General features: G+C 42.4%; 2 protein-coding genes across 3 annotated transcripts; both read left to right on the top strand.

The window, feature by feature from the left end:
* Window positions 1-53,446: 53,446 nt before the first annotated feature.
* Window positions 53,447-109,221, top strand: LOC147436304 (histone acetyltransferase MCC1-like). Of its 2 annotated transcripts, none has more exons than XM_086489237.1 (7): window positions 53,447-53,567; window positions 53,700-53,733; window positions 106,236-106,471; window positions 106,558-106,702; window positions 106,783-106,882; window positions 106,964-107,192; window positions 108,443-109,221. In XM_086489237.1, exons 2-7 carry the CDS (start codon window positions 53,716-53,718, stop codon window positions 108,621-108,623), a joined length of 909 nt encoding a protein of 302 aa, XP_086345363.1. In that variant the 5' UTR covers window positions 53,447-53,567; window positions 53,700-53,715; the 3' UTR covers window positions 108,624-109,221. The 2 variants fall into 2 exon arrangements, with proteins under 2 accessions (XP_086345363.1, XP_086345362.1); XM_086489236.1 differs by having other exon boundaries at window positions 53,472-53,605.
* Window positions 68,797-75,483, top strand: LOC147436305 (uncharacterized). The gene is made up of 2 exons (XM_086488833.1): window positions 68,797-69,047; window positions 74,841-75,483. The coding sequence occupies exons 1-2, from the start codon at window positions 68,797-68,799 to the stop codon at window positions 75,400-75,402; spliced, it is 813 nt and encodes a 270-aa protein (XP_086344959.1). The 3' UTR covers window positions 75,403-75,483.
* Window positions 109,222-144,179: the final 34,958 nt, after the last annotated feature.

Raw genomic sequence — 144,179 nt, 5'->3', positions numbered from 1 at the left:
GATTGGCCATACTCTGAGGCATCCCAAGTAGAACACAGGCGAACATTTTAGTAATCATAGACATTGGGATACACCACCTGAACAGTAAACTTCACAGACAAGTTTGATGCAAACTGCAGTGTAGAAGTAGTTGGAGGTGGAGAGAGAATTAGAGTGAGATATTTGATTGGACTGCAGAGAAAAAATGGCCAATAGCCACTTGTGTATGTGTTCGCGTGTGCGGCATGAGATCAAAAAGAGGCACCCACACTGTGTGTTCGTATGCTACCACAACAGTGAACCTAAGAAAAGCAGCTTGATGACCAAAACAGAACTAAGAAGTGGCAGTGAGATATATAGATGAAGAGAGAGCTGGTGGTTCTGCACTGCATGTTGTAGGTAGGTTGCAAGGTGGTTGCTCAGTCAGAGGGGATCACAGTAGGGAAAAGGTCGATAGGGTTAGCATAGCGATCAACAGCCACCTTTTCCGAGTTATCCTAATTTTCAAACAATAGTGTTGGTTAATTTCATACCAGCTACCATGAATTGAATAAACACAGAAAGGAAGCAAGGAGAAGCGAATGCAGGTCTAAGGTGGAATTGATTAGATCCAACGTCGAAGGGCAGCTACTTACTTGCTCTCAGTTTCAGACGCCTTGGTCTTTGCCCTTGCAACATCCTTTGCACGAATTACTTTGGCCGCTACGACGTCCGTTGGTTTCAAAAAACAGGGATATGCGCTACTTATAAGTTATATACTAACATCAGAAAATTATGTAAACCAACAGGCGAACGTGTAATCAACTCACAGAACCTTGGTGAAGCTTTGGTGCATTCTTCGACGCAGTCGTGCACACCAGCAATCACAATATCCTTTCTCGCTTATGGAATTTCGTAATGAGCGTAATTGTTCAACAAAACTATGCTTAAAGGAAGTACAAATTTGGCATCTAATTGATACATTATTCAACAACATATTCGATTTGACGCCTAAAGTTTGTTCGTTTACTAAAGAATACAGACATAGAATCTCATAACATGAACGGCTCCACATAATTTTTTGACAAATCTGTTGCACCTGCGATCATTGATGATCAATTCAACGACGTCTACCACTTGTGAACAAATAAATCGACACAAAACTCCTTGTACACCGACATATATGAGGAAAGGTAAGAGATCACAATGCAAGTTTTGATGTATTTTCGGGTAATACATAAGTGGTAATCTAGAAACAAAGCAGTCATCATTTCCACTGCCAAGTCGGCTAATTTATAGTAAAGTCGCCATTTATTCGCATTCTTGCACATGATACGGATGATGTTCGTGACACCAATGAAGCTATGGAGTGTCTAAAGCAAGGCTTGCAACTCTATGGAAGAAGATGCTACATTTACTGCATGGTACTACGAGGAGCGACAAACAATAGTGGAAAATCATACCCGATCAAAGACGGAGGCCGCCGGTGAGATAGAATTATACGAGCACCCAAAGAAACATATTGCAAGTACAAGTGGCTACAAGACATCTACGAAATCTTGATGCACCCATTTGAACCTTGCCTAAGAAACAAAGGCACCTCGCCTAGGTGGCATTTCCATATCAAGAGAAGCTCAAGCAAATAACACCATAGCTATATACATTTTACTTTCTTGTCAAATGCCCCTTTAGTGCATACCTTCAAAACACATGGAAGAGCATCAAGAAACTCTGCCAGTGCTCAAGAGACTACTTGAGATTGAATTATGATAAAACCCATGGCCTTTGATTTTGTACCTTGCCAAAAAGTGTAGCACAAATCAACCCATGTAACTGCGATTGCATTGAAAACACTCACCACCACCTCCATGCGGACTTGTGCAGAGAAACAATTAGCAAAACCAGAGAAGTCCACATAAATTTGCAACAAAAAGAGACCTTCAACCTTGTAGGTGTTGCATCGTGCACAGAACTTGCGATTGCAAACAAAAGCGCAAGCACGTGCTGATTGACCCATGCGGTCGTAATCGCATTAAAAGCAAAAGGCTGATGTGGATTTGCAAAAGTTGCATTCTACGAACTCTTCGCACATGCATATGGGCCGAAGTCCGCCTCTCGAGACTCCACGCAAGGTACGAGCATAGGCCCAGACGTCGACTTCCCTTGTCGCACGCTCATGAGGTTGCTGTTATTGAATGCACGGCTAATGCACCATAGACTAGCATTGTCCTTCCAAAAATTAATCTAAATCGTGGCCATCCACATGTACGATTCATGGAAAAGGACGCCTAATGTGACTCAACACTAAGCCTTTTTTTCAGGAGGCCAATAAGAGTAGTTAAAGGTCAGCCTTGAAACCAACCTTGAAATTGAAGCTGAAGTCTCCCAAAAACTATACGCTTAAGTATTATAAATTTAGATAGAGTACTAAGGTCCTTTTTATTTTGGCTCAGCTTAAAGAGAAGGAACATGCAAAAATTCTTAAGGAGAGATATGGTGAAAGGATTCAACTTGTGCCACTAGGTAGTCTGCATTCACTTTAAGTGAATTGCTAGGTTGGAGGCCTGGCCAATGTGCAAAGTAAGAAATCTCATTCCTTGCATGAAGCCTTGGATCAAGGGGCACACAAGGAGGAGCATTTCCTTTATCCCCCCCCCCAAAATGTGGCCCTAGGATCAAGACCTTGATCCAGGGCTCACATTGGTAGGCACCTCTACCATTCCTAGTTTTCAAACTAGGCCGCTGAATGAACCATGAATCAAGGGCTCAAAATCATAGAGGCCCGCCCTTTCTCCCTCTCTTTTCCCTTTTCCCTTTTTCCTCCTAGCAGGTACTTTTTTTTTTCCAAAAATGGGAGCATGGTTTAACATTTTCAAAATAAATCCCATCTTTTTCAAGTATCAAATCCATCCATTTCAAATATTTATTGGTTAAGACTTAGAAAAAATCACACATTCTATATTTTTCTTTTTACTTTTCACATATTTCAAAAAAGAGAATCTTTCACTACTTTAAACAAAAAATATTCAAATCTTGAAATCGCCTAGATAAGTGGCCTTCCTAGACCTCACTCTCCTCATAATGCTTTGAAGGCAAAACAAAAATACAAAAGCAGACTAGAAATTCTTGCAGTCGTCTATCATCCTTTGCAGGTGAGTGTATGACCCGTTAAGAAGGACCTCCTGTTGCTTGTTGAGATTAGCACTATTATAATACCCCATGCAGTGGGTGAGTACTTTATAATTTGCCTGGTAGATTCGACATTGATCCAGCTTTAGTTGATTTATCCGCAAGTGCAAGTGAGCAAAAAGAGGTAGTATAATAATGGGTTGAGGGTCATTCTGCACATCCAGCAGGTTCTTAATGATCTCCCAGGAACTTCAGGCTAGTACTAATCTGATGTTGTTTGGAGTAACTATATCCCTAGTTTGTAATCAGTTCAATGTTTCTGATCCACCTTGTATCTGGATGTATCGTATGTCTCAGATGTTTTGTAATTTTTTCTTCTCTAATATAAATTCTCTCGCGCCCTTTATGGCAAAAAAAAACAGACTAGAAATACCAAAATCGATTTGTTTTTGAAGTTGGAAACAAGCTAACCTCAATTGTGAATTTGGACGTAGAAACCATGTTGCCTCAATTGATAATCTACACTGAACTACCATACAATTTGCACAAGTATTGTGCCACCTTAGTCGATGATCTACACACGTGTTCTCTTTTGTTGGTGATCTACCACATAGAAGGAAGATTGGAAAATTCAATAACTATGAATGTGTGTTGCGTCAATTGAGACTGCACAGTAACCAATCATACACTACCTCACTCAATGGTTTGTGTACCATATAATGTGTGTGAGATTTTTAGGCATACATAAGTAATGCACAATGAGTAGCTAGAAATGATCCTATAATCTATTGAGCTTTCTGAATAGAATGGATTTCATACTTTATAAAATACCTATTGTATAAATTACCTGGATTGATTGAATCATATCGCCCTTTATGATTACTTTAGTCATAAAAACAATAAAAAACTCAATCAAGGTTGTCGAAATCCTTGTGGGTACTTGAAATCATGTCGCATTTGCATTTGATGAAATTTTTATTCACAATGGTCACCATCTCTAGGTGAAACCCAATCTAGACAAGGATGCCTCTTAGTGACATAAAGGAGGGAGGTGATGCCCATCGTATCTAGGGCTAGACAAACCCCACGCTCATTGTATACTCTATGCATTCTATTTTTATTGACATCATTATTTTTGAACAGTTTATCATTTTTGATAGTGTGCAGCCTTGTTTTGTGAATTCACAAAAGGAATAAATAATTGCTTAAAAGCATTATTCAAACCATTATTGTTTACATTCCTTTTGCTAAAACCATTTTGTTATAGTTTTTTAATCGCTATTGAGATTATTATAACGTTACATCCATGATTGTCCATTGACATTACTAGTCCTAAAAGGTATTCCTAATGGCTTCAAAAAAATTAAAAGGTATTCTTAATTCAAAGATTCTCTCAACCACAACAAAAATGATGCGCTAGTCTATAGCATGTAGCAATGGTCAATGAAAAAGCACGAAGATTTCCAACAATATTAGCCAAGAAGGATGCATACAAGTGTGTGTGTGTGTGTGTGTGTGAGAGAGAGAGAGAGAGAGAGAGAGAAGACACTTTATAGAGAAGCAAACGTTAAAGGGCATGGAAAAGAGAAGAGAAACACCTTTTATATGGATGCAAAAGGTCTTTGACTTTCCACCTAAAATCTATCTTTTCATTTCCTAAACTCACCCCTTTTCAGTTATGCACTTAATATGTTTTGAAAGATTTTTTATTTTTCTAGTCCTTAATTGAAATTTAAATGAATCCATACACCATGTTGAACTTTAAATGAATCCATACACCATGTTGAAGGAGGAGTTTCTTTTTTATTGTTGATATTTTTGGAGTTGAATCTCTTCCTCTTGCAGCTTCATCAACATGAGCTAAAGAAATAAGCCTATCCAATGCATGTGGACAAAACTTGTTGACTTAAAACTTAAAGTGTACTCCAAGCCTGCAATATTCTTGCATTTGAAAGTAGAGCAAGAAACCTTTTCCATGTTTTGAAGGGCAGGTATAAGTTTGAAAACCTATCTATGGTGTGTGTGATAATCTTTCTTGCAGCTTGGTGTCCCATGCATGCCTAGCCTTGTTTTTTGATATTGAGATAGGAACTTTACCATTCTTTGGCATTGTCCACATTCTCAATCGGATTGATTGAAAGGGATGATTAGTACCTAATTTGGTGTTTTAGTTAGTTTCTTTGACTTTTTTTCTATATTTCTCTTCATGCTTTGATTATTATTATTATTATACAAATTTATGGCTTATGAGCTAGATGTAGACGTATCGTAGCCATGATTGTCGCATGTATTATTATTTTTGGGTCTAAGTTGTGTTGAAAGTGTTTGCAAATCAACCAAGAGGCTAACAAAGGCATCAAAGCTTTAGAAATGCTCCCAACGACATAAAGATGCAAAGAAGAATCTCCCTTTGAGCATATTGAGTAAACTTCAGCATGAAAACACTTACCACATTATCTCTTAGAGGTTTTTTGCTCCCTCGCCCCCATAAGCAACTTAGTGCAAACTACTTCGAAGAAACTAATCAATGGGTCCTAATCGGTCCGCCTTCATTACATAGAATCTTTGAAGATACCCTTCAAACTTTGTGATTGAAATCTATCAAGCAGCAGCATGGCATAATCGACCTCGTGACGTTGACATTAGCAAAAAACCTTCGAGCTATGCCAGTGCAACGCAAGCAGCTCTCTGTTGCATACGTGAGGACGCTTATATTTTTAAAAAAAACCTTTGAACCGTTTTCTCAATTATCACGACGTGCCTGCTCCCTCTCCTTGCACGACACTCCTACTTACAAATTTCCCCCCTCAACTCGTGCGCGATGCATGAGATGCAAGCTGTGCGCCACGTGGCTCTATATTTTTGCCTTGCCATTTTCTTTTCCAATGCAATCGTCACGTTCCAGCTCACCCTACCCAACCTTTTCCTCTTTAAACTCAAAGATATCCAAGATTTCGATGAAAAAGAAATGAGATTCATTATTTGACCTTTCCCTTTTTCACTTTCAAATCAACTTTTCCCTTCTCTTTTTTAACCCTCAACTTAGCATCTGTTTTTGATTCCCCTTAATGGGACCGTTTGGCAAACTTATTAAAGCAAATAAAGAAAAGCAACAAAACGAATTCATGCATAACTTATATTCTCAAGAGATAACCATAAAGTATTGAAAATCCAACCCCAAACTTCACCCAATAGCTACTATAATGATAAAAAGAACAAAAAGATTTTCTTTAGATAAATTACTTGCTTCTATCCAATCTGTTTTGGAATGTTCTAAGGTTTGCATTTTCACTCAATGTATTTTTGCCTCATTCAACATGTGAAGGTCTCATGTTCTCCATTTTAGGTCCTTTGGGCAACATGTTCTTATTCTCTCTTTCCATTTAGATTTTTTTCCCTCTATTTTGGATTTACTCAAGTTCCTTTTTTCCTTTTTCTTCAATCAACCAACTATGAATACCCAAGATCCTTTTGTTATGGATCAAATGATTGATATGATTTTTCAAGAGCTTGTGGAGGAACGTAATGTATATGATATCCTCTCACAAGCAAAATCAAGAAGACAATTGGCTTATGAGAGTGAGTAAATATACAATGGATCCTCATGTCAAGATAAAAGAAATTAAAATATCTCAAAAGGCATCTATGTGACGTAGCCAATAGTGCTATGGGAGGGTTGATTGAGCATCGAGCTTGCCCATTGGAGTGCGACGATGTGCATGCTTGGGGTTTCGGGGTGAGGACAATTGCAATTGAGTGCGATGTGTCGTAATGCTTTGCATCCATGATGTGAAAGGGGACTTTGGTCAACGTATGTGTCAAATGGGATGCTTATAAGGAAGTTATTTTAATCAAGGAGGTTGACTTGAGCTCCAAGAAAGAAACAAACATAGAATGTTATACATTAAAACGAGAAAGATCTGTCATGCATACATAAGTGCTAATTAAGGAAGTTTTTTTAAGAATTTTCTTTTTGAAAATCTGGCCACAAAGAGGAAGGAAAAAATCATTCTGCATGTTTTTACTTTTCATGCGCATAGTAAAATTTGACACTATTTGGGAGATTTTTTCAAAAAATATATATAATGCCTTTGATTTTCAATCAAGGTTGATATATTTTCATGAGTATGTAAAGGGAGGAGTAAAACTCGGAACAAAGGAGAACCAAGGGAGGAAGAGAAGAAGAGAGGAGGCCGTCAAGATTTCTACAGGGAAAAGCAACAAGGGAAGAAAAAGAGAAAAGAGGAAGGGAGCCAAGGGAGGAGGAGGATTACAGCAATCAAGAGATGAAGAAGAGAAAGAGAGGAGGTTATCATTGAGGTTTTTATAGGGAAGAGCCACAAGGGCACAAGAAGGAAGAGGACAAAAGGATGAAGCAATCAAGGAAGGAAGAAGAGATAAGAGCAAACAAAACACACATTACATCGCTGTTGGAAATAGGGTTGCAAGGAAACACACACAGCTTGGACAAGACAAAGGAGGTCAAGCACACAACAGAGAGAATGTATTGCTAAGTGCACAATGAAAGATAAGATGGCCCTAGAGTAATGAACGTATACAATGCACGGGGGAAAAAACTTACTAATGAGGGGAAAAAATGGCCCGATGGTCTTAAGTGTATTCACGCACATCACTATCACATAAATATGGTAACAAATCCCCCTTGGGAGTGATGCGGTGAATGAGAGCTGGCACATGGTTTATAGGAAAGTGCCATGCCCTAAGGACATGATCAATCCACAAAGGGAAGCAATCCCAAAGCTTTACGAAAAGCTTCAAACTTCTCACAAGGTAATGCCTTTGTGAAAAGATCTGCAAGGTTGTCTTGTGTCAGCACATAAATGAAGCCAAATTCTCCTACCGAGAGTCTCTCTCTGACATTATGGTAATGCACCTCAATGTGCTTTCTGCAAGCATGAAAAATTGGGTTCCTTGCAATTGCCAATGCGCTCTGACTATCAGTGTAGATGATGTTGGCAGTGTCCTGTCCAACACCCAAATTAGCCATAAGGCGTCTGAGCCATGCACACTCAACCGTAGCTGTGAAGCCTGCTCTATACTCAGCCTCACAATTGGAAGTGACCACAGTAGGTTGATTCTTGCTCAACCATGATATGTATGAACTCCTAAGCATGAAACAAAAACCACTCGTGGACACTCGCGTATCATAACAACCAGCCCAATTTGAGTTTGAAAAAGCATGTAAATTTGGCGGCAATGATCCTCCCTTGGGATAAAACAACCCAAGATGTAAAGTGCCACTCAAGCAGTGAAAGATGCACTTGATAGCTTTCCAATGCTTAGACCCTGGGGGGCTATGCATAAATCTACTAGCCTGTGAAACTACAGTTTGAATATCGGCGCCTGCGCATCTCTAGCATCCCAACAAGACTGCTCAACCGTAGGCAAAACAACTCTAGTAGCAGAAACCCTGCTACTACTAGAACCTGCAACATCCTCAAAAGAGCGTGTACCCAAAGAAGGTATACGTACATCAAAACCCTACACAATATTTCATACGCCCTTTGACACAAGAACGTGTTGCATCATGTAAGCCACATTGGGTAATTTTCCTCGTCCAGTTTATCATCAATAGCAAACATCTTGAATACATATGTGTTGTTGTCAGCCATGGCGAATACCTATCCTTGATGTGAAAACTGCCCAAAAAGAGGCAAAACAAAACAAGACTGACACATGCTATGAAGTACAACATGCAAAAGACTGTAAAGGACCTGTTATGCAAAAAATTGCACTGACAAAATTTCTCCACAAAAGGACAAAATTGCTTGCACAATACTACCTATAGTGGAAACGGGGGCCGAAATGAGCCCAAGTCAAAATTTTGAGTATTTGTCGACCTGTTGATGCTCACCAAAGCTCACCCAAATTAAAGAAAGTGAGCAGGCATGTGCTAGTGATGCTATCGACTATGCCCGGGAGGATGCAACCTAGTTTGATACCAATAGAGAATGTATTGCTTAATGCACAATGAAAGACAAGATAGCCCTAGAGTAATGGGCGTATATACAATGCACGGGGGAAAAAACCTCCTACTGAGGGAAAAAAGGCCCCGACAATCCTAAGTGTGTTCACACACATCAAAATATGGTAACAATCACTTCAAAAAAGAAAAGGGACAAGATTACATGTTTTTGGATTAATTTGTATCAAGGGTTCATTTAGGAGGAAAGAAGTACAGATCCTAAATGAAGTAGAGATGAAGAGTTACTACTATTGTCTTCATCTTGAGAATTGAGAATTAGGGTTCTACCCAAGTGTATGCCACCATAGGAATTTGGGTATACATTGGGCCAGCGTCTAAATGTAACTTAGAGGTTTTGGGTCTTGATTTGTTTGGCAAGCGATTGGGCCAATATTCTTTGTACTAGAACTTATCCTTATTTGATTAAGCAAAGTGTTTGTTGGGTATACAAGGTAAATTTCTTTGTCAATTTGTATGTTTGTTGATTTTGCATAGCCAAAGGCCCAGTGCTAGATAAAGTAGCACTCCTTCATGTACAAGAGTGTTGAAAATATAGCTACAAAACTGCATGCAAAGATGATGTCAGGACAAGGGTGCTACGGGCAAGGCCAACCTAGGGGGTCAGGGACCCTTGGCATGGATTGGACCAGTGTGGACACGGGATCCTAAATATAGAGCTAGGACTAGGAGCTAGGCATATATATATGGGAGGTAGGGAGGGAAATCTTACATCTCAATTCCCTAGGTCTTCTATTGGTATCAAAGTTTAGGGGACCTTCTGGCTATGGAGGTGGAGCATAGGGAGCATGGCTCCTTCTTCTTTTCTCACACATGGAGTGCATGGAGAGCAACCTTAGCAAACTTTCATGCTCTTGACTATGGCCTTTTGCATGCAAGAAGATAGTTTCTTTCTCAAGCAGGAAAGAAGATGGTGTGCATGCAAGATATGAAGGCAAATTGCATGCTTACAGTTCTACTGTTCTACTCTCAAGAAAGAGGTGGATTGCATTGCTTGCATGCATGCAAACATGTCAACTCTTTCAGATTAATCTACAAGGCTTGGAAGGGGAGAGTTTTTGGGAATTAATCCATGGAGATGAGCATGCATGGCTAAGTTTTGAGTGCATCAAAGTGTGGTTTGAAGGCGTGGAGAAAATCATCACAGTCGACCAGGCATCTCTTTGGGTGAAAGCAACAAGGCTAACAATAGCCTACTTGCATGCTTTGGAGGATTCAACCATGCATGCTAGTGGGGAAGGACAAGAAAGATCATGGAGGGTGTGAAGTGCAACCCAAGCCAAGGGAGAATCCCTACGTGGGAAGCTGGCCAGCCGGGGGCGGGGGATCATCACAGTCGACGATGATGCTACTGTCAAACTCTGCATGCGGATCTGCTAAAAACAACTTGACGTGGAGTCATCTCATAGTTCTTCTCCGCCGCTTGGCATGCTCTCTCTCTCACTTGCACAGTTTGGTAGCCCACCATTGACATAGCTTGGATAAAGCCTTCAGATTTAGGGTTCAAAGGGCCGCCCTCAATTCCCCTTTGGTCGGGTTCCCGCACCCCCTCCCGGAGGAAGTGAAGCCTTATTGGGGAAGTGAAGGAGACCTTCAAGGTAATGGTGGAGGAAAGCTTGTGACCTTGTCCTAGGTCAAGCAAGGGCCACAACGGTTGACAACAACCAGTTAATTGCAAGTTGGTAGCATGCATATAGTCAGGAGGCTACGCATGAGTGATTTTTCTCTCACGCCATCTCCTGTACACTGCCTGCACACCATAGCTTTGTTTGATTCACATTACAAGGGTTTTTTAACCCTTCTATTGGGCAACTAAGGGTCTTAAGCCCCATTCTCACGTAGATGAACTCCTTCAAAACCCCGATCGCCTCCAACTAGCAAGGCACCACCTTGTTTCAATGCCTTCTACAACATGTTTCTCCAACAAATTGTCGTTCCTCCAACATGCAAGGCATGTCATCCCTGCTATGATATGTTCCTCTAACAAGGTGCATGCATGCCATGCGAAATCCACACGTGTATGAGGCTATATGCCTACAAGGCCATTAATGGGACACATGCCTACGAGGCCATATGCTTATGAAGCATGGTGGACGGGCATCCGATCTTCTTGCAGCATGCATGACGGGCATGCCAGGCATGTTTAATGACATCCAGGTAAATTATCTGGCTTTGAGATGGCACATACCGCATGCATAACCAACACACGATGTGCAAATAAGTTGACACGCATGCTTAGGCCAGTTATGTTATGCCTACTATGAGGCAATGACACACATACGTCTATGAGGCCCTTAGCAAAACATAGAAGAAGATATGCATGCAAGCATGGTTTTCTTTGGAAAGTCTTTGATCTGCAACAACTCTTCAATTTGCAACAACTCTTTGAAAGCCATCAATGACAGCATGCAAAGTTTTTAAGATTTTCAAGTAATTTCACCAACAAGCAACAAAATTTGGCCTATTTTCTCAGCTTTTGGCATTGGAACTTTTTACAAGGTACCTAAGTTTATGTTTTGTTTTCAGATTTTGGTGAATCACTGCAAGACACCTTGCTCTGCTTACATGCATGCCATATGCAACAACCTCCTTGTCCCATGTTTCATGCCACGTGTGCATGCTATGGTGCGTATACATTCTCTCTACCATGTGCATATACTATGTTGCTCTCACAAGGTGCAAAGTATACTTGACTACGGTCAACTACAATCGACTCTTTATGAGTATCTCATGGTACACACTATGAGCATGTGTTCTATGTCTTCCATAAGCAAGCAATTTTGCTAACAAGTTTCTTGTTTTTGGAGTAGCACATAGTTTCAAGGCAAGGCTTCTTTCCGGCATATGATACGCACCATATGCCACTGAAGCTCTTGATCTTTTCACTCTCTAGTCTATGAGGTCACATGCATGGCATGTTGGTGGCTTGGAAGATGCAAGCCTAGAGCTACTTGATCATATTGGTCTCTCTCAATTTGTGCAAAGCACAAATAAGGTTTGCCTAAGCAAGGCTTGTCTGACATGAAGCTAGGCTATGAGACACAAGCTTCTTACATAACGAGCTACCAGCTTCTCATGTTGCAAACTCAACGTTCCTCTTAAGAACATTCAATTGTTTCACTTCAATGTTGGGATTTAAGGGGCATCTAACTAGTTGTTCACACGATTGCAAGTGTACTACTATACAAAAGTATTATCTCATTCCATGCATGGCATGTGGATCAATTTTAGCACATGGATGGTAGTATTCTCTCTTCAGTAGCTTCTATCCAGTATTCTATCTTTGGCAAATTCTATCCATACATCATATTTTGGATTGGCATTTATTTTATCGATTTTCATGTAGGATACGAGCATGATTTCTTATGGCATTTATGTTGCCTCTCTATGTTTCAATGGCTCATTTATGATTGAGTCTGTTCCTCACATATCTCCAGCTTTGGGTCAATGTTTTTGGTCCATTTATTTTGTCACTAGCATTCACAACTATACAACTCAATGCATGGCATCTCTCATTCATGACTCTTTAGTGATGTCAATCTTTTTTTGTCCATATTTTGCACCTAAGAGGGCAAAGCCTCTTCAACCCAATATCTAAGTGTACAACCATAAGCAAAATTCATGACATTTAGGCATACATGGATTTTTGCCTTCTTATAGGAATTCAAGAAATTCATTTGTGCATGTGGTGTTTGTCTACTAGTTGGTCACAATGAACAAATGTTGTTTGCTTGTTGCCTTCTACTGAATAACAATTCTTCCACTATGTTACCCAATTCATGAAATTTGGATGGATAAAGGTTGTCCAAGCTACCAATGCAAATTCAAGGAATTCTAGTGTGGAGTAAGTTTATGAGGCCCTCTCACTCTTGTCGCAGAGTGTACATGTATCCTCCACATGTCGGTACGTAAGAGTACTGATGGATGTTTGTAGTTAACATCCCTATTTGAGACATATTCCACATGTGGAGAATATGAGTCTCTAGGACTACAATGGTGCCTGTTTCTCTATTAATGTGTCGCAACAAATTCAAGGAATTCTAGTGTGGAGTAAGTTTATGAGGCCCTCTCACTCTTGTCGCAGAGTGTACATGTATCCTCCACATGTCGGCACGTAAGAGTACTGATGGATGTTCATAGTTAACATCCCTATTTGAGACGTATTCCACATGTGGAGAATATGAGTCTCTAGGACTACAATGGTGCATGTTTCTCTAATAATGTGTCACAACAAAGTTCATTTGTGTTGGTTGATCCATCTCTCTGATCACTATATCTGAATTAGTTCTAATGGCTAAGAATAATTAGATACACAAACTTGTTAAAGTAACAGGTAGGCACAACTTTTGATGGATAGTTGTAGCCACACTTTTGTATTTTACAAGCTAGGATGAGGGCTTGTTGTTGTATGCACACTAGGTGTATGCCCCCTAGTGAGGCAGCATGGGAATACATGTCTGTATGTAGCAACAAAGTGACGCGTTGGTTGGTGGGCTCCAAAGGTGAAGATACCCATCTTGTAGACCTTTTGCATAACAACAATCAATTTCAATAAAGAATATGGATTGAACATGGTGGGGAAGATGAATCCGTGGCTCTTGATAGATAAAGAGGTGAGTGTAAAAATTTCGTTACTCTTTTTATGCATAGTTGTGTTAGCAGTGAGAAAGTTCACTTGAGAACCATCAAAAAAGATGTTTTTGAGGAGGTTATGCTTCTGCATGTACATTTTTATCAGGAGCCTCCCCAAATTTATGTGGTGGGGATCTCCTTTGCAATGGGATATGTGTTTGAAAAATGTCATAGCCAAGAAAAATACATAGAAAAGCAGGTAGCATGGGCTATTTATGTGGTATCAGTTATGGCCACGGTGCAAAAGAACAAGGAAGCATGGGAAAAGAAAATAATGCAGTGGTGGATAACAAATGGTCCCCTTAATTTGCTTTGTGCAGATGCTAGTATGTCACAGGGAGGCATTGCTAGCATGGACATGGAGATGCTTGAAGGTGTAAATAATCAAATGGCAATTACATGCCACACATCACATATTAGATAGCATGAAATGATTGAGTAGATAAAGAAGAAAATTTCAAGGGCATGTGAGAAAGCAAAATTGCAAAGGAGGACGCTTTTGTTGATTTGCAGGTGGCAAGGGAGAACATGATCTGCTCGGATGGTGTTATTGATGTAGCCATTGGTGCGAGGGAGGACATTTGGTAATGCATAGGAGCTCAAAAAGTTTGTTGAACTTGACATGGCAAAAATCCAATTGCTTGAAGCCAAAATAGCCTACTCAGAGCACATGCTTGGAAGGCTAGGCTACACGATGGAGCTTCTTGATTGGGCGACAATAGTTATCACCCTAGAGGTAATTATCTTATTAACATGTGTAAGCTTTTAGAAGTAGTAAAGTTGCATTTGGATGTATGGAGATCTTTTCTTTTGTCTCTATATGTATACTACAGTGCTTTAGTTGCTTTCGTGATTGAAATTAGGGACCAAACTACAGTTCAAAGTACTTCAATTCATTATTTAGCCAATTAAAGTTTTGGAGTACTGTAGCTCATTATTCATAAAGCATATGACAATCATTAAAAGCTATGGAGTGCATGGGACACTTGATTTGTAGCGCCATAATGACATGCTTTGATGAGTAATGACATGCACAAACGTAAAGCACAAGACGACCACTAAAACATGCATGTAACCTTGTGGAAAGCTTTTTGCACATGCTTTGGCCCATAATGACAAATTTTAAAGCATTTTATTACACTCTAAAGCATAACACAAGTGGGTGAAATGACATGCTTTAAACATATCAAATGTATTTTGAAGCATGTGAGAGTGATTGAAACTTTTATGCACTATGGATTTTGAAGATGACTGTGACTTAGAAAGTTGGGGCAACCATGTAGATGATGATAATCTAGAAGATATTCTTGGCTTGGTATGGATGATATGTACATGTCTTATAGAAATGGAAATGGTGATGCATGGTCTTCTCCTTGGAATGACATGAATGCTTATGATCGGAGCTTGACAATGCTTAAAAGATCGGCCATGGGACATATGAAGATGCCATTATGTTTTCCTAATGGATGCAAGGGACTATACTTTCCCATTTAATTGTGGAAAGAGTATGGTTTTTATACATTTGATAGTACACATGTGTACATAAAGCTTGTGTGTAGGCTATTGTTGAGCATGAATGCTCTAACAAGCTAGGGGGTTGGTAAACTATGTTGCATGAATTTAGAGAAGACCATTTTTTATGATTATTTTACATATGGGCTTGATATGTACTTTCATGAGACTATTTGAACATGTTTTTTTGGGGCAAGCACAGGTACATGTAGTGTAAGTTGCTAGTGTAGCGCTAGGTGTTGGGTTACTTTAAGTGCCCGTATGTGTGCTATTTGAGGTGCTTCTTGTATATATGTGAAACTCGTGTAAAAGCTTAAAAAGGTTCAACCAAAGTTTAATTTTTTGTAGGTTCTATGTCGTTGAAGCTTCTACATGCTATTCCATGTCTGTTTTTGCTCTCACCTAGAGCTCTCTATGCCTAGTCTTCTCAGGACAACATGCTTCTTGCGCCAATGTTTCTCATAGCGGTGTATGGAATTGATTTTGGTTATCTTAATCTTTCTTGCCAATTGTTTTTTAAGATATTTTCAAGATCTAAAGTGTCCCAATTGGAGTTATGCTCTTCAAGTTATGACTAGTTCTCTACAGGGTTATGACTATGGCAGCTTGGTGACAATTTGTGTGTAGACAGATTTGCAAGGCATGTATCTATGAATTGTGGAATGGATGTTGAAATTTTGGGTTTCTTATGTTCATTTGTTGAAGAGGAGGTCTTTTTCTTTATGAGAATTGGTTGGTGTGTGCTATATGTCCATGCTTGACAGGATTTTTCTCCTATGTCATTTGGTCCTGTGAGTGGGTGTGTGCTTGTAAATTCCCAACGAATCAAGTGCCTTTTAATTGGTTCTTCTTGAGAGTGGTTTTGGTTTGCTTTTTTGGTATTGATGGTGATGATTGAATGCTCTTGGATGGCATAGCTATAGAGGTATCTCCATATCTTGTTTGCCCAACAACACCTATGCTGGTTTCTCAATATAAGGGTGACCAAGTTTTTGCATGAGTGGTGTATGATCCTAAACCAGTAGTGGATGCTCCACAATGATGTTTTTGCAAGGTTGTATACTAAAACACATGAAAGCATCTTTGTGTTTTCTGGGGTATGCAACAAGGAGGCAAAGCTCCCAATCCTAAAGACATTTGCTTGGAAAGGCTAATAAAAGCAAAAAATTATGAAAAAAGACAAAGCAAAAAAGTAGACATAAGACCAAGCAAGAGGCCTTCCACGCTAGCCCTAGTTGTGGTGCCAAATTCTTTAGCTCTATCTCTTTTGTTATAGCCAGACATTGTATTCTAAAGTCCTATATATTCTACATAGATCCAAAATTATACATACTTCTAACTTGTTTGCTGGCTTTGACCATGGTTTTGTGTAGTAACAACACAAATTCCCTAGCTATTATGCTAGTTTGTAAAGTCTAAATGGATTTGAGTACTATGTCGTAATAGTTTGTCATGTGGCAGATGCCATCAGCAATAGAAATTGTGTTTTTGATGTGACAAGAAAATTGTCCATGACATACCTTCGATTTTATACTTGCCATTTTCTTGTGTGACAATTTCCAAATTCATTGAAGCTTGTATGCAACCCTATAGAAAGCTTCATGCATGTGCTTTTGAGCTTTCTGGACACCCTTTCAAGTTATATGAATATGCTTTAAAGCACATCCTATATGATTTAAAGTTGACTATCATGACTTAAAGATGGAATCACATATTGGCTGCTACATAAGAAGATATAAAGGTCCATGCTGATTTTCTATTTTTGAACAGTTATTGAATGACATGTTTTAGAGCTTATATTTACAAATTAAAGGATAGTACACTTTGCATGTACTTGTACAAAGCACTACCTTGAATCTACTTAAACAAAAGTTGAAATAGAGAAGGTAACAAGTGTTTAATAATGGAGCTACATTTCCAAGGGCATGCTATTGTATACCTTCATGCACATCTAGAGACATCTTGAATGTCTTCTCATTGTGCTCCATTAGGAATAAAAAGAATTTGATTGCCCTAACCAAATGTGCATATAGAGTTGTAGGGGGTTGGTCATTTAATAACTTGTACTCATATATCCTTGCTTTACCATACCAATGTCTAGTCACCAACAAACGTGACATTGTCAAGAGTGTTTTCCCAACATGCATCAATTCTAGCTCTTGCATTGTAATCTTTTGGGATGGTACATCTCAAAATGTAGAAGTCGGCTCCTTTCGCATTATCAATTTGGCATTTACAACAAAGTTATCTCCTTTGCAAAGTGCTCCTGGCATATTATCATAGTGGCCTACATATATTGGCCCAAACTGTTGTCTTTCAAAGATATCACCATCATCAGCATCCTTGTCGCCATCACAATCCTTTGTAGGCACAATGCTCTCATAGGCCCATTGCTTGACATACTCCTTATTAATGCAGCATCTCCATTGGTTTTGCATACAAAAGTCACAAAAGCATTATAGGATTTTATACCATAGCTCTTTTGTATTAGTACATGAGTAGCCATTCACACTGTGCATGGAAATTGTCTTTTGAATTGGCTTGCAGTTCAATTGGTATGTCCTGTCAACTTTACTAAGTTTTATGTCCCAAAAAACCCTTGACTTTCTTAAGTGGTTAAACTTTTCCCTCAAGAAATAAACCACATCGGCTGCACACTTTAGAGGGGTCTGCTAACTAACACGACAATAGTTAACTAGATTTGGCTAAAGATGAAGGAGATTCCATTAAAGATCAAAGCCTGGTAATTGCAGATGAAGGATAGATCCAAAGATGTAACAAGAATTGGATGTATAAAGTTTATCAAAATGGCTATGTAATGTAATTTCTTGCTTAATTTTTAGCCATTGTGACAATTATGATGACACATGGGTTCAATAGGAGTTCCAATTTGTAAAGAATATGTCACTTAGTGTGCCTAGGTAGCTCATATAGTTAGTGTGGAGCCCTAAAGGCCTTGGATACCCGGACAATGCATATTCTTACCCTAGGTATAAAAAGCAACATGTAAAAGAAACGCTAGAGTGTGAAGCCTCATTGTGAGAGTTCACTTTAGGGAGAGCTCATAAGTGTGTGTGTGTGTGTGTGTGTGTGTGTGTGTGTGTGTGTGTGTGTGTGTGTGTGTGTGTGTGTGTGTGTGTGTGTGTGTATGTGTGTGTGTGTGTGTGGCTATGGAGTCCTTGAGCTTCTCCATGCTCTTGTGGCTATGATTAACTAATCAATGCTCTTATTCTCTTTCACTATGCCTCTTTTATTTACTTATGATGTTTATGTATGTCTTGATTAATCAAGATCTAACTAATTAACTGGTTTTTTCCTGTTGTAGCTTGACATCGGCATTTTGAGTTCAACTATGATTAAAATCACACAAATTATTTATATAGGTATATATTCTCTCACTACAACATAACCCAAAGTTATCGACGCCCTATATATCGACGCCCGTACCTTTCCACATCCATATCGACGTTCTTCTATCTCTAATTGCAAACATAACTCTGTCCCAACTCGTTCTAGCAGATTGTCTTCATCCATTGCATCTTCATCTACAAGTGTCAATTCTGGCTCATCTGCGTCATCCCTCGTATATCTGTCAGCTTCCTCTGCCATGCCTTCGTCCATCTCATCTAATGTCACAGTAGTATGGACGTCGTCTGACTGACTTTCCTCCGGGAGATCTTGCCCTTCAAATACTTGTTTATTTCTTGGAGCAACCTGAACCACAAACCACCATTGTCGCTCTCAAGGGTCCGGTACAAAGACCACTTGCTCGCAATGTTCGGGGAGAGCAAATGTGTCGCTTGCATCTGTCCAAATCTTTGTAGAATCTATTTGCACAAGTTTGTTTCCATCTCTGCGTACCGTTGCATTGCGACCAAAAGTAATCACCTTGAACCACTTCACATCCAACAAAAACATCTCAAACCGCTTGAAGCTTACTTTCAGGATATCTGACACCAGACCACAGTAATCCAGGTTGCTAGTGCTTTCATTCGTGTCTCTAGCACTGGCCCTGCTCTTTTGCATGAAACTGACCATTACCCCACTGTCAAACGTGTTTCTTCTGCTGTCAATTTGTTGTGTTCTGAAATGCTTTCCATGCGACCACAGTGCCATGTATGTATGATACTTCCAGTCACATCCAATAGCCAGCTCTTCCTCTTCTAGAGATATGGGTTCTCCGATCTGTCGAGTTGCTCTCACTGTCTTGTCCAACCATGCCATTGTAGGGAATTCAGGTAGAGAAGCAAGGTAGTCTGGCAAGGGTAAGACTCTAGTCGTTCGACTTCGCCTAAAATCCTGTCGCTCCCTATTGCGTCTCTCTTTCTCTTCTTCGTACCTTTCAAGCCATTTTTGCATCGGCGTTGAATTTAGTATACAGAACTTCATGATCTTTTCTCGCATGACCAGGTTCATTTTCTTCGGCACCCCTTGCCGTTGCGGCTCCTCTCCCACCAGTCTTGCATCCTCCTCATCGCTCCACAGTCGAGGCATTTCTGGGTCAGAAACGGATAGAAATTCGGTCGTCAATACAAGAGACTCTTGCACCAGCCATCCTTCTACCATGCTCCCCTCTAGACGCGCTTTTTGGCGAACAAAACCCTTAAGTGTCTTCATGAACCGCTCTAGAAAGAACATCCAACGGCTGTGGACTGTACCTGCCACTGCAACCTCATCTACTACATGGACGAGCAAGTGCATTTGGATAGTTAGGCAGCTCGTGGGTAGATACTTCTCAATCATGCAAACTGCCTCAATGGAGTTAGCCCTTGCGACTGCAATAGATTCCTCCCGTATCTCCTTGGAAGAGATCCACCGCACTAGCTCTGAAATCTTGTATATGCAGGTCCGCACTTCCTCCGTTAAACACCCCTTGATCGCAATTGGAAGAATGAATTGCAAGAACTTATGCCAGTCGTGCGATTTCAATCCTGACAGTTGATCGTCACGGGTGAATGCTATCTTGAGACATCGCATATATCCTGTTGGCGTCCTGAACTCTGAAATCACCCTTTTCACTTGTCGCTCTTCGTTTTTTAGCAATACCCATGCCTCTCTTAGTTCCATAGTTTCTTCTCTGTCTATGTACCCTATCTCTCGTTCTTTCTCTCTCGATCTCGCTCTCGCTATCTCTCTTTCTCTCTCTATTTCTCTATTTTCCTATCTCTCTCTGTCTCGCTCTCCACTTCCCTATCTCTCTCTCTCTCTCTCTCTCTCTCTCTCTCTCTCTCTCTCTCTCTCTCTCTCTCTCTCTCTCTCTCTCTCTCTCTCTCTCTCTCTCTCTCTCTCTCTCTCTCTCTCTCTCTCTCTACTTACCCCTCTCTCTCGCTCGATCTCTACTTCCCTATCTCTCTACTAATCGAACGAGCGACTGAGCTAGGGAGATCTAGACGCTCACGACTGCAGAGGACTACACAACATCGACAGAGGCTGCATCAGAGGATCTAGCTAGGTCACTTTGGCTCGACATGCACAACGCCCGGGCAGACTACTGACCATGGAGGAGATTGATGAGATACGCCAGCGACAGATGCTGGATCTCCTATGATCTACCTATCCAACCTAGCTGGTTTAGCCGTTTAGTCCACACCCAGCAGTTTAGGATTCCATAATATTTTATTTTGTCATCTTCTTACTCTAACTTTGTATCAGATCCATCACATTGTAACTTTCTTGTCTCATGTCTCATAGGTCACTTTGGCCTTTCGAAGACGTTAATATAACATTTCATTTCATTTCTCTCTTTAATTTTTTTTCTTTAATTTTAATTTCCTAAGCATACATTAATTCTCTCTCTCTCTCTCTCTCTCTCTCTCTCTCTCTCTCTCTCTGATTACCTACACACACACACACACATTTCTCTCTCTCTCTCTCTCTCTCTCTCTCTCTCTCTCTCTCTCTCTCTCTCTCTCTCTCTCTCTCTCTCTCTCTCTCTATTTCCTACACACACACACACCTCTCTCTCTCTTTCCTACACACACACACACATGCACACACACACACACCGCTCTCTCTCTCTTTCCTACACACACACACACCGCTCTCTCTCTCTTTCCTACACACACACACCGCTCTCTCTCTCTCTCTCTCTCTCTCTCTCTCTCTCTCTCTCTCTCTCTCTCTCTCTCTCTCTCTCTCTCTTTCCTACACACACACACACACACGATGTAGAGCACACACACACACGATGTAGAGAGAGAGAGAGAGGGAGGGGTTGGGGGGGGCGGAGATGGACATAATACCTGCGCAGCAGGTTTCGGCCAAGATCTGAGCAGGCAAAAATGGCCCCTGCGCGCGGGTTTCGCTTTTTCCCCCAAATTTTTTTGCATTGCTATACGCGTCGATATACGCGTGGCAAATAAAGCCTTTCCACGCGTATATCGACGCACACTGCGACGCGTTTATCAATGCGTATAGCAACGCTCGCTAATTATGTCAATATACACGTGGAAAGGCATGGACGTCGATATATACACGTCGATATCTTCATGTAGTGTTGTAGTGAGTTGACAAGCCCGAGTACGATTAGAAGAAGAGCGCATGCTTTTAGGAGATAGACAGTATCAAGAGGTGAAGGTTTTCAATAAAGCTGGCAAGGGGAATTGGAGGGTAGGAGAAGGAGAGCCAATAAGGGCGGTACAAAGCCGCAAAGGAGGGAAGCAGGGGAGCCAGTAAGGAGCGGTACAAAGCCGCAAAGAAAGGACTCTCTCTTTCTCTCTCCCTCTCCCTCCCTCTCTCTCTCTCTCTCCCTCTCTCTCTCTCTCTCTCTCTCTCTCTCGATTATCAAGAAGCTAAGGAAGCTACCAATGCCATTAACATTCCAGTTTTGTAACTAAAGTCCATCTTGGTTATGTATTATCAAGTTGAAGTTCTCCAGATATTAGTTGTAAGCTTTTAAAGTGAATGTTAGATCCATTGTTTGGTGTTACGTGTCTTTCTCTAACACTTTTTCTACAACCAAGAGCCCTGTGCTGACCCGACTCACTAACCGCACAAAATTACCCGACAACGCTAGTGTATATACCAAATCCCATTCACAAGCAAGCACCAGGTAGACTATGTGAAACACTTGTGAAAAGTAAAGAGGGTACCTCTCACCCAAGGTAGGAGTGGATGACTCTAACATACTAGCCATATCTGTACACACAGGTAGATGCTAGTTAGTGTGCAAATAGTATAAGGGTCATGTTAAAAGGTCATGTCCTTGTGCATAATGTGTTATTATGATTTTTGGGACATGGATTAGAATTTGTAGGTTTCCATATTTTTGTTTGATAGCTCTTGCTCTTTTACTTTTTTATTTTGTTTTTCTTGAGTATAGGGCTATATATGTACATTCCCTAAGATTGGGAGATTGAGATGTCAGGGAGGAAAGTTAAGAAGGGAGCAAGTGAATGATGGGTGTCAGCAAACACTCCCCCCTTCCTTGGGTAGATCATACCTTTTGGAATGATGTCATCACCTTTTGAAACCAGTTGTTCCAAGTTATAATGGGTGAAGACTTTGACCTCATTTTGTGGAATCATTCTCACTTGGTGAAAGTTGAGGAACTCCACCTCCTTCTCCAAGCTTGTGAGAAGTGAGAGCCTACACCAACACTCTTGGCTATGGAATGCAAATCCAACCAAGAGCCATGCTTCAATGCTTAAGCCTGACATCTTCTCCATCTTCATTAGTATGCTATTATGTATGCTAGCAAGAAGAGTGATGATAAGTGAGGAACTATTTCCTATGGAATGTTTCTTCTTTCTCTTCCCTATCCTCATTCCCCGCTAGCTCTCTCCACCTTCGAAGGTGTTTGAGGCCTTGGGACTGAGGCTTGGGATAGTTAATGCTTTCTATAAAGTTTATGCTATGCTTGTGATGCATGAAGCTTTCCATCTTCATTGCATCACCTAGGTCACAAGGAACACAAATATTGTATTGTACCAAGTCTCTCTTGATGGGAGAAACTATAATACAAATGCCTATTGGAGGGGGGACCGGCTCCGTATGAATCCGGTCCTCAACTATTGTCATGTTCTCTAAACTCTCTCTCTTGCAAAAGTATTGTTCGTAAGGATATAGCTCAAAAACTGTTAAAAGAATGTGAACCTTATTCTCTAATTGCAGGAACTCTCTACAAGCTAGGGAAGGATGGTATTCTTAGACATTGTGCCCGTGAGGATGAGTATTTATACATACTGCAAGAAGCCCACATGGGTATATCCGGAGGACATTTCTCAAGGGAACTAACTACTAGAAAGGTGTTGCAATCTGGCTATTGGTGGCCTACCTTATTCAAGGATGCATCACTTTTTGCAAAAGGGTGTGATGAATGCCAATGTTACAAGATCACACAACAAAAGGATAAGATTCCTTTACATCTTGTTAAAGTGACTCAACCATTTGAAAAATGGGGTTTAATCTTTGTAGGCCCAATTAGTCCGGCAGATCGTAACACTCAATCTTGATATATTATTGTTGCCACTGACTATGTAACAAAGTGGGCAGAAGCTAGGGCGACACGCAAGGCTGATGTAAGGTCAACCGCCAAGTTTCTCTTTGAGAAAATTATTACAAGATTTGGTTGTCCCTTTGAAATTGTGAGTGACAATGATACTCATTTTATAACTGGAGTAATAAAGGAACTCACTACAAACTTCATGATAGGTCACCATAAGTCTACACCTTATTATCCACAAGCAAATGGCCAAGCTGAGAGCACTAACAAGACCTTAATTTCTATCTTGACCAAAACAGTAGAAGCTCATCGCACGGATTGGGATTTGAAGCTGACATCAGCTCTATGGGCTTATTGTACTTCTTACAAAGTGGCTATTACTTGTACACCATTCAAAATGGTATATGGCCAAGAAGCAGTTATGCCAAGTAAGTTTGTAATTCCTAGTCTATGGGTAGCTTCACAAGAAGGTTGGATGGTAACCCTTTAGTTGAGTGTTTATATATCCTTGAGAGGTTAGACGAAGAAAGGCAATTGGCTGTGCAAAATGCACTGTGGAGAAAGATAGGAGGAAGAAATGGTTTGATTGTCATCTAAAGAATAAAGATATCAAGGTTGGGGATAAAGTCCTTATGTATGGAGTGCAAAACAAAAAGAAAAATTTGAAATATGCAGGAAAAGGACCATATAGAGTATGCGACCTCATCCCACAAGGTACCACTTGTGTGAAAACTCTTGATGGACTTGAAACCATTGGATTCCTCAATGGGAGCAAATTTAAAAGATACTAGGATCCTTTAAGCCAAGAGAAGCTATGTGCCATCCATCAAGAAAAGGCAGCCAAGGCAGAAGCAAAATTGAAAAGGATACAAGCTCAAGCTAAGGCTAACGAGTGACAACAACGTATAAGACGCCTACGAGAGGCCAACCTTGGAGTTACACATGCATTCCACATTGAAACAGAGGATGATTGGTTGGACTCTGACACACCTCTATGACACCCTATTGAGCTAAATAGTGCCTATGGGAAAGTGCTATATAACGCCTTATTGGACCTGGATGCTAAATATAATCTTCTATCATATGGGGTGTGGTGTCAATTAGGAAAGCCATCTCTATCTGAGAGTACTATCCAAGTCAAGGGTGTCAACAAAAAAAAAACTACGGTTTTTGGAATCTGGCATACTTCTGTCAGTTATGACAACGGGATTGTAGATCAAGACTTTTTGGTCATGCCTGCTGGAACTATGGAAGGCAATATAAACCTAGGATGCATGTGGATGATAGCGACCAACTGCACTATTGATTGGGAGACTGGGAGTGTCACCACGCAGAAACCAAATCTTAGCCATGCAACTCAAGCCATAGTCCCTGAGATATTGCCTCCTAAAGAAATAAAACCCAAAACATCACATGTCCAGGAGGTTGAACCCTATGTCCCTATAGCCCAACTCTTTAGAGCTTCAACTTCTGTAGTTAAAACAAAAAATGAGACACACAAGACCCATCGCAATATAGCTAAGAAAACATACAAATGGATCCCTAAAGCTTCTTTAGCAACAATTTCTGATGCTAAAAGTTAGGAGCCTTGTAAGAGACACCCCACTCGCTCCTAGAAATGTAAGAAAACGTTGCGTTGGATTCCCTAAACGACTATTGGAAGCCCAAGGCTACTATGAAGGAAATGATCAAATATGGGTGCCAAAATGTAAATTGTGTTCTTACCTATTACCTATAGACCCATGTGAGTCAAATCGTGTAACGATAAGGCCGATTGAAAATAATGGGAAGGGAAAGATCACAAAACACTATACACCTGATTCGGAACTAGTTTGGGTACCCAAGCGAAAAAGTCTTGTTTCGTTCAGCTCAATAATAGAAAGAAACAAATGAAGCTTCTTGCTCTTCATGTAGTTCATATAGGAAAATAGAAGCTTCGACAGAACCTCCACCTACCATTGTACATATCCATACAAACAAGAAAGAATTTACACCTCCCGTTGTAAGTTCACCACCTACAACAACATTGCAAGTAAAATAATGGGAGAGTACCTTACCACCCTTGCAACTAGATGAAACGCCTTTGGCGGTCAACAACTATTGGTCAAAGTCTTCACCCATAACAACTTGGAACAATTGGTTCAAAAGGTGACGACATCGTTCCAAAAGGTATGATCTACCCAAGGAAGGGGGGAGTGTTTGCCGACATCCATCATTCACTTGCTCCCCTCTTAACCTTCCTCCCTGACCTCTCAATTTTCCAATCTTAGGGATGTATATATATAGACCTATACTCATGAAAACAAAAAAGAAAAAACAAAAAAGAAAAAACAAAAAAGTAAAAGAGCAAGAGCTACCAAACAAAAATCTGGAAACCTACAAGTTCTAGTACATGATCCAAAATCATAAAAACACATTATGCAGAAGGACACGACCTTTTGACATGACCCTTATAATATTTTCACACTAACCATCAATTATTTGTGTGTACAGATATGGCTAGTATGTTAGAGTCATCCACTCCTACCTTGGGTGAGAGGTACCCTCTTTACTTTTCACAAATGTTTCACATAGTCTACCCGATGATTGCGTGTGAATGGGATTTGGTAGGTACACTAGCATATGAGAGGAATTTTGAATGGTTGATACGTCTCTTGACCATGACTGATCCATATTTAGTAGAGGACGTATCATCGATTGCACAAGCTTACCCTCTTGACCAAGATGACTATAGACGTCTAGTGACGTTCTTAGCGAACATTTGTACCTCTAATGATCAAGCATTCCATGCAAAATGGAGCACGCATGCAAATGCAGCTACGAGCTATATGTGGTCATAAGTGTATCAAATGATGATTTTTTTATGCCTGCAAGTAGTCGTTAAAATCATGGAGACATAAGCTACGCATAAGTACTCATAGATTTTAGTTTTGGACACTTTCAAAATTCTGCTCTGTCTTCATACGCATTTTTTGTAGATGGGTTTGGAGTGAGGGTTTTGAGTGTAGAGGCTTTGGGACAAGTGTATCCTAGTGAGGGGATGGTGTTCCTTAAGTTTCCTACAATTTTGGTATGGTTTGGTGAGTTTCCCTCCGTTTGTGTGTATGTGGATTGGGTGGTGTAGTTAAAAGCAGTGAGATTCTTGATTGTGGTTTAGTTGGCCTTCCAGAGTGTTGTATGTGTGGGATGGTCTCAGCCTGATAAGATAAAGAGATTGCCTCCGTGCGCCTATCGTGTCATATGTGTCCTCAATTGACAATATGTTGTTCTAGGTAGCGTTGCATGCACTTTATAGGTGGTGTGTTTCGCTCCCGCAACATTGGCGCCATTGTCCGAGACACAAGGACTTGAGTAGGTAATCCTACTAACACTCGTGTGATGGTTGATTGCTTTAGTTTTGACTAAAGAGAGCATTTTTCTTAAGTGGATCCAAAAGAGGATATTCTGAGATCAAGTGGACAGCTAGGAAGCGTGTGTCTTACCGAGGGTCTGTGACTAGATAGATTTAGGATTTGTAGTATTAGTTGTAGATTAGAATAGTTGTTGCTTAGTTGTTGGTGGTTGAGTGATTTGTGAGGTGATAAAAGCGTTTGCTAGTCCGATGGTAGTGAAGCATTTTTCTACTCATAAATGCAAAACCCCATATGATGTGTAGGAGTAGCTTTAGGTAAGTGATCTGATGCTCATCTAGAGCTATTCATCATTGATTTATTTGCTGAAGTGCTTGTTTTCATTCACGATTGTTGAAAAGTCCATTCTGAAGGTAAAAATGCAATAAACAGGTTTTTGTTGACATTTTTTCATGTGACTGATTGATGTTATGCATATAAGACGGCATTTGCAAGAGTTCTGTGTAGAAAATTTGAAATTCTGGAAACTTGGACATCATATACATATGATGTCTCAAGAATTTGACAAATTTGACTACACCTGTGTTCAAAAGGGGTACCCAAAAGACAAAAGACGGAGAGTCGAAAATGAAAAATGTGATTCTGAGCATATCTTTGCATGAAAATTGGTAAAAGGGCTTGAAGGTTAAATTTTGGCCAAAAATTCTTCAGCAAACATCATACACATATGATGCATAAAGGGTAATTCTGGCATTAAAATTGACTTTTTGACTTTACACCCCTGTTTTGCATGTTGTGTGGAGCACATACACCAAATTTCATTTCATTTGGGCATATAGATTGAGAATTGAGGGGATTTTACTCTTTCAGGGAATCTCCTTGTCAAAAAGTGGTGATTTTGTGCAAATTTTATTTTCAAAATTTAATGTGAGCACATGTTCATGTAGTACACATCAAGGAGCACCTGGCGTAGAAATAGAAGTCCATTCTGACCAGTTAGACATCATACGTGTATGATGTCGTAGAAGCCACATTTGAGGTCAAAAAATACATCTGAGTGCACCCTTGTGATCTAGAGAATTTAGGAAGAAAATAGGCAAAATTCCATAGAATTTGAAGCACTTTTGGGCTTGTAAAGGCCACAAGACAAATCTAGGCGAAATGAATTCTTGAATTGACCATATCTAGCACAAAACTGTTGGAATTGAATTCTAAAAGCTGATGTGAGTTGCTTGTGAGGTGGGAGACCTCTAGAGTGAGTTTCGCTTCAAACTGACCATATAGACATCATACGCATATGATGTCTAAAGGGAAATTTTAGGAACCAAAGTTGACATCAAAGCTTACCAAGGTGTTTAGCACCACAAAACAAGCTTAGAGACCAAATTTCATTCAATTTGGAGCACATAGACATCATATGTGTATGATGTCTCAAGTCAAGATTTGAAAGTCCAATTGCACTTCTAACCAATTTAAGCTTGTTTGCAAATTTTCATCTCATTTGGACACATATTTTTGAATTTAAGAAGATTTCAAGAAGATAAAGGTGAAAAAGTAGTGATTTTGAGCAATTTTGACATCCAAAATTTTTTGTGAGCACATATTCTTGTTGTATGCATCAAGGAGCACCTTGGGGAGAAGCATAAGTGAAATCTGAGCCAAAAGACATCATATGCATATGAAGACTTTTAGGCCAGATCTAGGTCAAGTCGTACATTTGAGTATACCCTAGTGTCATAAAGCATGAAAGAATTCCCTAGCCAAAATTTCATTGCATTTGGAGCACATTTTGGCTAAAAAGTGCCAGAAGATGGAAATTGGGCAAGATTCATACTTGTATTGACCATAACTTGCACAAAAGGTGTTGAAATTAAAATCTGAAAGTTGTTGAGAGTTGCTTGAGTGATACGGAGTCTTGGGGATAAAAGTCGCTTCATTTTTCCACAAAAGACACCATACACGTATGATGTCTCAAGTGCCAAATTAGAGGTCAAAACTTACATATGAGCTTACATAAGTGTTTTTCATCACAAAATAGGCCTAGAGACCAAGTTTTATTCAATTCGTATCACTCTTTCCTTAGCTAACCTCCCAGGGAAGTTGCAAGCAAACAAACAAAAAAAGGAGTGATAAACCTAACTAAAAGCATCAGAAGCACAAACTAAGGCTTAGAGTGGTGGTTAGAGTATAACAAGGAGAGTCTATAGTTAAAGTTTGGGGCAATTCTAACTCAAGAGACATCATACGCGTATGAAGACTCCAGGCACATGTTGAGACTAGACAATTACTTTGACTAGTCAAAGGACTTCCTTTTGACCCTAGAATCCCAAATATCATTCCAAAACAACATTTGGACTTTTACAAGCGTATCAAACCATGCATCTAGTGTTGACACGCTAAAAATTGCCAAAATTGACCTACAGGAAGATTGAATGTGATAGAAGACTGTTTTGGCCATAACTTGAGCTCCTGGTATCGGATTCATAAACTTTTTTAATCAAAAGAAAGCTCCAGAGTAGCTCTACAATTTAATGCAACCCCTAAAAAACAATGAAAGACCCTTTGGATCATTCATTGTTGGTCAACATTAAAAAAAACATCATTTAAAGCCTCAAAATGCATCCAGAAGTTAGGGGCGTCTAAAAGTGACAATTTGAGAGAATTGTGAAGAAACAGTCGCGTTTTGGACATAGTTTCAACTTTTTCCTAACCAACGCACTTGAACACATTGGAATAAGACTGCTTACATCAAGCTAAAGCTGTTAAGCCCAAAAATTATGTCTACTTCAGATTCAAACTTAGCTTATACAAGCTTCAAGACCCTGGCAATAGAGGAGCATCAGTCCATAATGTGTCTTCCAAACTCGCTGTTGATAAAGACAATTTTTTTTGAGAGAGTTTGGATGATAGATCATGAGAGTGAAGGGCTGTATAGATACATTGACGACAATGAGGTCAACCTTTATATGTGCTCAGAGCCATACCCAAAAGAGCTCACAGATTACAAGCTCTTATATATATATACATAAGGAGACGATTGTTAATGGAAATCTATAGTTTTTGACAAGTATGGACAAGAATATAGAGCTGTAGAAAGCAAAAATTTACAGACTGCATTAGAAATAGGTGGATATTTCGTCAATGAAGAACCACAGATACCTCCACCAACACGAGAATTTCTATGAGAATTCCAAAAAGGGGACCACCTAGATTCCCTCCTAGAGAGATATGAGAGATGAAATGATCACAGAGATGGTAGACATGCCTCCTCAGTGAATCTCCCTAATGGACCAATCTCCAATAGAACGATCAATCCCTTCAAAGAAGACCAATATACAATCAGGTATCAATCGAACCAGACAAGGAGAGTGGAAGTGTTGATCTATCCACCTGGATTCCCTCAAGATGCCATACCAAGACCAGATATCAATAGAGGTGGTTATCCAGTCACCCCAAGACCAAGTGCACCACCACTATTCCCATCATATCTGTGTTTGAGTGAAGGTCAAGGACCAACCGTTACACCAACTATAACAGGGTTACCTTATGCCAAAAGAGTAAAATTGAGAGAGAGTTCCAAGAAGACCCACTTGTTGTGAGACACTCATGAGGATATGAACTAGAAGATAAAATCAATGAAAGAACATAGGCATAGTAGAAGGCCTAAAGTGAGAGAAGGATTGGGAGAGTCTATGGTTAGACCTATAGACAATCAGCGGGTTAGACCGTCCCAAGTCCAAAAATGGGTAAACAGAAAATACTCTGGAGATAAAGATCCGAGAGATCGCGTAACAGCTTTTAGAAGAGTAATTAGAGAAGAGGAAGTTTTGGATTTTATGACACAATCTACGAGATTCGGACTGACTTTGGAAGATGACACGGCTACATGGTTTGACTCAATGGAAAGACGAGATTTCAAGACTCTAGACAAACTGTTTGAGAAATCATCAAATAATTCTCATAGAAAGGTATAGCTCATAATACGGTCTCGCAAATTCATAGATTCAAACAGAAAGAAGGTGAATCGGTATACAAGGTGGCCTTACGGCTCAAGAGATATGTCAAGTTCTGTTCGAGAGAAGAACTACCTACACAGGCACGATTGATGATGATTTTTATCCAGGGAATGAGACATGCTTCAAAAGCATCTGCATATGAATGGAACCTCACACTAAATGAATTGATCAAAGAAGCTCTTTATCTAGTGGAAAATTGTGAGGATTACAAAGAAAAGGATGGTAGTAGTCAAGGGGATGACACATCCTCTCAGCACAGTGATTCACAGATGACTCATTTCATTGCAAAACCCCTATCGATATAAAAAAACTTTATCGATAAAATGTTCAAGAGGCTAACTCCTCTTGTAAAATATAATCCGAGAGAGCCTAAGTGGTGCAAAATTGAGAAAAAATGGACAAACCATACGAGGGAAGAGTGCTACTATAGGATGGAATATGCTAGAGGGAGGTATGTACAACCTATTCCAGTAGCATCTACTCCACCTAGATACGCTACGAAGAATGCACCAGGTCCAGTAGGAGTTTGAAGACCACAGCATGTCTTAGGACAACAACCTCCGCTGCCAGGTGCTAGAATGCCTAAAGACATGAGATACACAGATGGGACCATCTAATAAATACGTGCTAGTACGAACTACAATGTATTATAACAACCAAAGTGGCAATTGCCCTTCAAAGGAACAGAAGATGAGAGAAACACATGGAATGGGGAGGCCGGTACAACCTCCACCTCCTGTGTTTCGACCTGAAGAAAGAAGGTACGAGATGAACGAAAGGACATTGCGGTTCATTGTGAAGAGCGGCTTAGCTAGGTTAGAGCCGGTTTGAGACCGGTTTATAACCAAGAGGAAATGAAGAAGAAGCTTCTCAACCAGAGACAAATTTTCACAAAAGATGTGACAACCACTTGGTCAAACAATGTGCTTACACGGAGATCACTCAAGCAAATTTCTATTGTCTTGACTGTGGTGTCATTCACTTGATCCCCAACTGTCCAAAAAACCCAAACCAAATCAGAAAGATCACAATGAATGTCTCTAGAATTTTTCAGCTACCTAGTAGCTCAGAAAACAAAACATCATGCCAGTTCAAGTAGCTACATGAGCACAAGCTCAAAACAAAGCTAATGAGAACCCAAAGACTGAGAAAACAGAAACTGACGCGACTCCAAAGACGTGTGAACCAAAGACTGATGCACCTAGTCAAAAAACCAAGAGCAAATGGAATAGTTGGAAAGCTAGAAAGGCTAGGATGAAAGCACGTAGGGAACAAAAGCAGAAATCCCTAGAGCTAAGGAGCTTACCCAAGCTAAAGAGAAGATAAGACAACATGAGGAAAGGGTTGCACCTTCTCTTATGCAGACGTCTCAACCTCTAGACGAACCATCCACGAAAAGTGAGCCTAGAAGTGCTAGTTCAGGAGGATCAATCTTGCTTGAAAAAGTTAATAAGCCATTTGTTAGGGGCTCACAGCCCTAACAGGTAATCTGTACAAGTAACATGCAGTATATAGATAAACGAGGCAAAAGACTGCACATTTAATCACAGAACTGTAGAGTAGATGAATAAGAAGCACCATAATTAAGATAAGAAAGTATTGCATTCACTCTATATTCAGCATTATCATCGAACTACGGAGCAAAACAGTAGTACGACTACAGGAAACTACAAAAACTGCATGTGGATTACATCAAAAAACTACCCCACACCATATGACCATTCGAATGTTGAAAAACTACCTAAGTACAAAGGTCCTTATGTAAACAAACCCCTAAGGCTTAAAGCTAAGACCTTAGTTACAATTAAAAAGTAAGTGTCCTGACACGTCAGGCACTAACACCTGGCACCCCTGGTGAGCAATGTTTCTCAAACATTTGAGAACCCATCCCTTGATCAAAAACTTCAACATCAACATGATCTTTAACTTCAAGCTGATTTGAACTCTCCTCTTCTGTTGCAATTCCCTTACCATCTTCACCAAATCCTGCATCCACTTCAGGTGCTTTCGTTGGAACCTGAGCTCTTCTCCAGTGAGTATCTCATCCACAATAGACAATATTGGATCTTTAAATTGCTGTTGTCCATCTACAACACCTGCTTCTTCATCTGCAACTGCAATTGAAACTGTGACTGCATCTTCAGTTAATTATTCATGAACTTCAGTTTCATTTTGCTCCAACATTACAGTATCACTTTGAGTATGTAGTTGTTCAGGTTGATGATTTTTTTGCAACTCCAGTTGCTTCTGCAATACCTCATACTTCTTCTTCAGTTCATCAAACTGTCTCTGCACAAACAAACTCTCCTCTCTGGCTTCTTCTTTTTCAAACATCAAATATGGTTTACTAACCACATCATACATTCTTTGAATAACCTGCAGCCATCAGTGTGTCAACATCCTTTGTCATCTAAAAGGGTTTCCTATCATGTTGCAATTTCTATCTCTTCTCCTTTCTTTGTGCAGACCCTGAGTCTTCAATCATTTTCCTGGTAACAGAAAGTTCTCCCCCTGCAAGATACTTTTGTTACTCACATATTGAAAAATTGTTGCCAAGTATGGACCCACTTTGGTTGTTTTGTCTTTTCTTCTTGCTTGGTGTAAATCTCAAATTTTATTCTGTCAAAGAGGATATTGGCCCATCCAATTTGTCTGCCACCTTCAGCTGCGAGCATTATTCCATAGTTTTTCCTACTTGTGTATTCTGATTTGACCAACAAAAACACCCTTTCAATAAGCCATCTAACATGCTGCTGCCTGAGGTGATTTTTCATGCCTGATAGTTGGTAGTAGTGCATGTCACCCAAAGGCTTTTGTCATATCCTTCTATGTGGCTTTACTGACTTCAGTGTCTTTAGCAGTAGGCACATCAAACACTTGGTCAATCAGTGCTTCATTCAGGTAATCTTGAGAAAAAATATGACCATCGTTTGCCTGCAAATATTTCAAGTAGACCATGGGCATTTGATTCTGCCTCCAGCTCACCCATGGTAATCTTGCAAAATCCAATAGTTGTATGCTCCTCAACCATGGCACATTGTCATCATTAGCTACCAAATCATACTTGAAATCCAAAAAAGTATACTCCTGTGTTGGTTCCTCCTTGGCAATTGGCATAGCTTTGAGAGGTGTCAGCATCTCGGGTTCGCCTTAGAACTGGAGTCGAGGATGATGGCCCATTGGTATCTGGCTTTACGTAGAGGCCTTAGCATGGCAAGAGGTTCTTCATCCTCCAAGTGTGAGTCGGTCCTTGCTCCCCCGGAAGTATTGCGAAGGCTCAACATGTTGTAGCAAGGTGGAGAACCCAGCATAGCAGAAAAACGCAGAGGAGGGAAACTCGTAGCGCACTTGCTAATAGTCACTTCATCAACCACATCACATGAATAAGTTGTCACTATCCCAGGATCATCGTAAAACTTATGCTCCACTCGAGTCTCGATTATTTCTCCAAAAAATGGCTTTAGTAGAAAACCATTAACTAGTTTGGCAATTACCTGCCCTGACTCATCAGCCAAAACAAAAGTATTGGGCCCCACTATCTTAGCTATCTGAAATGGTCCCACATACCTCAGTTTCAATTTTCCAAGTCTGTGTCCTAGCTTGCTATTGTAAATCATCACCCAATATCTTGCAAAGAAAATTTTAAACTTTATGTTCCTGTTGATCCAAGCTTGCCTTCTTTGCTGAATAACCTCTGCAATATACATGCTTTGAACTCTATCTTCCTCCAGTTTTAGTAATGCTTTCTTTCTGCTTTTGTGACTGAATGGGGAGTTTATGCTAGCAATGTGATGACATTTGGCTTGAAAATGCTCCAAGAACATTTCAGAAAGCAGTACAACATGCGTTTTTTGAATTCCTTACAACATTTATGAGGGTTTTCTTGGATGATTTTATTGTTTTTGGAAAGAAGCAGGAGCATCTTGAACACTTGAGGTCGTGTTTTTAGAAATGCAGGGAATTCATGTTGTCATTAGATCCAACCAAATGTGCTTTTTCATGAAAAGAGGAGTTCTTTTAGGGCATGTGATTTTTAAAGAAGGGGTTTCTATTGATCCAAGAAAGGTGGAAGTTATTAGAAAGGCATTGGAACCAAGAGCGGTTGACCAATTGAGAAATTTTTTGGGACAGGTCAAGTGGCATAACAAATTCTTGAGGTACTTGGTGCATGTTTGTACACCATTAATAAAGCTTACAAGGAAGGATACTGTATTTGAATGGGAAGAAGAGCAGAGCAAGTGATTTAGAATTTTGAAGACTGTAGCACCAATATTGATTGTTCCTGATTGGAAAGTTACCATTTCACATCTTTGTGGGTGCATCTCATGTAGCAGTGGGTGCAGCATTAATGCAAGAAACCAGTAGAGGATGGTTTAGACCTATTTACTATGCAAGCAGGGTATTGACACCTGTAGATAAGAATTACACAGTTACAAAGAGGGAATGTTTGGGAATGGTTTATGCATTGCAAAAGTTTAGACATTACCTATTGGCAAATAGGGTAATTTTTCATGTAGATCACCGGGCATTGACCTACTTGGTAGATAAACCACACCTTTCAGGTAGGTTGGCAAGATGGATACTGCTATTGCAAGAATTTGATTATGTAGTAATACATACTCTAGGAAGACTTCATGTATTGGCTGATTATTTGAGCAGATTGGAAACAGGAGAGGAAGATTCTGAAGGTGTACCTGATCAACTGCCTGATGCAGAGTTGTTTCTAGACCAAGTGACTGACCAGTCAAGGGACTGGTATGAAGCCTTGTTTCAGTTTTTGATTGAAGGGGTGTTACCTAAATCAATGACTAAGGATCAAAGAAAGAGATTAACATTAAGAAGCAAACCTTACACACAGTTATTGCAGGGGTTTTGTACAAAAGAGAAATTGATCGAGTGATCAGGAGATGTGTCCCTAACTTTGAACAAAGAGTAGTACTGGCAAAAGCTCATGCAGGTAATTTAGGAGGACACATTTTAGAAGATGTTACTGCAAGAAAAATATTTCAAGCAGGACTCTGGTGGCCAACTGTTATAAAGGATGCTCAAGAATTCAGTAAGAACTATTTGTTATGTTAAAGAGAGGGCAGGCCATTGAATGTAGACAAGATGCCCTTGCAACTTGTATTACCTTTGGAACCATTTCAAAAGCGGGGATTAGATTTTGATGGTCCCATCAAACCACCTGCAAGGTTTACACAGAATAAAAAAAACTTGGCTGCAACAACTGATTATTGCACAAAATGGGTAGAAGCTGTGGCTTTGAGAGATAGCACAGCAAGGAGTGTGGAAAATTTTTTGTATAAAAATATTATGACCGGGTTTGGATGCCCTATTGAGTTAGTTTCTAATCAAGGAGGACATTTCATTAACAAAGTGATCACTAAACTGACTGAACTACATATGATCTTGCGTAAGAAATCAACTATGTACTATCCTCAGACAAATGAACAAGCAAAAAGTACCAATAAGATTTTGATCAGGATAATCAGGAAGTTGGTCAATCAAAACAGGATAGATTGGGATGAGAAGTTGGATTCAGCACTTTGGGCTTTTAGGACTGCATTTAAAGTGACAACATGCATGACACCGTTAGCACTTTCTTCCCTATCTTTAAATGCCATTGAAATTTGGTTGTAATCACTAAAACATCCAAAAAACTATAAATCTCATGTCCAGATACTGCATCCAATAGTGTATCACAAAAAAGGTAAGGGAACTGGATCAGTTACTGTAGCAGCATTCAGTTTCCTGTAACCCACACACCCTGATCTTTCTATTCTTCTTTGGAACTACAACAATTGGTGACAACCAAGTAACTTCCTCCAAAGGATAAATGAAACCAACAGGCAATAGTTTGTCAATGTTTTCTTTAACTTGTTTGGCATAGTTAGGATTCATCATGTACCTTTGTTGTACAAATGGAACTGCATTTGCTTTCAAATTAATTTTGTGTTGACAAAAGCTAGCATCTACTCCTTTCATATTTGTGTATTTCCATGCAAAAACATCTTTGAATTCTAACAACAATTCCTTCAATTTCAGTTTAAACTCCTCATCCATATCTGTTGAGACCTTCACTATTTGTGGTTCCTCTTGGGTATTCAGGTTCAGTTCATGCAGCTCATCCTGAGTCACTCTAGTAGTTATTGCTATTTGATGTTCAAAGGCTCTCTCTACTTGTTTTGCTGCTTCGATAACTTCCTCCTCTTCTCTATTTTCAATCTTTAGGTTCTTCAACAGCTCATTGCCCATCTTGTTATTTCATTGTTTACTCCCCTGAGTAATTATTGATTTCTGAGTCATTAATTGTATTCCATCATCTTCTGGCTGTAGCACATATCTGGTTCTATCTTCTGCACATCCACTTCAAAAATAGGTACAACTGATGAATTAGTTCAAAAAATTCTTCTTCTTCATCCTCTCCAATTTCTTCTACCATATTCAATCCTTCTGCATGGAGTGCCCAAAAACCATGTGGTATCACCTTTTTTGCATCCATTTGCATTCTCATTTTCTTCTTTCCTCTTTTGATCACTATAGAGTCTACTCCCCATAGTTGCTTTACTCTTGCTGCTCTTAACCAAGGCCTCCCCAACATCATTGGATAAGAGCAAGTAGATTCTTCCAACCTGAGAACCACAAAGTTGGCCACAAACTGCAGTCCCCCAACTGAGATTTGAAAATTCCTCAGAATTCCCAAAGGTTGAACCCATCTTTGGTATGTCATCTTCACCTGAAAAGGTGATGGATCCCACTTCAAGAGATTCAGACGTTTGCATTTCAACTCTGGGAGAATATTAACTCCTGAACCGCCATCCAAGAAAACTCCTGGAACAAACACATTCCCAATAGATACCCTCACTACTTGTACCTTGTAATCCACATCCATTGGTAGAAATTCGCATGCTTCTCCACAAAAAAATTTCTTTAGTTTCCTTGCCTAATGCCCGATTTGTACTTTTTACTTCATTAGATAATCTTTTCATCAACTGTTGGGAAAATGTAGGTACCAACCTCAACATCTGTTTTACAGTAAATGCTATTGGAGCTGACAACAAAGCTTCTTAAAATTCATCACCATTGCCCCCTTTCAGTACATTCTTACTTTAACCTAATGTACTTTTCCCCTGATCAACCAAGGATCTTGCAGCAAACTCCCATTCTTCAGATAACATATTCCCACCTTGGGACTTTCGTACTTCCGTGCGCGCTTCTGTTCTCACTTCTTTTTGGTCCTTCCAATTTACAGTGCCCTGATTTTCTTTTTCTTGCACGATTTCCTTTCCTTGATTTGATTTTGATCTTGCTACAACCATGACATTAGTGCACCTACTGCTTTCAAGAATATCCTCAATTTGGATACATGCTGCACAATCACAGTTGTAATGCTTACGCATTCCCTGAGTACACTGGCAATCTTGTACTGCCTAGATAGGTTTTTGTTTCTCTTGATGGAATTGTACCCTATCCTGAATCCATTCTTCTTCTATCCATTCCCCCAGCACTAGCAAATTAGCCTCAATTGGAGGTCTCTGTTGTTGTTGTTGAGGTGGAGGTTGTTGATTTTGCTCCTAAGGCCTGTTAATATTGTTGTTATTGTTATTGGTGTACCTAATGATAGGAATGCCTCTATCATTTCTATGTCTACACCACAATTCACAATCAGGACCTTGTCTATGTCCTATTCTCCACAGTAAGTACATTGCAACTGCTGCATATTATTTTGACCTATGCTCTGGTATCCCCAATTATTTTGGAATTGAAACCTTCTTTGAGGTGCAAGTCCTTAATATCTCATGTTAGCACCCAGAGGAGCTAACACATTTGTAGCTGCCTCCCACATTTTCTGAGTATATACTCATGTCTTCTTCCCCTGAAATCTCGATTATAATAACAGTTTTCATACTCATGACCAAATCTTTGACAAACCTGACAATATGGTTTTCCTGACATTCCAAACTGATTCATTCCAATTGTCTCTGAATGATTTTGTTGACTGCATCTGCAGTTACTACTTCCTTTCCCTGCTTCTTTTCATTCTTTTGCTTACCCTTATCTTTTTTCTGCTTCTTCTTTTCCTACTTCTTCTTCTTCTTTTCTGACCAATTTTCATCCTCAATATCAGTTTCCTCCTCAATATCTTGATTTGAATCTTCATCTTCTAACTATGACTCTTCTGACTCTGAGTCTGAATCCCTAGTCTTCTTCTTCTTCTTCTCCTTTAGTTCTACCTTACCTCCATATCTTCTTTCAGCTCTTGCAGCTTCTTCCACCAAATCAGTAAAATCCTGTGCATTTGCTAACGGGGGTCTCCCTGCCACCACTGCACTTCTGAATTCCTTTTTTGAGTCCCTTACAAAAGTAGTCTCCCAATTGCTCCATAGAAGGCTGTTATGCTGCCTCCAACCTATTATTCAAATTTCCTAAATTTATGTGCATAATCTTCAACCAACAAAACTTTTTGGTTCAATTTCCTCAACTTTTTCAGAATGTCTTCAGGTGTTTTATCCTCCCTGAACCTTAATAAAAATCTATACCTCAAATCATTATAATTAGCAAAAGATGCCATGCCATACTACAAGAACCAATCCATGGCCTTACCCTGTAGTGTTGTTGCAAAATGCTCTTTCTTAACTACATCCGAATGTAACGCCTCATAACCACTTGTAGACCACCTTGTTTGAAACTGACCAACGTGGCTGTCAGCATCTTGGGACTTTTTCCCGCCGAACTTTGTCGCGTCCACTTTGGGATTTGATGCAGCCGTTGGAGGTATCGGAAGTGTTTTGAGCACTCTTTTTGGGAGTGGATTGAAAGGTGTGCGCTCCTTGCCGCACTGTCGAAGCAAGGGACTTGCCAATACACCGTATGCGAGCCACAAATGGCTCCAAGCACACAACAAGCTTAAACTAGCAAGCTCAAGAAAACAAAGGGTGTGTCACTCACTGCTCTACGCTCGCCTTCGTGGTGGATTCCTCGCCGCGATGAAGAAGAAGCTGCAGTCGTGCCGCGCTCAACCGCTTCGCCGCCGTCGTGCCTTCGTAATGCTTGATCGCACACACACACTCCCTCTCTCTCTCTCACACACACACACACACAAGGAGGTGAAGAAGAAGAAGATGGAGATGGAGCAAGAGCACTCTTCAATTGCACAAATGAGAGAATGAGTAAAAATTAGGTTTAATTGGCTTTGATAGGAGCTCACCCCATTCACACTTGGGCGCCCATGCTTAACCAACTAATCCCTTGAATGTCCAAGTTAAAGTGCGCCTCTCATCGACGATCACTCTACCTTTCCCTATTGGTCCGACAAGCCCGGTACCTGACTCTACCAAATACATAATACGCGTCCATCGTAGGTGATGGGGTGTTCGTGTGCCGTGAGGGTTAACATGCCCCCCTTCCTGATGTAGATTCCGTCCTCGGAAGCTATTGAGTTGAAGCTGGTTCGTCGAGGTGGAAGAGCATTTGAGATGAATGTCCTTAGCCTTCTTCAGTCACTGCAAAATCAAACAACATTGGCACAGTAATTGCATTCTCTTAAAAAGCATATGCAGTTTTAGGTAGACACATTGATTGGTCAAAGAATTTCAAACAATTTGATAGCAATGAACATTAAATTGCAATGTAATCAAATGCATAAACAGATGTAAAGGCAAAAAATTAAACAAGTCTGGGGTCGCTAATTTGACGGTCGAAAAGCACTAGAGATCGAATATTAATACCATGGGTAAGCTTCTTAATTTTCTGTGGTCAATTAAGTTGTTTAATCGCGAGAGCCAAGTATTCATGTTCGAGGGCTGACTAGAGGCTATATCTAGAAAACCTTGTAGTTAAGCTACCATAAAAGGAATTTCTCATGAAATCATCGCCTGACTGATTACTTTTTCTTTGACCCCTCAAAGTCTTTTCACACTGATTCAATTTTGAAGTGGGTGCTTATTTTGTATGCCTTGGGTTTTTTGCTTTTCAAGGAAAAGCGCCCACACTGGGAACCTCTAGGGCTCTAGTACCATAGGCAATACATGTGAGTGAAGTACCAATTTAAGTAGGGATTTCTCTTCCAGCTTAAAATTTTACATTGTGGCACTTTGATTTTTTGCTTGTTCATTTTCAGCATTTAAATTTTGTAACTTTGGGGGGTCATATAACATTGTTACACTCCCCAGGCTCATCACATTAGTAAACTCCCTTTATAATACTTAAGCTAAAGGTCAATAGGGTTAAGCCCACTAGAAAGCCCTAGTACATTTCATACAATGCTGCCTAAATCGGATTAAGAACCTAAGTAACCATTGCTTATTAGGAAGGCATTCCCCATGGTATTAAGAGAAGATTTCTAATACCTAGCTTGGTCAAACTAGCTTAGTCAGACTGCTTGATTTTTACACCTAAACAAGTGATTATGACAAAACATTACATTGAATTAAATGTTTGATACTAAGCAAATGCACTGAATATTATGCTACCAATCACAATCAAAGCAGACAAACATGGATGCAAAAAGATAACGGCAATGCTAATGGACAAGAAACACCTGTTTGTGTTGATGGTCGCGCTTGATTTGAAGGTTCCATGAAGGTCCAAATCCTATCAATAGCAACACGTTCCTGTACACACTAGGAAACAAAAACAATACCTCTAGGAGGCACATCAGTGGGAAAAGAGAACTTTGCTAATCACTCAACTCTAAAACAGAAACACTCCTATCGTACTAATCTGACCTACCCTCCATCACTCAAGTGATGAGGATCAAAGGTGTTTTATGGCATAGGTTTCTGTTTCACTGTACCAGATGTGACATGTGTAGGTCTGAGTCAATGTTTTGACTTTAATGTGCATACTCGTTTGCTAATTGCTCTTGCTCTTTATTTTATTTTTTTTGTGAGTATAAAGCTTTATATGTACATTCCCTAAGATCGGAATTGAGAGGTCAGGGAAAAAGGTTGAGAGGGAAACAAATGAATAATGACTGTCAGCAAACACTCCCCCCTTCCTTGGGTAGATCATACCGTTTGAAATGAGCTTGTCACCCTTTGAAACCAATTATTCTAGTTGGTAATAGGTGAGGATTTTTGCCAGTAGTTTTCTATTACCCTAGGTGCCTTGTCAAGCTGCAAGGGTGGTAAGGTACTCTCCCAGGATTTTATTTGCAACGTTGTTGTAGGTGGTGAACTTACCCCGGAAGGTGCAAACTCTTTCGTGCTTGGATGGATATGTACAGTGGTAGGTGGAGGTTGTGTCGAAGCTTCTATTTGCGTATAGGACCTACATGAAGAGCAAGAAGCTTCATTTGATTTCCCTGTTCCTGAGCTAGGTGGAACAAATCGTTCTTTCTTTGGTACCCAAACTAGCTCGGGAGCGAGTGTGTAGCATTCTGTGATTTTTTCCTTTCCACGATCATTGATTCGTTTTGGAGCTACGGGATTGGGCTCACTTGGGTCAGGTGATAGGTAAGAGCACAATCTACGTTTTGGCACCCAGATTTGATCATTTCCTTGATAGTAGCCTTGGGCTTCCAATAGTCGTTTAGGGATCCATCGCAACATTTTCTTACTTTTCTTGGAGCGAGTGGTACGTTTCTTACAAGGCTTCTGTTTTTTAGCACTAGCTATGGTCACTAAAGAAGCTTTAGGGACCCACTTGTATGTTTTCTTTGTTACATTAGGATGAGTCTTGTCGGAAGCGATATGCATTGCTTGTAGCATATTTAAGGGTATAGGCATTTCATCCCCCTCAGGTGTTACCCAGGTCGTCCCCCTATTTCCCCAAGTGTCTATGGTTGATGCTAGGTGGACCCAATCCACATTGTCTGATTCCGTCATACCCGGTAACACATCCATGTAAGGAGAATCTTGGCCAATGTATGTATCCTTCTTACAAGTGTAACAATATTGTAGTGGGGCCGAGTGAACTGTGGTGTCAGAGCGATGATCAATAATGGTTTTACTCCCTAAGGGGTGTACCTTACCAGTCACCAAATCCACTCTAAGGACAGAGTCTTGGAATTGCAAATAGACATGATTTTTAGACCAATCGTGAACCATTTGTGCTTCCCTCATGAATGGTCGTCCTAAAATCATTTCATATGACATAAGGTGTTTAGAGAAATCCATTACAATGAACGTATGTCGTACCTTGTGTCCTATAACTTTGATCTTAAGATCCTTGAGCATCCCCATAGGTTTGGCTATGGTACCATTTGCCATCTTTACCACAATGTTAGTAACACTGAGGCGGGGTTTTCCCATGGATTCCCAACAATCTTTTGTAACGATGCTAACTCCCGCACCACCATCAAGAATTCCCTTTATAGTTAATCCCTTGGTAGTGATGGGTAGGGTCGCATTAGACTCGTCGCCTTCAAAATACTGCCCTAATTCGTTAATGGGTACCTCGATCACAGACTCGTGTCCATCTAAGTCAAGTGATTGCACATGATTTTCCTCATCAATCATAATCGAGTCAGGCCTATTTGGTTGCGCAAACTGCGGTAATCCCGTTCGTAGCTCTCCGTTAAGGAATGCTCGAAGTGCAAGGAATAACTCAGGATCTCCATACAGCTTTGCTATGATCGTGGTTCGGACCTCAGAAGACATGAAGTCCACTAGTTTGGCAACATTCATTGGTGTTTTGCAGGGTGTAGGTCCTTGACTAGGAACTGGTGAGGATGGAATCTCATATTCCTCAATGGGATCAGGTATTCCTTCGTTAAACATCCTTTCCAACAAGAAGGGTGTATGCTCACTTTCTGATGTCCTGTCCTCACTCCCTTCTTGGATGATACTAGATATGGCTAACGGTCTATGGTTCATGTGGGGTGGATGAACTTACGTGGGAAACACTGTGTCATGAATTTTGACATGCATGGGTTCTGGTTCTAGTTTCCTTTGAGTCTCCTCCACTAAACCTCTTAGATGTTTCACCTGCTCAATCTCGTCTACTCGGTTTGGGTATGTCCCAATCTTCTTTTTACGATTCTTCCCTTTTTGCCCCTGCGGTTTATCTTGGGGGTCGTGGATTGGATTTGGAAACACTTGTGGTGTTTTCAGAGGCTCCTTATGGTTTTCTCTCATCCGGTTTTCATTTGGTTCCATGTTACGGTTTTCTTTGTCGGTCTTTCCTTTTGTGGTATTGGTTCTAGTCTCCATTGTCTCGACTGAATCTGAATCATCCTCGAGGTCATTCATATACACGGGGTCATCTCCTGTTCCTATGTTTGTTTTGGAACTTGGCTTTGAATTTTCCGTATTCTGCGACTTCTTCCTTCGTGTCTTCTTTTTCTTTGCTTGGATAACTGACGCGGTATCTCTCTCTTCGAGGATATGGCCTGGCCCTTGAAGCATGGACCGTGTAATCGCATAAGCGGGTGCAACGGGTGGTATTGGCGATGTCACACTAGCAATTTCGACCAAATTCAGGGGTGTGATTTTAGGCGCATTTGGGTTATAGGGGCATTGGGCAATCAAGTGATCTATGCCACAACGATTACATGTGAGTATTGGCATTGCAGATGTGCTCCCTTGATTCATTTGCATCTGTGCAGCATTCTTTTGCAGCCTAATAGGGCACTCCGCTACTTGATGTGGTCCACCACACTCGTAGCATTGAAGAGGTGGCCTCCTAGCCTGGGTGTTGATATTTTGACCTCTAGATGCAAGAGCAGCAGCTTGATAAACCGGCTTGACTTGTCCCCAACAATCTTCCATGTAGTATATAGGAAACTCTTCCAATGTATCAAGTCCGTAGGCAATACTAGTGTCTATTTCCTCCTCACAGCCATCTGCATAAGCATTTGATGGCTCGCAACCCACTTGGTTCATAGGGGCGACTCTTGGATGCGGGGGCTGCGGTCCTAGCACAGGAGGTGGTAGCGGTGTAGCTTGTACAACATTTTGAGATCTAGGGACCATGTGTTGCGATAGTTGCTCAACAGGTGGAGTAGGCATCAATACAGGAGCTCGAGGCGCATCCGTCCAGGCTACAGGTGGTCTATTTGCCATCATACGTTTGATCATTAAACAATCCTTAGCTTGGTGACCATACCTACCACATGCGTTGCAAGTTCCATTAAATTTTACTCTAAACGTAGGGCACTCACTAGTGCTATGTGGACCTAAGCAAATGGAACACCATTGTTGCTCCCTTCTTGGATACATGTGACTATTTTGAGGGGGTCGATTATCCTTAAGAGACTCTTGGATTGCCTTGGTGAGGTCTGTCAAGAATGTCTCAAATACCTTTGGCTCATTGGCAATGGGCTTTGCAGTCATGGGTTCATACTCAATGGCTTGTGAGCTAGTGGATCTCGTGTCAGTAGACACCCTCATGCCTGCTATCATCAAGTTGTCCTCTAATTGGATTGCATTGGCAGTGACATCTTCCCAGGTTGTGATACCTCTAATCACTAGTCCATTATAGATTCCTTCATTCCTCAACCCTCGAATGAATCGATCAAGCAGTTGGTTATTGTTGAAGCGCTCATTTACAGGGCAACGAGAGTTTAATTGCTTTAGACGACTAATGAAGTCCCTTACTGACTCTCCTTCCTTACGTTCGGCCTTCTGTAGCTGAGATGCTACACCCCAAAGCACACCTTCTCGTATGTACTCCTTTAGAAACAACCTTCGAAGGGTAGGGTAGATTGTTTTCTCGTCCACCCTTAGGGTCCTATACCAATCTCCAGCCTTCCCACTTAATGTCAAGCTTAAGGCATTGCACTTATGTAGTTCGTTGCGTTCCCCTAAGGAATCACATACTTGTTCAAACACTTCAATGTGTTTTCTAGCATCTTCGTCCCCATTGAATTTTTGCGTGAGTTTGGCAATTTGTACTGCCTTACTTCTAGGCTCTCTATCAGATGCATGACGCATATTTTCCGCGATAGATCGACCTATGGTTTGAGCAAACGCTGCCAAGTCACCTATTTGAGGAGGTTGGGCCGGTGGAGGTACTCTTGGAATCATATGTGGGAGAGGAACGGGTATCGGTCTTGGCATATGTGTGGATGATGCAGGATATGGAACATAACCGGGCATAGGTCCACTCGGATAAGAGCTAGGGAGTGGCACTCGAGGAGCATAAGCAAGTGGTACAATTGGAGGTGTGGGGGCCATGTGTGCATAAGGGGCTAGAGGCACATACGGTCGAGGCCCCATATTAGGTACTACGACACTAGGTAGTGGCACTGCGCTAACCGTAGATGTCATCGGTACATTCTCTGTCAGGCTTATCCCTGGAGTGAGCACTGTGTTTTCCTTAATAGAGGGTTGAGCCAAGTTAGGGAAGCTAAAGTTGTCGCTCGGAGGCTCAGATTGCATAGAGACCCCAGGTGAAATGACGTAAGATGGGTCCATGGGACTCATTAGAGGAGTCTCCATTTGTGATAGAGTAGGCTGTTGAGCCTTGCTCGTATCCAGAAATCTCATGGGGCCAGTTGAGAGTATATTTACCCCTCGGTTTTGCCTTTCTGATTGAATAATGCCATGGATAACATTACAGATCATTTTCTGTTGATCTTCGATGCTCGTGGCACTAGAAGTGGATTGTACAATCTCTATCCATCCTACATGGTAGGCGTGGCCAGAGTGTAGATCCGTCAACACCTCAGTGTGGAGGTCGTATGTCCAATGATCATTAATGAACAATCCTTCTAGAGTCGACGTGTTAATGGTTTCTTGTGAGGTAGAAGCAATGTTGCTCCCTGTGGTTTTACTTGTCACCAACGGTACTCTAGAGGGAACTTCTGAAGGAGGCAGCTCAACAGGGCCTTCTTGGTAAGAAGTTGGTAGGATATCCACATGGACACTCTTTGGGGGTGTGGGGTCCACGTGCGATGTGAAAGGAGAGTCCACTTCCCCACCCCTTTCGCGTGCTTCATCTGCATCAGGTTCCGAGCGAGTAGCTCTACCTAATGTTTCCATGAAACGGCTAAACATACTAGTACTAGGCTGTGGAGCTTCGGGAGGTGCATGGCCTTCTCTCTCAGTGTTTTGGGTAGGGTATGCTTCCATGATTTCTGAGTCGGAGGAGGAATCACTAGCGGCTATTTTAGGGTCTTGGGTGGTGCTACCTTGTGTCCCCGCTGAGGGTCTAGAGCTTATCGTGGATGGGTAATGGGTGTCCGTATGAACAGAGGCACTCTCAATATGCTCGTGTTCTAGCACCCGCCCAGAGCGTAAGTGCATGTGCTTTTGATACCCTAAGGTGTCAAAAAGCTGCTCTAGGAGGCCTTGTGACTAGTTTTTAGCGTGTTTTTTGTTTGTTTTTTTGCTAGATTTTTTAGAGCGTGTCGTGGAATGGGCCGTGTGATAGCTCGAAACGAGCGTATCGGTCAGAGGGTCGTGCCGTGCTTTACAGCCCTCCGTTTGGTCACTCTATGCCCTCAGAATCCCTAAAACTGTCAATTTCCAGTAGGGAACTAGGCCCAAACTAGAAAGTCTAAGGGTGCAAGTGGGAAGAGAAAGGAGGAGAGTGGAGGACTTGTCCCACATGCTCTCATTCTCTCTTGAGGGAGTAGGGTATATATATAAGAGTGAGTCTAGTATATATCATAAGACTGAGGTCTGAGACTTGGGCCTAGGCTTGGGCTTGGGCTTGGGAAAATGACCCCGATCTATCTTTTATACAAACCAACCCGTCCGTTTTAAGAGTCACGTTTTTTATTTTCGAAAAATATCGCCGCCCACTCGCTCGCGTTTTTAATTTCCGAATTTTTTTCTTTTTTTTTTCAAAAACTTTTTTTTTTTCAAATAACTTTTTTTTTCCCGAAAATTTTTTTAAATTATTTTTTTTTGTTGATGCAGAAAATACAGAAATTGAAAAAAACGCAGAAATGCAGAAATGCAGAAAATGCAGAAAAAACGCAAAAATTGCAGAAAATGCAAAAAAAACGCAGAAATTGCAGAAAATTGACAGTAATGCGAAAAATTGCAGAAATTGAAAACGCAGAAATTGCAAAAATTGAAAAACGCAGACAATAGCAGAAATTGAAACTTGACAGCAATTGCAGAAAACGCAAAAAACAGAAACCTTCCACACACTCCTTCCCTGCCTTTCCTATGATAGAAATTGCACCACAAGGAAACGTAAAGTGCTAACCGAGCTTAGTGTAAGGCATATCCCCGGTAACGGCGCCAAAAATGTGCGCTCCTTGCCGCACTGTCGAAGCAAGGGACTTGCCAATACACCGTATGCGAGCCACAAACGGCTCCAAGCACACAACAAGCCTAAACTAGCAAGCTCAAGAAAACAAAGGGTGTGTCACTCACCGCTCTACGCTCGCCTTCGTGGTGGATTCCTCGCCGCGATGAAGAAGAAGCTGCAGTCGTGCCGCGCTCAACCGCTTCGCCGCCGTCGTGCCTTCGTAATGCTCGATCGCACACACACACACTCTCTCTCTCTCTCACACACACACACACACACAAGGAGGTGAAGAAGAAGAAGATGGAGATGGAGCAAGAGCACTCTTCAATTGCACAAATGAGAGAATGAGTAAAAATTAGGTTTAGTTGGCTTTTATAGAAGCTCACCCCATTCACACTTGGGCGCCCATGCTTAACCAACTAATCCCTTGAATGTCCAAGTTAAAGTGCGCCTCTCATCGACGATCACTCTACCTTTCCCTATTGGTCCGACAAGCCCGGTACCTGACTCTACCAAATACATAATACGCGTCCGTCGTAGGTGATGGGGTGTCCGTGTGCCGTGAGGGTTAACAAAAGGTAAAGTACTTGTCCCTGATGGTACAAACTGCAATTGTCTTCTTGCCCTTAAGATTTTCTGAGGTAGCAGTACATTAACCAATTGTCCCAAAAGTGGGTATGCTATGGGAGGAGTTGTTTATTGGCCTCCTTGGTTTGCAGGTGGGGTCTCCTATAGCCTCAAAAGTTTCTTCTCCTACAACAAGCCCCCTTATAGGTTCTTCTTGGTCATCACTACCCGACTCTTCTTCTTGTCTTCCCCTTGCAACAAACTCTCTCCTCAATAAAAACCTTGTGCCATATGAGTGTTGTTGTAAATTCGACCCTTGCCCTGACCCACTCATACATTGTTTCTTCTTTTCTGTCTTAAATATTATACCAACACTTTCCTTTCATACAGATTGTAACATGAAGGTAAATGGCATGCCCCGAAAGGTAAAAATGAAGTAGCTACCTTGTCAACAATTGCAATTTTGATTTCCCCTGGCAGATTCGAGAAGAACTCCTCCAAGAACTTTGTTGCATATTCCTCAGACTCTTCCTGTGGGGTTACCCAATTTGAAAATTCCTACAGGTGGTCTATATCAACCAACATATCAATTCATTGCTACATTCCTGAGTGCCATATGGTTCAGGATTGAACCAGTTTGCAGGATCACCAAAGTGTTAGGGACTCACATCCCTAACAGGTAATCATTACAAGTGACATGCAGTATAAAGATAAACAAGGCAGAAGACTGCACATTTAGTCAAAGAAATGCAGAGTAGATGAATAAGAAGCACCATAATTAAGATAAAAAAGTACTGCATTCACTATATATTCATCATCACCATCGAGATACATAGCAAAACAACAGTACAGCTACAAGAAACTGCAAAAACTGCATGTCGATTACATAAAAAAACTACCCCACACCATATGACCATTCGAATGTTGAAAAACTACCTAAGCACAAAAGTCCTTGTGTAAACAAACCCCTAAGGCTTAAAGCTAAAACCTTAGTTACAATTAAAAAGTAAGTGTCCTGACACATCAGGCACTAACACCATTAGATGCCCTCTTGAAAGCCTATGAAACGCGGTTCAAAAACAACCAAACCCAGGTGTGTATGAGGTGGTGAGAGTGAACCTACTTCTAGTATGAAGTACTAAATCCATTGAGTGGCTGCTTTCCCGTGGGCGTAGCCCACATTGGGTGAACCACATATATCATGTGCTCTCTTTCTCTCTCTCTCTCTCTCTCTCTCTCTCTCTACTCTATAATCTCTCATTGTGAAAATTTATCTCTCGATATTAAGTAAACTACTCTAATATCTACTTAGCTACGTCCTATTTCCAACAAAATGTAGGTCTAATAATAATAAGCACCAAAAGGACTAGAAAGGCAATAAAAAATGGGGGACTTGGGAAACATTGATTGCAAGATATGCCAAACATAGGTAGGCAGAGTAAGCTATGGGCTCTTTGCACAACGGATGCGAAGCGAGGTATTGTCTCAACGTGCACTCACTTACCTATGCTTGTGTTTTGAAGGGATATGCAAGACATTGCCGTGGGCAAAAAAATTCACAGTTAGATTGTTAGTGAGGGGCCAAATCTTTGCTATTTCACTAGGTGTGGGGCTACTCCTCAGGGGTGAGCATGTATGCTTGCATTGAAGTCATGTCATTACATATGATTACATCTTGAAGCCATGTGGAATGATACAAGGGTTTGACACGAGCACAAAAATTCATGAAGAGATTGTTAATCAAAAGCTTTTGAGAAAGGATGTCCTTTTTTGTAGGCATAGGGACTTGCAAAATATGCATTTGATGAGGATGCAACACCATCAAGCTCATGTCATATCTATCGTCTTTGAGTGTCATATCGTGTTATGCATTTGTAGCAAGAGAGAACCACAAAGCTTTGGGCCATATTTGAGGACACAATGGGAGGGGATCCATCTAGATTCCATGACCTATGATTACATCTCGAAGCCAACTGTTTTCATAAGATACAAAGTGTTGACTCAAGAGTCATAGATGCTACAAATTTTGTTTGAAATTTCATGCTTTGCTTTGTAGTCAATTAGTCATGAGCAATTTTGAGTGGTTGCAAATACATCATGCTTGGCAATGCTCTAGTAATTGATGTGTGGTTCACTTTTCAAAGCACATATAATTATTGGCAAGCTTCCCATCAAGGAGGTTGTCTCTTGGAATGTGTTGATAGTACACCAGTGAATCATTGTTGTTTTCTCTCCTAATGAGATATTCAAAGCAAGAAGTGGTGCTCTTTTGCCAAATTTTATCAGCTACACCAACCTAATATATAGCTCATTAAAGGCCAATGAAGTTGATAGAGCTTTGCCATAGTGATTTTGATGAAGAAGAGGGGATCACCGACATAGGTGCTCATAGACACTACCTTGAGAGATGGCGCACTAAAGGACAAGGGAGTGAAGAAGGCTATTCAAATACTCACTCAAATAGAGAAGAGGGGATGCACCCTAGGTTTCCTCACCTACTCGACCCGAAAAATAGTTTGCTAGAGGCCAATGATTGTGGGCTCTTGCCATAAAATTCCAAATGGAATACAGGAGATGCAACCTAGACATGGTCACCCACAGTAGTTCATAAACTTGGCTTACTTAATTCCAAGGATTTTGAAAAGGCTCTTGCCATGTTGCCTTAGATGGAGCAAGCGAGACTAAAGTCTAATTTCTAGTTTATGCTTTAGGTTGTGTGCAACAGTAACAATGAAGTAGAAGATAAGCATTGTGGTTCATTTGAGCATGCACATTGTCTCCTCGTAAACAAAGAGTAGCGATACCACTCTTTGATGCTTGGGTGAGAGTGCATTGAGAACTTAGGTCAACAAGTGCATTGCATTAGTAGGAAAAGGCATCCTTTGTGTTCCAAGCAGAGTAGGCAATTTTCAAGGAAATGTAGAGCTTGCAATGCACATAAGATGCATCTCTTGAGACCACCAATGTAATGGCAAGTGTAGATAGTTTTTGTGCTCTAGGATAGAGTTAACTTCCTTGTTTCCCGGATTGACATTTTATATGGTTTGTTGCAAACACTATACTACGATGCCCCCGCTCGATAGTGTAAATGTTAAAAAGTTTACTCTGCTTTCCATTGGTTGCAAAGAAAGGCTTCTCTCAAGATGTAGTCCCCTATGCAAGCGCCTTTCGAAGGATGTTGACACATGCAAACAAATCCATTATGACAATATGAGTCAACGAATCCTAAAAGAACATTGTGCTTGGAAATGCTTTCTTGGACATGTGGTGTACCAATGAAAGCACAATAAGAGACTTCATATTGAATGTACGTGGCCTTATACAAGAAACTATCCTATGCATTATCATCTTATGCAAGAAGCTAATATGGTAGAAAAATTTGTGAATCAAAAGATTTGAAGAAATTAGGTTGACATGTATGGCAAATACATGCCAACCTATGCAATAAGCCGATATGGTAGAAAAATTGTGCATCAAAAGATATTGTGCATCAAAAGATTTGAAGAGCTTAGGTTGGCATGTATGGCGAGTACAATGCATTCTCAAAAGCACAAATGTGCTGGATGAGTTTGTGTCTAGGATGCCATCTATTGGAATACACTTGTTGCAAGAGATAGCCAGTAGTGGCAAGGTAGAAAACTATGGGTTGTTTTTAGGAAATGCAAAGCATATGCCTTAAATAAGAAGGTAAGATCGACAAACTAAAAGGAAAAGTGAGAGAGTCCAACTTATGTGCGAGGTTCAATTGTAGTGAAATGAAGAGCGACGACAAAGTGACAAAAAAAAGTGTGCAATAGTGAACCAACGAGAATTTAGGTTTGTTATTTCAATTCTTATTCGCATGCTTATGTGTAGAAATTGGACTATGGGGCAAGTCTGGAAGCTAGCTCTCCATTATAGTTTCGTACGCTGGAATTTGTTTGGTCTGAAGTATTTAATTTTTTGATAATTTTTCAAAACTTTCAAAGTGTCAAAAGTGTAACTAGTGTTCTTTTGTTCGTAATTCCTCAAAGGCGAGAGTTTTGAATTGCAAACCTATTCAAGTGAACTTATTATTTATGAGGTCGGTGCTAGTATTTTCGATCACACCATAGGAAAGTTTGATTTTAGCATCACTATTAAAAAATAGGGAAAATTACCAAAATACCCCTCTAATTTTAGGAAATTCCCAAAATACCCTTCAAATTTCAAAAATTCTCAATATACCCCTCATATTTTGTCAAAAATTCCCAAAATGCCCTTCAAATTTTCCAAAATTCCCAAAATACCCCTGGTTGTGAGAGTAAATTTATCCAAAAATTAAAAAAAGTATAGCTTTTCATAAGAAGACAGATTGTCTATGAATACAAGATACTAAAACTAAAATTTGAGCTGGTTATGTAGGCTTTGGAGATGAATTGCTTAATTATTTTTAGACATAATTGTCTTTTTTTGGCATGTAATTTGGACAAATTACATGCTAAGCACTAAAAGACGGATATACATTGTCAAAAAAGAATACAGATTAGGAAATCATGAACAATCCAGCTAAAATAGATACAAGGGTATTTTGGAAATTTTTGAAATTTGAGGGGTATTTTGGGAATCTCCACAAATTAGAGGGGTATTTTGGTAATCTTCCCTAAAAAATATGTGAAGCAATTTACCAATAGCATCCCCTGAGATTCCCTGTTTTTTAGGCCCTTTTGCCGACATAAATCGGCTCGAATAACCTCTCTTCCTCCTCTCCCTCCACTCTCTCTCTCTCTCTCTCTCTCTCTCTCTCTCGACCCCTCGGCCTGCGGAGATCTAGTTTTTGATTCGTACAGGTTCAGAATTTGCTGCTCATCGCCTTCTATTGATTCTGGTAACGCGCGCGCGCGCGCGCGCACACACACACACACACACAGAGAGAGAGAGAGAGAGAGAGAGAGAGAGAGAGAGAGGTAGTTTCCTTGCAGGGTCGATGAATGGGCTATGGATGGGGTGCATCAGGTACCCTTTTACATTCGAACACCGCAACATTTCGTAAAGTGTCTGTTTCGAGAGAGCAACAGTTCTTAAAGAGTGTGTCCGTTGCTTACACGCTTTGTTGTCAATCCTTAATGGGAAGCCACAAGCACTACCTGTTGCAGTAGCTTATTTAGCTGCTTTCATCATGTGGCCTATTTGTGCCAATATTAGTGAGTTGCTTTGTAGTGTCTATCAATCAATTGGTTTTATTAATGATAGAGCCCGGAGCTCGTCAGTTGCATTTTCTTGGCAATAGTAAGGAAAAGATTAAGTTTACGCCAATTGGGAATCCTTGAGTTGCTTTTTAATTTCTGTCAACCAATTCGTTCGATGAAAGATAGAGCCTTTAGCTTGTCAGATACTCTCTTAAAAAAGGACCTGGCATGATGATGCATATAGAGCGCGTTATGTCGAAGTTTCTGTTGGCATTTAGACCTTTCTTCAGTTTGTGAATGATTATCCAGGTTACACGGAAAAGACATGTCCTGCTCCTTTTGAACTAATTTATGTCTATAATCACCTTGTGCGCCTTTGCATCCTCATAGGCATTCGCGTACAGGATGTATGCATTTTGAAAGCGTTATGTTGAGGTTTCCGTTAAGAGTTTAGGGTGGTTGACTAAGGGTGGCATTTATGATGTGATGGTGATAACCAAGAGAGTACATAACGAAAATGAAATTGAGATGGAGTGCACATGCTTTTATCTTGTATAGAGGACGCAATGGGATGTATGCCTGTTGACATCATAGATGATTCTTACTTTAAAGACATGATAAAACTAGAGGGGATACCTTACCCAATTGTTTCTCCTTCTTATCAAGTTTTATTGTTCTTACCCATACCGCTATATCAGATAAAGATGAAATTTGATAGATTTGTGTGAAATGAAGGGGCATAAGAGCTTGTGACATTTGATCTTGTTAGTATCTTTCTCAATGTTGTCTCTTCAAATGCCGTTCAAAATGTAATTAATTCGTGCAGTACTTCAGAATTAAAGTCATGCTTGTATGTGCAAGTCCATCTTCTAATTTTCAAATAAACACCCCACTATTTGGGCTTCACAATTCGGTTTTATGGAGTGTTAACACTATTCCATCCATCTCTGTATATATGTTTAGTGTTTTCAACAATGGGTGTTCTTGCTCCTCACCAAGGTCTTGACTTACACGAAGCATAAACCTTCTATTTTGTACCAGTTCTTGCTCCTTCAGACAAATTAGAAAGTTGAAACTATGTCACAAAGTGATGATGTATCTCTACTGCACTCGATTGGAGCAGAGAAAAGCTGATCAGAAGCAAAATCTGAAAGGCCAATTTGGGCAGCCCACGAAATGTGGCATGAAGTAGGATGCGATTTTTGGGTGCTGATGTGGCAGGTGTATGGACTGATGACGTGGCACAACTTACAAAATTTGTAGACGTGCTAATTTTTACCCTTGGAGTTGCTGGTGCCAGTTGTGATTACAAATGAATTTTGATGTGCTTTTGAAGCACTGTTGCAACTAACAAATCAATGAGTTGCTCTAGAGATATACTTTTAAGTGCATTTGAGGGCAATTGCCTAGAAAAGAGAGGCCAGGTGCCACTAGTACTTAGATGGTATCAGATCAAGTGTGTGTGTGAAACCAGCTTGTAGGGCGGTAGACTTTAGCTTTCACCCGGTCTTTACTTGAACTTTATGACATAGAGAAACTTCACGAACAAACTTGTGACTGGAACTAACACTTCAAACAAAGCACGACTTGGAAGCTTGAGTGCTCCCAAGCAGACATCGACGCCCTATAGGCCCCAAAGACTGGCACCCCTTTGGTTATTTCTTTATTCTTATTAAACTTGGGAAAACTTGCAAATTCCTACGAGCTGTCCCGCTTTTACAGGGCTGAAAATGACCTACTCTAGCCCGATTTCGGCAGCATAACCGTAGTAGAAGGCTTTACAGACAAAATCCCCGTGCAAAAGGTGACTTATCCGGCGCCTTCGAGCACTTCCCCAAAACCTGGTGAGAACCTGCAACACTCTAAATTCTCTGTTTTTTGCCCCGGAAATGCACCAGATCACTGTGATCCCCTTGCTTCCCCTCTACTTTTGGGGATATTAGGGATCAATAAGGGTCGAGACCCTAAACTTGCAAAAACACACAACAGGCTGTAATTTACTGTTTCGGACTCCGTTTCGCTGCTGATCGCATCTGTAGCAAGCCCTCGAGATTTCGCACCTATAAGGTAACTTGTTCTTTGAATTGGACGAGATTTCTCATGCAAAATCTCTCCTAGTTCACTTGTACTTGCGGGGGACTAGCAATTAGCTAATCTAGTACCTGTGCAAGAGGCTCTTGCCTCGAAGGTCACGCATGAACCCACACAACTGTACATACAGATGAAAAGCCCTTGAGGGGGCATCACATTTTGTATTCAAAGGGGGGGAGGTGTGCACGAGAGCGGACTCATCGTGCTATAGAGAACAGGGCAGAAGGCAAGCTTTCCATTAAAGCTGTGATCACCTGCACCCACTACTCACACACACAATGGCTCACAATGAAGAAGAAACAACCCAAATCAGCCTTATCAAAATTGGGAGTCCCCTCTTCATGCCAAGTGTGGCATGCCGAGTGTGTCCCCTATGCCCATTTGAGTTAAATTCCTAGTATCCACCAACTAAAGTGTCGTGTGGGGCCTAAATGACTTTGAACTGAGCCTAGACACCCTTTTACTGCTCGGATTTCAGTGTCGATTGGCCTGACCATCTCGTGGCAACCTGCCCTTAGTGATTGCGGGTGAAACTTTTGGTGGTCGGTAGTTTCACACTGGCCATGCAATATCTGGCTATTTGTGACTTAAAAAAGAGGGTCCCAAAATTTAAATAAAAATCAAGGGAAAGAGACCAATAACTAAGGTTAGTGGTTGCCACAGCCTCGTGACATACCCCCTCTTGAAATTGCAACATCCTCGATTGCATGCCAGGTATACATGCCATAGGTGATTTAGTGTGGTTAGCACCCTTTTATCATCACATGTATCTGCAAGAAGGTCATGAAACATAGATACAAATGACTTAATGAAACCTTCATATATTAGGTGCAACAGAATGAATGTTTGCGCTTTGCTCAAGATGAGTGCTCCGAACTGTGCTCAAGGTTCCTTTTGTTCTTATGGAAGGTAGAGCGTTCCGTTCTTAATGAGAGAATGCTATGATCACAAACAAAATGAATGGACACTGTGCGTGCAAGTGTATGAGATTGAGAGATGGAGAGAGAAGAGAATACGACACCAGAGATGTTGTAAAACCCTCCTCCGAAGGCCCCACTCTCGTCGGCGAGAGTGGTCTACTTATGATTGCACAAACTGCTACAAACTGAATGCATGTGACTGATGCAAGTCTGGGCTATGTCGGCGATGACGACGGTGATGACGAAGTTGACCTAAGGGCTGAAATCTGCAATCTTTCTATTGCTGTCCAAAAACCCTATGGGCTGAAATCTGCTGCGGGTCCAAAAATGCTGATTCTTGGGGCTGTTTCTGTGGGTCTTTGTCGTTGAAAATCTGCAGGGTTAGGGCTGAAAATTGAGGTGTCTTTAGGCTGAAAACTGATGGTCTTTCCGGGCTGAATCTGCTACTTCTTTGGGCTGATCTTGATGGTCTTCTAATGCTGAAAATCGCTAGGCTGAAGACTGCAAAGGCCGCAATTTGCAAACACTGGATCTTCAGGAAACGCTAGGGTTGAAGTTTCCAAAAATGCTAGCTTGCTGTCTTGTCAAAAATGCTAGGAGTTGTGCTTTGATGGCGATGATGCTGATGCAAAAACGCTATGCTTGGGACTTGCTAGCGGCGAGGATCTGCTGATGCAAAAACGCTAAGGCAAGGTACTTGATGGAAAAACGCTAGCATGGGGGTTCTGCTGCTTGGAGGGAATCCACCAAGGCTTGGTCTTGCTGAGAAGTTGCCTGCTGAGCTCGGCTCCTGTTGCCTCTTCTGCCATTTAGTGCTAGCTCTAGTTTGCTTATATACAAACTTAGCAAAATTGCCCTACCTACTTTTGTTGGAAAGTTCCTTAAATTAATAAGTAAAAAATGCCATAAATAGGTAAAATAGGCTAAATGCACTGGAAAATTCCCTGATGGAATTTGATGAATTCTGATGGGAATGCTTATGATCATGCTGTGTGCAACCAGAGGATATGCATCTACACTAAGTGACTGGGCATGCACGGTCTACGAATAGACTCACAAAAGTGCCAGATCACTTCTAATCTAGACTGACTAGATTGACTGAACCCTGATCATGTTGTAGCTTGTCCACGAACACATAGGGTTGGATCTGTCACGTGACATCATACTTTTGTCATTTCCATCTATCATAGAAGTGAGCATTGTATCTTTAGCACTTGTAGAGCAGTGTACACTTCTAGTGCACTAAATCCGTACGTAGCTCCATTATTGCTCTGTTTCGAACACGTTGAGTTGGGGCATACATAGGTTGTAACCCAAAGGCCTCAAGGTAAAGCTGCAATACATTCGGTGAGACTAGCAGTTCACACTCTTCCATCCACTTTGCATCCATAGGTGGACTAGGTCCTGAACTTCACCAAATACTGTCGTGGCATACATAGGTTGTAACCCAAAGGTTTCAAGGTAAAGCTGCAATACATTCGGTGACTCTAGCAATTCACACTCTTCCATCCACTTTGCATCCATAGGCGGACTAGTTCCTGAACTTCACCAAATACCGTCGTGCGATTTTTCTATTAACTTTTCTTTCCTTTTGTGCCAAAATCTGCTCAGGTACTAAGATCTCATCAAGTTTCTCAACTTTTGGTTGATCCTCATCTGTCATGTCTTCTGGCACATTAGCCATGAAGGGTCTTAGAAGACTCACGTGAAAAGCATTATGAATCTTCCAAGTGTCAGTCAATTTCAGCCACTTTACCACACCCCGTCTCGTGTGTCGTGCATCTCTTTCAGTTCAGTTGCTATTTGAAGTGCTTAAAGTTGTTCAGTTTGTTCTTTTCCGTTGGCACATGGTGCTTGTCCCCGTGATAATGATCTCGTCAAGTACTTGAAAAGGCCCATAGTAACGCATGCTGAACTTGGGAAAGAACCTTTCCTTGCCCTTCATCTTTGTTAACCTTGCCTTTTCAAACAGTAGGTGAAAACAACAATTCCCGTCGATGATGATCAAGGACCCTTTTTTGCTTTGCCTGAGTCTTCTCCAAGGTAAGCTTGATTTTCTTATACCATTCATTCATGCTCTCAACATATCGATTTGCTTCAAAAATCTTGTCCTTTTTGTGTGCAAAATGGGAGGAATTTTTTTGCCACCCTCAACAATCTCAAAAGGTATCTTGCCTGTTGACAAATGCAACGTATTGTTGTATGCATACTCAAGCGTGGGTAGATATTGTTCCCACTTGCCCTTATCATGTGACACATAACATTTCAACAGATCTAAGACAATAAAATTAGTCTCTTCTGACTGTCCATTAGTTTGTGGATGAAATGAAGAGGAAAACTTGAGCATAGTGCCCATGTTTTTACTCAAAATAGGCCGGTTATACAAGGATCACGATCACTGACAATAGACTGTGGTATACCATGGTTACTTAAACACATTGTACATAAACAATCGTGCCATCAAATCATATTTTATCTTCTTCTGGACAGGAATAAGATGGGTCTGTTTGTTGAACTTGCAATAATGGTCCATATACCATCATTCCTTGTCGGCGTTCTTGGAAGATAAAATCCCTAGCCGTAGTTGCCCATGGTCTATCTGGAATAGGCAGTGGCTGTAACAATCTTGGTGCTTTTTGCCTATCAAACTTGACCTTTTTGCAAATCATGCATGCTCGCAAAAAGGCATCCACACCTCTCCTCAAAGTAGGCCAGTAAAAGAACGTCTACCGCTTTCACTGTTGCATCTATACCACTGCCCTACATATGGTGGTACATGGCTTTCTACTGTGATTTTATGTCTCAATGGCCTATTAACACATAGTCTGCCATGCATCATCATAAACCTGAGGAAATAGTGCTCATGGCGTTGCACATTTTGCAACTGTTCAAAGATCCTTGCAAAATCTTCATCAATAACATACTGTTTCTTTATGCCATCAAGCTCATGATGATGAGGAATTGACACAATTGATAGCGCATCAACCACAACATTCTTCTTGCCTTCCACCTGCAGAATTTGAAAGTGGAAGATAGAGAGAATGTTTGCCCATTGCATATGCTTTTCCGATAACTTTGACTGTATCAAGAAGTATCGCAAGGTTTGATAATCTGTTTGGACAACAAAATCAACACCTCGCTTTGGAACTCTTTGGCTTTTCCTCTGCTTGATCATTACACTTTGTTGGGGCACTTGGCAAGCACATGCCTAGTTCCCTGCATCCGTAGCATTTTCCCTCTTTGTAGTACTCGATGCGCCGCTCTGTTGACAATCGAGGGCCCAAAGGTTTCTTTTATTGTTTCTTTCCCTTCTTCCTATTAACGTTGTTTGGTTCTTGTCCGGTCCCGACTGCCACAAGTCTGTCTGTAGGGTAAGTAAGCGTGTTTGCAAGCATTGCAAACCCCTGTTTGGCATGTACCATGAGCCACTGCATGGACTCAGACTTCTGTAGACAATAACTCTGTATCTCTTCAGGGGGTTCGCAACAGAACCACGTAACTTGTTACTTGAAGGCGATCTTCTTAAAGGAAGAGACATGTAGAAAAGTCTCCTAAAATCTTTGTGTAACAAACTTGGACACTCCAAGTCAAGATTCTACCGCGACACAGCAAAGATTCATCTCAAAGCAGTTTACAATTTACAATTTATCTGACACGGCATGGCGGAGTTCTGTGCCAAGGGATATTGGCCCCAAAGACTGACGCCCCTTTTGGTATTTCTTTTTGTATTAATCTGTGTTCAAAGTACAAGAGAGAGTGGGAGGGTTCTCACTTTCAGACTCTGCGTCGAGATGCTCTGAGGAGTGAGGGCCCTGTCCACTTATTTATTGGTTACAAGGGATGCCCAAAAGCAGAGCCCCAAAAGCTGTCAATTTTAGAAGCCACTTAAAATAAAGCAACTAATCCCAAAAGCTTCTCAATCAACTTGCGTAGGCTTTTTAGCAACGCAAAAGCAAGTATTTCGTACAGCGGCGTTGCAAATCACGGAATTTTCGTACGCATGCCACGTCAACTTGTCAGCGGGAATCACGTCGGAAAATCCGGGTCTGCCATGTCAGCATTCTTCCCGCGTTTCTCGGTGCTGCCAGTCGGGGTGTGTGCTCTGCTGCCCCACTTCAAAGTGTGTCCAGGGCCATGCAACGTCACCCATTTAAGCATTGTAATCGCCCTCGATTACGTCTGCAAAATAGATAGAAGCCATAAATTGTCTTAGTAGACACCGAGTGTTAGTACCGACGCACTAGGAACACTCATCTAGCACATGTACCAATCGACTGTTTGCCCGATTAACTAATCCTTATTGCAATCATGTCTATAGAGATTTATCAGATCAAAATGCTGCAACCATTTCGTCTATCAGTTCCTGCACTTAAACAAGTCAAGTACAAATCAATATCATATTATGGGGAATTCCAAAACTTAGTCATTACAACAGAATACTGTCAGCCCACAGTATCCTTGAAATCCAATAGGGACATCAGTGACCTTAGTATCAAAAATCGGGGCAATCTGTTGACAAAGGAGCGGAGTGACTCCCCTCTCGTGCATACCCGCTGCACCAAATTCCGCCCAAGCTGAGATCGGGGTTCTATCGGAATAGACTATGCTAAACTGAATGCTTCAAGGTAAAGATTCACAATCTGAGGAGTATCTGCCAGGTCCTCCTCCTCCATCCACTTCGCATCCAATGCGGAATAGTTCTTGAATTTAACCAAGAACCGCCTTATCGCTTTACCTTTTATCTTTCTATCTTTATGTGCCAATATCTTAGGAACGAGTATCTCCTTTCTTTCCTCCACTTCGGGTTGCTCATCTGGCTCTCCATCATCGGGCACATCGCCTCTAAAAGGCTTCAGGAGACTCACATGAAAAGCATTGTGAATTCTCCAAGCATCGGGCAGCTTTAATCTAAAGGAGACATCATTTATCTTTTCGGTTATCTGGAAAGGTCTATAGTATCTCATGCTAAGCTTTGAAAAAAGCCGCTCCTTTCTCTTTTTCTTTCTTAGGCACGCCTTCTCAAAACGCAAGAGCACCCAATCGTTCTCCTTTAATTTCAAATAGCGACGATGTTGATCTGCTGCCTTTTTGTGTCTTTCCTGAGATTTTTGCAAAGCCCTCCGGACTTTGGCAAAAGCAGTGTTCAAGTCCCGTGTGTAGTGGTCGGCTTCAAAAATCTTATCTTAGGAAGGGTGGAACCTTCGTAGCACCTTCAATAATCTCGAATGGCGCCTTCCCCGTCGAAGAGTGAATCGTGTTATTGTAGGCGAATTCCACCAAGGGTAAATACTTTTCCCATTGATTAAATATTTTTTGGAGGCGGGTGGAAAGATGACAAGAACTGCAACCGTGTGCCAATGTTCTCCCAAATAGGCTTCCAAAACAAGCTCGTGAATCGGGGATCTATGTCGGAGACAATTGTCTTAGGCATGCCATGTAATCTGAATATCTGGGCAAAATGAACAGTCTCGCTAAGTGATCCGGCTTGACTGTTTTCTTCACTGGAAGGAAATGAGCTTGCTTGCTAAATCTGTCAATAACAATCCAGATACTATCGTGGCCACTTTGTGTCTTCGGGAGATAAAAAATGAAATCCATTGCAATACTTTCCAAGGGGTGGGTGGGAATGGGTAAAGGCTGTAACAATCCCTGTGCTTTATGCCTGTCAAACTTGACCTTCTTGCATACCAAGCAACTGCGTACAAAATCGTCCACGTCCGTATTGAGTCTCAGCCAAAAGAAGTATCTCTCCACACCTTTCAAGGTGGGTGGGAATGGGTAAAGGCTGTAACAATCCTTGTGCTTTATGCCTGTCAAACTTGACCTTCTTGCATACCAAGCAGCTACGTACAAAATCGTCCACGTCCGTATTGAGTCTCGGCCAAAAGAAGTATCTCTCCACACCTTTCAAGGTGGTATCAATGCCGCGGTGACCAGTAAATGGTGGATAGTGGCATTCGGTTAAAACCTTTTCCCTCAATGACTGTGTAACGCACAACATCGTTTTCTTCATCAAGTAGCTATCCCGAATGGAATATCCCGCTACTACCTTCCCATTCTGTATTCGACTGAATATATTTGCAAAATCTGTTGACGTTTTTAGACTACTAGGACACCCATCGAGCCCTTGAGTTTGTACAACAATTTGGCGTCGCCTCGTCTAGAGGATGGTTCTCAGCACATTCCAGGTGGCATCTTACTTGATAGGAGTTGTACAGACATGGTGGTCTACTCTGTTGGTACGCAGAGAAGCACCTGTGACGTGATTAAAATTCAAGACAATTTTCACGTCAACTTGGATATCAAATGAATATGCAACAGATGTCATCACGGCTTGGCATCGCTTGCAAATGACTGAGAACGATACATTGGAAGATTACTTATTTACCAGTGTGTTTGTTTCGGAAGATTTCTTGAAAGACCAGATTGCGCGGTTTGCCAAAAGAGAATCGAGACTATTGTCTGAACCAAAAGTCTGACTCTATTCAGAGACCTATGCAACATGCTAACGAACAATTTGGAACCCATGCCGGCTCATTGACTTATCTTATGGACAAGATAGTATCCACCTCAACAAGGCAAGAGTCCGCCAGATTGAAAAGAATGAATCAATGGAACCGGATGATAGCTCATTACAGGATTCTGGAGAATCAAAGGGTTTCGATGAACTAAGGGAACCAAATGCAAGTTCATCAAAGGATTCCAACGAAAGGAGATCAGATGATAATGCATCTTAGGGTTTCGATGATTGAGACCGACGTGCCAAGAGGGGAAGTGAAAGACGCTACCCACAGGTCTCAGGGCACAAGGAAAGAAAGGAAAAAGGGAATGAGCTGGTAGATCAAAGAATTTCCCAGACCTAGGATAAGATTTTTGAAGCATATCAGTATGATCTAGATCTGGATACTGCTTTTGCCAAGGTGCACAAGGCTCTTGAGAAGTTTCAAGCACGGCATAAGAGGGCAACCAATAAGATTCGACGCGACTTGCAACTGAAGGAAGATGATTGGGTGCTCTTATGGTTTAAGAAGGCACGCATAAGGAAACGAAAAGGAAAGGGGCGGCTTTTTCCAAAGCTAAGAATGACTATGGCCCTTTCTAGATTCAAGACAAGATAAATGATGTATCCTTCAGACTGAAGTTGCCAAAAACTTGGAAGATTCACAATGCCTTTCATACGAGTCTGTTGAAAAATTTCAAGGGTGAGGTGTCAGTCGACAGGGAGCTTGAGGAGCAGCCTGAAGAGCAAGAGAGCGAGCAAATACTCGTTCTGGAACAGATGTTGGCTCACCAGGAAAGGAAAGAGAAAGGTAAAGTGAACGACAGTTCTTAGTCAAGAACTATTCGACATTGAATGTGAAATGGATGGAGGAGGAGGACCTAGCAAATACCCCTCAGATTTGGAACTTTACCTTGACGCTTTTGGTCTAGCTTTGGCTAATTCCAAGAGTCCTCGGAGATTAGCAGGTTGAATTTGGTGCAGGCAGGACTGCACAAGAGAGGAGTTACTCCGCTCCTTTGTCACAGATTACTTAGAAAGAATAAAGTCACTGATTTTCCTTTGGATTTCGCAGATACTGATAGGTTGACAATATTCTACTGGATGACTTCATGAAATAAGTACTTCGACATGGGAATTCCTCGAAATTGATTCTGATTGATGAACACTCTAACATGTGACTGTGTTTGAGTGCACGACTGAAAGACGAATGACTGCAACATTCGGTCTTGACAATCTCTATGGACATGATCGCAATAAGGGTGTTAACTCGACAAAGGTAAGGTTCCGTGTGTATCTAGATGCGATTACTAAATACGTTGCTGGCAGTCACGGTCTAAGATTGAGAATGAATTTTTATGTGATTGATTTGATTTGAATGTGATGTGAACGTTCAGTGACCGTCGTCTTTGTACAAGTGTTGGATTTGTGTCGTCTAGTGCGTTGATACTTAGAGTTAGTGTCTATTGAACTGCTTTATGGCTTATGTCTGACTTTGCAGGCGTAATCGAGGGCGATTACATTTCTTTCAAGAGGGGGGTATGTCAAACTAATGACGTGGCGGTACTGTCCGGACACACAGCTTGATGACGTGGCATGACCACCTGTGAACGGAAAATGATGGCGTTACAGTGTGCTGTACAGACGGGCTGACATGGACAGCTGTACGGATTTTTCAAAATTTGCGCTCACATGTTGACGTGGCAGACAATGCGGATTTTCGCGTTTAGCACTAACAGCTGTCACGAGGACGTGGCAATTGCTAACTTGAGTTGTTGGTTTCTTTCCAATGATTTTTGTTTAATTTTTGGGACCCTCGTTTTGAAGTTGCAAATGGCTGGACATTGTATGGCCAGTGTAAAACAACCAATGACCGAGAGTTTCATCCGCAGTCAGGCAGGGAAGGTCACCACGAGTTGGTCGGGCCAATTGACACTGGAATCCGAGCAATAAAGGGGCGTCTGGGCTCAGTTCAAAGTTATTTAGGCCCCTCACGACACTTATAAGTTGGTGGGTACTAGGGAATTAACCCAAAAGAGGCAAACTGGACACTTGGCAGTTGTAGTCTGTAGAGCAATCTGTAGGACACCTCAGCTGGAGGGGCGCCCAAGAGAGAGTTTTTGTACATACAGTGTGTGAGTAGTGGGTGCAGGTGCTCACAGCTTTAATGAAAAGCTTGCCTTCTTCCCTTGCTCTATGTAGCGAGACGATTTGCTCGCGCGATCTCTCTCCCCCCTTTGCACATATGGTAATGCCCCACTAGTTGGGCTTCTCAGATGACCATGTATAGTTCTGCGGGTTTTATGCGCGTTTGCCAAGGCAAGAGCCTTCTGTACAGGAACCGGATTAGCTAATTGCTAATTCCCTTCAGGTACGCATAGTTCCATCGTGAAGGAATGCGAGAACGGAGAGTTTTCTCGCGTGAAAACTCGTTCGATTTACAGGGGAACTGTCCCATTGCGTGCGGGAGCACTTGAGACACGTGTAGGCGTGGCCGTTTTGCTCGAAACGGTCCAAAACAGAGAATTACAGCCTGTTGTGTTTTTCTGCAGGTTTAGGGTTTCGCACATAAACTGCAAGGAATTGCCAGGGAGCCTCGGAATGGCCTTGGGATGCATGTACAGGGCAGCAGGCACCTAACAGTGGCAAAACAGAAAATTACAGCACGCTGAAATTGACTCGCAGCTCACTGGAAAGCTTCCATACTTTCCTCCCATACGGCAAGGGAAAGTGTCCTTGACGTGTACTTTTGACCTACAGGGATTTTTGTGCTGTCATGCTAAGCGAAATACGATAAAAAACCTGCAATTACAACCATGGACAGCTTGATGAGGGTTAGATGAAAGAATTCGGACCGTTTATTTGCCAAGGGAGCCTCGGGAAAGCATTGGGTGCTTGTACAGGACAAATTAGAGAGATTTGCGTGAGGAATCTCGTCTAATTCAAGGCGCAAGTGACTCTACAGGTGTGAGAGCTCGAGGGCTATCCATAGAAGTGATCGGCACACGGATCGGAGCGCAAAACAGAGAATTCAGCGAGCTGTAATTTCTCGCCAGGTTTTGCAAAGTGCTCTAAAGTGCGCGGAAAGTCAATGTTTACTTGGGATTTTGTCCATGGAGACTTCTACTGTGGTTAGGTTGCCGAAATCGGGTTAAAGTAAAGGAATTTCAACCCGATAAAAGTGGGACAGCTTGTAGTAGTTTATAGGTTTTTCTTATTATACAGGTTTTTCTCAAGTATAATAAGAATAAAGAAATACCGAAAGGGGTGCTAGTCTTTGGGGCCAACAGGGTGTCGTTGTCTGCGTGGTAGCGCTCCAGTTGCCAGGCCGTGGTTTGTCATGAAGTGTTGAATTCGAGTCACATGCTTATTCGTGAAGTTCCTTTGTGTCCTAAAGTCAAAGTAAAGAATTTCGGGTGAAAGCCAAAGTCTTACCGCCCTATGGGCCGGTTTCAACAACTGCTAACGTGGCAGGCTGTACGGATTTTTGCTAATCGCGTTGATTGCTTCTTGGGCAGTTTTTGGACAAGATGCTTTTGAGTAAACTGCTTTTGAAGCTCTGCTTTTGGCATCCCTTGTAAACTTTATAAGAACCCTTGGGGCCTCACTCTGCAAGGCATCTGGACGCAGAGTCAAAGAGCAAAAGTCCCTCGGGAGTTGTACTTTGCAATGATTAATGAAAAATAAATACGAAAGGGGCGTTACTTTGGGGCCAATATCTTTGGCCCGGAACTACGCCAGGCTGTGTCGATTCTCTCTCTCTCTCTCTCTCTCTCTATTGAAGTTCTATGATTATGAAGTTTCTATTTGTGTGTTGCTATTGATTTCTCGCTTGGAGTGTCCAAGCCTGTTACAATCCCCAAGGAAAAAAAAAACCCTTTCTACGTCAAAATGTGTAACAAAGAAGCAATCTCTGGAAACTTTTGAATGAACCGCCGATAATACGAGCACAAACCCAATAAGCTTCGAACTTCATGTACATTCTTTAAATGTGGCCAATCTTGAATGGTCTCAACCTTGGCCGATAATGTGTCTGAAAAAGTGTATCGCTGGTAAGAAAAACTCGCTCTTTTTCCCATTAACCACCAGTCTCTGTTGCCATAGTGCTTGGAAAACCTGCAACACATGGTATTTGTGCTCTGCCTCACTCTTGGAGAACACGATGATGTCATTGAAAAAGGTGCCCACAAAAGATCGGTACCTAAAATCCTATTGAACGTTGTAGGAGCATTCGTGAGTCCGAAAGGCATCACCAAATACTCGTACAATCCAAAGAATGTCTTGAACGCGGTCTTGTATACATCTCCAGGAGCAATCCTAATTTGATGATAGCCACTTTTCAGGTCGATTCCGCTTAAACATGTGGAGCCCTGTAGTCTGTCCAAAATATCATCGATACCTGGGTATTGCCCATCTGTCTGTGGCATAGAAACAGGGGACGGGGGACGCGGTCCATTTATGTGGGGACATGACGGGGGACGTCGATACGGAGACGGGTACGCATTTTTGGGACGTGGGGACGTCCCTCACAGGGGACGGGGGGTGGGATGGGTCCGGGACGCACGTCCCCGGTGACACCGACAGATGGGACGCAGGCAGGGGGTGGGCTGCAGCCAACCGGGGGGTGGGATATTCAAATTTCAAACGTAGTTTACACGCCCACTTTTTGGGGGGGTTTTTCAAATTTCAAAAGCCCACTTTTGGGGGGACTTTCAAATTTCAAAAGCCCACTTTTGGGGGGCCTTTCAAATTTCAAAATTCAAAGTTCAAACCCCCATTTTGGGGGGAGCTCTTTCTACTTAAGAGCACCCAACTTCCAAGCCTCAAGGCTCATAGCCTCATAGTATCATATACCCAAGCCTCAAGGCTCAAGGCCACTTCCTTGAAGTTCCCATTGAAGTTCCTCTCTCTCTCTCTCTCTCTCTCTCTCTCTCTCTCTCTCTCCCATCAAGCTTTCTTCTACTCCTCTTTCCTTCTCTTCAACCCTTCTCTAATATCTATCATCAATGGCATCTCAAGATGGATCCCAAGCTTCTCTAAGCCCTCCTCCTTCTCCTTCCTGCGGCCCCGCCGCCGCTTCTCAACCCCCTTCCTCGCGGACTTCACATGGACATGGTGGAATGAGGTGATTGCTCCCAAGTCCGGTGTTGGAGGTGGACGCAAGCCGTGGAAGTGTTGCCGTTGTGGCTACGAGCGCAATGGTTCTGTGAGGAAGTTGCACGGCCACTTCCTTCACGAAAAAGGACATCAAGTTCAATTTTGCCCGCAAACCGGCTCGGAAGAGGAGAAGCAAAAGCTCCTAAACCTTGAGAAGACTCTTGCGGATATAGAAAAAGCCAAGAAGAATCGTACCAAGCGTCGCACGGTGAATCCGAGGGAGATGGCCACGGTGGCTTTTATCCGAGCATCGGCATCCCCTTCTTCGGCATCATTTTGTGCATCAACCGGCACCGACGGTGACCGCCCATCTCCACTCTCTACCAACCCTTCATCGTCATCTGCCCCTCATTTTCGTCCACCCAAGCGGCAAGCAACTCTTGGAGATAGTTGGAAACCTGCCTTGAAAGAGGAGGTAGATGTCGCCGTAGCAAGATTTTTCTACCACGACCATATTGCTTTCAATGCAGCGCGGTTGTAAGGTGCAGCAGAATGAATGTTTGAACTTTGCTCAAGATGAGTGCGCCGAACTGTGCTCAAGGTTCCTTTTGTTCTTATGGAAGGGAGAGCCTTCCGTTCTTAATGAGAGAGTGCAATGATCACAAACAAAGTGAATCGACACTGTGCGTGCAAGTGTATGAGACTGAGAGATAGATAGAGAAGAGAAATACGACACCAGAGACGTTGTAAAACCCTCCTCCGAAGGCCCTACTCTCGTCGGCGAGAGTGGTCTACTATTGATTGCAGAAACTGGTACAAATTGAATGCATGTGACTGATGCAAGTCTAGGCTATGTCGGACGGTGATGGCGAGACCGATCTAAGGGCTGAAATCTGCTGCTCTTTATCTGCTGTCCAAAACCGCTAATGGGCTGAAATCTACTGTGGCTGAAAATGCTATGGAAAACGCTGATTCTCTATTGGTCTTTATGGCTGAAACTGATGGTCCTTTAGGGCTGAAACTGATGGTCTTTGAGGGCTGAAATTGCAGGTCTTCATTGCTGAAAATCGCCGTGTCTAACTGCTGCAAATCTGGAAACGCTAAGCATTATGAAAAACGCCAGGGCTGCAATCTGGAAACCCTAGGCTTGGGAAAAACGCTAGGTGCTGAAGTGTGTGGCGATGGGTTGCTGATGCCAAAAAAGCGAAAGCAGGGACTGTATGGCGATGAGGTTTGATGGAGAAAAGGCTAGGTACTAAGTCCTTCTTGCTTGGAGGGATTTCGCCACCAAGGGGTTCTTGCTTGAGAAGTTGCCTTTTGAGCACTGGTGCTCCTGCTGCCTCTTCTGGCAATTAGTGCTAGTTTAGGTTTGCTTATATACAAACTTACTCAATTTGCCCTACCTACTTTCCAACAAAAGTCACTTAAAAATAATAAGTGAAAAATGTCAAAAATAGGGAAAATAGGCTAAATGCATTGGAAAATTCCCCTGAAGGATTGTGATGGGAATGCTTATGATCATGTTGTGCGCAACCAGAGGATATGCATCTACACTAAGTGACTGGGCATGCACGGTCTGCGAATAGACTCACAAAAGTGCCAGATCACTTCCTATTCTAGACTGACTTGACTGAACTAAACCCTGGTCATGCTGTAGCTTGTCCACGGACACATAGGGTTGGATGTGTCACGTGACATCCCCTCCTTTTCAAAGTGAGGTACTAGTACCGAACTGTATGGCGTCGAGGGAGATCCAATAGCATCCGGAATTCATAAAGGTTTGCAATGCCTTCTTCTTTGGGCCGCGCCGAAAGCAACTCAAAGTCTTTTGGGGTTCCTTCGATGCTTCAACTTCGTCTAGAGTCATGCTTCTTTCTTCTTCAAGAATCTCCATGGCTGAAAATTCCTGAAACCATTTCCAACACAAAACCATGAACGTACCTATTCCATGTAAAGTGACTGGGAAAAATCTTGTCTTCCTCAAAGACTGTGCATGCAATGTAGAGGAGCAATTAGACGGAGTGCCAAACCGTTTACCACACACACGCAAACAATGAGATCGAATCTGTCTCTTATGATCTAAAGCAATCAATTGTGGCAATTCGCAACGGAAATGCCCATGCTTGGGGCTCATACTTTCATGTGCTCTTTCTACGAATGTGTCATGCCAAGGAAGAGACATGGAATGTGACTTCCTCACATACATACTTTTCAGCTTTTCATGAACAATCCGCATGCATTCGTGCTCATTCATGAGTGAAACGTGCTCAACGTACAATATGTCATGCTTAGAAAAAGGGATCACATAAAGACGTTGACTAAAAGATAGGAAACGATCACGAATGAAACACTCGAACAATGCGTGCCTACTAATCATGTGTACACATAATACTTCCTGTGACGGTTCTTTGGACCTAGGCTCGAGAGCCAAGATCGAGTCTTCGTGAAGGGGTTCTTTGGACCTAGGCTCAAGAGCCAAGAGGTTCTTCCTGATTGGTCGTCTTTGCAATGAGGTTAGCTTCACTAGAGAAAGTATCCACTAACACATCATCCTTGTGAACAATCACATCATCTTCATGCAAATCATCATGCTTGTGAGAAATCACATCTTGATCATGCAAATCATCGTGCTTATCATTATCATCCAAATCATCATGCTTATCATTGTCATTCAAATCCTGTGTGTCATGCTTTGGAGAAGAAGAGACTGAGAGAGTCTCCTTCTCCTGAATCAGTTCAATCTTGTCCTGCACATTAGCAATGAGAGAGGGAGAATGAACAACTTGCTCTCCACGAATGACAATGGGAGAGTCACTTTTGACATTAAGGGTGAAAGTGTTAGCCTTCCAATCAATGAGAGGGTTATACTCACGAAACCATCGAATGCCCAAAATCATATCACATCCTTAGAGAGGAGAGACTAAAAAATTTCTACGAAAAGCAGCTTGTTGAATTGTAAACAATACACCAAGACACTCTTGCGTGATGAGAGAGTCCATACCGGGAACAAAGCCAGAGACCTCGAGAGAAGATTTCTGACTAACCTCTAGGCGGGCTTTCTCAACAAGAGAGGGGCTGATCACATCATGCATACTACCTGGGTCAAAGAATATGACAAAACGGTGCCCCGTCATATGACCATAACATTTAATGAGAGAATCATCAATGGGAGAGTCAGGAGAAACTTGGGGCATACTCTTGTTATCATTAATTGCATTGACCGAGGAAGTGGGTTCTGTGGATTCTTTAGATTCATTTGATTCAAGCTTAGGACATGTTCTATTTATGTGACCCTTAATGTGAATGAAAACAACGATCTTCCTTAGAATAAGTGCTTTGCTCTTCCGACGTGATGTATCCTCCTACAATTCCTTGTGCTACCTTTTCATATGGAGTAAGCTTAGGTTTAGCAATTGTGTTAGACTTACCCTTAGGTTCATTGGAAGAATTCTTTTCTGAGAGACTGTTGGAAGATCTGTTAGAAGAGTTACCATTCTTACCGTTCTTATCGTTTTGAGGGTTCTGAGAAGTCTGAGAGGTACTTGTGGAAGTCTTTTTCTCCTTAGGCTTTCCCTTGTCGTGCTTCATCTCCTGTGCGAGAGCAATCGCTACCTCCTTGTTGAGATCGATTGGGTTGAAGACCTCTACATCAAACTTGATATAGTCGTCTAACCCAAAAAGGAATGCCTCTTTGCGTTCATCATCCGACTTGCGTCATTGGGTACCTAGGTGCAAAACACGATTAGAGAAAGACATAACCGGCATACCATTTTGCTTGAGAGCGCGCCAATCGTCCTTCAATCGTGCGAGGTACTGAGGTGGCATAAACCGCGCCTTGAGCTTGTCTTGGAAATCAGCCCAATTGAAGGAAAGGGGCGTGAATTCGTCGGCTTCCTCTAGGTGCGCGGCTAACTGTGCCTCTTGTCATGCGTGGTACCAATTGATGGCATCACCGGCAAGGTACATGGCTGCCGTCAAAACTTTGCTATTTCCTGTCTTCTTAGTTGTCGCAAAATAAGCTTTAAATTGATGCAACCAAGAATGAATAACCGTAGCATCCATCTTACCATCATACTTACTGAAAGTCAACTTCTTTGTGACTAGGTTGTTGGAATCCGAATCGTGGCTTGCGCCACTTGAGGAACTCCCACGATCTTTGACTAATTCGGACTTCGAGGCAAGTACTTGTCGAACCAATTCTTGAGTGCGGAGTTCTCTTTGAGCCTCACGCTCAGCTTCCAAGGCCGCTCGTCTTACTTGAGATTCCTCTTGTCTTTGTGCTTTCCTTTCTTTTTCGTTCATCGCGCTCGTGTTCCCAGGCAATGCGAGTCGCTTCTTGTTGTATGGCAATTCTTTCGTTGCGTTCTTCGCGCTCGCGTTCCAAGGCAATGCGAGTCGCTTCTTGTTGTATTGTATTTCTTTCGTTTCGTTCTTCGCGCTCGCGGTCCTTGGCTTCCCATCGTTCTGCTTTTCTTTCTAGTTGTGCCATCATCTCCATCATCGACTTGACCATCACCTCCATAGAATTTGGTGCAACTCGTGGCGTAGATGGGGAAGGGGGAGGGTCGGAAAAACCTCTTGGTGGGGAAAATTCTTCTTTGCCTCTCTCATGCTCATCACCTCTAAGCGAAGTATCCATTCCGCTTCGAGTGATGACCATGCACTATGATCTTTGGTTCTCAAGTTCACGAGGAACTTGGGTTCTTGTGGGTCTTGGGTTCTTGAGGGTCTCGAGGTTCTTGAGGTTTTCTTTCGCTTGCAAACCGTGTTAGAGAAGGATCTTCTCTTCACCCGAGTTCTTCCCTTTTCCGCAGGCGCACTCCTTGGCGGCCTTGCGCTCACACCAAGGTTGCTTTTTCCCACCTCACTCGATTGGCCAGCCGCTAAGTGCATGGTCCGCTCTCAATGAGTGAAAAGAGGCACAAGGGGAGGTTGGACAAGCCCTTCTTTCCTGGGATTCCTGTCACTCTTCAAAAACACGATTAGGAATCGACACGCCCAAGCGAACTTGGGTTCGTGCGACCGCAACAAGCAAAAAAATAAATTCTTGTGATTCTTTCCTCGAGTGATACAGAACACTGCCAAAGCTCTGATACCAATGTTAGGTGCAGCGGAATGAATGTTTGAACTTTGCTCAAGATGAGTGCTCCGAACTGTGCTCAAGGTTCCTTTTGTTCTTATGGAAGGGAGAGCCTTCCGTTCTTAATGAGAGAGTGCAATGATCACAAACAAAGTGAATGGACACTGTGCGGAGATAGATAGAGAAGAGAAATACGACACCAGAGACGTTGTAAAACCCTCCTCTGAAGGCCCCACTCTCGTCGGCGAGAGTGGTCTATTATTGATTGCACAAACTGGTACAAACTGAATGCATGTGACTGATGCAAGTCTAGGCTATGTCGGTGTCGACGACGGTGATGGCGAGACGGATCTAAGGGCTGAAATCTGCTGCTCTTTATCTGCTGTCCAAAAACGCTAATGGGCTGAAATCTGCTGCGGCTGAAAATGCTATGGAAAATGTTGATTCTTTGCTGGTCTTTATGGCTGAAATGGGTGGTCCTTTAGGGCTGAAACTGATGGTCTTTGAGGGCTGAAACTGCAGGTCTGCATTGCTGAAAATCGCCATGTCTAACTGCTGCAAATCTGGAAACGCTAAGCATTATGAAAAACGCCAGGGCTGCAATTTGGAAACGCTAGGCTTGGTAGGCTTGGGAAAAACGCTAGGTGTTGAAGTGTGTGGCAATGGGTTGCTGATGCCAAAAACGCCAGAGCAGGGACTGTATGGCGATGAGGCTTGATGGAGAAAAACACTAGGTACACGAAGGGGTTCTTGCTTGAGAAGTTGTCTTTTGAGCACTCGTGCTCCTGCTGCCTCTTCTGCCAATTAGTGCTAGTGTGGGTTTGCTTATATACTAACTTACTCAATTTGCCCGACGTACTTTCCAACAAAAGTCACTTAAAAATAGTAAGTGAAAAATGTCAAAAATATGGAAAATAGGCTAAATGCACTAGAAAATTCCCCTGAAGGATTCTGATGGATTCTGATGGGAATGCTTATGATCATGCTATGTGCAACCAGAGGATATGCATCTACACTAAGTGACTGGGCATGCACGGTCTGCGAACAGACTCACAAAAGTGCCAGATCACTTCCTATTCTAGACTGACTTGACTGAATTGTAGACTGGTCATGCTGTAGCTTGTCCACAGACACATAGGGTTGGATGTGTCACGTGACAGCGGTAAGCCAAGCTAAACTTTAATCTTTAGTTTATACAATGTATATCACTCAAGTCTTATTTACACTTTTTTTTTTTGACATAAAAGATCTCCATATTTTAAAGAAATGACACGGAAGATCGGAGAGTTTGAACCTACATATGTTTCTCTCTCTTCGGAGAGCTTGCGCACCACTCTTCTTGATAGGGAGAAAATCATGGTGGAGGCGGCATGTGCATCCACAAGGGCTTCATGGAAGAAGAATGGGGTATTCCTCATTGTGGATGGGTGGAGTGATACCCGTCGCCGCTCCATTCATGGCGTGGTGGCATATTCTCGGGGGGAGATGTATTTCATTGACTCCCATGATGCATCGAGGACTGGGAAGAGTGCTCAAGTACTTGCATCGGAGTGGGCGCTTACCATTGAGAAGGTGGGAAAGCATGATGTCATTGCCATCGTCACCGATGGAGAACATAGTAATCGTGCCGCGGGAGCCATCATCAAATCCCTTTATCCACAAACCACAGTCACATATTGCATGGATCATTGCCTCAACAATCTTCTCAAAGGTATATGTGCCTTGGAATGGATTTCCCCCGTCATTGAGCATGCGAATTCAACGGTGACTTTTGTCAATAATCATGAAAAGGTAACCATTAAGTGTTAACCAATCTTATTTCAACCCGAATCTAATTTTAAAATGGAAGGCCAATTCTCGTTTTGAATGTTGAAACTTGATTTTTCTAAATAGGTGAGGGTTGAATTTTCAAAGAGGTCAAAGCTAGCTCTTTTCAAATACTTGGAGACTCGCTTCACCTACAACTTCATTATGCTCCATCGCTTGAGTTCATGTAGTGGGGCATTAAGGGGACTCTTCATTAGTGATGAGTTCTTGGCAATGCCCGAGTCAAAAAGTGTCAACGGAGTGGCATGCCGAGCACGGGCCGACATGCCAGAATGGTGGAAGTAAAGACAATCTCCAAAATGGTGAAGCCTATCATCCACCTGTTGCGGGTGTTGAATTCCATGAAGCCTTGCATCGGCAAGATATATGAGGCCATGGACACCATGATTGACTCTCTTGAAAAACTTGTGACCGACCCCGATAGGTATTCACGTCGCACGAGTCACTTTTAAGTTTTCCCTATGCTTTACAAGTTTACTCTCTTGAGTTTTAACTTTGTTTTGAATCTTCATAACGTAGGTACGAGGAGATCCAAGAATTGTGTGTGTCAAGGTGGAATGCCTACTATTCTCCTCTTCATTGCGGCCGCTTATGTAGTGGATCCACAATTCCAACAAGGGAACCAATGGAAGGACAAAGAGGTGATGAATGGTTGGCAAACCATCCTTGCGCGCCTTGTGCCCGACCCAAAGGAAAGGACCGAGATTCGGAGGCAAATCAATGTCTACAGAAATGGAAAGAGAGAAATTGTCACATGCCCGATGCACAAGCATTTCGCTTTGAGATGGGGAGTGCTCTTTGGTGGGAGGAGTTTGGGGCGGGATTGGGCGGTTTACAGCATTTGGCTATTCGCATTCTTAGCCAAGCATGCACTACGAGTTGCTTGGAGCAACCATGGAGTGTGTATGCTCATGTAGCCTCAAAGAAGAGGAATCGTCTTGATGTGCAGAGAGCCAATGATCTCATATATGTCTCATCAAATTTGAAGATGCTTTCCAAGTCAGACCAAAGTGATGATTTCGCGGAGTGGGCACTTGTTGAGGATGATCCTATCCGAGAGACACAGATAGATGCAGCGGTGCCAGAGGCAGAGATTGAGACAACACCACTTGAGGATGACTTTTTGGATCAAATGGACTATGCAGAGTCTAGAGTCTAGATCTCTTGAGTCTCGAGTCTCGACTTCTGACTCGAGTCCTTCCCTTTTTGACTTCCATTTATGCTAAACTCTACTTATCCACTCTTCAGTTGTACATCATTATGTTTTGCCCCTTAGCGAGGATGATTGATGCTTGATCATTACACCAATGGTGTACTGTGTTGTGCACGCCGCACGCCCTTTGTTATATTTTGGTGTTATGTAATATGAATGCAAAAACCACTTTTCTTTGCAATCTCGTGCTCTAAGTGTTCACTATTGTCTCAGTATTAAATTTGCAAAGAATTAGTGTTTTTTAAAGCGCGTCCCCTGTCGCGTCCCCCGTCCCCTGTTTTGCCCATAGTTACACGGCGACGGGGACGGGTCTCAGGGACGTGGTGGGTCCCGGGGAGGGGGACATGGCAAAACAGGGGACGGGAGACGCGACAGGGGACGCGCTTTAAAAAACACTAATTCTTTGCAAATTTAATACTGAGACAATAGTGAACACTAAGAGCACAAGATTGCAAAGAAAAAGTGGTTTTTGCATTCATATTACATAACACCAAAATATAACAAAGGGCGTGCGGTGTGCGCGACACAGTACACCATTGGTGTGGTGATCAAGCATCAATCATCCTCGCCAAGGGGCAAAACATAATGATGTACAAGTGAAGAGTGGATAAGTAGAGTTTAGTATAAATGGAAGTCAAAAAGGGAAGGACTCGAGTCAAGAGTCGAAACTCGAGACTCGAGACTCAAGAGGTCTAGACTCTAGACTCTACATGTTGGCCCATGGTGCCAACTAAATGTCAACTGGCTATGCATAGTCCATTTGATTCAAAAAATTATCCTCAAGTGGTGTTGTCTCAATCTCTGCCTCTGACACCTCTGCATCTATCTGTGTCTCTGGGGTAGGATCATCCTCAACAAGTGTCCACTCCGCAAAATCATCACTTTTGTCTGACTTGGAAAGCATCTTCAAATTTGATGAGACATATATGAGATCATTGGCTCTCTGCACATCAAGACGATTCCTCTTCTTTGAGGCTATACAAGCATACACACTCCAAAGTTGCTCCAAGCAACTCGTAGCGCATGCTTGGCTAAGAATGTGAATAGCCAAATCCTATAGACCGCCCAATCCCGCCCCAAACTCCTCCCACCAAAGAGCAATCCCCATCTCAAAGCGAGATGCTTGTGCATCGGGCATGTGACAAATTTCTCCCTTTCCATTCCTGTAGACATTGGTTTGCCTCCGAATTTCGGTCCTTTCCTTTGGGTCGGGCACAAGGCGCGCAAGGATCCAACCATTCATCACCTCTTTGTCCTTCCATTGGTTCTCTTGTTGGAATTGTGGATCCACTACATAAGCGGCCGCATGAAGAGGAGAATGGTAGGCATTCCACCTTGACACACACAATTCTTGGATCTCCTCGTACCTACGTTATGAAGATTCAAAACAAAGTTAAAACTCAAGAGAGTAAACTTGTAAAGCATAGGGAAAACTTAAAAGTGACTCGTGCGACGTGAATACCTATCGGGGTCAGTCACAAGTTTTTCAAGAGAGTCAATCATGGTGTCCATGGCCTCATATATCTTGCCGATGCAAGGCTTCATGGAATCCAACACCCGCAAGAGGTGGATGATAGGCTTCACATTTTGGAGATTGTCTTTACTTCCTCCCACCATTCCGGCATGTCGGCCCGTACTCGGCATGCCACTCCGTTGACACTTTAGATTTCTTTAAAATATGGAGATCTTTTATGTCAAAAAAAAAGTGTAAATGAGACTTGAGTGATATACATTGTATAAACTAAAGATTAAAGCTTAGCTTGGCTTACCGCGCTGCATTGAAAGCAATATGGTTGTGGGAGGAAAATCTTGCTACGACGACATCTACCTTCTCTTTCAAGTCCGGTTTCCAACTATCTCTAAGAGTTGCTTGCCGCTTGGGTGGACGAAAATGAGGGACAGATGACGATGAAGGGTTGGTAGAGAGTGGAGATGGGCGGTCACTGCCGGTGCTGGTTGATGCACAAAATGATGCCGAAGAAGAGGATGCCGATGCTCGGATAAAAGCCGCCGTGGCCATCTCCCTCGGATTCACCGTGCGATGCTTGGTACGATTCTTCTTGGCTTCTTTTATATCTGCAAGAGTCTTCTCAAGGTTTAGGAGCTTTTGCTTCTCCTCTTCCGAGCCGGTTTGCGGGCAAAATTGAACTTGATGTCCTTTTTCGTGAAGGAAGTGGGCGCGCAACTTCCTCACGGAACCATTGCGCTCGTAGCCACAATAGCGGCACTTCCACGGCTTGCTTCCACCTCCAACACCGGACTTGGGAGCAATCACCTCATTCCACCATGTCCATGTGAAGTGGGAGGAGAAAGGGGGTTGAGAAGCGGCGGCGGGGCCGGAGGAAGGAGGAGGAGGAGGGCTTAGAGAAGCTTGGGATCCATCTTGAGATGCCATTGATGATAGATATTAGAGAAGGGCTGAAGAGAAGGAAAGAGGAGTAGGAGAAAGCTTGATGGGAGAGAGAGAGAGAGAGAGAGAGAGAGAGAGAGAGAGAGAGAGAGAGGAACTTCAATGGGAACTTCAAGGAAGTGGCCTTGAGCCTTGAGGCTTGGGTATGATACTATGAGACTATGAGCCTTGAGGCTTGGAAGTTGGGTGCTCTTAAGTAGAAAGAGCTCCCCCCAAAATGGGGGTTTAAACTTTGAATTTTGAAATTTGAAAGGCCCGCCAGAAGTGGGCTTTTGAAATTTGAAAGTCCCCCCCAAAGTGGGCTTTTGAAATTTGAACCCCCCCCCCCCCAAAAAAAAGTTGGCGTTTAAACTGCATTTGAAATTTGAATATCGTGCCCTCCCGTTGGCTGCAGCCCGCCCCCTACCCGCGTCCCATCTGTCGGTGTCACTGGGGACGTGCGTCTCGAGACCCGTCCCACCCCGCGTCCCCTGTGAGGGACGTCCCCACGTCCCAAAAATGCGTCCCCGTCTCCGTCCCGGCGTCCCCTGTCCTGTCTCCACATAAATGGGCCGCGCCCCCCCGTCCCCTGTTTCTATGGTTTTGTCACGTCCTCGTTCCCGGGACCCACCACGTCTCCAAGACCCGTACCTGTTGTAACAGACTTGGACACTCCAAGTCAAGAATCAACCGTGACAGCACCAAATAACCACTTCAAAACAATTCACATATCACAATAGATTTGCACTGGCCTGGCGGAGTTCCGTGCCTAGAAATATTGGCCCCAAAGACTTGCGTCCCTTTCGGTATTTCTTTTTATATTAATCAGATCAAAGTACAAGAGAGTGGCTAGGGTTTCACTCTCAGACTCTGCGTCCAGATGCTCTGAGAAGTGAGGCCCTCACCACTAATTTAAAGGTACAAGGGATGCCTAAAAGCAGAGCCCCAAAAGCTTTTAAAATAGAAAGCATCAGTTCTCTCTCTCTCTCTTAGAGAGTCTTTTTCCCTTTTATAAAAAAAAAAGCAAAATTCGCGTCGCTCATCATTTTCCATTTAAAAAAAAAAAAAAAAATGTCTTCGTGATTTTCGAAAATCAGGCTTTCTGGCAAAAATTAGGGTTTGCAGGAATTTTAGGGTTTCTGTTGTCCGCCACGTCATCACTTTGTGACATACCCCCCCTCTTGAAAGCATTGTAATCGACCGCGATTACGCCTGCAAAACCGACAAAAGCCATAAACCGTCTTAGCAGACACTGATTGTTAGTACCTACGTACTAGGAACACACATCTAGCACATGTACAAAATCGACAGTCACATCACACGACATCACAGGACATCACCCGACATCACATGACATTCAACATTCATTCGGATCTTAGACCATGATTTATCGGCAATGTAGCTAGCAATCACATTTAGGTCCAATCGGGACCTCATCGATGTCCGATTGACTAACCCCTATTGCAACCATGTCTATTCGAGATCAATCAGACCAAAATGCTGCAGTCATTTCGTCTATCAGTTCCTGCACTCACAAGAAGTCAAGAACAAATCAGTATCATAATCAAGAATTCCATTTCATAAAGTCATCCAGCAGAATATTGTCAGTTCTCAGTATCCCTGAAGCTCAAAGAGACATCAGTGACTTTAGTATCAAAATCGAGGCATCTGTTGATAAAGGAGCGGAGTAACTCCCCTCTTGTGCATCCCACTGCACCAGATCTACGGCCAAGCTGAGTTTCTGGGTTCCGTTTGGAGTAGACTATGCTAAACCAAAACATCGAGGTAAAGTTTCACAATCCGAGGAGTATCTGCTAGGTCCTCCTCCTCCATCCACTTCGCATCAAATGCAAGAAAGTTCTTGAACTAAACCAAGAACCGCCTTCGGACTTTACCTTTCTTCGTATCGTTATGTGCCAAAATCTGTTCAGGAACAAGGATCTCCTCATTTTCTTCCACTTCGGGTTGCTCATCAGGCTCCCCATCATCAGGCACATCACCCTTAACAGGGTTCAAGAGACTCACATGCAATGCATTATGAATCCTCCAAGTATCTGGCAGTTTCAATCGGAAGGAGACATCATTTATCTTGTCAGTGATCTGGAAGAGTCCGTAGTATCACATACTAAGCTTTGGAAAAAGCCTCTCCTTTCCCTTTTTCTTTCGTAGGCGTGCCTTCTCAAAAGTAAGAGCACCCAATCATCCTCCTTCAGTTTCAAATCGCGACGATGGCGATCCGCTGCCTTTTTCTGTCGTTCTTGAGACTCCTGCAAAGTCTCGCGAACCTTGGCAAAAGCTGTATCAAAATCTCGCGAATATTCATCCGCTACAAATATCTAATCTTTCTTGCTCAGGAAGGATGGAACCTTCGCAGCACTTTCAACAATCTCGCATGGCGTCTTCCCTGTCGAAGAGTGTATCGTGTTATTGTAGGCAAATTCCACCAAAGGTAAATTCTTTTTCCATTGAGTCTTCTAATCCGAGATACAAGACTTCAATAAATCTAAAACCACTGAATTGGCAATCTCAGATTGCCCGTCAGTCTGCAAGTAGAACGATGACGAGAACTGCAACTGCGTGCCAATGTTCTCCCAAATTTCCTTCCAAAACAAACTCATAAATCTGGGGTCTCTGTCGGAGACCATCGTCTCACACGTGCCATGTAATCGGAAAATCATCGTGATCTTTCTGTGTTCTCGGGAGATCAAAAATGAAATCCATTGCAATACTTTCCCAGGGGTGGGTGGGTATGGGTAAAGGTTGTAACAATCCCTGTGCCTAATGCTTGTCAAACTTGACCTTCTGGCATACCAAGCAACTGCGCACAAACTCTTCCACATCCTTTTTGAGTCTCGGCCCAAAGAAGTATCTCTCCACCCCCTTCATGGTGGTAGCAATGCCGCGGTGACGCGTAAAAGGTGGACAGTGGCATTCAGTCATAACCTTATCCCTCAACGACTGCGTAACGCACAACATAGTCTTTTTCATCAAGTAGCCTTTCCGAAGGGAGTATCCAGCTACTGTCTCCCCATCCCGTATCCGTGTGAAAATATCTGCAAAATCTGTATCTGTGGCATACTGATCGACCATATCCTCGAAGCTCCTATGATGTATCATGGAAACAGCCAGAACCAACGGTTTCCGAGACAAAGCATCTGCCACCACATTCTTTTGTCCCTGCACATGGACAATCTGAAGTGGAACTGTGACAAGATGTTTGCCCACCGCATCTGCTTTTCCGAAAGCTGCTTCTGTGACAAGAAGTAGCGCAAACTCTGATGGTCTGTAAAGACAGTAAAATCCGCTCCGAGTAGGTAATGCCGCCATTGAGTAAGAGCATGGATAACCGCCAAAAGCTCTTTCTCATAGATCTGTGCTGTCATCTCCGGCCTAGAGAACAAACGGCTCTCGTAAGCTATGACATGGCCTTCTTGCATCAAGACCGCACCCAGACTACGACCACAAGCATCACAATATACTTCAAATGACTTCTGCAAGTCCGACAAAGTCAAAATAGGTCCCGTAGTCAATTTCTCTTTCAATGTCCGAAAGGCAGTCACCTCTGTGGGTCCCCACGAAAAAGGTACTCCATTCTATGTGTAACCGGCCTGTATGATCCAAAAAGGGCGGTAGACTTTACTTTAAACCTTGATTTAGCTTTCACCCATTATCTCTTGTCTATTTTACCTGTACTTTCACGACACAACAAGAGGGGAGAGGGATACAAGTTGCTAGATTGCACCTGTATGAGAAGACGGACACCAGATTGGCCCCTAACTTAGGCGCCCCTTTCGGTATTTCTTTATTGTTCAAAAGAGGGAATAAACGCTGTGGTTCCTACAAGCTGCCCCGCACAAACTCGGCTGAATTTCCACTGTTCCAGCCCGATTTCGGCAGCATAACTGTACTAGAACCCTTCACGGTCAGTATTCCCACGCATTGACTGACTTTCCCGACGCATACGGGCACTTTGCAAAACCTGGCGAGAATCTGCAGCACGCTGAATTCTCTGTTTTCAGCCCTGAAAATGCGCCAGATCACCTGTACAGCGGTCCCCTTGCATCCCCGAACCTCCTGGGGGTATTAGGGTCCGTTTAGGGCCAAAACCCTAAACCTGCAAAAATACACAGCAGGCTGTAATTCACTGTTTCGGGCTCCGTTCCGCGTGCCGGTCGCATCCCTAGCAAGTCCTCGAGCTCCCGCACCTGTAGGGCTACTTGCCCTTTGAAATCGGACGAGATTTCTGGCGTGAAACCTCTCCGAATTCACCTGTACCTGCGGGGGGATTAGCCGCTAGCTAATCCAGTACCTATGCAAGAGGCTCTTGCCTCGGCAATCGCGCATGAACCCACACAACTGTACATTGGTCAAATGAAGAGCCCACTAGAGGGGCATAACATACTGCCAAAGGGGAGAGAGAGGGCAGTGCGTAGCGTGCAGGGCATCACTCCTGGCACCGCACTGTGCATAAGAGGGAAAGCAAGCACTCCATAGCTCTTAACCTGTGACAAAATCAGCAAATGAGCCCTTCTTCCCTTCAAATTCAGCGCCACTTCTTGTTGCATAAGGCAAGTGCACCAGAATGTGCCACTTGGCACATTTACAAGCATTTTCCCGTTTCGGGGTTGCCGCCTAAAAATATCCCAACCGGTTGCCCAGTTGACTTCACGGCAGAGTAAGAAAATGTTCCCTTTGTCATTCCGGAGGTAATGACGCCAACACATTTTCAGGTCCCAAAATAGCAGTTCCCTAAATTTTAGGAGATGCTGCCATTGTATCTTTCTAGGTCATCCGACCCTCTTTGTACACTGCGGCCACATCCAAAACTGAAATGTAGCCTCTGTAGCAAAGGATTCCACTTTGGCTAGTCAATGACCCCACTTGGCTAACCATAGTCCTTGTCCAACCTTAGTGCTCTCTTGCCCTCAGGCGTGGACTCCCTCTGGACAGTTCCACACTAGCTATGCAATGCAGGGCAGTTAGATTTCCCGAGGGGTGTTTCCAAAAAGTGAAAGTAAATAGATAATAAGAAAGAAATCAACAAAAAGGATAGATAGTAGTCACACGTTGGTGACATACCCCCCTCTTGAAATCTCAAACGTCCTCGTTTGCATCTATGTCGTACATGCTTACTGTCAACACTGATGTATTCAACACCTGTCGACACATTTACGACACATACATGCTCATTGTCAACCCTAGTGTATTCAACACCTCGTCGACTCATGTATTGCCTGCGTGTGAACCCTGTCCCAACGACATAGTGGTAGCTTCGCACTCTGCCATTGCTTTGAGTCACTAACTTTCCAATGACAAAATGGTAGCTGCACATTTTGCCACTGTCTTATAGTACACGTTGGATCCCGTAACACTTTTGAGCATACCCAAACCGACAATTTAAGAATGCAGTTACACATGTACTCTTCAATAGAAGCAATCACTGTATCCTTGACAAACTGACAAGAAATACTCACTTCTACAGCACTAACCAAACTTTTGGACTTTCCTTAAGAGCAATTGCCAACCTGACAATCTGTACAGCTCTAACATTCATGTAACAGGTATTTGATTTGAGCTCACTTTAAATACCATGTACATCATTTGTTTCAGAAGCCATTGTCACACTGACAATCCATGTAGCTTTGAAACTCAAGGGGTCAAGGTAGGTTGCAAATCGAAGGCTTCCAGGTAAAGTGATAACACAGTTGGTGACTCTGCAAGTTCACCTTCTTCCATCCACTTAGCATCCATTGGTGGATAGTTTCTGAACTTTACCAAGTAACGCCTAGCAACCTTGCCTTTCACTTTCCTTTCTTTGTGTGCCAAAATCTGTTCAGGGACCAAGATCTCGTCAAGTTCCTCGACTTCCGGCTGATCTTCAGCTGGCATATTTTCTGGCACATCACCCACATAGGGTCTGAGAAGACTCACATGAGACGCATTGTGAATCTTCCAATTGTCAGGCAATTTCAGCCTATATGCAACATCACTGATTATGTCGCATACTTGAAAAGGCCCATAGTAACGCATGCTGAGCTTTGGAAATAGTCTTTCCTTGCCCTTCATCTTCTTTAACCTTGCCTTTTCAAAGCGTAAAAGCACCCAATCACTGAGTGAATATACCACTTCACGACGGTGACGATCAGCTGCTTTCTTTTGCTTTGCCTGAGTCCTTTCTAAGGCCACTTTGACCTTCTTGTACATTTCATCCATGTCCTGAACATACTTATCTGCTTCAAATATCTTGTCCTTTGTATGTAGTATGGGAGGAACTTTCTTGCCACCTTCAACTATCTCAAAAGGTGCCTTGCCAGTTGATGAATGCACTGTATTATTGTATGCATACTCCACCAATGGCAAATACTGCTCCCACTTTCCTTTATGCTCTGACACATAGCACTTCAGCAGATCTAGGACAGTAGAATTTGCCTCTTCTGACTGCCCATCTGTTTGAGGATGAAATGACGAAGAGAATTTGAGCGTGGTGCCCATATTCTCAAACAAGCCTCTCCAGAACAAACTTGTCATGCGTGGATCACGGTCGCTGACAATCGACTGTGGCATGCCATGATACTTGAAAATATTGCTCATAAACAAGCGTGCCATCTGATCTGGCTTTATCTTCTTCCTGACAGGAATAAAATGAGCCTGTTTGCTGAATCTGCAAATAATGGTCCAAATACCATCATTTCCTGTCTGCGTTCTCGGAAGATCAAAGATAAAATCCATAGCAATACTTTCCCATGGTTTATCTGGAATAGGTAGTGGTTGCAATAACCCTGGTGCCTTTTGCCTGTCAAACTTGACCTTTTGGCATATTAGGCATTCTCGCACAAAGGCATCCACATCTCTTCTTAATGTAGGCCAATAGAAGAATGTCTCAACCGCTTTAACTGTAGCATCGATACCACGATGCCCTGCATACGGTGGGACATGACTCTCTTCCATAACTTTGCGTCGCAATGGCTTTGTGACACACAATCTGCCATGCATCATCATGAACCCGTCTTTAAGAAGATAGTGTTCATGACGTTGTCCATCCATTAGCTACTCGAAGACCCTTGCAAAATCTTCATCATTTGCATACTGTTCTCTCATATCATCAAGTTCATGATGATAAGGAATCGACACAGCTGAAATTTGTGGCTTCCTTGACAAGGCATCAGCCACAACATTCTTCTTGCCTTCGACATGCACAATCTGAAAATGGAACATGGACAAGATATTTGCCCATCGCATATGCTTCTCAGATAACTTTGTCTGTGTCAAGAAGTATCGCAAGGTCTGATGATCCGTTTGGACAACGAAATCTGCACCTAGCAGGTAGTGTTTCCAACTTAAGAGCGCATGAATCACGGCCAGTAACTCTTTCTCATAGACCTGCATGGTCATCTCTGGCCCTTGCAAAATTCTGCTCTCATAGGCTACTACCCTGCCATCTTGCATTAGCACAGCACCAATGCTACTACCGCAGGCATCACACTGGACCACAAATGACTTCCTAAGATCTGGCAACACAATGACTGGATCCGAAGTCATCTTTTCCTTTAAGAGATTAAAAGCTGAAATCTCTTTTTGTGTCCATCTAAAGGTGACTGCCTTCTTTTGAAGAGCATGTAAAGGTGAAGCAATCTCAGCGAAATTTCGGATAAACCTTCTGTAATAGGAGCATAGTCCCAAAAAGCTTCGGACATCGTGCACCGTCTTCAAATTTGGCCATGACTTGATCGCTTCGACTTTTGCAGGATCCATTCTGACACCGTCCTTTGAGACAATGTGTCCCAGAAAGTGAATCTCTTCCAGAAAAAACTCACTTTTCTTTGCATTGATGAGCAACCTATGACTGCGTAGCTCTTTGAATACAATGGCCAAGTGATGCCTATGCTCTTCTTCATTCTTTGAGTAGACTATCATGTCATCAAAGAATGTACCAACAAACTGCTGGTGTGGACGGAAAATTCTGTCCATCATCCTATTGAACGTAGCAGGAGCATTTGTGAGACCAAAGGGCATCACTAAAAATTCGTAAAGGCCAAACGTCGTTCTAAAAGCAGTCTTGTGCACATCCTCTGATCTAATGCGGATCTGATGGTACCCACTCTTTAGATCTATCCTGCTAAACATAGCTGCTCCTTCTAATTTGTCGATAATATCATCAATTCTAGGTATAGGGAACCTATTCTTGATGGTATTCTTGTTCAGTGCACGGTAGTCGATGCACATACGCCATGAGCCATCCTTTTTCTGCACCAACAACACTGGAGAACAGAATGGAGATGAACTGGGCTGAATCAGCCCCTTTTCTAACAACTCCTGTACTTGGCCCATTATCTCTTTCTGCTGAGCCGCACTAACCCTGTACGGAGGCTTATTTGGTGGGCTACAGCCTGGCACCAAATCTATCGCATGGTCCTCGGGTCTCTCTGGCGGTAATTGAGACGGTAATGAATCGGAAAAACAGTCACTATACTGTTGTAAAAACATTGACCTTTCTTTATCTAGCACAGATAAATTTGATTCATCACAATCTGACACTTCACGTGCAAAAACCAAGTACGCAGAAAGATGCTTTTTCATTACAGAAGTAATAGCAGAAGCTGATACAGTAGGAATAGACTCCCCTTTAAGCTTTACATCCAGAATGTGAGTCTTTCCCCTGCTCTGTACAGTGATCTTTTTGTTGTAGGCATCCATGATTCCCTGTACACGAAACAACCAAGGAATACCTAACAACACATCACATCCGTCCAGTGGCATGATGTAAAATTCTTCAGCATCTACATAGGACTGGATATGTAGACGCAACTTTCCAATGATGGGTGTCACAGCCTCTGTATGGCCAGGACATGCCAAACCTGCCTCTGCTGTATACCCCATCTCTTCAGGTCTGATTCCCAACTTTGAAGCCAATTCTGGGGAAATGAAGTTGGCTTTGGCACCTGGATCAAAGAAGATAAGCACTGTTTGATCCCTGACCTTTCCCCATGCTCTGCAAAGCTCACTTGCATCTGAATTTGGCTTGTCGCCCACCATATCTCGCACTAGACCAGCCATGGGCTTCTTTCCTTTCTTGTCTTCCTTGTCATCAGAATCAGCTGGCCTTTTCTTTGTAGGACAGTTGTAGGCAATGTGGCCAGCCTGCTCACATATAAAGCATTTGTTCTCTGTCCTCAGGACCTTCTTTTGCTCTTCTGACTTGCGAGGAAAATGTCTTTTCCATTTCTTTGCTGGTCCTTTTTCTGATTCAGCCGTAGCTTTGTCTTTCCCTGCGTTGGCTGACTCCTGAGTCCCTTTAGGAGCCTCATTGGGAACGTGCTTCTTGGCTGAATTTTTCTTGCCTGATCCTGCCTTGACGCCAGTGTTAAATTCACAATCTTCTCCCTTGAGCAAACCATTGCCAGTGTTTGCTACCTCGATGAGCTGCGTCAAAGTAGTGACTTTTGTCTTCGTGCAGTATTTTCTCAATCCTTTCGGTATGCCACAACAATATTTTTCAATCTGTTCTGTCAATGGCACAAACCTATAGGAAGTTACTGGAAGTAGAGCTTTCCAAAACTTCCGATTGTAATCATCCAGATTTCTGCAAGTGGCAGCATTTAGCTAGTGCCATTCTGTCATGACATCTGCTTCGAAATCATCAGATAACCATGCTGCTGCAAAAATCTGCTTGAAGTAAATCCATGTGGACGGAGCTTGCCCTTGAAGCAATAAAGTTGTCCACCATTGTCCCGCATTCCCTGTCAAGAAAGTGGCTGCCTTGCGGACCTTTGAAGCCTCTGTAAAGTTTCCCCCTGCATAGGCCTTATCAAACTGCTGGAGGAATGAAAGAGCCTTCTTCCTGTCATCAAACCCTGTAAAGGTCGTGAATGACACACCTTTGCCACCTTCTTTGTACGGAGTTGGCCTCTCCAGCGGCGTTAAATTGTCATATGGAAGTGACTGAAACATGGGAACACTAATAGGGTTCATCTGTGTTCCTTGGCCGCTATTAACTTGACCTGGAAATGCCATATTTGGCTGCTGATTTGTAATTCCAGCCATACCAAAATTTGCTTGTGGCATCCCAAATTGTCCCTGAGTGCTTTGAAACCCTGGTTGCATACCCATGACACTGTACATGGGGTTAGGCATCATCGTTTGAGCACCCCCAAACACTGTTCCTGGCGTATAAAACTGATTTCCAGGTGCATGACCAGCCATGCTCTGGAATACCGATCCACCTCCAAAATAGCCAGGGTGTACTGAAGGTGGTGGGAAGACCTGTTGCATAGCCTGTAGGTTGCTTCCCTGCCCATTAGAACCAGCTATAGGCTGTTGAAAGGTGGCGGGCTGAACTGGTACAGCTTGAAAGACTGGCATCTCAGCCACCTGTTCTTGCACCTTAGGCATACGTTGTGGAGACTGCATGTTCTCCGTCAAGTGTACAGGTGTTTCCATTGACTGTGCGGTATGAATCACCTGTGCTCGAGCCTTAACAGGCTTTTGAATATGATCCAGTGACCCAACTTGCTGAGACGGATCAGGAGGTTGCAGAAAGGCTAAAAACCTTGGGTTCTGCATTACTTGTGTGAACATAGCCACAGCAGTAGCCAACTGGGTCCTGAATATATCATCATCAGTCTGTGGTGTTCTTGAGGACTCACCCACTTCATGTGTCTGTTGACCCTGTGAAGAGGAAACCTCTTCAGTCACATCATCTGGTCTGTCAGCCATAATTACAATTCCCTGTGTCTGGTCTATGATCCCCTGTGTCTTCAAGCCCAAAACTGACCAAGGCTCACTTTTAAACCTTGATTTAGCTTTCACCCATTATCTCTTGTCTATTTTACCTGTACTTTCACGACACAACAAGAGGGGAGAGGGATACAAGTTGCTAGATTGCACCTATATGAGAAGACGGACACCAGATTGGCCCCTAACTTAGGCGCCCCTTTCGGTATTTCTTTATTGTTCAAAAGAGGGAATAAACGCTGTGGTTCCTACAAGCTGCCCCGCACAAACTCGGCTGAATTTCCACTGTTCCAGCCCGATTTCGGCAGCATAACTGTACTAGAACCCTTCACGGTCAGTATTCCCACGCATTGACTGACTTTCCCGACGCATACGGGCACTTTGCAAAACCTGGCGAGAATCTGCAGCACGCTGAATTCTCTGTTTTCAGCCCTGAAAATGCGCCAGATCACCTGTACAGCGGTCCCCTTGCATCCCCGAACCTCCTGGGGGTATTAGGGTCCGTTTAGGGCCAAAACCCTAAACCTGCAAAAATACACAGCAGGCTGTAATTCACTGTTTCGGGCTCCGTTCCGCGTGCCGGTCGCATCCCTAGCAAGTCCTCGAGCTCCCGCACCTGTAGGGCTACTTGCCCTTTGAAATCGGACGAGATTTCTGGCGTGAAACCTCTCCGAATTCACCTGTACCTGCGGGGGGATTAGCCGCTAGCTAATCCAGTACCTGTGCAAGAGGCTCTTGCCTCGGCAATCGCGCATGAACCCACACAACTGTACATTGGTCAAATGAAGAGCCCACTAGAGGGGCATAACATACTGCCAAAGGGGAGAGAGAGGGCAGTGCGTAGCGTGCAGGGCATCACTCCTGGCACCGCACTGTGCATAAGAGGGAAAGCAAGCACTCCATAGCTCTTAACCTGTGACAAAATCAGCAAATGAGCCCTTCTTCCCTTCAAATTCAGCGCCACTTCTTGTTGCATAAGGCAAGTGCACCAGAATGTGCCACTTGGCACATTTACAAGCATTTTCCCGTTTCGGGGTTGCCGCCTAAAAATATCCCAACCGGTTGCCCAATTGACTTCACGGCAGAGTAAGAAAATGTTCCCTTTGTCATTCCGGAGGTAATGACGCCAACACATTTTCAGGTCCCAAAATAGCAGTTCCCTAAATTTTAGGAGATGCTGCCATTGTATCTTTCTAGGTCATCCGACCCTCTTTGTACACTGCGGCCACATCCAAAACTGAAATGTAGCCTCTGTAGCAAAGGATTCCACTTTGGCTAGTCAATGACCCCACTTGGCTAACCATAGTCCTTGTCCAACCTTAGTGCTCTCTTGCCCTCAGGCGTGGACTCCCTCTGGACAGTTCCACACTAGCTATGCAATGCAGGGCAGTTAGATTTCCCGAGGGGTGTTTCCAAAAAGTGAAAGTAAATAGATAATAAGAAAGAAATCAACAAAAAGGATAGATAGTAGTCACACGCTGGTGACACTATGTCAAGGTATGCAAAGGGGAAGCAACCTTTGCAAACTTTCGTATGAACCGTCTGTAGTACGAACACAGTCCCAAGAAGCTTCTAACTTCATGGACATTCCTCAAATCGGGCCAATCACGGATAGTCTCTATCTTGGCCGGGTCCATTTGCACTCCTGCTGTGCTGACACAATGTGTCCCAAAAAGTGTATCTCTGGTAGGAAAAAATCACTTTTCTTTGCATTATTCATTAACGTGTGATATCGTAATGCCTGAAAGACTTGAAGCAGATGATCTCTGTGTTCTGCCTCATTCTTGGAGAAAACAATGATGTCGTCAAAGAAAGTGCCAACAAATACCCCTGTACTCTCGAAAAATCTTGTCCATCATCCGGTTAAATGTCGCAGGAGCATTGGTTAAGCCAAAAGGCATCACCAAAAACTCAAATAACCCAAAAGTCGTCCGAAAAGCTGTCTTGTAGACATCTCTCGGTGCTATCCTGATCTGATGATATCCACTCTTCAAGTCAATCCTGCTAAAGCACGAGGATCCCTGTAACCTGTCGAGTATATCACGATCCTACGAATCGAAAATATGTTCTTGATGGTGATTTGTTGAGAGCTCTATAATCGATGCACATTCTCCAAGATCCGTCTTTCTTCAAAACCAACAACACTGGAGTACGGTGAAGTACTAGGCTGGACAAGACCCTTTTCCAAGAGGTCTTTCAATGGGTTCATAATCTTTTCATTTTGTACTCGGCTCACACGATAAGGTGGCCGATCGGTGGCGTGCTTCTAGGTATCAGATCAATGGTTTGATCTTCAGGCCCTCTGAAAAGCAATCGGCATGAGTGTGGAGAAAAATCTTGGCGTTCTTTTGATCAGGTCAAAACATATTCAACCTTTATCCAGCGTTCAGTTCTCTCTCAAAATGAGTAAGAAACTGAAGTTCATCAAGTACAATCTCTAAGCCCTTCATTTATCAAAGTCGCTTTCTCGGCCTGGTAGTCAACCACGGCGTAGTTCTTGTGGTACCAAGGGATCCTGAGTAGAACGTCACTCGCGTGCCCTGAACACCCCTGTCATTGCAAACGAAGTTTGCCAATGCTCGGTGTAATGGCAACATCCCATCCGGGTGCCAGTCGAACTACCTCCGCCTGTGGCATCAGTCTGTCAGGCGTAATTCCAAATCGAGCCGCCAATTCCAAGTGAAAAGAAGTTGGCCTTGGCTCCTTCAAAAGAGCTTCTTGATCCTTCACTTTGCCCCAAAAGCGGCAAAGTTTGTACTTTCATTCATTAGATTCGGTGCAGGTCCCACGCCATGTGGTACCAGTTCTGCTTTTCTATTTGCCTTTTCTGCCACATTTCTCAGCTGCTCTCGAACTCTTAGACATGTCGTCGTCTTTATCATTCTGTTCTTTCTGTGCCTTATTAGGGCACTTCGCGGAGATATGTCCATGTTCCCCGCATCCAAAGCACTTCCCCTCTCTGATGAAGCGAGCTCTCTCCTCAGGAGTAAGCTTGGGTCGTGCATCATTTTTCTCTGGGTTGCTCCTTTTTCTTTCTACTTTCATTCCCAGAAGTCTGTTCGGCTCGTTGTGTCATGGCCTCATCTGTGGGGTAGGTCAGACTGCCAGAGTGAATGGCAAAGCCCCGCTTCGCATGACTCATCAGCTCCTGAATAGAAGCTGACTTCTGTTCCAAGCAGTGATCTCGGATCTCTGTAGGTAGACCCAAGGTAAACTGCTCAATTTGTTCTCTGAGCGAGATCTTCTTGAATGAAGAGGCGGGTAGAAAAGAGCTCGAGAATCTTTCACAATAAGCATTGATTGTATCTTTCTTGGTCATCTGAAGATGGTTCCAAGCAGCTCGTATATCTCGTTCATATTCTTGTGTCAACCAAGAAGAAATAAAAAGCTTCTTAAATTTCAGCCATTTAACTGGCGTAGTCTTGTTTAAAAGAAGCGTGGACCACCAAGTACGAGCATTCCTCTTAAAGTAAGAGGCAGCTCTCCGAATCTTGGAGTGCTCTGAATAGCGTCCTCCCGCGAAAGCGATGTCAAATTGCTGAAAAAAGACAAAGCCTTCGAAGCATCCAAGTATCCTGAAAAAGTATCAAACTTGATCGAGTGGCCACCTTCCTTAAACTCTCGGACTTTCTTGCTTTTATCTTCGAGAAAGTCATACTGGTTAGCTTTGTAAAAATTCCTCAACCTGCACCTACTCTTGGGCATTGATGACGTGAGTAGGGATGTCATAGCTGTTGTCCAAGCTATGCATGATAAAGGTGATAATCTTATTCTTCCTGTTTGGACAAGCAGTGAAGTTGAGATCACATATTGTCAAGTTTGGTTCTTTGCTCTTCGTAGGTTTGTAGTAGTATTCATTTTTCGATTTCATATTTAGCTTACCTGAGGACTTAAGAATGCGTTCCGTTATAAGTTGTGTGAAGTTTGATTTCTAGGATTAAGTTTTTAAGATGTCTTATCCTTTTTTTGCTTAAAGTTAAGTACTTGTTTTAAGCCAAGTAAGTTGCGTCAACTTATTTTTACACATGCCTTTTCTAAAAACATTTTTAAGTTAATAATGTTTTGTTTTATCTAGTTTTGTTTTGTAGCAAACAAAGTGATTTAGTTTGTTTGTTTGTTTGTTTGTTTGTTTTTGTTTTTCTTTTCTTTTCGTGTGTCCCTTGCTTTTATAGTTTTATGAGTGCTTTATTCCCTCTTATAATTCTTGAGTTCATACTATTCTGAACTTATGAAGGTATATTCTTCTTGTTCGCATAAAAGTTTCCATCATCAGAATCTGAGCTGTTTGTAGGCGAGTCCTCAGTAGAACTGTCACTCACTGGGCGAGATGTAGCCTTCTTTGCCTTTTTCTTGCCCTTTCCGAAGTGTTGTTTCTTGCTTCGCTTTTTGTTTTTCCTGTCTTCTTCGCTCGAGTCTGAAGAGCTAGAAGAACTGTCAGAAGAAGAAGAACTGGGTAGGTCTTCAAACTTGACGCGCTTCTTCAATTTCTTTGCCTTGTCAAATGTCGACCGACGACCCCAATATCCCGGGAAGTCAGTGCCTTTCTTCTGCTTTTTGCCGTGCTTTTTGCCTTTCTTTTGCGCGTCAAAAAGCCGAGCAATCCGTGCATCAAACCACGTTCTCCAGTTCCTTCTCCGTATATTTTCTTGGAGGCAGAAGGTTTCTTGAGAGCGGGTTTCGGGAGTGGTGTTGTGGTTCTCTGCCACTCCATCTGTACCTCTTTCAAAGAGGCGTGGTTCATATATTTTGCCATCTTCGTGTCCTTGGCAAAATTGAGCATCATCTTTGTTGCATCGCCAATCAATTGACGACGCTCCATCTCTCGTTGCTCCGCCTAAGTAGGCCAAGGCGGACCATACTCTCTGCCGGAATCTTCGTTGTGATCCTTGTCCGCATCTCCAGATGCAGAGGGAGTCGACTAATCATTGCCTGAAGCCATAGGTGCCGCGGGAAATTTTTTTTTGGGGATCGGATTTCCCGTAGAAGAGAAATCGGCCGTGCTCTGATACCACTGTAACAGACTTGGACACTCCAAGTCAAGAATCAACCGCGACAGCACCAAATAACCACTTCAAAACAATTCACAAATCACAATAGATTTGCACTGGCCTGGCGGAGTTCCGTGCCTAGAGATATTGGCCCCAAAGACTGGTGCCCCTTTCGGTATTTCTTTTTATATTAATCAGATCAAAGCACAAGAGAGTGGCTAGGGTTTCACTCTCAGACTCTGCGTCCAGATGTTTTGAGAAGTGAGGCCCTTACCACTAATTTAAAGGTACAAGGGATGCCCAAAAGTAGAGCCCCAAAAGCTTTAATTTTTTTTTTAAATATTAAAAAAAGCAAAATTCGCGACGCTCATCATTTTCCATTTTAAAATTTTTTTTTTAATAGCCTCCGTGATTTCCGGAAATCAGGGTTTTTGGCAGAAATTAGGTTTTGCAGGAATTTTAGGGTTTATGGCAGAAATTAGGGTTTCTGCTGTCCGCCACGTCATCACTTTGTGACACCTGTCCCCATGTGACTATGGTCTGTGGGTGGAACGAGGACGAGAATTGTAACTGCGTGCCAATGTTCTTCCAGATTGCCCGCCAAAACAACCTAGTAAACCGGGGATCGCTATCCAAAGCAATGGACTCACGCATGCCATAAATTCGGAAAATCTGTGAGACAAACAATTTCGCCAAAGACGAAATCCATTGCAATGCTTTCCCAGGGGCGGGTGTGAATGGCTAGAGGCTGTAAGAGTCCGTATGCCTTACGCTTGTTAAAACTTAACCTGTTAGCATACTAAACAATTGTGAACAAAGTCATCCACATCCTTTTTAAGCCTCGGCCAATAGAAGTAACGCTCCACACCCTTCAAGGTGGTATCTATGCTACGGTGGCCTGTAAAAGGTGGACAATGGCACTATGTCAAAGCCTTTTTCTTTAAGGGCTGTGTAACACACATCGTTTTCCGCATCAAATAGCCATCCTGTATGGAATAGGCCGAAACTGTCTCCCCATCCTATATCCTAGTAAAAATATCAACAAAGTCAGGATCCGTGGCGTACTGATCAACCATATCCTCGAAGCTTTTGTGATGAATCGCGGAAATAGCCAGAACGAAGGGCTTCCTAGACAATGTATCTGCCACTAAATTCTTTTGTCCTTGAACATGGACAAACATGGACAATTCGGAAGTGAAAGTGTGATAGGAGGGTATCCCATCGCATTTGCTTTTCCGAAAGCTGCGTATGTGACAAGATGTAGCGTAAACTCTGATGATCCGTAAAGATTGTATGATCAGCTCCGAGTAATTAGTGTCGCCACTTGAGTAAGAGTATATATATTACTGCCAATAGCTCTTTTCATAAATCTGTGCAACCATTTCTGGACGTATAAACATCTTGCTCTCATAAGCAATTACATGGCCTTATTGCATCAAGACTGCTCCTTATCTGTGACCACAAGCATCACAGTAAACTTCAAATGGCTTTTGCGAGTCTGGTAAGGCCAACACGGGTCCATTAGTCAACTTTTCTTTGAGTGTCTCAAACGATGGAATCTCTGTTGGTCCCTAAGTAAAAAGGAACTCCTTTCTGAGTCGGCATATGCAAAGGAGAAGCTATCTCTGCAAATTTCCGAATGAACCACCGATAATATGAGCACAAGCTCAGATAAGCTTTGAACCTCATGAACTTTCTTCAAATCAGGCCAATAACGAATAGTCTCAATTTTAGCCGGGTCGATCTTTACCCCTATTGCTAAGATATGTCCTAGGAAGTGTATCTTAGGGAAGAAAAAAAAGGAGGCAACTCGCGTGGTACGCCCTTAGAGAAACAGTAGCTTTGGAAAAAAATCTTATTGCTCCTTTTCGAGGTCAAACATATTCGACCTTCAATCATCATTCATTTCTTTCAAGATTATCGAGTAAAGAAAACTATATTTCATCAATTATAATCTCTTTGCCTTTCTCATTTGTCAAAGTTGCTTTCTTAGCCCGATAGTCAAGCACGGCGTTGTTCTTGTGGTACCAAGGGATTCCTAGGAGGACATTACACCCTTCTAAAGGCATGATATAAAAGTCCTCGTGCCCTAAATACCCCTGACAATGCAAACGAACTTTGCCAATGATAGGTGTAATGGCAACATCCCGTCCGGGACTGCCTCTGCCTGTGCCCTTAGCCTATCGAGCGTAATTCAAGTCCAGCCGTCAATGAAGTTGGCCTTGGCTCCTCCATTAAAGAAAATGAGGGCTTCGTGATCTTTCACTTTGCCCCATGTGCGGCAAAGTTTTGTGCTTTCGTTCATCTGATTCGGGTCGGTCCCTGCGCAATGTGGTACCAGTCCTGCTTTCATCTTTCCTATTCTGCGCTCGTCTGCTTCTCTGTAACTTTTTGGCTTATCTTCTGGTGGTCCTCTGGGTAGTCTTTTGTTCAAGAGTGTCACGATTGTGACTATGTTAACAGCATTACATCTACTCCTAGTTGCAGATACGCGAAGTGCCATGCCAAGGAGGACCCCTGCGCTTGGATGGTCACACCCCTTCGCCCAAAAGACGTGTCTCTTTGCCAAAAGCCACACTCCTTCGACGACTGGTCACACCCCTTCGCTCTACGGGTGCGACTCTTCGCCCAATGGTTGCAGCTCTTCGCCGAAAGGATGTGTCTTTACGTCTAAAGTCGTGTCTCTTCACCAAGAGACGTGTCTTTTCATTTATGTCTCTTCGTCTCCTTTATAAGGAGCCCTTGTATCACACATTCAAGCAATCAAACACAGAGTCTTCTAAGTCTTGTTCTAAGTTCAGTTTCAATTTCTTAAGTCTTAATCATGAGTTTAAGTACTTAATTAAGGATTAGCACCTAGAATCCTTACAGTGGTATCATAGCAATTTTTTTTCCCGGGACCCGAAGGTTGTGAGCCTCTCACCCTTACCGCTACACTCTACCCCCTTTCCCGGAGTTACATGGAAGCAGAAGAAAGGTGGTACGCATGTGCATACGAGCATATGAGGTAACCTAAACCGTATTTCTCAATTCTGTAAACAGAAAACTGAACACAGATGTGTGTGCGCGCGTGCACGTACCCGTGAACGGTGATGCTGGTGGCCCTGCTGTTGCCCTTTCGAGGGATGTACCCTTTGGCTGCCCCTTCGTGTTCGCACCCTTTCTTGCCGGCGTGCCTCTACGTGCTCGCACCGCTTGGCGTATGATCTGCTGGCTGCCCTTGCCTTTTGCTGGATGCCCCTTCTGATTTTTTTTTGCTGGCACCCCTTCGTGGCCACACAAACACTCGCACCCCTTGCTAGTGGAGAGACTCACCCCTTGGGGTATCAAATCACACACGCCCCAAGCAGGCAGCGTTTTTTTTTTCTCAAGCGGCAACTCACAGAAATTCTTACGCTGGCTGTTTTGGTTACGTAAAAAAAAAGACCAGCAGCGTTTCATTTTTTTTTTAACGGAAGCTATATCTCAAGTAAGTGGCCACTTAGAAAACCTCCAAGTGCGTGCCAAACTTGGCCGGCCAACCCCAGATTATTACTAACCAATATGAATGCACCCCTGGACGTAAAAACAATCCCCAGCGTGATGTTTCAACGCAGCAAACTACCTTTCGCCACTCTCCCACCCAACACAAGTGCTGGCAGTTTTGGCCTCTGGCAACTGCATTCTCGCGGCAGGTCCACACACTTGCTATGGCCGACGAGCACCAGTGGGCAGATTTCCGTTGCATCTTGTACATAGACGAGCTTCCCGACCCCGAGTTGCCGGCGTACTCTCTCTCGGCACCCGAACTCATAATCATTCCCGATACCCCGGAGCCGAAAGCGGAACCGAACCAGAAGTCGTCATAATTCCCAATTCCCTAATTCCAAAGCCGAAACCGTTCCAGACGCAGTTTCTGCTCCCGAAGTATCAGTTTCCGTTGAACAGTCGACATGGCCGAATCACACAATGATGACGACAATATTTTACCCGAGGATCCAATAGCAGTTATCAAAAAGCAAATGATAGCAATTTCATCAAGCTTCGCATCGATTCACACTCGCTTGGATCAGATGCAAATGAAAACCCCTTCTCGGAGTCGACCAACAACTTCTCGCACAATACATGCATCTTCTTCCGACGCTTCAGTGGTTGACTAGAAAGAACCACTCAAACATAAGCCTTCGGAACCGAAATTTTCTCACCCAAAGCATGGTTTCTCAGAGACAATCAAACACAAAGTACCTTCATGCGAGCAGCAAAATTCTCAGCATGAATATTCTTGGAAAAGTTACAATTCTAAGCAGCAAACTTCTTATTGGAATCATCAGCAACAAAAGCAGCAATATGAAGCTTCCAACAGATCATCAACAATATCAAGATGGGCTTACTTAGTGGCACAGATATCCGACCCTAGTCAAGTACACGGTCGTGAACGTCGCGACGCTGGACAAGTTCCCCATCGCGGGCCATGCCCTCCATTTAAGTCTTTCTTATCTGATGGTGGTAAAGTTGAAGATTTACTGATCCTTTCCTTGTTCAAGAGGATCCTTCAGAGGTCTAAGAGGCAACAACACCCTCGACCTCCCCCTTCTCAATTGGAAGCCTTAATACCTGCTGAGAAAGCTGAAGATTCAGAAGATTTCGATTCTTGTGTGACAACGGACAAGCACATAAACCCTTCTTTGGCGGTGATCCAGGGAGGAAAATTCGCCTCGTCACCGCCCTTGCAGAATACAGTCTTTGTCTCTAAAAAGATACCAGATGCTATGGTGAATGATAATTCTTTAAACTTGAAGACTCCAGTCCTTGCCTTCAGCGGTGCAAAGGATAAATCAGATGCAGACTCTTGCAGCACGACTTCAGTCGCTGCAATTGAATCTTTGGACACAACTTGTTCTATTGATAAACCTTTACAGATGGAAATACCTCCAAAAACTACTCTGTCTCAGTCTACGACATCCCTTCAAAAGGAGTTTACTGTTCCAGACAAACCAATGGAATACTTTACAGATTTCCAACTAGTGGTCATCACTCAAAAGAAAACTCAAGTCAGTTTACCAATAATTTCACTCGAAGCAGATACAGATTCAATCTTTTATTGGACAAAGCTCGAAGTTACCAATGACTCACATCTGCAATAATCAAGTTGCAGATGTGATACTCATACTTTTGACAAAGATGAGACAAGTTGTAGATATGATCAGTTTTCAGTTTGGCAAAATAGTCATGGTCAATAATAGTGCCATGACGTGGGACTTAACAGAAAGAGCTTTGGATGCAGAAGCACAACAACAATACATTTCCTTCTCTCGGAGTTTTCTTCAACTACCCTGGGTTTTATTTAAAGAGGGAGGGAATGTCACGATTGTGACTATGTTAACAGCATTACATCTACTCCTAGTTGCAGATACGCGAAGTGCCATGCCAAGGAGGACCCCTGCGCTTGGATGGTCACACCCCTTCGCCCAAAAGACGTGTCTCTTTGCCAAAAGCCACACTCCTTCGACGACTGGTCACACCCCTTCGCTCTACGGGTGCGACTCTTCGCCCAATGGTTGCAGCTCTTCGCCGAAAGGATGTGTCTTTACGTCTAAAGTCGTGTCTCTTCACCAAGAGACGTGTCTTTTCATTTATGTCTCTTCGTCTCCTATATAAGGAGCCCTTGTATCACACATTCAAGCAATCAAACACAGAGTCTTCTAAGTCTTGTTCTAAGTTCAGTTTCAATTTCTAAAGTCTTAATCATGAGTTTAAGTACTTAATTAAGGATTAGCACCTAGAATCCTTACAAAGAGTTCTGTGCGGCTCTTCCTACGAGCACAAGTTCCGCTTTTTTGCTCTCGTCTGTCTTTTCAACTTTTCTCCCGACCTGAGAGGAGAAGCAATGGTCTCATGTCATCTCGAGTAAATCTGATCAATCGGGTAATTTTTTAGGTGTTTCGCAAGTCTTGGGTCTCTGGAGTACTTGATTAATCTTTTCAGACATGTGTCAATGTGCAGTTGACGTTTGTACTCGGCTCTAGCAAAATTTTCCACCAATAATTTGTCCAAATCTTCATTCTTTTCGCGCCGGATTTCAACTTTTCTTTTGCTTGCCCATTGAGAGGTGTTATCTCCATTAGATTCTTCACGAGAACCTATGTGTAATCTGGGAGTCTTAATGGCTCTATGCGTTGTAAGACAGAGCGATGAAGAGGGGAACGCGCTCGATGCGTGATGAAGTAAGGGTGGGAATCGCTAATAAGTCTGAAGTCGGGGCAAAAAAAGCTTGCGTGTGTTGCAAAAATGATTCGATTCTCCGTAGAAGAATCTTTCGATGCTCTGATACAACTGTGTCAGGCTTGGGCACTCCAAGCGAGAAATCAATAGCAACACAGAAACAGAAACTTCATAATCATTGAACTTTAGAGAGAGAGAGAGAGAGAGAGAGAGAGAGAGAGAGAGAGAGAGCCCAGCGTAGTTCTGTGCCCAGAGGTATTGTTCTCAACTCTGACGTCCCTTTCGATATTTATTTTTCATTAATCATTGCAAAGTACAACTCCCGAGGGACCTCTGCTCAGACTCTGCGTCCAAGGGCCCCAAGGGATGCCAAAAGTAGTTTACTCAAAAGCATCTTGTTCAAAAACTGCCCAAAAAGCTGTCTGTCAACGCGATTAGCAGAAATCCGTACAACTTGCCACGTCAGCAGCTATTAGCGCAAAACGTAGAAATCCGTACTGTCTGCCATGTTAGCATGTTAGCGCAAATTTTGGAAAATTCGTACAGCTGTCCATGTTAGCCCGTCCGGAAAGCACACTGTAATGTCATCATTCTGTCCGTGAGTCATACATGGGACTCAAGAGTCGTTTGTGCCTCTCTGACCGACTATAAGCTCCGTGGGATAAATATCTCGCGCAAGTACCTTTTTCTGTGTAACTTATCTCTGAGTTTGAAGCGTGACGGCGAGCGCCTCTTACTGCTCGCCTGAGTAGGAGGATTAAGACTGGCAGATAAAGTCTTACCGAGGGGGAGTGCATGCCCCCTATGCAATGAATTGGAGGGCGGACAATCAATTGACCATATTCTTTTGCATTGCCCGGCCCTGACCCGAGCTCGAGCTGACCGTTTTGGCCGGCTGTTGGATACCATTCGGGACTTACAGGACCCGGCGGGTGTTGCTCTAAGTGATGGCGAATTTACCATTATCCTCCTTGGTGGGGAGGCTCGCGGAGTCAGGTTGACCCATTGGGTTAGCCCGCATCTGCATTCGAGGGGAATAGTTGCAGGGCACCACCTTGTAGCGGCTTTCCTTGGTGAGGCAATACCACAGTATCAAAGAGCATTAAACGCTAGGTTGTTAACCTAGCGGACCGATTTGATGAATCGGAGATGAATCAGACCCTCTGACGTATAGGAGGGGGGGAAGGACGAAATTCTCCTTAATAGCAAATAGTTATGAAACTATGTGCTAAACCGAATGACTTAATGATACTGGTGCATAGGTTGCCTCATCAAATGGGCAAGAGGAGTGTTGGAGACTCTAATTGTTGTCGGATCGGGACTCCACCTACGAGCTGACGCCCAAGTTGGGTATGGCAATTTCTCTCGAAAATCCGCCGGGGTGATCAAGGTTTTGGCGAGTGAGGGTAACCAAGTCTCACAGTATCTAGATACCTACGGGGCTCTTGGGCGTTGTCACGCCCCTAACGGGGTCCGCCAAGGATCCCTTGGATAGACTAACAAGGGTGCAAGTTCTAAAAGATTGAACGGGCTATCCATCCCCAAGGGGATGTCTAAGGTCTCTAATTGAGATTGAAATCAGTGAAAAAAGCTTCACCTTGCGAGAGCAGGTGCCCGCCCCCCCGGCTCGCTAAAGTAAAAAAAAATGTCATCAAGCTGTGTGTCCAGGCAATACCGCCACGTCATCAGTTTGTGACAAGGACCATTATAGATTGTTGCATTTACGACTATAAAAGAGAAATTGACAATTGGTCGAATGTTGGTACTACCAGATTTTTAAAAGTCATTTGAGGTTTACTGTGATGTGTGTGGTCGTAGTCTAGGAGCGGTTTTAATGCAGGAGGGCCATGTTGTAGCTTATGAGAGTAGAATGTTCTCGGGACCAGAGCGGGTTGCATAGACAAAGAGGTATTGGCAGCCATCCATGCTCTTACTTGGTGGCGCCATTTTCTAGTAGGAGCTGATTTTACAGCGTTCACCAATCACCAAAGTTTGCAATACGTCTTGTTTCAAAAACAACTTTTGGACAAATAGATGAGATGGGCAAATATTTTTTTGCAGCTTGACTTTCAGATTGTCCATGTTAAGGGAAAGAAGAACTTGGTGGCAAACTCATCTCACAAGCCACAAACTTCGGCTATTTTGACAATTCACCATCAGAACTTTGAGGATATGGTAGATGAGTACACCACAGATCTAGATTTTGTAGACATTTTTGACTGGTTACAGAGTGGGGGTATAATTGCAAATTATACTCTAAAGGAAGGCTACTTGATGCAGAAAACTATGCTATGTGTTAGTCAAGGATTTTGATAGTGCCATTGTCCACCTTTTTCGTGGCATAGACACCACTTTAAAAGGTGTAGAGCAGTATTTCTATTGGCCGAGGCTCAAAAAGGATGTGGACGAGTTTGTTCATAGTTGCTTAGTATGCCAAAAGGTCAAGTTTGACATGCATAAAGCACCGAGTCTACTACAACCTCTACCTATTCCTAGCCCACCTTGGGAGAGTATAGCAATGGACTTCATTTTTGATCTTCCCAAGACTCAGAGTGGGCATGATGGCATTTGGTTAATCATTGACCGTTTTAGCAAACAGAGATATCTAGTTGGAGCTGATCCATACACTTTGAGGACAGTTCGAGAGCCTTGAGGGCAGCTCCGACCGTATGCGGGCCCCGGGGGCGCCGCGAGGCATGACTTTGGCGTCCAGGGCCTTTCTTCACCAAGGTCCATGGGGCTCCTAGATGGCACTACCGGCCAGCTGTGTGGTTGTTTCATCCTCCCATATCCTGATTTAGCCGTCATTGTGCATCTCATTTTTTCATGGGGAGAGTCTCCCCTCATGCTGATGTAGACTTCGACGGGGCTATGGGCTGAAGTACTATTGCCAATGTCGATGATGGGCTGAAAACTGAAAAACTCTGGCTGGTGTGGAAGCTGAATCTGAAAACGCTGGTGCTATGGCTGAGATCTGAAACTTTTGGAATTGCTAGGGTTGAAATCTGCTGGCGATGGGGATCTGCTGGTCATGGCTGAAAATGCTGATGCAAAAACGCCAAGGATCTCATGAGGGTACTGTTAGCAAAAATGCTAGAGGGTGCTTGAGGGTACTGTAGGTACTTGGTGCTGGTACTGAGGTATTGACTTATGCTTGAGAAAGTGACCCTAGGGTCACTTATATATGGGATTAAAGCTGGGTCAGGCAATGCAACAACTAAAGAGAACTGAACCTTCCATCCGTGGATGGAAAAGAAAAAAGTCGAAGAACATCCTCTGCTTCATGGAGGGAAGAGATCCCCCTCTCTCATCCATAATCCACAATCTGGTACAAAAGTGCAACAAAATCATCAATTTGCTACACGTATGTCTGGACGATTCTACAAAAGTCGCAGAAGGCCGAATCTGCCGATGATGCTTGGAAGAACAATGGAAGTTGAAATGGAGGTGGCAACGAGGGAGAAGGTCCAAAAGGGCAATGAGTAAGAGGAGCCACGTGCCTCAAGGGATCCGGGCGGTGTGGGCTCTCTCTCAAAATATCTCTCGAACTCCCTTTGTCAACTTCTCCCAAGGCGGTGGGCGGCTTACTTCCCCCTCTCCGCACATACATTTGGACGCGACTGTTGAGGCTGCAATAGAGACAGAACGTGAGAGACCTGTGTGTGTGTGTGTGTGTGTGCATTCGATTTGCTCTTCACTCTTCTGGTTGAAGGCTTGCGGTGCCTAATGAGAAACCCCTCAGGCACCTCTTTGAGTTGGGTGTGTATCCAGGGAGAAGCACAACTCTCTCTCTCTCTCTCTCTCTCTCTCTCTCTCTCTCTCTCTCTCTCTCTCTCTCTCTCTCTCTCTCTCTGCCAAGCAGAGGGTGCTCAAGCGCGCCCAACTCTGTCTGGCGCTAAGGAGTCTTTACGGATCAGGGGTGTACGCGATGGCTGATGATTGGGGGGGGGGGATTTAGGCGCCAGAGCCTAAGCTGGGCGAGGCGGGTGAGCCGACATGCAGAGCATGTCTTCTGCCGACGTGGAGTTTTATGAGTTGGGGAGATATTCGGGAGGATCTCTAAACTTTTCAAGTATGGTATGTGCATTTAGGTATAAGACAGGTAGATCCATTGACAATTCCAAGAAAGAACTGCGTTTGCAAAAGGCACAACAAATCTGCCAATATCTTCTCGGGGGTCTTTTTTTCATGTTTCTCCCCGGATCTCTCTTTCTTTCTTTGGACACCGAAGCACAGCTCGTCTCTCACATCGCAAGCGTCCACAAATTCAACAGTGGTACTGCCTGGGCGTTGTTGTAGTAGATGAAAATGGTGGTGCATCAGAGATGGGATTGCGGGCAAGATGAACAACGAAATAAAACGCAGCCATAGAAACCTGTTCCAGAAGTGTTGAAGATCCTACTGCTGTCCAGACTCCAAACACTTCTCTGAGGAGAAGAAGCCTGGAAATGAAGTGGTTTCGCCTAAAATCCGCATGCATACTCCCCTTGCGGGAAGGCACGGCAATGTAACTCCATCTGGGAAATTCGAAACAACCCAGCAATGCTACACATCTTGAAACCATTGGGTTCCGCTCGGTGAGGAGAGGTCGGGGTAATCAAGGGTAAACGATGGGGAAGTTGTAGACAAGGATCCAAGGCCTCCACATACCACCAAACTAGAGAAAAACCAGAGATCGATGATAATCCAGGCGTCCATATTGGTGCTTCATATGGAAGAGCAGGAGTTGCTTCGTATGGAAGGGCAGGTGTACCATGTTAGTAGTGTGTCAAGTAGCCAGCCTTCGTAGGGGCTGGTGGAAACGGGCCCGATTACACCTTCTCTCTACCATAGCTATGCAACAAGATCGTGTTTTTCTGTCTCTACTATCTAGATGCCTGCAACATGGAAAATCTCCCAGCTATGCTCGACTTGAAGCACGTGTAACAGTAATATTAGTCATACTCACGTCTTGAAGCTAACAAACCATTTTCATTAGTAACCCAATGGCACGTTGCAGCCTTTTCCTATATACATCTTTGTACACAGTAATACAGAGGACATTTTCCCAAGAAAAAAAAAAAAGAAAAGGCTGCAGGCTCACAGGAAAGGCTTCAAATTATCTTGTTGGACATTGGCATGAATGCTATGACGAGCATCAGGAATCTTCATAGAATCCTTTTTTTGTTTTGACAATGTGTGTGCACGCACACATGATGTCTCTTCCCTATTCTTATTGCCCGATGCCAATTGATTGTCACAGATCTGCTATTTTTGCATTCATTTTTATCTTTCTCTTACGTCTTCATGGCAGGGACATCAGTTGCAGCCTGATTGCAAACAACAATATAGTAGACTTATTTCCCCAAGAGGTTTGACGGGGCCTTCTACAACTCTCAGTTCCGAAGAAGCTTGTGCAGGGACTGGGTGTACTGAATCCAGTGCTGTATCCTGGCTTCCCCGGCATGCTCCAGAGATTGCTTATCGGCCCATACGCCCGTCTGATCTGGATGTGTTAAGAGAGCTCCATGATGCTTTATTCCCAATAAAGTAAGCTCCATGAGGACACAAGTATGCTTGCCAACCTTTTTTATATGTACCATGCATTGATGAGGAGCATATGTTTGGCTTTGTAGGTATGATGCCGACTTTTTCTCAAGTGTGGTCTATGGGCATGGTATCATTTCTTGGGCTGCCGTGGATACCAGCAGAGCTGGTCTTTTGCACGATGAAATTGTCGGCTTTGTAACAACACGCGTGGTGTCAACGGCAGAAATCGATGTAAGGTTAATGACCCATTCTGACATTTAATGGTTTGGGATAATGTTAATGTTTTGATGATGACCTTTTGAGATAAGCAGACTACAGGTATGCTAGGTTATGAGTTGGGGACATCAGAGAAAGACCTTGTCTATATTTTAACAATTGGCGTCATCAAATCATATAGAAACAAAGGAATAGGTAAGCAGTAAATTTTGACACTTACATTTCAATAAGGGTTGAGTTGTTTTTGATAAGTTTCTAATGCTTCTCTTGTTTCAGCAACATCTTTGATACACAGGGTGCTCGACTATGCCTCAACTATTCCAACTTGCAGAGCTGTGTATCTACACGTGGTACCATACAATGTGAAAGCGATTAGTTTCTATGAAAGGAATTCTTTTCGATGTTTACGAAGAATTCAAAATTTCTATTATATCAATGAGCATGCTTACGATGCCTTTGTCTACATTTATTATGTCAATGGCGGCCGAGCTCCTTGTTCAGCACTGTAAGTTTGCTTATTAGTTTGTTTCTTTTTTGTTTGCTCTCTTTATCCATAATTTTTTTCATAAGTGACTGTAATGACTAACACAAAGAGGATTGCTCAGCAAACTTCCAAAAATTGTTCTTTAAAGAAGGGAATTGGGACTTTTGTGTGGAAGCTGATTCTCACAAGTGAAGAGTGATCCTGGTCATCAATGCTTTGAATTCTTCAAGGGCTATGAATGGAACATCACTCCTTTATGCCTCCAAATTTTTGACCTCCCAATTTTGTACATTAATTTAAACGGACCTAACATTCATAATCAAGTCTCTTATCGCCAAGTTTTTTGCTTACAAGTTTGAGGAGTTTAAACGTATGCCTGATTAGAACGAAAATTAGGTTTATACTTCGATTTTGTCTAGTGAGAACATAAGAATGTAGACATGGAAGAAGAGCTTTAATAGCATCATAAGTATTGCCATGGCCCATCGTATGTTGGTGTATTTTTGTTGAATGATGGATTTATAACCATAGGTAGCTTTTTATTCCAATAATCAAGGGATATCTGCAGGGGCGCCAATTGTGCCATTTCTTTGCTAATTTCCATCTTTTCACATAGAAGTTAGATTTTATGTGTATATTCAACTTTTTATGCTGTATCGGTACATTTAGTACTCTTGCTTGTGCTTCAAAATCGCCGACGTTTATTGTGCTTCCAGAACCATTAACACAGACATTTAAAATACGAATGTGTGGGTGTCCATGTTCTTGTTTGTCTGTATCTCTGCATGTGTGTGTTATGTGTCCATGTCCATGAGTTAATACTCTCAGATATTGGGTAGTGATGATGCTAGTAGGAAGTAGTATTTAGTCGATACTAAGCATGGACCCTAAATGTCTTGTGAATGAGTTCATTGGTGTAAAATTTGCACTTTTTTCTTGATTGATTGAGGTGTGCAGAATGTCGCTTCAAAATCAAGTAGTGCTCAGCAGCTTCACCTTGGTTCTGCAAGAATGTCTTTATACATCTTCTCATTTCTAGAAATGGCTGCCCACAATAGAGCCCAAAAGTTTGATTGAAAAAAAGATAACGTTAGCTTTTAAGGCGACTCACCTTAAGTTAGTGGGGTATTCCAAGTATGTTTTTTTCAGACTCGGTAGGTTTCTTCGTATTTGATTGGCACTTAACCAGGTGGGTCTAAGAGGGAGTGGGGAATGGAGTGCACCGAGAGAGGTTGGCATTAACAGTAACTCAGTTTTTCCCTTTTGTGCAGTGACTTTTTGATATGGATGAGCAGCCTGCTCAAAAGATCTATGGCATCAGTGATAGGTTGGTTTTGGAGAAAGGCATCTAAGAAGACAGGAAGATTGGCCAAGCAGAAGGATATAGGCCTTTGGAGCTCCCTGCAACAGCAGCGTGTGTCTATGGATAGCAGCCCTCTCCTTAGTGTGTGAAATGAAGCGAAGCAACTGATGGACCTGTGGTCCTAGTGATGCAGCTTTGCATGAAGATTTACAAAGGTTTCTCTCGGTGTGCCATGTTAGCAACGCATTAAGGAAAAGTGCTGACATCTTCCAACAGGCGTTTAGAGAGAGCCTTGACACAGCTCATTTGTCGTTTGTGCCATTGCAGATGGTGCCTTCCTGATTTCATTTCATGTTTTGTATGAATAATTATACATATCTTCTCAGCTTTGGATACCTGTCTCATTGTCGTAGTGCTGTGGATCATTGTTGTCTTTATATCAACCAATGAACAGCACCATTTTGTCTTTATAGCAAGAGAGAAGAAACTATCCAACAGTTACACTGACAGTCCGAGTTGAGTACAGGCAAGGAAGCCTTGAGTCTTCTTGATGGCTTCTCCGGCTACAATCAGGTAAGAATAGCACAGCAATACAAACACTCCTTAACAAGTGGATGGCTTATCCTTCTGTATTTTTGGTTCTTACATATTGACAAAGCTCATTCGCTAGAGAACGCAATAATTTGTCCCCAAATCTCTGTAAAAGGGTCATGGCAGAACATTGTTTATAGATCTGTGTTATGCTGATGCAAACATGTTATGGGTGTCTTCACAAGATAAATGAAAAGAAGGGGTGCTCACATGCACCTTATTTGAAATAGGTGGTATGATTGGTAGGCTCACGTTCATTGTCCAAGTTGCCACCAATTGATATTGTGAAAGCTCTTCCTGTTCCTAAGTGTGTGTGCTGTATCAACTACCTTTTTTGTTGCATTAATTCCTTGCATCTAAGCTTTTTTCTCTAGTGCTAGGCTTCATCATGGCTGGGTCTGCCCTTGATCCCCGGAGTCGTGATAGAGACTCAGTACATTCTGTTGGTGTATTCTCATGTGAGTGTGCGTGTGGTGTGTTGTGTTGTATTGTTAGTATATGTCAGTAGTTAGTTCTACACCCACTATTGGACACTGTCGACGTTAGTGGGGATGTAGAATTTAGGCAGGCCTATGCATGATGAAGTTGATGGTTATTATGTCTTATGGTTTACTACCATGGGTCTATAGCTGTACTTCATAGGTGAATTTGGGACCTTCCTTGATTCATCTTTTTTTATCATGTCCATCATTCTATGTGTTGCAATTGTCAAATCAATGTCTGTCCATGACAATCCTAGAACTTGGTTTGTAGGTTGCAAATTGTAATAGTGCAACATGTCTTTGATATTTGTGCTGCGATGTATCGCATCATGCAAAAGAAATCCCTTGGCTTTCGAGTCGCTTCATGTAGTGTCAATTCTCATTATTCATGTGACCCATCTTGATGTGGTGGTAATATTATGGAGAAGGATCACAGGTTTGTGAAGGCTAATGAAGTTGACAGAACCTGGCCACAAGGGCACAAAAACTGGTAAAAGGTGAACAAATTTAGACACCAAAACCACGAGGGCTACTACAGTGAAAATGAGTGGTGACCTTGAAGATAAATATCTCAAATTGCACCCACTATCACCAAAAAACGATAATATGGGTGGCATAGAATTATCCAGCTCGCAAAGCATTAGATTTTGTTGCAGTACCATGGTTAAGGATAGATTCAGTAAGAGATTGTCACTTCCTCTTGATAATATCAATTATTTCTTCATGGAACTCTCACTTTGCTATTCCAAGTACCTCACCCAAGGTAAATTCCACCTTATTGTTCAAAATTCTCTCTTCCAAATTTTTTTGAGATCAATCATTGCCTCTATATTAGAATGGAGTTTGTAGACCGGACCCTTCGCTTTAGCTTTTGTTGTATACTTCATCTTTTCTTTAGAGGCTTCTTGCATAGGAACTTTGAGGATAGTCATCTATTGTGGGGAAGCTGATCTAGGAGGCACACTGTCATTTTTGCCTCCAATCCTCGAGGTCCGCTTTGAAGGCCCTTCATCCTCATTCTTGCGTGTGCGTTTTTCTTCGACAATGGCTTCATTGGCTTGACTTTGGCAATGTAAGCATGCATTGACAAAGAGTCTACATGGTCATTCCAACCTGTTTCTAGCCGAATGCAATCTCCAGCTTCATGCAAGACCTCTTTAGTCATTTCACCCTCCACAGTAGATTCTATTGCCTATAGCCAAAGTTCTCCAATCCCATTAGATGCTTCTTCTCCAACCTTGACTTCTTTTTTCTTTATAGGCTCCACTTTCAACCCATACGCGGCTGCCTCAACTATTGAGATGTCATGCTAGTAGCCATGTCCTCAACTAGCTTCTTCATTCCACCTTAAGTTTGTTCCCAAGAGCTTACCTGTTTCACTTAAGTAAATTTTGCCATCTTTAAAGAAAAGAAGCTCCTTTGTCAAAGTGTCTTAAAGACTTTCACAATCCCTCTTTGCATGGTTAATACTATCACACCATATGCATTACAATCGCTTGTCTTAACGATTGCATTCTTTTCAGAGGGGAATACATAGATATGGAGAAGTGTTTAGAATGTGATTCCGAGAGATATCGAGTGGATCTCCACGAACAAAAAATTCCACAAAAAGTTTTGCGACATTTTTCTCCGGTTCTTCGCATCAAGCATTTCTTTAAATGTAAATTCATGGCTGTCCTAGCATCATGGCACGAGGAGAATAGATCTTCGGATGGTGTGCTACGGATTTCTACAGATTGTGCAGCCTGGAAATATATAGACGATACATGGCCGGATTTTGCCAGGGAAGCTCGAAATTTGCGCATAGGCCTGGCTATGGATGCGTAAATCCATTTGGTCAGAGATCAACATCTTACAGTGTATGGCCCATTGTCATCATCAACTACAATATTCTCCCGTGGTTGACAACCAAAAAGGGGCATCTGTTTCTAAGCTTAATTATGCCGGGGCGGTATAAAGTGAACAATATGGATGTGTATCTTCGTCCACTATTGGAAGAGCTACAATAATTGTGGATTGGCATAGAAGTGGTGAATATAAGCCGACACACAGGTCATCGGAATGCTTTGATAAGAGGCATTCTAATGTGGACCATGCATGACTATCTCGGACTAACAGAATGCTCAGGTGATTTACACTTAAACTCAAACACTACAAATCATTTACACTCAAACTCAAACACTATAAATCTTGGTTTTTCTCAAGCTTATCTATTGTCATGTGTATACATGCAGGGCTTCAAACAAGCGGATACAGAGCATGTGTTACATGTGGACCTAAACGTCACTGAAGAAGCAAACCTACGAAGGTCATAAAGCGTATCTTTCAGAGAATCACGAGTTGTGCGACGGTTTTTTGGGATGTGTGATGACGGTTGGATGAAGAGACTCTCTCTATGGTACGAGTTACCATACTGGCCCAGACTCATAATCAATCACTTGTTCGATCCAATGCACATATTCAAGAATGTGGGTAATCTGTTGTGGGACATACTTTGGGAGCTAGGGTTGGCCTTAGAAATGTGGATCGTATAGAGTAATATTGGTCGCAGACAGCACCCGATGGATTGATAAAACTTCCTGAAGTGCCATGGATTTTAACAGGAGCCCAAGAACGCAAAGTAAAAGAGACCATTCGATCTGTGCAAACCCCCATTGGTGTAATGCACTCGCTCTGAATTAGTTTCACTAAAGAAGGGAAGCTTACCGGTTTGAAGTCACACGACTGGCATAAAATGTATCAGGTATGTTTCAAGTGGAATATATCATAGTGAGAATTGTGTAACAAATTCGTGTGTGGACTTTAATATCATTGCTAGATGTGTTTTGCAGTTTATTTTATCGATGGCCATTGAGGGATGTTTGTCTCCTGACGTCCGTAACACAATCTACAAACTTGCGAAGTTAATGCAATGGATCTCACAAAAGGAGATCAATGTAGACTCCATACCATTCGCCAAACTAAACCTTACAGAGGTTGTGTGCATGTTTGAGAAACACTTTCTTACTACCATGCTAACCATTCAGGTGCATCTTTTTGTTAACATAGTTGATGAGGTGGAAATAGCTGGCACAATACATTCCAGATGGATGTTCTTTTTAGAACGTTTCATGAAAAAGCTCAAGGGATATGCGCATCAGACGGCACGTCCAGAGGGTAGCATGGCAGAAGGTTGGCTGGTATCAGAGTCCCTAGTTTACATTGGAGAGTGGGTAGACGGATTTGATAAAGCCTGAGACACGCTATGGCGAACCATAGATGATGAGCGCATATATGGAATTGTCATGTGCAATGTCGGAAGATCTAGAGGCTAAAATCAATCGATTTTGCATGCTTCACAATCCAGTGACGTAAAAGTGGATTTCACAATATGAGGATGCAAAGCAAGAGCGACAAAGGGCACGAATCGAGTGAAGATGGGGAAGAGGATCGTTGATGCATTATCCGACGGGTCTGGAGAGCCTACCAATATTTATGAGCTTAAGATGGTTGCACAACCAATTGAAAAGCGCAAAACAGTGCGGTGTTGAAGTGACAGAGGAGGAGTGGAAGTACTCTCGGGGTTGCGCGACCAAGGTAAGTTTGCAATGTACGACTAACGACTTTCTAGATGTTTGAACGGCCACTCATAATCTTTGTTGGTTGTACTATAAGTCATACACAGGAGCATGGTGTAAAGATCGACATTTTAGAGTGAAACGGATCGACAAAAAGTGTTTTACACAAGATTGTGGAATCATGACAAAATTGAACAATCTAGTCGGCGACGGTCCTTGATGCAGACCTTATGGTGGTGGAACTCATTTACTTCGGCACACTACAAGAGATTTTGAGAATCGATTATAGAGGGATTTTTGTTGACTTGTTCAACGTGCAATGGTTCAAGATAAACATGGAGGGTCGCAACACTACTGTGCGCAGAGGAGAGTCTGGTTTCCTTGAGGTGGATTCAACTAAAAAATAGACCGATCTAAGTGACACTTTCGTACTACCCGAGCATTGTGAACAAGTAAGTTTGTAAATATTTAACATCTAATTTTAGAAGTTATGTGCTTGAAAGCTCTCATGTAAGTTATGTGGCTCTGGCAGGTGATATTTCATCCTACAAAGTCTGCATCAAATTGGTGGTACTTCATAGAGGTAGCCCCTCGTAGTGCACGAACGTATGAGGGCTATCATGTGCCAATCGCAGCGGCACCAATGGAGGAGATCGGAGAATATGCTCAATCAGAAGCCGCTGAGGTGATGCCAGACGAGTATCAAGCTGCTAATCTCTATGGGGTGCATGCAGAGGATCTACAAAATGAAACGGAGGACATTTGCCTAAACGGAGAGCTCTATATAGACATAGGGAGTTATGCTGAGCTATGCGAGGATGAGAGAGAGGGCTCTTAAAGCCATAAACTTTGTAGTTAAACAATTTTGCTCCGTTTTATAATATATATTGTATGCACGTGGCTTTTTGTCCATTCCTGTCTATATGCTATACTTGAGAAATTTAAATTGTGTTTAATTGTCATTGCTTCCACTTCAGGTATGCTCCTTCCATCTCCTCCCTCTCATGTTTGAAGGAGTACGAGCGGAAGTGCGACGCGAGAGAGAGTGCGAGAAGAAGAACATGACGATATGGTGAACTCGCTCTACTGTAATGTGTAGAGCATAGTGAGTTCTTATTAGGTTTTTACAAAAGAATATGTGTACATACCTGGCGGCCCGCCCACTTACCTGGGCGACCACATTGGGCTTTATACCCCAACAACCTCCCACTTAAAGTCCAATGTGGTACTTTAAGTGTGAGAGAAGCTACTATACAAGCTAATATACAAGAGATGTAGAGAAGTGATGTACTACCCTACACCTAACTGCTTGCGAAAATGCGCAAAGCTCTCTGAGGGAAGTCCTTTTGTAAGTAGATCAGCAGGATTTTCTGTGGTGTGAACTTTGACAAGCTGAAGTTGCTTATCCTCGAGCATTTCCCTGATGAAATGATACTTCACATCCACATGCTTTGTCTTTGAGTGATAAACTGGATTGCGAGCCAATTGTATAGCACTTTGACTATCACAATATAACACAGGCATCTCTTCTTTGATTCCCAAATCTGTTACTAGTCGATTAAGCCAAATTGATTCTTTGCATGCCTCTGATGCTGCAACATATTCAGCCTCTGTAGTAGACTGAGTAACACAATCTTGTAATCTAGAACGCCATGATACTGCTCCACCAGCCAATGTAAAGACATACCCTGACGTAGACCTTCGGTTGTCTAAGTCAAATTAACTTCTTTGATCTGTCTCTCTCAATGCGCATACCAAGTATATGACTTGCCTCACCCATGTCTTTCATGTCAAACGATTTTGCCATCTTTGACTTCAAAGCTGAAATTTCTTCCAAGTGCTTGCCAGCAATCAACATGTCATCCACATACAAAATAAGGATCAGCCAACTACCATCCTTAGCCTTCTTTGTATATAGACAGTGATCGAACTCACTACGTTTGTAGCCTTGAGAAAGCATAAACTTGTGGAATTTATGGTACCATGCCCTCGGTGATTGTTTTAAGCCATAAAGACTCTTTAACAATTGGCATACCCAATCTTCCTTGCCTTTCTCAACAAACCCTTCTGGCTGCTGCATGTAAATTTCCACATCTAAATCACCATGCAAGAACGCTGTCTTGACATCCATTTGGTGCAACACCAAATCTAATATGGCAAGCAATGCAAGAAAGCATCTCAATGTAGTCATCTTGACCACCGGAGAGAAGACTTCATCAAAGTCAATGCCTTGTTCTTGCTTAAAGCCCTTGGCAACAAGCCTTGCTTTGTACTTTGGCTGACTATCATGAGCGGTGATCTTATACCTGTAAACCCATTTACAAGGTAGAGCCTTTTTGCCCCGTGGTAATTTAACTAGCTTCCATGTCTGGTTTTTATGAAGAGCTGTCATCTCTGACTGCATGGCCAATTGCCAATTCCCGGAGTCCTTCATTTGCACTGCTTCCTTGTAACATGAAGGCTCATTGCAATCAGTCAACATGACATAGTTCATAGATGGAACAAACCTATCAGGAGGTCGCGTGACACGTCCAGATCTACGCACAATAGGTGGCTTAGGCTCAGCCACAACCTGTGGTTCCACTCTATCCTGTCCTTGATCCTCTTGAGCCCTGACATTTTGTCTTGCACGTGCAGGTCCATCTTCTTGGAAGACAACTCTTCTAATCTCCTCAACCCTCTCTGGTTTAGAATGATATTTGGATTCATTAAAGTGAACATCATTGTTGCGGACAACCTTTCTGGATTCGGGATCCCAAAGTCTGTACCCCATCTCACCAGAATTACCATAGCCTAGAAAGATGCACTTTCTACTCTTTGGGTCAAGTTTGTTCCTAAATTCCTTTGGAACGTGAGTATATGCCTCACAGCCAAAGACTCTGAGATGCTTGTATGAGGGCATTTTGCATGACCATACCATCTCTGGCACTGAATCCTTCTGCAAAACCTTGCTAGGAGATCTATTTACAAGATGAATAGCTGTTGATACAGCTTCAGCCCAAAACCCATTTGGCAGCTGTGCATTAGACAACATACTTCTGACCTTCTCTTGTATGGTCCTATTCATCCTCTCAGCAACACCATTTTGAGGAGGATTGTAAGGAGCAGTAAGTTCACGTTTTATACCTTTTGACTCACAAAAGTCATGAAAGGCCTTTGAAACATACTCTCCACCATTGTCAGTGCGTAAGCATTTAAGCTTCTTGCCACTCTGATTCTCCACAAGTGTCACAAACGTTTTGAAAACACTAAACGCTTCATCCTTGTGGTTGAGAAAGTAAACCCATACTTTCCTCGAGTAATCATCTATAAATTTCATAAAGTAAGAAGCTCCCCCTAGAGATAGGTTAGGCATAGGTCCACACAAATCACTATGAACAAGTGCAACTGTGTATCTCTTCTATTGCTTCTATGCTTATGTGGCTGCTGTGTTTGCTTACCATAAAGACAATTTTCACAGAATTCAAAATCATTAAATGAAAAGCCAGGCAAATAACCAGAACGAGACAAGATTTCCATTCCCTTCTTGAACATATGTCCTAACCAGCTATGCCACAAAGAAACGTTCGGCTGCTCGGTTACATTGATTACATTTTTAGAGACATTTGATACATAAATCATATAAAGTCCTCCAGACTTTACTCCATGTGCTACTGTCATAGAACCCTTGGATATCTTCCACATGTTCTGTCCAAAAGTGGTGACGTAGCCAGCATCATCAAGTAAACCTGTGCTGATCAAGCTCTTTGTAATTGCGGGAACATGTCTCACATTCTTCAACGTGAAAGAAGAGCCATTCTGAAACTTCAATTGAACATCTCCAACACCTAAGATCTCACATGTCTGCCCATTGCCTAGCCGAACATGATCTTTAGTGGTCACATAAGAGGTAAACCACTCCTTGTTTGGAGACACATGAAGTGATTCCCCTGAGTCTATAATCCAGTCACTCAGTGCATTTTCATCAAATGCTGTAAGAAGAGCCGAGTCCATTGTATTCTTCAAGAAGTAGATGTCTCCTGACACTAGACTGTCATCCTCTGCAACAATGTTTGTCACATTTATTTCTTGAATCTTCACTGAGGACTTGTTCTTCTCACCATGGTCTTCAGCTTTCTCTTTGCCTTTTTCTGCTTTCCATTCTCTGCAGTCTCTTTTCATGTGACCCTTCTTGCCACAATGGTAGCATTCTATGTCACTCTTGCCTTTAGCACTGCGGGACTTGCTACGAGACTGATTCCTCTTTCCACCTTTGTACTTTTCTTTGGTCCTTCCCCTGACAACTAAGGCTGTTCCTTTGCCTTTGTCCATTGTCTTTCTATTGGTTTCTTCGATAAGCAGACTTCCTTCTACACCTGCTATGTTCAAACCATCTGGAGGTGCAGAATTACTAAAGCTGTGCGAAAAGTGTCCCAACTTTCCGGCAATGTGATCAACAGGAACATAGCTCTAACAGGTTCATCAAACTTGACACCTTGAGCTGACAACTGATTGTAGATTGTGTTGAATTCATTCAGATGATTGGACATAGGTGTCCCTTCTTTCATCTTCAAGTCAACAAGCTTCTTAAGCCAGTATACCTGTGAAGCTGCACTCTGCTTCTCATAAAGATCACTCAGCTTTAACCATGCTTGATAAGCCGACATCTCGTCTGCTACATTGAAGTAAACGCTTTCTGCCAAAGTCAGCATAATGGTAGAAAGTGCCAATTCATCCATTTCGCTCCATTCATCTTCGTCCATATCTTCTGGTTTTATCCCCTTGAGCTGTATAGGTTTTATCTGCTTCTTTTGTACGAACATGTGCCAAATCTGCTTCTTCCACAATGGGAAATTGGTTCCATCCAGCTTCTTGATATTGTAAAGAGCAGTGTCCTGTGATCTAGCCATAGCTACGCTTCACAGTGGTTTACTTTCCTGGGAAAAATTCGGCAGAGTTTCCCTTGTAAACTGACCTCTGAACCAATATCAACCTGTCAAATGAACCAAGAAAGCTTCAGATTCTGCATAAATTTCGGCAGAGTCTCCTTTGTAAAATGGCTCTTGTGTACTCAAAAAACAGACCAAAAAACAGCTCAAAAACACTGTCTCTCTGACACTGTAAGCTGTGGGTAAACCTGTCCTGCACCTGTACTGTCTCTGACTGTCCTGTAAGCATAGACTGTGACAATGCCTCAACGGCAGTAAAGCAAAGATGCAATCCCAACTGTCTAACTCACAGTCAATACATCCTAGTTGCCTATCTAAGGGTGCTCGAGGGATCGCTCCAAGACCTGTATCACCGAAAGGATCTCAACATTCTAGAATCCCCCAAGTCAATAAAACCTCACTCGACCCTCAACAAAGGTTGCAGTAAATCTGACAGTACATAGACTTCCCACAAAGTCATACATCCACAAATTTCCCACTGTATGCTGTAACCGCTGCGGCGGTTGTTTGCTGCGTGACTCACAGCCAGCAAACCCTCAACAGACATACATCATCTCTGACAATACATCCCATGTGGAAGTACCTGCAATGTCAGGATGAAATCTGAAATATCAAGCAACAAACACAAGCTACCTGATGAACTAGTGAATGTCGCCTACAGTCTGTGTGTAGATGCACCCGTGTCGTATGTGACACGCCTCCAAGAACTGTGAGCCGTCCTTCGATGTGTAGACAGCCACAAATCAACACTCTGGGAGTTTCGATATCCTCAACACCTGCAGTCATAGGCCAAAAACTCCAAATTTGCAGAGTCGGATCTGTACCCGTCGAGACCACGTAGTCAAAAATGGCCTGCGCAGACCTTTTTCGAAGCCGAACGGTGGCCGAGATGACCTCAGAATGAAATTCTGAGAACACCTAGCCCTTCGGGCTTGCCCACAGGATTTGGGGCCGTGTCTTCACCTGTCGAATTTCACTCCAATCTGAGCTGGTGACTCTAGCCTCCTGCAGTGCTGCCCCGAGCCTCGATCTGAGCTCTGCTACCAGTTGAAGGAGTACGAGCGGAAGTGCGACGCGAGAGAGAGTGCGAGAAGAAGAACACGACGATATGGTGAACTCGCTCTACTGTAATGTGTAGAGCATAATGAGTTCTTATTAGGTTTTTACAAAAGAATATGTGTACATACCTGGCGGCCCACTTACCTGGGCGACCACATTGGGCTTTATACCCCAACAATGTTCCCTTCCCCTCTTTCTCTCTCTCCCTCTCAATCTAACACACACACACACACACACACACACACACACACACACACACACACACACACACACACACACACACACACACACACACACACACACACACACACACACACTCGGCTAGCTCCTACGATTTCAATGGCTGCATGTAAGGGTCCTGCAACAAAGACAACACACCATTAAGAACTTATAGATGTACAAACATATACAAATACTTCAATGCGAGAGTATTCTCCAGAGAGGGAGCTGGAAACTCCTGATGCAGCGTAGCAATAACATAATCCTTAAAGGCTTTATCATGAGCAGTCTCACAAGCAGGGATACTCCTCGGTGTGTCGTGAAAGTCTAATATGCCGACTACGTCGGCTCGAGGCTCGAGGCCAACGCAACACTGCGCTCTGAGTGCCATGGAGACTGAGGCTGCAATCGCGAAGGAGGTGATCCGTCTTGTTGGGGCTAGACTACTATTGCGATGATCACTTATACTGATAGAGTTCGAGAACCTGCAATTACCCAAGAATATAGAAACCTGCATATACAAAAATAGATTAAACATACCGCTCTCTCTCTCTCTCTCTCTCTCTCTCTCGTGATAGATAAAGATCTGTCGCAAGTAATTGAGAAAACTATGGCAAATAGAAAAGAAATTTAATTTAGACCAGAGTGTCTTGTCACAACAACATATAAAAGGTATGTTGTTTAAGACATAACTTTTCTCTCTCTCTCTCTCTCTCTCTCTCTCTCTCTCTCTACAAAGGAATCCCTCTCCCTATTATCTATAGTATAGATTATAACTTGTCCATGTTTTCTTCTCCATTCAATATTAAGATTAAATGTTCATGTGTTTAATGCAGGTATGGATGATGATAAGTTTCTTTCTTCTTTGTCACCCCAACAGAGGAGGTGGTACGAGGAGAGTCATCGCTCTGAAGCACCATCACGTTGTTCCACTCCTCCAGCGTCTTCCTCTGTTTCTGAGCATTCAACACGCTCTGAAGCTTCGGTGTCGACGAGATGATCTTCACACTTGTCTAGGCACCGACGCTCTAGTGGTGGCGGCGACGGTTGCTGTGGGAATACCGCCACTGATGTCTCGACAACGCCTCGTGTTCAACAAGGCTCCTTATCTTCTCCTTCTTTGTCTGCCCCTACACCAGCCACGACATCGCCATCTACGCCAGGTTTTGCGCGGCTATCGGCCGTTCCTGGCTACACACCACTAGCTACTCCTCCGGGAGTCACCCCAGTCACACTCATCGCTTCGGGGCCCAGACTCTAGTGGAGACACGTGACATCCGTACCCCCATCGAGACGTTGCTAGAGACCCCTGCCAAGACACCCAGGTTCACGCGTCAGAGAGAGAGGGCTTGTCGTACTCGATCGACATCAGCGGTGATATTATCTTGGATGACGAAGGTAAGAAGGTGACCTCGTGCAACGCGGTCTTTGCTCTCAGGTGTTTCGACACTACATACTAAACACCTGGAGTGAAGTGACAAATGAATTAAAAGACAGAGTCATCAGCATACTGCATGACGAGTTTATCGTGTCAAGTTGGGATGAGCGCTTCAATGAAGACCTGATGAAGGTTCGAATGCGCGAATACTGCAAGCACAAGCGTTCTGAAGTATAAAAAGCAATAAAGCATGGGTGGAACAGACCAGATTGGCTGACCAAAGAAGATTGAAAGAATGCGAAGCGAGCAGCACGCAAGAATCTTGATAAGTGGAAGCAAAAAAGGAGGTAGCCAAAGCGCGAGTAGAGACAAGGAGCTCGCACCACTTGGGGAGTGGCGGGTGGCCATCATTTGAGGGCAATTTTGCAAGTGTTTTTGCATTGCTCTTTAGGTTTGGTAGTTACGTCTATTTGTACTTCTAAATTTTAACATAATGGATTCTTTGTATGTTTTGAACAGTGGTTGATGACAGGATGTGATCCCACACCGTACGAGCGTGAGTACGCAAGCAGAAATGGCTTAAACGCCCTGATGGACATTCTTATTTCTCGCGGCGGCATGGTTAGTATTTCACTTTACTCTTTTACATTTGTTGTATTTTAATGATAAGCTAAGAAAATAGATTGTTTTGTAATTATATGTTTATACTTACAGAAAGTTTTATTGTTTTTTTCTACAGAATCCGACAGATACGCCGCTTGGATGCGATGAGACGTCTGATTAGACGACGTCAGTATAGCCGTAGCCAGATAGCATTAGTTTTCTTTTGTCATAGCATCTATAATGAGATGACGTGTATACGTCTTTTTGTAACTATTAAAAAACCATGTATTTTGCGACAGAATGACAATTGTGTTGTAACTATTCTATTTGCAAAGCTTAACAATCAAGTGATTTGTCTATGATGTGTATAATTCTCATTGATTTACTTTCGTCAATTTACTTTCGTCCAATTACTTTTGTCAGTTTTGTATTTTTATTTTGCAAACAATACTATGCATGATGGAGTTAATGGTTGTATTGTCTTGTGGATGACTACTTTCGGTCTATACCTTGTACTTTCTTTCAAAGGTGAATCTGTGCTTATATTGGATTCATTTAGGTATACTTTATTATGGAAACATTCAATACATGCCCTACCACCCAAAATTTTTTACTCTCGGGTGTCACTATTAGCATCTCTATATAAGGTTCTGCTACATCGCTATAAGCATCGCTATAGAACGACTGCAATTGTCGCTATAACCGTTGCTATATGCGTCGCTATAAAGCAACGCGTATAGCAACGGTTATAGCAATGTTCCCATAGCGACGCTTTTAGCAACGGTCTTAGCGACGCCGGACAGTATAAAAACCCAATGTATTTCCGGCGCTAAAAGCGTCACAAGTGCACATAACCTCTTGTAGTGTCCCGAGTCCCCTTGGTCAACCTTTCCTCTAGCTTTGGCTAGCAATGCCACCAATCTTGATGGTACACATGGCATACATTAACATGGTGACCGAGAAAGAGATCCACAAATTTTTGAATGCCTCTCAATTTTAAACTAGGCTTTATTGTCAAAATTTCATAAATAATCGATCAAAATTTAAGATGTTCCCTATGTCAGTTTTTTAAGTTTTGAGGAAAATGGTTTTGTCAAGCACTATTAATAATAGCTAACGTGATCATGTGGCTTCAAATCTCACGCATGGGGTTGGCTTTGAAAATGTGATTGTGATTATCTCTTCTAGCTTTGCTTCTCTCTCTTGCTTGATTACATCTCTACTCAGAACCGATCTCTTGTGATTGTCTCTTCTAGCTTTGCTTCTCTCTCTGGCTTGATTACATCTCTACTCAGAACCAATCTCTTGTGTGTATCTTGTGCCCAAGATGTAAGAGATGTGCATATTATCACCTAAACTACAATAATGAAGAAGCAAGTTAGAAAGATAGCTAAGTTATTTATCTTTTCATGTGTTCCATGTGTCATCATGCTCAACTAAAGGCATGATGCAAAGTAGAGACCATAATCATGCAAGAATCTCTCTCTCTCTCTCTCTCTCTCACACACACACACACACACACACACACACACACACACACACACACACACACACACACACACACACACACACACACACACACACATTGGATCTCAACTCGAGATCACAATTCACTGCTCATTCAAGGATTTCTCCTAGGAGTGTGTATGAATAAGAAGAGAAATTTGGAATAACCTTTTTATCACTCAAGTGTAGTAGATTTGTTATCTCACCTCTCTCTCTTATGGTGCACACATGCACTTACAAAGGAGCCCCGATTGATGGAGATTATGTGGATGTCCAACACTATTTTGGATTTTAGCCCACCGCTTCTCCATTGTGTGGTTACCGCTTTCAATGGAATTTGCTTCCCTCCTAGCCGTTAATTTTCTACGATGGTAAGACGGTGTGTTACTAACTTTGGGAATGTGTAAAGTTTCAGCCACTCGTAACCATTGCATAAAACAACCCCATGTCTGAGCCACTGCTTGTAAGCTCGTCGCCATGGCATGTGTGCTGGTTTTCAACTGTTGGTAGGCTAGTTCGGATACAGCCACCACAACATGTGTGCAAAGTGGGGCATCACGGCCGGTGTAGATTTGAGGAAAGACCATCGACTGGCTCTCTCTCTCTCTCTCTATTGTTTTGATGACATTTAAAACACTTCCCTCCTCTCTCTCTCTCTCTCACACACACACACACACACACATTGTGGTACTATATTATTCTTGACTTTTCTAATTATTTTTAAAAACCCCCCCACACATTGACCTAGCCCTTCTTTTTGGGACTAGTTGGGTTTTTTCTTGCAATACACACTACTCTTTGAACAGGAGTAGCATAAAAAACTCGGGATCCTACTTAAATGACACTGCTGCTTAGTAACACCATGGGGCATAGCCCTTGTAATTAACCTAGGATCTATTTAATATCACTATCTCTGGCGTGGCCGAGCATGATTGCATTTTGGGAGTCCCTCTTCATCACACCACGAAGGCGGCCTCACCATCCTCGCTGTGGATCTCCCCACTCATGGGTATCTGCGCGCCGAACAGAGCAACCACACACACACACACACACACACACACACACACACACACACACACACACACACACACACACACACACACACACACACACACACACACACACACACACACACACACACACACACACACACACACACACACACACACACACACACACACACACATTCTCCAGGATGGCGGCCCGGCTCACTTATGGCTCCCGCTGATAGGACTGGCAGTCCCTCCTCCTTCCCCTATATAAACAGGTGAGGAAAAAACCTACTGCTTGCTTCAAAAAAGGAGCTATGGAGCTCACCCACCACTCATGTTTCTCAAAATTTTTTCTTCCCATGCTTACTTCTCTACCGGTTTTTTGAATTTTGCTATGGTTTTACATTGAGCATACATCTGGTGTTGGTTGGCACAACAAGGTAAGTATAAACGGATGTCGGATAGTGGCATGATAGCGGTATGTACTTTGCTCAAAATACTTTGCCTCTGGCATCAACTGCTTGTTATCATATGAGGTATAAGGACTGGCTTTTTGACCTCTAAAGTACACCCGTCGTTAACTGGTTTTTTTCTACTATCATTCTTTTAAACACTGTGCGTAGCATGATTCAATTTTACTCCTATAATTGGTATGTGGTCTTGAGATTACCAAGGAACTTGGGAATTTTTTAGCCTCTGCAGGTTAATACCATTTGCAGACAGCATTGGTTCATCCCGTCAGACTGGTTTTTTTTTTATAAATGGGGTTACTCTTGGCTTTTTTAACACCGAAAGCACTGGGGACTATGTGATACTGGGCATCTGATTGGGAACTATCAGCTATACTTGGCATCAAGGCTACTGTAGCCGTAAGCGTGGAAAAACCCACCATTTTGGGTTATTAATGATTAAGAAAAGGGGTTTTTTGGTGCACTGAATTGGAAGGTAAGTATATGGCCGCTTGGCTTGACATTTGTATAGTAAGTACCCGATCTGGGCTTGGAAAGGCGGTACACCCCGGATGAGTATTTATCCCCACAACTGATACTGTCGTTGGTATAAATGGGTATCATGATGTCTGTCGCTTATGCAATCTGTTAAAACCCTCCGTATAAGGCGGCGTATTGAGCTTTTTTAACCATATACTTTTTGGCCCATGTACGAGTTAATGTTGCTTAATTTTTTTGATGAACCTTGGAGGGAATATGGTTCGGTGGAATTCTATGTATAGACTTGATCGGTATTATTTGGATTGTTCGAGGCAATACATTATTTGCATTCACTGTTTGTCGTTGCTTTTTGATTCTAAAACAGTTAGACGGGCTAGGCCTCTACCTTTTGGCTAGCTATATAGTGACTTTTTAAATTAGGAAGAACTGGACTGCATTTGAAATAAAAAACATTATCAATTCTAAACTTAGAACATACTCGATAAAAAGTATTTAGGCTTGTTTACTGATAAAACCTCATTAATTGGACATATTATAACTCAAGTAGTTTGTTTTTTGAAGGAATATACCACTTGGGATAAAAAAAGGGAAAATTTGATACTTGGATTAGAAGAGATAATTAAAACAAGAAGGTTCTCTTTGACTCAAAACACTGTGTTTTTTTTAAAAAAAGAGAGAAAATATATATAAATGATTTTACTTTGGACTTAGCTTGTAAAAGGTAAAAAGTTTTGTAAGATGGACATGGATAACAACTGGTATAGTCCATTGATACCTATAAAACACATCCAAGGCTAACTGAATTGTTGTCTTGTTTGGATGGATGCAGGTAAGGACTCTATCTTATCTTGGAAGTTTTTTTTGACTTTGGAAAGTCGTCCTACATTGGATGGAACACTCACTTATGATTTGGGAAGTTCTTTTACTATCTGTATACTGAAAGGGGATTTCTTTCCTACAAACATTGTACTTAAATGATTCTAATACTGAGTTTTTTTTGTATTTATCTATTCTTTGTTCCATTGCCAGCTGTCTTTTGAATGTAAAATTTCAATTATGTCTTATTATCTAAGATTAAAATAGCTACACACACATCTTATACATAAGGTTTTTCTTTCTAGAGAAACTGGGATGCTGGCTTTGAAAATTTTCTTCGAAATTGAGTTCTAAGTTGGACCCACAGTCTGTAATCCCTTGACCGGTTGACTGATGTTAGGTGGTCCTTCGTAGATTCTATTTCTGGTCCCCTGCTCACAGCTACTATAGTCTTTGACTTTGCCGGTTTAAGGTTTGCACGCCCAAAAACTATAGTTATTGTTTCTACTTTTATTTATGTTTATACTGTTTCTTTTCCAGGACTGGATACCCTATAGAAAGACAGCCCGCATGTTGGAGGAGCGACTCACACACCCATGAAGTGCATGCAAACACTACCTAGATCAACATAATGTCAATCGAGGACACAGATGACACGATAGGCATACAGAGGAAATCTCTTTAGCTTGTCAGGCTGAGACCATCCTACACATACAACACTCTGGAAGGCCAACTAAACCACAATCAAGAACCTCACTGCTCTCAACTACACCACCTAGCCACATACACACATACGGAAGGTAACTCACCTAATCATGCCAGATTCATACGAAACTTAAGGAACACCATCCCCTCACTAGGATACACCTGTCCCTAAGCTTCTACACTCAAAACCCTCACTCTAAACCCATCTGCAAAAAACGCGAAGGATGACAGAGCAGAATTTTGAAAGTGCCTGAAACTGAAATTTATGGGTACCTATGCGTAGCTTATGTCGCCACGATTCTATAGACTACTAGCACACAGAAAACAGACATCATTTGATACACTTACAACCACAAATAGCTCGTAGATGCGTCGGTGTGTGCGCTTCGTCTCGCGTGGAATGCTTGGCGTTGTCCCGTAGCTCTCCTCAAGCCTACAACAATGGTGCAGTCGAATCTCCAATGTGTTGAGCGAGCCGGGCGTAGTGAGAGGATAAAGCTCACGCTCACTCTCTTTCTGCCTCACACACAGTAGACGGCAACGCTACAGTTTTGATTATGATAAAAGTCTCTTTTATAAAATGACCTAGGTACCTTATATACTAAGGCTACCTTAGGTTTAACCAAAAATGGGGTTGAAAGGGTCAAATGGCTTTGTATTTACAATCTGGAAGTGCCATTGCACCCCGGCTTCTGAAACTAGAATAACTACTCATTACAAATGACGTTTATAGCCATAATCCGCAGCATTTCATAACTCGCAAAAGATAAGACTTTGGTACGAAACTTGAGTTATGTTGTGTTGTTGACCCAGCGGTCAACACTCCCCCCTTCCGCGTTCATGTCGTCCCCGACATGACCTGATTGTCGATGGCGATGTGGTCTTTGCTGTCGTTTTGGCTTCATTTGTTGCACTGCTTGTAACTTTGTCGAACCACAACAAGAACTCTGATCCATTAGAGCGGACATCTATCATCATAACCATTCATCTTTTGAGATCCTCTGATTACTTTTATGTCTGCTCTTCTTCATTGGGGACTTCTTTGTTCCTGTGCAATCATGTTGTTAGTGTTGTCTGCAGCTTTGTCATTGTAGGCCATTCTTTGACTCGCCATTGAGGAGAAGTATGCTATGATCTGAAATTGGTGCTCCAATTCATTTGTCAATTGATTTGAGTAGCATTTCCTTATTGTTGATGTAGAAGGAATATGTACAAGAGGATGGTGATAGGTGTCTTTAGATTAGGGTCTAAAACCTGGATGACGAAAGGGCAAAAACCCGGTGGGAAAAAAATGCCTTTGGTATACGCTCTTATTGGAGTTGAGGAGTTGAACGTGAAGTACATGTTCATGAAAGGTGAGTGCTTGGGTGAAACACGGAAAGAGTGCCTGATGCAAGTGCCAATTATGGGACACTCTATATGCATATGAGAAATTTGTCAACAAAAGCATGCAATGTGAAAGAAGGAGATGATAGGTGTTTCGAGGAATAAATGTAGCACATGTGACATCAAAAGATGTCTCAATAGATTCCACCTTTCCAAGAAGGGTTGTCGATGTAGAAGTTTCTCCACTCGTATCTCACTGTGCTCAGTACGTGAGTGTCTTTTGGACCTTCTCCTTCACTTCACCAGACTTAAGTACTTAGACTTCGACTCTTTTGCTCACCTATACCAACATGAGCGACACAATGTAAATATGCTCAACTCTTCCAGCTTGAACAATGCCTAGAATAGCCAAGACTCTTAGACCACAGAGAATATTACTTGAAGCTTTGGGACTAACACCTCACTCATTTTGTGGCTTAGCTTCTCGACTCTGACTTGTATGGCTTGTCGGTTGCATGTTGACATTGCTTTGTGACAAGTTCTTCGGCTGTTGTATGGGTTGCTGAGACATACTTCATGAAGTTTCATCGTTTTCCTGTACCTTCTTCTCTTTGTAGTGCTCAGGCCTCTCGTCAGTCTTTTCTTCATGTAGATTATGGATTTTTTTATTTTTTTCTTAATAATAAACAAACAAAATCTCAAAACAACTCAACAAAAAAAATTCATTTAAATAGAAATCTAAATGCTATGTACACTATACACATGTCCCTAGGGGTTCATATATGGATTTTGTCCCCATACTCCTCTGTAACATTACTATGAGGGCATATACTCTAAATTTCGTAAAAAAATTATCACAATAAAATGCAAAAATTATCACAATAAAATGCAAAAATTATCACAATAAAATGCAAAAATTCAATGCATCTCACAAAACATTGCCCTCTAATAGTCATAATGTTAGTTCCGCATTCAGAATGCCTTCCCCTTCCTATTTGGAGTCATCCTTTACGACAGGGTATCGCAAAGGGTATGTGTTGTGGTTGGGCAATTAAAAGTTGTGCCTATGCAGGCCTTGTAATGTAGCCCTATTATGCATACACAGTCAATGCATGGAAAAGATTTATGTTGTGCAAGATGTTGCTTGATTGAAGCGACTTGCTGTCTTCTAACTGTACTGTAATCGTAGGAAGAATTGTAAGAATTCAAGCGGCGATGCACTGATAGCAGTTTTGTTGTTCTTCTATGGGACCCATTTCTTTGCGATTATTGGCTATTTTGTTGCTGGCTCTCGTTTGGGGACCCATACTTGCCCGTGCTTCGTTTGTGTTTGAAGAGACTTCTTTGGGATCCACCTTTTTGCTGTGTGAGTCAAGAGTGGTCTTTGCTTCAGCCCTTGTACGCTTGGTTGGGGACAGGATTCAGGCTTTGAAAGTTGATACTGTGGTTGTTTTGGAATCCAAATGAATTCCTGACTTTTTCGTGCTTGAATCAACTTCGTTGGAGCCCAAACCTGAGTTGTGAAAGCTTGCAATTTTGTGATATTCTTACCCGTTCGTGCACGCTTTCCTTGTTTTTGTTTTGGTGTTGGATCTTGTGATTTTTCATTAGAGATCTTTGTCTTCTTGATCCATATCTGTTTTTGGCCGATCTGGCTTTTTGGTATCCAGATTTGTCGAGCTTTTTGGCTTTGATTTGTTGTCCTGTTCTTTTGACCTGTCATGGTTGTTGCTGAAGGGGTTGGTGATAGTGATGGCATGAGTTGATGATAGGGGATGTCGTAAGATTCATCCTTATTAGGAGCCATGTATGAGGATGCTTGTGGTGGCTGTGTCTTCACGGAGGACTTTTGAATCCACTTTTGATGCACTTTATTCATGTAGCGATGACATTGATTCCCGGGTTGTTGATCTTCTTGAAGCTCGAAGTGTTCTACAGAGTCATAGAACTCGTCGTCTTCTTCATCTTTTGATTCTCCACATTTCTTTGTTTGCTCCTTATTTCGAGAGCTTGTTGATGTCTGGATCTCTTCGTTTTCCTGGATTACACTCACTGCAAAATAAGGAATGACATCATAGCCATTTTTATCACAAAACTTTGTTGTGGGAGCATCCTCCACGACGCACACGTCTAGAGTAGCCAAGATGTGTTCCCATCCAAAAGGATCTAAATCTTCTTCAAGAAATGGTTCTGGGATATAGTCCATATCCTCTATAACCCGCTCTAGGATACATTCCTCATGTTTCAAGCTACCACATTGTGAAGCTCCACACATCCACAGTTCTTTAGGCTTACCTAACCAAGTTGGAAGTTCTGATCCTGCTACTGTGGCGGAATCAAACTCCTCAACCGGTGTTCTCGTCACATCCCTATAGCTATGGTCCCTCAAGTTTATCTTTGTTATGGTTTCCATATGTCTCAGGTATATATGGTCATAACCCCAATCTTGGACCATTTTCAATTGTCGCATGAATGGTCTTCCCAGAATGATGTCATAGTTGTTCTTCTTGCCAAAGTCAACAACAGCAAAAGTGTGTTCATATTCAATGCCACAAGAAGTAACAAGTACTTGTTCTAGTAGCCCTAGGGGATTTTCCTTGTGTCCATCTGCAAGCTGCAGGGTCATTCGTGTGGATATCAAGGCAGGTTTTCCCCATTTTTTCAAACCTCTTTGGTTGCAATGGACACACCAGCTCCACTGTCAAGCATTGCCATGGTTTTTACATTATTGAATTCCATAGGAAGGGTGGTGTTTCCATCTTCTCCCTCGTAATACTCACCTACCTTGTTTAATGACACTGCCTAGTATTTAGTTGAGGCATTTCAAGCTCTTTGATGCCTTCCTCGATTTGAGTCATTGGGGTTTTTACACCAAATTTCTCTAGACATTTACCCACATTAGCCCACATGTTTGGTCTTATTCTGAGAAACTCGGCTAACATTATTGTACAGGTGACTGGGGTAGATAGAATATCTACTAGCCCCTTTGAATCAATGGCCTTGTTGGGAGACAGTCTCTGTGATGGGACTGCAACCACATCTGACTTGGTCTCGTACTCTCCCATGTAGGACGGTAGTGTTCTTAGCAAATGGGGTTGACTATCCATAGATTGTACAGATCCTTTGTCGCCCAATACGATCGCACGTCTAGATTCATTTGAGATCCAGTCTCAAATTCCTCTATTGGTGGTAGAAACACTCCTCGTTCATCACCAGTCTTGTCTACTCGTCTTCTTAGGTCATCGGCTTCATTGGCCTCTCTGACTTGTTTCCATAGTTCGTCAAGACCATCTATCTCTTTACAATCCTCAGGTATAGCTTGGTGAAATCCCTCGAAAGAGTTATCCGTGGTATTCAGTACTATCCTTGGTTCTAATACTAGGTCTTTGAGGTTTGGTCTGTGCTCATGACTAGAATTTGGCTCTTTTAGTTCCTGGTTTGGTGGGATTACTTGTGTAGGCATGACACGGATTACATCCTCAGATTCTGCAACTAGTGGTTCTAGTAAAGCTTGGGATGTTTGAATCATTTTCTGGCACATTTCAAACCTTTGCTTTTCTAGTTCCGCATAGGGATATGTCATCGACTTGTGTTCTTGGGTTTGGTTGTTTTTGAGCCTCACATCATAGGCTTTCAAGAGGGCATCTAATGTCTCATTAACCTTCTCTGCCAACACAGATCCTCCTGAACTAGCACTTCTCGGTTTCTCATCCATGGATGGTTCTTCTAGAGGTTTAACCATCTGTGTAAGAGAAGGTGCCTCCTTTTCCTCATGTTGTTTTATCTTCTCCTCAGCTTTGGTAAGCTTCTTAGCTAGGTATTTTCGCTCTCGTTCCCTGCGTGCTTTCATCCTAGTCTTTCTAGCTTTCCAACTATTTCGTTTGCTCTTGGTTTTCTGACTAGGTGCGTCTGTCTTTGGTCCATCATCTGTCTTTGGACTCGTGTCACTTTCCGTGTTCTTTGTCTCTGGATTCTCATCAGCTTTATTTTGAGCTTGTGCTCTCGTAACCACTTGAATTGGTACGACATTCATTTTCTGAGCTACTAGGTAGCTGAACAATCTCTAATACATTTGTCATGGTTTTCCTGATTTGGTTTGGGTTTTTCGGGCAATCGGGGATCAAGTGAGTGATGCCACACTCAAGACAATAGGCATTTACTTCAGTGATCTTTGTATGAGGACATTGTTTGATCAAGTAGTTGTCACGACTTTTGTGACAATCTGTCTCTGGTTGAGGAGATTCTTTTAGCATTTCCTCTTGGCTATAAGCAAGCTTTGACTTAGATAAGCCGCTATTTGCAATGAATCGCAATGTCCTTTCGTCCATTTCATACCTTCTTTCTTTTGACTGAAACCCAAGAGGGGAAGGTTGTACCGGCCTCACCACTCCACGTGTTTCTCTCACATTTTGTTGCTCCGAAGGGTAGTACTCACTTTGGTTGCTATACCACATTGTAGCTGGTACTGGCGTTGGTTTATTTGATGCTTCCATCATTGGCATGTATCTCATGTCTACCTGCATTCTAGCACCTGGCAGCGGAGGTTGTTGTCATAAGACAAGTTGTGGCCTTAAAACTCCTACTGGTCTTGGCGCATTCCCCGTAATGTATCTAGGTGGAGTAGGTGCTTCTGGAACAGGTTGTACATACCTCTCCCTAGCATTTTCCATGCTATAATAGCACTCTTCCTTCGTATGGTTCGTCCATTTTCTCTCAATTTCACACCACTTCGGCTCTCCCGAATCAGACCTTACAAGAGGAATCAACCTCTTGACCAAGTCGTCGATAAGCTTTTGTTGATCAATAGGTGCTGTTGGCTTGGCAATGGACTCACTTATCTGTGAAACACTATGCTGAGAGGATGTGTCATCTCCTTGACTCTTTAAGTCCTTTTCTTTGTATGCCTCACAGTTATCCACTAGATAAAGAGCTTCTTTGATCAACTCGTTTAGCGTCATCCTCCTTATCATATGCAGATCCTTCTGAAGGCCCGCATGTCTCATTCCCTAGATAAAGATCAGCATCAGTCGTGCTTGCGTAGGTAATTCCGCTCTCGGACAGAGCTTAACATATCTCTTGAGCCGTAATGATGCTTTGCGTACTGATTCATTCTCTTTCTGTTTCAATCTATGGATTTGCGAGACCGTGTTGTGAGCAATGCCTTTTGGCGAGAATTCTTCAATAAAGTCCTCAAATAGCTCATCTAGGGTCTCAAAATCCCATTTTTCTACCGAGTCGAACCATGTAGCTACATCATCTTCTAGAGTCAATCCAAATCCCGCAAACTGTGTTGCAAAATCTGAAACTTCCTCTGCTCTAATCACTCTTCTAAAAGCCGTTACGTGATCTCTCGGATCTTTATCTCCGGAGTATTTTCTGTTTACCCATTTCTGGACTTGGGATGGTCTAACTCGTCGATTGTCTACAAGTCTAACCAGAGACTCTCCCAATCCTTCTCTTGTTATCGCTCTTGAAGGGAATCCTGGTGGCTCTCTTCTTGGAATTCCTATAGGAATTCTCGTGTTTGGTGGAGGTATTTGTGGTCCTTCATTGACCAAATATCCACCTCTTTCTAGTACAGTCTGTGGATTTGTGCTTTCTACAACTCTGTATTCTCGTCCATACTTGTCGACAACTATAGATCTCCATTGACAGTTGACTCCGTATGTGTAGACATATAAGAGCTTGTAATCCCTTATCTCTTCTAGGTATGGATCTGAGCACCTATAAAGATTGACCTCATTGTCGTCAATGTATCTATATAGTCCTTCACTCTCATGACCAATCATCCAAAATCTCTCAACAAGATGGATCTTTATCAATTGCAAGTTTGGAAGATCCATTGTGTGAGGATATTCCTCTATCGTCGGGATCTCCAAGCTTGTGTAAGCTGCGTTTGAATCTAGGGTAGACATGATTTTTGGGCTTAAGATCTTTTTCTTGGTTCAAGTAGACTTAGTCCAATGTGTTCAAGTTCTTTGGTTAGGGAAAAGTCGAAACTATGTCCAAAACCGCAACTATTTTCTCACAATTCTCGCAAATTGTCGCTTTCAGACACCCCTAACTTGCGGATGTATTTTGAGGCCTCAAACCACGTTTTCTTCAAAGTTGAACTAAATGGTTGTCATAGGCATGCATTTAGTTCAAGTTTTGCTCTAAGATCTTTAGAGCCGCGCTCTCAGGCTACGTTTTGATATAAAAACTTTTCCGATCCGATACCGTTTGTGAAAGTTAGGGCCAAAACAGTGAAATGCAGTTTAGAATGGTCAAAATGAGTCCAAATTCAATTTTAAAAGAATATTTGGGATCTCTGTGACATTGTGAACACTCCTGTATGGTCAAAATTACAGTTGGACCCTAAAACTAGCCTAGAGACATCCTACGCGTAGGATATCTATATGCTCAGAACTTAACAAAATTTGGTCCAGAGACTCCCCTTAAGTCCAACAACACAATGGTATGCTCAGAATTTCATTTGGACCTAAAAATGGCCTTGAGACATCCTACGCGTAGGATGTCTTTTTGCTCAGAATGACTTGAAATTTTCACCCCAGCTTCTCCTTGATGTGTTGATCACAGTTGTGTGCTCATAAGTTGGTTTGGAGTCCTTAATCAAGCTGGAGACCGTGTAGGATGTCTAACTGCTCAGATTTTGTCCAAACTTGATCCCAAGATTCTCCTAGTGCTCAGCAACCCAATGGTATACTCAAAATTGAATTTGGATGCCAATAGGTCAAGATTTGGGCTGCTTAAGCTTCTAGTGCACTCCAAGAGTAGGATGTATGACAATTCTTGTCTTTGCTTGTTAAATAGGCCAAACAAGGTCCAAATTCACTTTTGAAAAAAGTTCTGGAATCCTTGAGACACTTAGAACCTCCCTATATGGCTACAATAGAATTTTGACCACTTTATGACCCTGGAGACATCCTACGCGTAGGATGTCTTTTTGCTCTGTTTCAACTCAAACTTGCACTGTAGCTTCCCCTTGATGTGCTAAGCTCACAGCTATTTTTACTTTTTGATTCTGACACCTATAGGTTGGTCAAATGATCAAGAATCTGTTCCAAAAGCCTGATGTCCGTTCTGATGAATTCCCAAGTCAAATCAACTCCAAATTGGACCAAAATTGACTAGGAGGCTTGCCTAAGGCTATACAACACCCTGCTATGTCCACAGTTTGAATTTGGCCTCTAAATCATGTCTTAGACATCCTACGTGTAGGATGTCTAACTGCTCAGAATTGCCCCAAATTTGAACCACAGACTCTCCTTAAGGTGCTGATCACTGTGGTATGCTCAGAGGTTGATTTGGAGTGCTAAATCATGGTGAAGACATCCTACGCGTAGGATGTCTAAGTGCTTAGAAAATCCCCAAATTTGAGCCACAGCTTCCCCTTGATGTCAGCAACCCAATGCTATGCTTAGATTTTAATTTGGATGTCAAAAGACCCCAAAACTAGCCGTTCTTGCCTTTTTTCAGTAAAAAATACTAAAGTCTGTTCAATATTCCTTTCACTAACCCAAATGAGATGAAATTTATCACATGCACTCAATACAACATTTAGAACATGCCTATGGAGTCATCCTATGGTTTGGTCTCAAAATTAGGCCTTGAACACAATTTGGATAGGATGTCTGGCAATTCTCGTCTTTTGGCTTTGATCGGTCAAAATTTGGTCAAATTTTCACTTTCCAGGTGAAAATAGGGTAAAACCTACCTTCTGAACACACTGGTCAACTCAGAATTTCAAAATTTCCACCAGATCACCCTATAGACATCCTACACGTAGGATGTCTTTTTTCTCAGAATGGACTTCTGTTTCTACCCAAGGTGCTTCTTGATGCATATAACAAGAATATGTGATCACAACAAATTTTGGATGTTAAAATTGCTCAGAATCACCACTTTTGGGAAAATATTTCTCTGAAAGAGTAACATCCCCTTAACTCTCAGTCTATATGTCCAAATGACATGAGCTTTGGTGTGTGTGTCCAACACAACATGCAGAATATGAGTATGATGTCAAAACTTGATTTTTTCTTCCAAAATCACTCTCTAGACATCCTACGTGTAGGATGTCTACTGATGAAATTTTTGGCAGAATTCATCCACAAGCATCCCCAAGTCTTGAGCACTACTTTTCAAGCATTCCTACCAGTTTTTATGCAAAATTGTGCTCAGAATCTTAAGTTTCTTGTTTTCACGTTTTTGACACTCCGTCTTTGGTCTTTTGGGTGTCAAGAGTTGGTCAAAACTCTAGTTTCAATGTATACTTAGGGTAAACCCCCCCTTCTAAACACACTGGTGCAGTCAAAATTTTCAAATTTGGTCTCCAGAACCCCCTTGAGACATCCTACGCGTAGGATGTCTATGTTTACAGAATTGCAGGTTTTCTTCACAGAACCCTTGCAAATGCTCTTTTATATGCACAACATCAGTCAATCATACAAAAATATCCACAAAAGCTTGTTTAATGCATTTTTACCCTTAAAAGCACACTTTTTCGTGATTTCAAATGCAATCAAGCACTTTAGCAAATAATTCAGTGCTGAATAGCTCTAGATCAGAATCAGATCACTTACCTAAAGCTACTCCTACAAATCATATGGGGTTTTGCATCTATGAGTAGAAAAACGCTTCATTGCCACACACGGACAAGTAAACGCTTTTATCACCTCACAAATCACTCGACCACCAACAACTACTCTAATCCACAGATCCTAACTAAACCTATCTAGTCGCAGACCCTCGGCAAGACACACGCTTCCTGGCTATCCACTTGATCACGGAATATCCTCTTCCGGATCCACTTAAGAAAAATGCTTTCTTTAGCCGAAACTAAATCAAGCAACCATCACATGAGTGTTAGTAGGAAACCTACTTAGGTCCTTGTGTCCCCGGCAGCGGCACCAATGTTGGAGGAGCGACTCACACACCCATGAAGTGCATGCAAACACTACCCAGATCAACATAATGTCAATCGAGGACACAGATGACACGATAGGCACACGGAGGAAATCTCTTTAGCTTGTCAGACTGAGACCATCCTACACATACAACACTCTGGAAGGCCAACTAAACCACAATCAAGAACCTCACTGCTCTCAAGTACACTACTTAGCCACATACACACATACGGAAGGTAACTCACCTAATCATGCCAGATTCGTACGAAACTTAAGGAACACCATCCCCTCACTAGGATACACCTGTCCCTAAGATTCTACACTCAAAACCCTCACTCTAAACCCATCTGCGAAAAACGCGTAGGATTACAGAGCAGAATTTTGAAAGTGCCCAAAATTGAAATTTATGAGTACCTATGCGTAGCTTATGTTGCCACGATTCTATAGACTACTAGCACGCACAAGACAGACATTGTTTGATACACTTACGGCCATAAATAGCTCGTAGATGTGTCGGCATGTGTGCTTTGTCTCGCGTGGAATGCTTGGTGTTGTCGCGTAGCTCTCCTCGAGCCTACAACAATGGCGCAGTCGGATCTCCAATGTGTTGAGCGAGCCGGGCGTAGCGAGAGGATAAGGCTCACGCTCACTCTCTTTCTCCCTCACACACAGTAGATGGCAGCGCTAATGTTTTGATTATGATAAATGTCTCTTTTACAAAATGACCTAGGTACCTTATATACTAAGGCTACCTTAGGTTTAACCAAAAATGGGGTTGAAAGGGTCAAATGGCTTTGTATTTACAATCTGGAAGTGCCATTGCACCCCTGCTTCTGAAACTAGAATAACTACTCATTACAAATGACGTATATAGCCATAATCCGCTGCATTTCATAACTCGCAAAAGATAAGACTTTGGTACGAAACTTGAGTTATGTTGTGTTGTTGACCCAGCGGTCAACACCGCATGAGCACTAAACACAACCCTGAGAATCATGCAAAGATTCTCGAACAGATTAAGCTATACCTTAAGGACCGTAAACCAAAAAATGCTTTGGCAATTAGAACTAGACCCTTCCTCTCTAGGAAGGCCTGAGATTGTATTACTTACTATGGTAAGTATAAGTGAACCTCACCACGCTTTTTTGAAAAGTTGCAGACTCTTGCTCTCTCACAAGGATTGGAATTTTCCTTGGAGCCCCTTTGAGTGGCCACATCTCTTGTACTCAAATGTATTAGCAGCTTGGATGCTTCTCAACTAATATATGATATGGCTCTTACCTCTGATAAGAAATTATCTGTCTTACATATGCTGTCTTTTAATGATTGGGTAAAAATTTTGGCTACTCTAGATAAAGACTCCATGGAAGGGGTGAATTTAATTACCCAATACATAGCCCAACTTCCCCTACTCTCCTCACAATACCAGCAAGAGCTTGCCCTATTTTCCTCCTCTGGTGCTGATCTATCTAACTTTCTAAGGAAGTTATGTGGTCTCAATCCCTCTTTTGTCTTTACACCGGCCACTCCAACTATTCCACAAATTGGTGGAATCTTTTGTCTGGATAGTGCAGCCCTTGAAGCAGTTAAGGAATTTTAGAGTAATCTTTGCTTCCTCAATGACTCTAACCTCCTGAAGATGGTGCCTAAAATATCCAAAGTTTTTCTTGTCTTACCTGTTAGACAAATTGAAATTGAATCTCTCGGGGTTGACCATCAGCTTTGGGTCGTGCCCAACAAAGCTTTCTTAGCACCCATTTTGTGTGAAACTTGGGTTTACCTTGCCAACCTCCCTACCTCTATTGTGGAAGATTGCAGACTCAAGATTCTAAAAGGAGGGCAGTTTCTAGACAAAGGGGAGCTGATCAAAGCACCCTTCAATCTCAATCTCATTGACCACTCCAAATGCCCCTCCAATTCTGGCCTCTACGTCCGTACCAAAGGAAACGTGGAATTTGCCAAGAGTAATCCGGATTTTTACACTGAATCCATATGGAATGTCTTTCGACCTTATGTAAAATGTGCCTGCAGATTTCTTGACCCTAAAGCCTCTTGTGAATCCAACATCATGTGGTTCGATCATACCATTTGGTTTATTCTCAACCATCTAGACTTACTCTTCCCAGAAAAACCTGTGGATTTTCACCTCTCCCTCATTTGCTCTTGGTTAGTTGGCCAAGCTAAGCAAATTGTAATTGCAGATTGCCTTTAACATCTTCCGTGGACTAATGCTAGATATCTTGAAGGAGTTAAAATCTGATGAGCCTGGAATTTACTTAACTACTTATGCTAACTTTAAAGGTATTAAGATCAGCACTAGTTTACTTAGACCTTGTATTGATGAGGATGACTCCCCTGCTCTCAAAAGATCCAACTCTTTCATTACCGCCAAATCCTTCACTTCCTTTCTAACACCTAGCTCATCCTCTAACCGGGGAAAAGTTACTACTTGTGTCTTTTCTCTTACTTCGCTACTTTAATTAAGAATGGAAAAGCCTGATTTCTAGAAAGAAAACCCCCTTCTTTTTTTCCTCCCCTACATATCAAGTAAACCATCCATTACATGATCGCACAAAAAACTATCACAGTAATAGCAGGTGTTTGGACTCTCAGCCAGAGGTAAGATATGGGTTGCCAAGACCACACCATACACCTTAGTGTGGGGAGTGCAATTAAAATACCCTCGTAGTGGTTGCCCATAAGCACGATACAAAAAAATATTTTGTGGTGGAAGAAACTGCGCTAGCAGATATGACCGTTCGAAAAAACCTTGCTTCATTAAATGTTCTATATAATAGTGATGTGCCCCTAGGCCCATGGCTTCTGCCACCATCGCCAGACGGATATTATTCTTAAAATGCTATGGACCCCAAAGAGTCACCCGCGTCACTCTATCCTTATATGTCCACCACTTAGTCTGAGTAACTGATGTTCCTAACTGCGAAAATAAATGACGTTCATAATGGAGGAGTGTGGCTCTCTTAGTAGACTCATTCGACTGCTGAAGATGTGCAATTGATAAAGCTAAAACCTGATCATCACTAGAAGTCATAGCATATGGTGGATGTAAAAACTCTCAAAAAGCTTCTCAACAGAAATTCTGTGCACTCACCCTTTCAAAAAGAATGCCCGTCTTTTCTTGACCTACATTGATACCTATACTCAATGTATATTGCTTCAAAATTCCCAAAATTATTTACGCCCTCACATTATTTCACTTGGTAGTGATTGGCAAATTGTCTACTCTCTTAATGTGTCTAATTTAAACGACTTTTTAATTATAGTTGCATAAGAAATATCGGTAGGCAGAGATGGACTTTTCACCCATTGCTGTGAATAGTAGTGTGTTTGGTAAATATGTCTAACAAGTTCTCGATCATTTGGAAGCCGGCAAGAATACTTGGCTATCTTCTAAATTGTTTTAAAAAAAATCATATTTGGCTCATTATAATGGTGTGTATTCCTTTTAACTTATTTGGGTTTTTTATCCTCAGTTACTTTAGGGTAATTTGTCCTTTGATGCTTAATACTTTGTGATGTCTATAAAAATCGCTGCAGAAGCCTTCTTTGTAGGTTACTGCCGCACGGCTTCTTCTGCATAGTAAGAGAGTGGTAATGTGCGTATACTATGTGAAGTGATCCTGCGCTGACCGCTTGCATCCGGATCCTGTGCTAGGTATAATCCCTAGATAGGGGGTCTTCAATGCCGACCTCGTTGTCTGCAGTACCTGGCTTGATTCAGGCCCCTTCTGCTATGGAGTAGCTTCATCACTTTTAAATACCTTGGAAGGTGAGTCTTAATGCTCACTTGGCATTGTGTTCTATAAACCGCTGTTGTGTGTTCAATTCTGGTTTGCTGTGGTGTCCTCATCATGCCGAAAAAAACTAATAAAGTAGTGATGGATTTGTCGTCATCAAATCTACAGGTTATTTGATGTTCTCTTGATGCTCTAAGCATAATCGTGAGCTGGACTGTTTTTTGCTAATATATGGATGGAGAGTCTAATGGTTGAAATGCAGTAAGTAAAGAGCTGTTTAATATGACTGTTTTTTTCGATTAGAGTTATGGGAAATATGCTTAAAACTGATATTCTTGAAGAAATTTGGGAACCGTAACTTGACTTTTCGCCGTCTGCCAGATCTCGAGATGATAAATGGTTTGACCAAGATTGGGAAAATTTTGTTGATTTTTTCCGTGCATAATGGGGTGTCTATTAAAACGCTTGAAACTTGAAAGCATAGATTTTTTAGGCGTATTACGTACAGTGGGCTTATTGCCTATTTTGAAATATTTCTCCTGGCTTACTATGAAGACTATCAATGAAATACTGATTGTATAATATTATTATGTGTGTAGGACCTTGTCACTGAACCATTGAATATCTCGATGATTTTTTGGGTTATTTGGCTTTGGCTGGGTAACTTTTCCTGGGTAGTAGACATTCCGTTTAAATCTTACTGAATTTGACTCAAGACTTTTGACTCAAGACTTACTCATGAGAAAGATGTGGAAAAACTCTGGTCTTTTCTGTCCTATACGAGTGTGGCTTCTATTAAACCATGCTCTTTTTGACCTAGCTTACCGTACAGGATGGCTTCATAAACTAGTCGACTGGCTAACATTGATTCGACTTTCTTGAAATCCTAAAAACAATATATGCTGGCAAGTTTGGCTAAATCTATGGCATGAGTAGTAGATCGACTGGTATACTAAATGAAATTGGTGCACTTTGACTGTAGCCATTTTCTGCCTAAGCTCGAGACTTAGAGATGGTGTCTCTACTATGATTATGCTAGGGAGGATAAAAATTTTGCTATGAATGTTGATACTGTTCTTATCCATGTAAAGTAGAGTTTTCTGTTTAGATGCTTGAATCTTGAAAATAAATGTTTTAGACTTATTTTTGCCCGGTTTCTTACTTACAGGATATAACTTTTATGGATGATTGCCCTAAATGTGATGGTCACTCACTGAAGGAAGTCCTAAAGCATGACTTTTTTTTTGAACTTCACCTTTGATCTATACATGGTAGTATGGTTGCATACCTGCATAATGGAAGAATATGGAAGGATTTTTTCCAGCATTCTGTAATGAAATTGGCCTATTTAATTTGAGAGTAGCGGAATTCAATGAGAGTACTTTTGAGAAATGGCATAGCGGGTGAACATAATTGAAGATATCAACATAATCATAGCAATTAATTAACTTGGCATGAACAATACTTTTGCAAGAGAGAGAATTTAGGGAACATGACAACAGTTGAGGACCGGATTTATGTGGAGCCGGTCCCCCCTCCAATAGGCATTTGTATTATGATTTCTCCCATTAAGAGAGACTTGTTACAATACAATCTTTGTGTTCCTTAATACCTAGGTGATGCAATGAAGATGGAAAGCTTCCCTAGGTGATGCAATGAAGATGGAAAGCTTCATGCATCACAAACATAACATAAACTTGAAGAAAGCTTTAACTATCCCAAGCCTCAGTCCCAAGACCTCAAACACCTTCGAATGTGGAGAGAGATAGCGAGGAATGAGGGTAGGGAAGAGGAAGAAGAAACATTTCGTAGGAGAAAGAATTAGTTCCTCACATATCATAACTCTTGTAGCTAGCATACATAATAGCATAGTAATGAAGAAGAAGGAGATGGAAAGCTTAAGCATTGAAGCATGGCTCTTGGTTGGATTTGCACTCCATATCCAAGAGTGCTGGTGTAGGCTCTCAACCTCTACTTGCTTGGAGAAGGAGAGGGAGCTCTTGCACTTTGCATAGCACACCAGGAGAGTGTTTGTGAGTGTGTGTGGGTGAGTATACCCCCTAAGAAACCCCCTAGCTTTCTTGGGTCGACCCCCCCTTGTAGCTCATGCTTGAAGCTCATTGGACCCCTCTAGGCCTAGCCAATCACAAGCAGGAGGCATTACAAGCAGCAAGGGTAGCCTTGAGAGAAGTTTCCCCCTTTCCCCTTTGAGAGAGAGGGCTAGATAAATGCTAAATAAATTAATTAAATCTCCTAAATTATTATTGGACCCCTTGGGTGGCCAACCAATAGGCTTCAGGCACACCATGAGGGCAACATGAGGAGGAACTTGACAAGTGTCCCTTTTGCTTTCTTTGTACCATGCATGCCTTGTGTGAGTGTGTGGGTGTTCTCTCTCATCCCCCCTCATGTAAGGCTCGCCCCCTCCTTGTAGGGATTGAATCTTTGACTTTTTGACACCTCAAGCCCCTCATCCATAGGCCCAGTTCCCACCACAAGCTTGGCTCATAAGCACTTTAAGCTTGGGATGGGTTCTCACCTCAAGTGCAACCCTAGAATCTCAAGCATGTCAAGCACCTCAAGCATCTCAATAATTAAGCACCTCAAGCATCTCAAGCACCTCAATCATCAAGCACCTCAAGCACCTTAGTCATCAAGCATGACAAGCAGGACAAGCACCTCGAGCTGGGTCGGGTTCCCGCGCCTCAAGCTCAGCCCTAGCTTACCTAAGGTCAAAGGCCTTTTACACACATTATTGGAGGTCTTCAATGAAGCTAACCCTAAGGTCTTATGCTCCATTTTTTAGCCTTGGTCTTTGATAGACCATCTCTCATTTGGGCCCCTTTACCATTGGCCCCGTGTTGAGATAGATCTATAAGAACATGTCTATATCTTAACACTTGTTCCCATTTATTCTCCCACATTAAGTGATCAATTTAATATGAGAAAATCATTTGGGTTGGTTAGATATTAGATATTAGATTTTATGAAAATTCTCTATAGTCTTTGATTAAAATATTGAATGTAAATTTTCTACTCTTTCTCACTTTCACTAAGTCGAGGAAGGTCTCGTTGTGTGTCGTTGACCTGGTTACTGTTTCCGGGTATTAGACCTTCCTTACAGGTCTTACTGAGATTGACTCAGATCATACTTGAAGGGTTTAGTCATAAAAAAGAGTCAGCATAGTCCAGCTCTTTATGGCATGTACGGACTTTGTTATTAGGCTGCCTACGACCTGACCTACTGGTTTGCTTCATCTCCTGGTTGTAATTATGGTTTCCGCTACCTTTAGGCTTTAAAAACATTACAAACGGAAAGATGTGTAAAAAATGTGTAAACCTGCCTTGGTTGGGTATATATAGATGGAAATTGGTGGTTAGAAGTAGAGTTTGCGACTATGTGTGATACTGGCTTTCTGAAGAATATGTCGATTATGGCATAATATGAGACTCAGATGAGGATAGGGCTTATGATTTGGCTTTTGTAATTTTTTTTTACTAAATCAATATATATCAGCTTTGAGAGGAGGCTCACTCTCCGGAAAAAAAAGGGGAATTCTTGGTATAGCTCTAATTTTTAAATTTTTTTTTAAACATATTGAAGAACGGTTTGTTTTTTCATTGTGACATGGATAACAACTGGGATGCCCAGCATCACCTATATACAACCACGTGCTAACGAACTGTTTTCTTGTGGCTATGGATGCAGGTGAGGGCTACCTTCTTTGATAAAAACATTCTGTTCTTTGTGGTGGATGACTGGGGACAGTTCGCTGAACTTGAAGCAACTTCACGCCAGAGTCTGGGATGACTATTTCCCAAGTTCCATTACTACCTTGTACAGAATTTATTTTTAACTGCAAATAAATTATTGTACAAAACCATTGTATTTGCCTAGAATTATTGGTCTGTGAACTCGTATAGTTCGT

Source organism: Adiantum capillus-veneris, chromosome 18 (genome assembly GCF_014529385.1).
Source record: "Adiantum capillus-veneris isolate H3 chromosome 18, ASM1452938v2, whole genome shotgun sequence".
Lineage (NCBI taxonomy): Eukaryota > Viridiplantae > Streptophyta > Polypodiopsida > Polypodiales > Pteridaceae > Adiantum > Adiantum capillus-veneris.
Note: the sequence above shows the minus strand (reverse complement) of the source record. Positions and strands in the feature narration are given on the sequence as shown.

Coding starts and splice junctions, on each gene's coding strand:
- LOC147436304 (XM_086489237.1), top strand. Junction 106,883..106,963: donor ATATAGAAACAAAGGAATAG/GTAAGCAGTAAA, acceptor CTCTTGTTTCAG/CAACATCTTTGATACACAGG. Junction 107,193..108,442: donor CGAGCTCCTTGTTCAGCACT/GTAAGTTTGCTT, acceptor CCTTTTGTGCAG/TGACTTTTTGATATGGATGA.
- LOC147436305 (XM_086488833.1), top strand. CDS start 68,797: ATGGCCACGGTGGCTTTTATCCGAGCATCGGCATCCCCTTCTTCGGCA. Junction 69,048..74,840: donor ATTGCTTTCAATGCAGCGCG/GTTGTAAGGTGC, acceptor TTGACATAAAAG/ATCTCCATATTTTAAAGAAA.